The sequence below is a fragment of the Leptosomus discolor genome, chromosome 7 (genome assembly GCF_034619465.1).
Source record: "Leptosomus discolor isolate bLepDis1 chromosome 7, bLepDis1.hap2, whole genome shotgun sequence".
Classification (NCBI taxonomy): Eukaryota; Metazoa; Chordata; class Aves; order Leptosomiformes; family Leptosomidae; genus Leptosomus; species Leptosomus discolor.
The window spans coordinates 20,164,949-20,309,127 of NC_141397.1; the positions used below are offsets into that span (position 1 = coordinate 20,164,949).

Consider the following 144,179-nt stretch of genomic DNA (forward strand, 5'->3'; position numbering starts at 1 on the left):
TTTTCAAGTCCTCTGAAGTATCCTGTATACTTGCATTGTTCACATGACATAATTCTTCTACCATCTGGGAAAGTAGGTAGAGGTCATCTTTTTTTCCCGCTGGTATAATAGACTTCACTCGGTCACTAATTCGAGGGTTCTTGACTTCTAGAAATTGATGTCATTTGTAATGCACACAGATAGGCCAAATGGAGTCAGCTTGTTACAAGTGATTACAATTTTAAGCTTAAAAAAAAAAATAAAAAGCCAGTGCCTGTGCTTCAAGAAGGGAGCAGGTGCGAACAGCTCCGCAGACATTCCTCCAGAGAAGGGCGGTGCGGCTGTCCCTCAGCACACCGTACGTACGTGACTTCAGCGAGGGCGCCTCGCTGCCTTCGGTCAGTGGGCAACTGAACAAGTGAGTCACTGTTACGCCTTCCCAAGTGCAGTCACGTCAAGGCATTATTACTCAAACACCTTTTACTGAAAGCAAGTCATCTCTGGAATTAGCAACAGACGGATTGTTCTGACTCATCCACATAAACTTAACTGGGGGTAAAGGCTGTCGGGGTGGCTGGGGTGTCTCTAGTGTTTGGGACATTCCACTTTGCCCCTGGTTCCCTGTTTATTGCCAGCCATCTGCACTCGGATTTCTTTAGAACTGGCTAGCACAAGTCTCTGTCTGCTAATGAAAAACTCATTAAAAAAAAATATAATCTGACCTGTGCTTATCAACTACTGAGGCGTTACTGCTTGGCCTTGTTGTCTCGAAGAGGAGGGTTGTACAAGCTTTGTCACACCTTTCCTGGCTCAGGCATGGTCACAGCCCTGTGTTCCTTGGCTGCTGCTGCCTCCACCCCATTTTGCATGGAGCAGCGCTGGGCAGCGCACCAGCAATGGCAGGGTCCCAGCTGCAAAGCGCTGCACAGCACGCCAGTCGTAAAGCAATCCGTACTGCATGTCCTTACGCAGCCTGTTGACCGCCAGTAACCCGTCGGTGTGCCCAACGCCCTGTGCCCAGCCCCTCTCTGGCTGGTTACAGGTCCTGTTCCATGAGCAGTTCCATGACCACAGAAGACCCTGAGCAGGTTGTGCAGAACAGCTCCAACCACAGCTCACCAGAGCCATCGCTATGGGTAAACCAGTGACGTGCATGGGAAGATACCAGACCGGCCCCTCAGGCAGCCCCGTGTGCCTTATGCTGGTGGGGCCAATGGGTAGAGTGTGATCCAGAAGGAGGGGCTGGCACAGCGACCCCCTCCCCCACCTGAACCGCTTTTCACAGTCCCTGGGAACGAACGCAGCAGCAAGCAGCGTTACTCTCCTAATGACGCGTTATGGCACAGCAGGTTATCAGTGACGGTGGTGACAACAGCTTTGTCTTAAGGTGCCCATCTCCTGGTGCACAGACAGCACGCCCCGCTGCTCACTCTGCTGTGCATCCATGCTGACACTAACAGTGGTTTTCTTACTATTACCCATTTTAGATGGCAAAGAATAATAGTACTGGGTTAGATTTGCCTTAAAAACAATAGTTTACACTCTGCAGATGGGGTAAACTGGTGTACAGCCCCTCATTGCCCCTGACATGATCCACACCTCACTTTCCCCAAGGGTTATGGCAGGGGCAGGTGAGGCGTCCCTCCCCTGGCTGAGGTAAGACTCATCTTACCTCATGAGTGAGTATTTTAACTGAGATTTTGAAACCTGTCATGTTCTGCACTCCAGTGCTGCCAGGCACGAGCTGGACAAGAGTAGTGTAGAATCACAGGCTGTAAAGGTCACCTTGTCCAACCCCCCTACACCATCATCGTGTTCCCTAGCTGAACAGGGGCATGGGAAGTTTACTAAACCATTTAAATCAGTGTGAAGTTCTGCCTCAGGAACAGCTACCTCGGCCCTTAAACAAAAAGCCCTTTTAGCAGATACCAACAGAGCCAACTTTTAAGCCCAAATGAATAAGTTTTATCTAAGCAAAAGAATAACTGGAAGTTTGCAAATTAGCCTGCATCCACACACCAAGTCTTATTTCCTCAAGGCAAGGGAGCTGATGGTTGTACCGGTTCCCGTTTTGTGGCTCTGCGGCCTTGACCAGCGCTGCTCAGCCAGGGCTGTTGGGGGCCAGCAGCGCCCAGAGCTCTCACAGCAAGCATGTCCCCAGCTGGTCCGACCTCAGCAGCGCTGCAGCCCGGGGACCCGGCCCGGGGCTCCTGCCGCCCTGTGAGCACCGGGAGTAACAAACCGCAGTGACGTGCGAGTCATCAGTTATGCATCAATCAAGATATCGCTTTTATTAACGGGATTTTCCATTTCTGTCGCACACCGTGAATGTTTATACAATGAAAGCGCCAAACATTGCTGGAAGCAATAAGATCAGCTGATAGTTCTGTACCCTCTTAACACACACATGGATTCTTTCTTGGTGAGAAATTTTTAGGTTTCTGTTCATTACTTCTGCTTATTTATACTGCTACTCTTAAAATTCTGTGTCAAGATTGTCACATCTTAAATACAGGTTAAGTTGCTAGAGGTACATTTTTTTTTATATATGTTTATATACACACATACAGAAAAATACAAGACTAATTGTTTTTCCACAATATTTAATTTATACACTACTGCAACTATATGCAACTCTTAAAGACACGTTAAGGGGTACAAGAAACTGTTTACTTGCTCTAAATAGTTTGGTCCAATATTATCTTAATGTAGTGGTTATTCTCGCCCTTCCTTTTACATGACGACAGGATACAACATACACCACATGCACAATCATTCACCTACCAACACATGGATAAAGGACACCACTCAGACTAACATCTGTACACCCAAGGGTCCAACCAACCACACACAACTATAAGGCTATAATACAACTATGCAGCATAAATGGTCAACACTGCTGTTCTAAAGTGAGCACCATATATATACAGTTGTATATAAAAACATTGGAAACAAAATACACCTGGGGTTAGTTAAAAGGTGCCATTCCAAGGCTGTACATTGTATCAGGAAAGAATATTTACAATACTTGGAAAAAAGCTGCAACAAATAAGTTTATTGCCAATGCCCTTTATAAACTTGTCTCCTACATGGATGTTACGCTCACTGTCTGTGAACCACACATCTCATTTCTGGCCCTTGGTAAGATCCCTGCTCAAAAATTTCAAGCAAATGTGTTCTATGGCTTCACCCACACATCTATTCCTGTAGCTTTTGATTTATAAATACCGCGCCACCTAAACTGCAGCTACAGTTTAAAACTTAAAGAAGTAAAACGCTTCTCCTTTGCCTTGCTCAGGAAGCAGAATGAGAAATCCCTGGCTCGGCCAGCCAGTGAGAATCCCCCACGCGATTTAGACTCTCTCAGTAAAGACCTCCCCTCACCAAGAAGAGCTGTCACGAGCTGTAGAACTTACGACCCAGCGTAACGCCGTTCTTTGGTGCTCCGCTCCCTCCGCGGCAGGCGTGAAATGCGCTGTATTTGACCATTCTGCAAGCCTCACAAGATGCTCAACAGTGTAAACTCCTCTCAGACGTCCAACGTCCGCCCAGGGCGCTGCTACATAACACCACCAGTTTCACTAGCATTGCTCAGAAGACCCAGTGCACAGCATGAAAAAATAAAACATTCTTGCCCTTCCCAAAACTAGGAATCTGCAATATATTTTATTCTAGATAATAAAACTCCACAAAGTTAATTCATCTGGTCAAAAGTGTCCTTTTGTACAGAAATACTCTAAATCAAGGCCTTGCCATGGCAAAGGGAAACCCGACAGAAAGGCCAAGAGCTGTAAAATAAATACTTTCCTATGTGCTATTTTAAATTGACTTTATGGAAAAGCATGATTACTGAGGGAAAATAAGTGGTGTATACATAGGGAACAGCAGTAATTTAAGTCTTAAAAAGAGTAATAATGAGAAAAATGTAAGTGACAATAACAATTTCCATTTAATCCAATTACCTAAAGGTTTTCCATCCCTTATTGCCTTTTGAAATCTCAGGGAGGGGAGAAGAGGACAGGGGAGAAGGTTTACAAGGTAGAAACCTAAAATATTAAGTGTCATGATATACTAATAACAAAAGTAATTCATACAAATACTTTATTTTCAGTTAGCATGTAAAAACTCAGAAGTAGACTTAATTTACCTTTGTTATATTAAAAAAGAAGATTGTCTGCTTGTAATATTAACATATTTCTATGGGAGAAAGCTGCCTTACAAATCTACTTGCCTTTTTTTTTTTTTTTTAAGGAAAACTGCCTCTAGCAAAACAAGATCTTTTCAGTTTGATTTTTGAGCCACAACTTTATCCATATCATAGCTTAAGACAAATAGGTGTGGGTTTAAAATCATATTTCAAGATCACTAATTTTCAGTGCATCTTTGCTTTGTACAAGCCTTGGAACATCTGAAAGCTCCCTGAAGAGTTTTCAGCATCAAAACATTATTGCTTTGGTTCTGTTTCAGACACATAGAAGTATGCCACATATCACATATTTTAGTTATCACAGAAGGTCAGAACAAGAATTAGCATTTCACAAGCAAACAAAAGCTCCTCTCTCTAGTTTAAGTGCAGAACATGAAACTTCTAAGTGCTTCCTTTACATTAGGATCCAGATTTTTTTTAAGTTTAATCCAGATCTTCCATAGTAAAATTATAAATGTAAAAATTACACAATAAAATATTCTGTTTTGTTGAAAAAGAAAAACATATCTGCTAGCAGCATGCAAAGACCATGCATTGTCATACCATCAAGCAAACACAAAATTAAAGTGTAATAAATAACTGCTCAAAGCCCACTTAAAAATCTTAAGACAACAAAAGGGGGTCCATGACAAGGTGTTCACAGCTCTGAACAGGAAGAATAATGCTGTCAAGTAGATCGAGCTATTAAAGTCACGTCATCGTCAAATGACATGACAACAACTGGTTTGACTGGAGGTACACAGCAGCCCCTCCTTTGGGTTCCGCTGAATATTCACAGATATCGTCTTTTCACAGAGAGGTAGTTGTAGCACATTGTTTTTCAAGTTCCTGTTCTTTATCCGTTCCAATTCATTTGCTGTGTCTGACATCTGGTCAGAAAAAAATTTTAGGTTGCCCAGCGATGGAGCCTGGTGTGCGCTTCCGCTGGAACTTATACACATTTTCCATGTGGATTTCTCCTGTACTTTCACACTGGAAAAGGACAGACTGTTTTGAGGATCAATAATGTATTTAGTGCTGCCGTGAATCTGTGAACCTAGGCAAAGGCTCATTAACTTCAGGCTTTCAACCAGTTCCCCTGCACTTCGAGACGAGAGCTGCATCGAGTTTCCGGGCCCAGCGCATCTCCGAGTGGAACCCGAAGTGTTGTTGGTGCTGCCGCTGGAGCTGCCGGAGGGACTCCCCCCACCTTTGTTGTTGTCACTGGGGCTTGTTTTGTCTACCCCCCCGTTCCCGTTGCTCGGTTTGCTCTGCCCGCCGCCATCTCCCTGGCTGCCCGGCGGCCCCTCGCTGCTGTCCCGCCTGTGCCAGGAGTAGGTAAACCCGCTGTCTTTGTCCAGGCGTCTCCGGCTTTCCGAGTCGTCATCGCTTGTTTCTGAGCTACTGCAGCTGGAGCCCCGCCCCTGGCTTTTCCTCCGGTGGTAGCGTTTATGGACTGTGCTGGGGGAAGCAATGTTCATTTTTAACCTGCTCAGCTTTGGGGGTAAGTTCTCATCCATGTCAAACTCATCATCGGACTCGCCCTCCTCAAAGATCTGATTGAGGACCGGTGCGCTCTTTCTTGAAGTAAGACGATTTGTAACTGAAGGCTTACGGCGCAGGACAACTTGAGTAGAAAGAGAAATAGGTTTCTTATCTTCTTCATCCTCCTCTTCATCCTCTTCTACTCTGAACAAGCACTTCCGCCCACTGGTAGTGGGTTTCAAGCTCACCGAAGGGACTGCCGAAAGCGCCGGCCCGGCTAATTCAGGGATATCTTCTTTCTTAGCCGAGTCGCCAAGGGCCTTGCTTCTGTGGCCATTGAGAACGTTTTCAGCCGTGCGAGCCGGTGACTGAGGAACAGTTGCATGGGAGAGGGGAGAAGCTGTAAGGTCATCCTCCAGATCCTGGGGTACGTCGATTTTTGTTGGCCACGACTGCCTACATAAACAATTACAAAGGATGAAAGAAAAGTTAGATCATGGTGAGCATTTCAAAACATGAAAGAAAATGTAAGATCTGCACAAGAGAAGCACATGTACTGCCACGCAAATTGGCCTGCTGAGTGGCATGTTTGTAAACAACAGTACTGAGGAAAAGGAAACATTCCCAGAGAACGTGCATTCCCTTAGAAATGCTGTGATTTGAAAGGAACATCATATATACAAAAGCGTAGTTTAGAAATTACATCAGTTACTGTCAAATGAAATATTAAGATTTCACTGCTCTCTGAAAATGAATTAAGCAACAAAAAACTTTATTTTCTTTGGGACACAATTATTTAATCTGAAGCAGGTATAGAACCAGTAGTACCTAAGAGGAAGATACGAGCTGATTCAAGCACAATTTAAGTAACATAGTATTACAAACTACTTTTAATCTGAAGCTTCCGTTATTCCCCCCCCCCCCGCCGCCCAGTATTCTTAATATAAAAATTAGGTTAGAATTAATGTGAGTGAGACTGAAAAATTGAGTAAAGAGAGACATTCTCTCATCTTCAGTAAGTCTCATTCAGACCAAGCTCTATTCTACAAAATCCCCTTTAATTTTAAACACACATGAATTGAGATCATACATTTATTTGTCCTTAGCTGAGCAACTGGAATACAACTGCACAAATTCAGGACTCGAGCTGCTTAAGAACATGACACTTGAATAAACTGTCAATCCAGGTTCAAAGTGTGTGACTATGTACTAGCATTAGCTCAAATCAGAATGAAAGTAACACTTGAGTGTAAATCCATTTTACAGTTAGCAGCTGATATCTTATCTCCAGTATCTAAGCTAGTATCTAATGATTTGTATTTTACTTGAAATCCTAATATATATTGTAATTTTCCTGTAATATACACAGTATAAATTAAGAACAAGGACTGTCAGTCTTTCCTCCCTCTCTATTTTGAAAGCCTCATCCAAAAGACCAACACCTACAGACCAACTCCTCAATACTGAGCAACTCTTCAACTGCTTCACTCAGCATAAGCCCCACATTTCTTCTGGAGACGCCAAGAAATTTTTTCTAACCTTTCAGAATTGTGTTTAAAAAGTTTCCCAATCATTTAACTTCACATAACTAAAATACTCCAGCATACCGCATGAAAAGCTGTGGCAGAGACCACTGTTCGCATACGGATAGCACAAGACATTCCCACCCGTATTTTGGGTGTGCCAAAAGAAAGGGCTGCGTGACTTCGTAGCCCAGTTTAGAAGGAAGGCATAGGAGGAAAGCGGGAGAGGAAGCAGAGTGTTCCACACCAAGTGTGACCCCAGACACCTGCTCGGACAGCCTGCGTACGAAGGTGGATGGATCCTCCAGCTTCCTGATCTCTGCTGTGTGAAGCTGAAGAAACGAGGAAAGCTCAGACACCCCTTTGCTATCCTTAATCTAAACGTGCTCTTTTTAAGTGTTCAGGTTGACAGCAGCGCCTGCACTAGGACTGCATGCGCTCAAGGCTGCCTCTGCCACGGCTGGGCAGAACGGGATCCTGCAGAGTGACATGCCTCTCGTCACAGGCAGCAGCTGACAGCTGCCTTCCCAACTGTACCAACTGTGAAGAGCAGCACTTCGTTAAAGCCGACGTTAAACTCGTCAAGCCTAACTGCAGGCTCTGAAGCACTAGCTCAGCTTTGCTTAACAAAGCAGCGACACAGAAATCCACCAGGATCCTCTAGCAGTGGGACCCGGCTGCCCACACACCGCGTAAGCCCCTGTCGGCCGTTCCCCGGGAGGGGCCGCACGGGCTCCTTCCTGTCTCGTTGGGCACTGGGAGCTGCTGGTGCCCTCCCATCGGCTTCCCTCCAGCGAGCAGCTCAGCCTGGAGGAAGGCCACACAACCAGCAGCTCCCACCCAAGCTGTCCAGCCGAGGAGGGGAGCCTAGGTTGTGGTCCTCCTTGGTTTGACACTGGCATCCTCCCTCGGGCCCCAGCTGACTCCAGAAACGCTGGGAACCACTGACCTTGTTTTCTGAGGACTTGTGCTATGCTGGGTATTTTAAACACAAACCACTGTCTGTGATTAACAAATAGGAGTTAAATGAATTAGAAACATAACTACAAAAGTGACAGAAAATGAAGATCTAAATCTTTTAAGAATTGACCATGCTTCAAGAACAGACTGGTTTGTCAGCAAAAAAAAGGAAGAGAGTTCTGCGGCTGTCACAATGAAGGGTAAATATAGTATCTAACAGTACTGGAGTTTCCAGGCAATAAACCTCCTCACTACAGTATGTTTCTCATAGCAGCCCATCTTTGCCTCCCTTCCCTGCCACCCCCTCCTTATTCTGTGTAGGCCGGGGGAGGGGGGCAGAATGGGACAGAAGAGAAGCTCCAGGTTGCAATTAAGTTGGGTGTTGGTTTGTTGGGTTTTTTGAAGTCTCAAAATCAAAGTCATGCACTACTTTGTGGTCATCCTGTATAAACACTTTGAGTTCAGAACCATCACGAAGACAAGGAATAGCTACCTGGGACGATTAAGGCAAGAGTTCCTGAGCTTATTTATGGAGATGTCCTTGTCATGAAAAGAGGATTCATACTCATAAGGCAGGCTGCAACTACTCTGTTCAACTTTACAAATTTATATCAAGGTTTAGAGTTAATGAACTTGTTTATTCCAGTTCCTCATGTAACTGGAGCAGCTCTTCTACTGAAAGAGTGACACTGATGCAGAGAAAAAACAACAAAGCCATTTAAAAGCAGTCTTTGGAGTTTCAGAATTTTCATTTGAAGGTAAACTCAAAGTTTTCCTCCAAAGTATTTTGTTTTATAACTAATACTTAGACACATTTGATGCTCTGCTTGGATTTCTTTTTTTAAAAGAAATTGATGCAAAATAAGAGGATGATCCATTAAGAGAGAACGGCAGAGTGAAAGTTACAGTAGTTCAGACCCGTGAAGAGAGGTAAGCTCTAATACCAAGCTCCAGACCATCTAGGTACTGTCAGCAACCCTTAGCCGCCTGCAACAATAGCTCTTCTGAAGTACTTGTAACCACCCAACACAAGAGGACATTCCCCACGTCAGTGAACACTGAGTGAATGACCTTTTAAGTGCAGCAACAAAATTTCAGTCTGCTCTAGTACACAGCGCAGGGTGCAGTCTCCTCTGGAGATGACAGATGTTGAGAACCACTGTCAGGTTCGGAAGGAAACACCTCGTTACTCAGGCAGACAGAACGGTATTCAGAAAAAGACTCCTCTAAAAGCCTGCAAAATCTCAGCCTAAATCCAAGGTAACAACCGACGGAGGCGACGTATCTTTAACCAGCTTTCCAAAGTGCACGCCACTAGGTTGTAACAAGTGTCTATTTTCTCTAGATTGAACTCGAGGTACTAGTATCCATCTTTTATCAATTAGGCCAAGGAAAATACGCATACACACCAGAAGGACACCATAGCATTCATTCATGTCCCTGTTATCATGCCTATTAAATGACTGCACATGTGACCTTGCGTGACAGGTGCACAAAGAAACCTTCAGAATGAACAAGCTATTTTGTCTTTTTCTCTAAATCCTACAGACAGATTAACAATGAAGGTAGAACAGCAATTCTAAACATCAGCACAAGCAATTAATATTCTTGTCTCATTAAGAGATTAGCTACTAACAATTGTTATTATTGCTAATAATAGTTACCAATAATATTTTATCAAAATCTAAAAGGCAACTTTTGAGGAGACTGGAGGTTAGAGAACAAAAATTATTGGAAATGCCTCAGCATAACCTCCACCTTCACCCATAGGCTTGTCAAGATGGGCCAAGAAAAATATTTTTTTAATAACAGCAGATCCCCAAGTCATAGTCTAACACTTAACTCAGGAAACTAAAACCAAAATGTTTAAGAGAAATAACTGTTCAAAACATATGTCCTCCAATATCAATGTGCAGGTACAAACTATACTATTCGCCTTGTGTTTGTTTTGTTCGTTTGTTTGTTTTTAAAGCATATGCTGCTGTAACTGGACGTATGGGATCTTTGCTAACTGGCTGCAGAGCAAACGGGCTGGTTGAACATATCAATACCAACTAGATGCCAGAACCCCGCTTCCCTCTTTAGTTTTACTGTGTCACAAGATGAAGCTTTGAGAAGTCTCAGGGAACATTGCTATAAGTTTTTTTAATCATGTTTTTGTCAAACTAAAAAGTAAATCTATCGCAGTATCTTTAAATTGGTGATTAAAGACATTAATTCAACAGTTTTCCTTAGACAACGTATCAACCAATATTAAAAAGAACATAACCTGCAGATGTTTGCTCTAAACTTGATTTAGGGGATGTTCGGCCCATTAAAAAAATCAAAGCTAAACCGTAACATCAAGTTCAGAGTGATTTCTCATTTATAAGTAATTCCACATCAACATGTTCATGGATTATGCAACTCATTTTTTTCCAGGGATATTACATACACAATTTGTGTGAGGAACTGAAGGGCAATGAATATGCCCTTTCCTAGGAGGTGTGAAAACTTACTACTTCAAATACAGAATTCATTCAAATGGTTTAGAAATCTCCTGAAAACAGTAGGAATTGAAAATATTATTGGTAACCGATTTCTGAACAGCTTCTGAAGCATCCACAGCACTTTAAAGCCATTTAAAATGTGCAATGAATATGTATTTTACTGTTTTTAAAAAAATAATTACTTGAGCTATTCAGTAATAGTCTCATTAAGCTAGGTTAAAAATTTAGATTCCTAAATTCTTACCTGAACTGAGCTTTGATGTTGCTAGGGCTTGCAGATCTGGTCTGAATTTCTTTCTCTTGTTTTTCTCGCAGAATCCTTTCAGCTAGTAAGAAGTAAGTAGCAGTGATGTGATTGTATTTGTTAGTCTCCAGTGCCCTAAGGAAATAACAAAACATGAAATAAACCATACATCAATGGTTTTCTAAAAACTGGACATGCATCTTGCACAACTTGCTGCACTTCTTATAGCAGGAAGAGTGCCTGAAAGCAAAACTGCGTATTTTTGATGTTTTGACAAGCATGTCTTGGTTTATTAAAAATAAAGAGCCAACAAGTCCAGTAATTACAACTACAGTTGAGGATGAGGACATCCTCAGAATATCACCCCCCCAAAAAAAAAATTAAGAAAATGAACATTCTTTAAATGATAAAATTGTATTTCATTAGTGTTCCGCAGCAATGGTGGGCTTTACCACTGGCACGTACAACCACAAAGTATTAATATGGAACAACTGGAGGAAAAAGCTTCATTGTTTTAGGTCTGTCACATTAAGTTTACAGTAAAATTAAGTTCAGAAGCCAGTAAGCATCATTCAGACATTCTAACAGAAAGGATGCCACTGTTACACAGCTAAAGGCTTAAGAAGCAAGACTGCTGCTTCCCCGCCCCCACCCCACCCTCCAAATGGTAAGGCAGTAACAGTTTTTCCAGATTAAGCACAAATAGAAAAAGCAATTTTAAGTCCTCTTTCAGTTTTGGGAATATTTTAGAAATTTGGGGGGGTTGATCTATTTAGGAAAAAACTACATAGCTTTCTAGCAAGCTCACTCAGTGACAATGACTATTTTGCTTTACATAGACAAAAGGAATAATATTTTTAATTAACAAAGATTTAGGTATACTGGAAATGTACTACGGGAAAAATGATCACATTTTATCAACTCCAAATATCCATGAGATACAAAGCACAAGTAAAGCATGGATTTCAAAGCCATTAAGTTTACTCAAGATGGCAAACTACCACAAGAATTACACACTGTTCCAACACATTTTCTTGAAGTTTTTCCTACGGTTGCATCTGCTTAAGTATTTCTCATCCTAGAATACCCTATCACAGAGCAAGATTGCAATATTTTGTTTATTAACTGAATGCCTTGATATTTAAACACTGGACTTATGACATTCTTTAATCAAAACTGACAGATGCACAAAACAAACCATATATAGAAAACTGACAACTTACTCCACTATTGTATCTCGGTCTGCTATATCACCAAGAACCATGCGTTGGATGATACTGTTGTGTTCCTCCTCAGACAGGTTTTTATATGACACAAGAGGAATATTGTACTTTGTTGCAGGAGATGGGTCAACTCCTTGGAGCCATGCATGGTTTTCAATCTCTTCCAAAGATGCCCTTCGCTTCGGGTCTCTCTGCAACATCCGTGTAATTAGACTGTGAATAAAAAATAAATCTAAACAAAATGCACTCGCATGTTTAAGAAGCAGCCATTGTAAGAGCTGCATTACAAAGAAATTTCCTGCTGTGAGTCCACATAGATCTGTAGAAGTCTCTAAACAATGTGATGGGAAATGAATTACTCTCAAAGACATTCCAAATACTGCTAAACTGAAACAATCCATTTACTTACTGAAAACTATAAATATCATGAACACTGTAGTTTTCATTTACTATGCTTAGATTCTTAACCTGATTTTTCTGGTTGGTTTGGTTTTAGTAGGTCTTATAGGGCAACTGTCACAGATGGCCTACAGGCTGGTCTGTAAAATAAGAGAAATATAATTTTCTATTATTGATGCTGTCAACAAGAATATGGAACAGCAAGATAAGTAGAAATATTTTATTCTGCAATAGCTATCAGACATTTGGATTCTTCAGCATCCCTGAAAGAACAGCGACCTGTTCTATCCATAGAGAAAAAAAAACCCAAACAAAACACTATCTGGGATGATGAAGTGACAAACCTGCTAATGGGTTGATACTGAGGGTTTACAAGTGCTGAAAAGGAAGGGCATAAATTCTCCAAATAAACAGAGAGACACAACTTGATTAGCATAGCACATCTTTGTTCACTTATTGTATGCAAAAAAATTTTGAGGGATGTATTTTTGGCTTTGCACAACAAACAGAACATGGATATACAGTTTTGTTGCCAAGGTTTCAGTGAAACTTTATTGCTCCAATATGTGGAATGAAAGTTCTGTGGTCCTCACAATTTTTTTTATTGCACTAACTATACTATACCATGCAACTTCAGACTGCAACGCCACACAAATCACAAAGGTAATCAGTTTCTTTTTTTTTTTTTTAATGTGAGATGATGTATGGAATTAAAAATGGAGGTTAATTCAGACTTCTTAAAACTCAACTGTAAAAAAAGAATGTTACATATATATTTAGTAGCTGTGGCCTCTGCCTTTACCAAAAGGAAAGGCGGGGCAAGACATGGGAGCCTTGATTTCCTTTGCTTTTGTTAATATTATGACAGAAAGGGAACAAACTATATACCTCATCTGACTTTTTAAACCACACCTGTAGTAAAACCACACAAATGTACCACATGTGCCTCCTGCTTTAAGCTGGCTTCTGCGAACCACCAGGAACACTTCCACTCCAAGCAGAGCTGAAACGTTCCCAGAGTCTTCTCCCTAAGACCACCCAGCCTACAGAGGACTTGGGTCACTGAGCGTACCCTGTTGATGCATTGCATAGAGAGCGCAGATCTACTTGGGCCTTTATGCAAATTACCGTTAGCCAATATACCAAGCAAAAAGCTGCAAAAAAAGAAGATTCTTGGCCTCAGCACAGCATGCAGCATCAAGATTTATTTGATAAGATGCCCTGATAAGAGCTCTCTTTTAAACCTCTTCCTGTATTGTATTTATACCTCTTCCTGTGTGTAAAGCTCTTCAAGCTGTTGAAAGCACTGATGGCAGCTTTTCCATGTTACTGGAAATGCTAGACACTAACGACAAGACACGCAAACCAGCTACGGCATCAGGTTATGCATTAGATTCCTGGACCACACAGATGACAGGCGAAGAGAGGAACGGTCACTATGACCACAGCTGTAACAAATTTCATTCTGTGTCAACTAACAGAATTCTAGATGCTGCTCTAGTTTTTTTGACAGGACCAAAAGCATTTTTCAAGCACTTATAAAGGCATCTGGACTTTCGTATTGAAAATGAAAAGATACCCTATTGCAGATTCAAGAACACAGCCAAACACTGTAAAATAGTCCAAGTGATGCAACTGGGATATGTATTAAAAGGAGTGAGGAGGTCATTAACCTATAGGGAAATACTGGAACATACAAAAAATAAAAAAGCTGCAGCGAACCCTGCAGAAAAACAACACATCAAAATGAGTCATGATTCCCAAGTGGCATATGGCATTTGCAGACAGAATATTTTTCTCCCTTGATTGCCTAGAATGTTGGTTTGGAGTTGCAGTTTCAGTGGGAGATGAACAAAACTTGCTGTGATATCCTTGGGTTTTGATAACTTGTATTTTGAACAGAAATCTGTAGAATCACTACTTTTTTTAACCCCTGACAAAAAATACTCTGAGCAACACCTTGTAATTTGTTCAGCAAGAGTGGTGGCCAAAGCCAGTTGGTGGTGAGCAACTTCTTTAATCATTTGTAAAATGCATGACAACTGACGCACAGGAAAGAAAGATACATTGTGTAAAATCAGTAGTGAGTTTCACACAAGTGTGAGAAAAACCTATTGGCAAAAATACCATGGGATGAACCTTTTGTAAGAAGAGACACAAAGAATAAAACAAACAAACAAACAAACAAACAATACTGGTGCCCAAGAAACTACTCCAATCGATATGAAGAAATACTAACAACTAAGCAAAAGCAGTAGGCGTAATATCTTATTAACAGGTACAGAATATTCTAGACACTGATAATATGGTATGAGGAACTCTCAAAGGTAATCAGAATCCACCTCTATGAATGCTTCTAAGTTCTTTAGTACTCTACTTACTCTTTACATTCTTTGGACACATGAGGTGGCACTGTGTATTTGCAGTCCATTATCATAGTCAGAGTTTCACTGTCATTTGCTTCTTGAAATGGCGGCTGTCCACAAACCAACATGAAGAGGATGACCCCTAAACTCCATATATCTGTAAATATATAGTACATTTTAAAATAACTGTTGAAGAAACAAGTAATTACCATCAAAAGCATGAGATATTCTTGAGATGCATACTGGGGTTATTACTGCACTCTTTGATTACAAGGATTACTTATGGAATATCCAATTCCACTGAAGTACAAAATACAGTAGTTCCATTGTTTGACAGCTTTTATAGTTTTAGAGGAAAAGAGAATCAGAATTTATTACTTCAAGGATGCAAGGGGTTTGAGATGCATAACATCTTTGACAGAAAAGTGTTAGATAAAGCTGAAGATAATCTGGTCACTCAGAAGACAAGAATTCACTACCGTTTTCTTCACAGGTAGGCACAGATTAAAGAGATTTTTATTCAAAGCATGTTCCTTTTTGAAGGACTAGCATAAACCATTCTCAAATTTGTTTTCATGTTACTCTGAAGTAGAGAAATTACAAAGGAAGTCAATTACTTCAGTGAGACTGAACTAGATATGTTTTTCCTTCATCAGTGTTGCTTTAAAAAATTTGTTGCTACTTCTAATGGTAAAATAATAAATTACATCATTTAGGTAAAACTACCTTCTTACACCAATCCTATTACAGATTGCAGGGCATTTTGTGTTGGTTTGTTTTTTTTTTCTTTTCTAAATATCACTCAAATATAACAATTAACAGTGATCTCTACTACACTCTGGGAGTCTTCTTGCTTCCTTCTAATTCCTGCTTCTGTAAAATAACAGAACAAACCAAACATTTAACAACTTTCTTGTTCCCCCATGAAATGACATACCAAAAGATGAAAAAGCAGCACTGCTGGGCATGAAGCCCTTCAGTTGAAACCAACTGAAAGTAAGTTGAAACCAGCTTGCTGTAAAAGCTAATATTTAGTTCAAATCTTTATTAAGAGTTTGCCTAGAAGAACGTATTTCACAAGTCTCACTGCATTCAATACACGAAGCTTAAATATTCAGAAATGTTTCATGTTGCATGAAACTAAATAAATAACTGCAATATACGCTTAGAGAAAACACCATACTGTTAATCTGCAACTACAACTCCATGCTCCAGAAATTTCAGTGGCAATGTCAGGTCCTACACCCTAGCATTTCACAGATCTGTACCCAGTAAAACCAAACAGCTGAACTGAGAGAAATGAGGAAAGAGGGGAGAGCAGCTTGCAGTGGTCGTACGAAGCAGAGCACACCAGCCCTCTCCTGGAAGAGTTTGCAAGAGGGAATCACAAACTAAGTTACCTATCCAACTGCATCTTGCTTTCTGTGGCCTACTCAAAATACCTGACATCCATTTAAAGCTGAAGGATGGCTACAATTTTATTTAATATTATGTAAATCACACGCATTCATCCCTAGAACAATTACTCATTTTGCTAGATACAACCCATTCTTCATATGGTTTAGCTGACAGAGGAACAGAAACACTACATGGTAATTTTCTTTAGAGCTCTAATTTGTAGTAAGTGTATGCTATTAAGTCAGGCAATTACTTGATTTCTGTTATGTTTACTAGGGCCTCAATCCTGTAGGTACTGAGCATTTTGAGGCCAGTACACCCTATCACATATACCTGCAAATTCAACATGACTACTCACATGTTTAAGATTCAGTAAGTGTGTTAATACTTTGATAGCCTGGTGCCAGAAAGCTGAGTGTTCTGGAATACAGAATTTAAAAAAGCCTCACAAGACAGAGAGGTAATTTCACCTAGGAGGTTTGCCTTCAATTTTGTAAAGCCACTTACATCTTTCTCCTACTGTTTAGTTTTAAAGTGACCAAAAAGTTTTGGTGCATTATCTCTCACTCACGACACAACAGATTGTAAGAACTCATTTTTTGCGAGCACATAAAACGTATGAATTCATGCATTTCTGTTAACAGCCATCTTTTGGCTATCAATGTCCTTCCTAGACTTTTAACTTCACCTAAAATCCATTTTGGGGTGGTTGTGGGTTTTTGTATCTGGTTGATACTCCCCCCATAATAAAATGCTTCACGTATCCTTTCAGCATGAAGTATTTTAGGAGAGTCCATGTAGCAGCATGTTGTAGGTGTTTGAGAAAATGAAAGCATGACAGCACAGCAGTAACTAAACCAATGTTGATAGTGTGAACACACAGAACTTGAACGCTCCATTTAAACCAGCACAGGGTTGCCTGAACTCAGCTACAACACACAATTATTTTTCACTCCTCACACTAAACACAGTGTAAAGGACGGTAAGTGGGAAGGAAGTGGTAAAAAAAAAGCTGACAGAAAACAGGAAACATTAAACAAATTTTGAAAGTAACTTCATTTGAAATACACAAACCCTGAAAGAACAACAGAAAAGTGGAACTGGTTTATAAGAACTGGTTTATAAGATTATTCACTAGTATTTCAAACTGCCACAATTATTCAGGCAATAGCTGTGTGCAATCCTAAACAAAATAAGCACAGTAACAACAGTAACAACAGTATTGCCCTTCCCAACCTACCACAAAATTTCACACTGGCACTTAGTTTCTAAGACACATACAACACTGTATGAAATAAGTTAGGATTTTTACCAGCAGATCTCTCTGCAAAAAGAACAATTTCCAGCACAGACAACAGGAATCCCTGTGGGGTTTGCATTATAAAGTTTTTATTTTGCATATTAGCCACTTATTGCTTGACATAGGTAGTACTAACAAAACAGGGAAAATCATCTCCTCTTTGCAAAAAGGATCCATAAACTTGAGGGTTAAAAAGTCTTACTTATCTGTAAATATCTCTTCTAAATTTAAATAGGTGACCTACACTCCCAACATGCAAGTTTAAACATGGTGGTTTGCTGGCCTTCAGCGAAACTCAAAATTCAAGGTTTAGAATCTAAAGTCTTGCAAACCAATATTCCAAAATAATGAGTTAATACCCACATATCATTTTTGAAATATTTTAAAAGATCAGTAATTAAAGGACTATAGTGTACGTATATAAGAAATGCTGATGTTTGTACCTGATTTATTAGTTTTAAGCCATTTTATACATGCAAAAAAATCAATCCTGTATCTGCACTTTCATCCTTTTCTCCACTGGAGATCCATAGCTGCATATTTCAGTCAAATTCAGAAAATATACTGCAAAAAAATTTGAAAGAAATGAAAATGCTTTCTTCCCTTTAAAGATAAGAATTTTGTTCACCCATTTAATGTAACCACCATGGTACATTTTAGAAAATTCTTGGCTTCCAGAATAGTGCCATCTGACTGACAAAGGCAAAATTCAAGATCTTTAAGCACGGCCATCTTTAAGAAATTAGTAAAGGAGACTCAGAGATCATTATAATGCTTATTTACCAGCTCCTGCTATTTCCCCGAAACAATACACAAAGCCACACACAGCAATGTTCTTCACCATACTGTTTTGTGCTGCCATAATCAGCACTGCTCTATTATTCTTTCCTATTAATAAAGGGAAAACTCATCTGTCCTCTGGATCCCATTGGGAAAATGGAGATGCTTTGCACTCAACTGATCGAATGCTTTGATCAACACTGACTCAACACACGCTGCCCATTCTTGTGCTGTACGCTGCTATTGCTGATCTCTGGTGTGCTATTGCTGGTGCTATTGCTGATCTCTGATCTACTAGGTGTAGCAAAAGGGGAATAACTGCTTCTGCTGGGGAGATCACTTCCAGCAGAGCAGACAATGGCACCTGGACTTTTCATTTCTAAATCCCAGAGAGTGTTCTTACCCTGTTACAGGAGGGGGTTTCACTCAAACTGAGTGAAAGCCTCAGTCAAGATCTAGTGACCTGATTTGTTCAAAACATCAACTTTGACAACAGTTGTGTGAGCAGATTAGAAAGATGTTGGAGCAGCAATGAAATGAGCCTGACACCTCAAAGCAAAGCTTCTAGATAAAAGTAGCGGCTCTTATTAGACCAGCTAATAAATGGGGAAAGGGCAAAGAAAAATAACTCAAAGTGTAAAGGAACAGAAGTTTTTCTTGAGATGTCCACACACTTGTGAAAACATACTGGGGTGTTTTTTTGGTGAAGGCAGCCCTTATAGTATGTTCTGAATTTGATATACCTTATGTCAACTCAGAGGAAAAAATCCTAGCTGAGACAGTTTCCTGTTTTCACACATTATTAGAAGCTGTAGATACACATTTAAAAGCAAAGACGACAACATCTGTTTACATTTTTACCCATTCACTGAATGGCACTGGTTCACTAAAGGGTTGTACAAGCACCAGAGTCAAAAAAAATGCAAAGGAGAGTGCAGAACTATACGGACAGGATCTGAATGCAGAACAAGACTGCTTTTTTTGAGACCTGTTAAATGTACTGTGCCATTTAAAAAAGAAACCCCTCACCTTCAGTTCAATGCAAATATGGTTTGACATACAGTAACACAGTAAAAACTCTGCAGAGATCTACCTCTCCTCCACCTTCACACCCTGGCATACTGTTCTGAGATAACGTATTACCTATGGTGCTATGTTAATGCTCCAAAAAATAGTCAGGTTTTAGACAAAACTTTTAGATATTGTAATAAATTTACTACTGGATACTTTAATCAGATAAAGGAGCAGATTTTGTAAGCAAAAATCCTTTGCTTAGGCCAATGACTCAGCATATATTTTTAGCTATATTCTCTTCTCACAGCTCAGAACTCTGGTGCCAGAGTCAATTCTAGATTTGAGACTCTTAACTGAAGGAATACAGGGAAGACAAGGGTAGAGACCTACCTCTAGAAGAGCAGAGTTAAACAAGAATGTAATTTTCACAGTTTCGAGGTTTTCACTACTCAGTAATTAGCAGTTGAAGGCTTTAGGGAAACTGCTTCCTTCTCTCCTCCCTTCTAAGGGTCATCTAATTTACTGTCTTCAGAAAATTAGTGGAAAGGTAGAATTTAGGCCTGACATGCTACACACATTTAGCACACTTATAACCTGTAAAACTTCAAATCATTATGGTGAAGGAAGACACACTTGTATACCACAATGGCCAAAATCAAGGTCTTTTTCAAAAGCACAGAATATCTCAAGATGCAATTTAGCCTTTAAATTGGATACTAGTAACTTGAAACTGCCATTGCTATAACAAGAATAAAATATTAGATTAGGACTTTCAAAAGCACTAGTAGCTAGCTATAGCAGAGAATATTTTATTGGTTTTAAGGCCATTAAATAATGTTGATCAGGAAAGAACTGTTCAAGCAGGATTCCCAGAACCATGACAACCAGGGCTGTGTATACGCAACTTCCTTACATAACATGAAGTCACTGCCATAGAAACCAAACCACGTCATTAGCTGTCTATGCTACGCCTGTCTTAAACACAGGGCAGTCAAACATCTGTTATGTTCAAGTTTGTACACTGCACAAAGGATATCCATATTCATCTGCTTAACCACTGAGCCGGGCTTCACCACTTCACTTGCCATTTATTGCTTTCTAAAGTTCCTGATTTACTCCTAAAATAAGCACTACAGATTTCAGGAAGTTACAATTTATGTGACATGGGGGATCCTTATAGCTTAAGACTTACTCAAATTTCTACTGTTCCTCAGAAGTCAGACACCTATCACAATTTGTGATTTTAAGCAGCTAAAAACCCATACTCATTGTGGAATAGAAACATTCACATTTAACTACATAATGTAAATTGAGTCTGCTTAAAGTTGTTTATTTCAGACCTTAATGGGAAAAAGATTCCCCCCCCAACTTAAATGTAGAACTGCTTAACAGTTTACACAGTTTATATTGCTCACCTGATAAGACAGATCTTTCTACAGAAAGCCTGCTTCTTCAGAAGTGATTTGTAATATTAAGTTGTTAGGTTTTATACATTTCTCATTGCAACTTTTACTATAACAGCTGAACATTATAGTTATCTTTTACTAGAAGCCACTTAATAAGCAAAAAAGAAAACAAAACTTCTATGAAGATGACAGAAATGTTTACATGTTTATTTTGCCACTGCAGAGGTATCAATGGACTGTGGATAAATAGATTGAAATGGACCCCAGTTTCCAGCATCGTGGGCAATTACCCCAACCACTATCTTAAGACATTAAAAAGAATGTCATCACCACTGCTGCTACAACCTCTTCAGAGCAGATTTGTGGAAGAAAGCCAATCCATAGAAACTTGTTGAATACAAGCCTTGAAAGAGACTCAACACATCAGCACTTCAATACCAAGTTGTTCTATGAAAAGCTAAATAGGAAAATCTAATGTAGAGACCATTACCATCTCTGCACTCTGGGCATGTTCAGGGCTAGGCAGCGACTGGGCGCTATCTGAAGACCGCTGTTTTGAACTCAGACACAGAACTGCATCATGAACTACTCTATTTGGATTGGAATTTAGGGGTGGAAACTTCATTGGCTCAGGAGTAGGTGCAGGCTGATATCTCAGAGGATAAGTGGTAAGCATGCTTGCTACAAGTTGAAATTTAAGATCCTGTTCACAGCATAGGCTATGGAAAACAGAACCAACACTCCAATTTATAGCATAGCTTCACATAATTGTCTGAAGAACCAAAACACAGTTTAAGAGTAAAAATTCATATGACAAGTCAAACACTGCAGAAAGTGAGACTTCTACTAGAAATAGTGATGAAAAATTACATACTACAGTATAAAAGGACAAAAGATGGTATCATACTGTTGAATTGTTTGAATGGTGGCTGTTATATTGTTGATATACTAGTGCTTCAAAAGGAGAATAAGTAAAGTATTTCCACTCCATATAAGGTAAAATGCTTAAAAAAGTTGCATCTCCTTTGCATAAAAAGTCAGTAGCAAGACAGTATAGAATAACTGCATTAATGGTTTCAGCATTTCTGTATACCACAAGTATTTTTACACTACCATGTGCACAGACTGATGTCAAATCTGGAAGCTGCTCAAGCTGGACCAGTTGTAAAATTCAAAGAGTACAGCTAAAGATCAAAGATTACTTTTCCAAGATACTCAATTTTTAGCTGATTGAACTATTCTTCCATTCTTTAACTTTTAATGAAAAAGGCTTTGAACAAACTTGTGTACCGACCTCTCTAGTTTTCAGAGATGCCACTGCCTGTTAGTCAGCCTTTGGTTTTTGTCTTTGTAAATTTTTTTTTTCCCCTTGCAGAAGGCTGAGGAAATCATCTGCAATCAATGCTAACATTTTCAAAATTAACAGGCAGAACTGGGTTTCCTCCTTGTTTTCAAGCACTACAAATCCAATTAAAATTACTATTAGAACACATAGCAGACAAGAGAATTAGGAGAAATCTTTTCCTTCTCCCATCCCTCCAAAAAAGAGCATAAATAGCAAATGGCATTTAGCAAATTATTTTCATAATTAGCTTATCTGTGATGAAACAGTCTGTTCTATATATGTTATTTTATTTGATTAAGACATGATCATCAGTAACTAGTCTTATCTTTGGAAGCAATTCTTATTTTCATTCAGTCTTGCAACTAATACTTATTTTTCCCTGAAGACAATAGCAAGGGTTTTGCTGGTTGCATAGAACTATTAAAATACAGACTAACAGTTGTTCTTTATTTTTTAGTAACTACTGCATCTCAAATTTTGGTAAGGATATTTTGATGAAAACCACCACCATTGAAAGGTCTTACTGAACACAGGTCACTGCCTTTCCTTCAAACTAGCCTGTTTTACTCTGATTGATCAATTCTGCATTTAGAAATGCATTCTTTCTCCTTCAGTTTCTGTTGCTTAGCCACATTTCAGAAATTACCAAATCTACATTAAAAACACAAATAAAACCAACATTTTCTGTGTCAATTTCAATACTACTACTCAAGAAAATATATTAGCCAGGATAAAAAAATATTAATAAATTAAATGTAGAAGGAAATTTTTTCTCTGTATAAAACATTCTCAAAATCATCGGACATATCAAAGTCTATACTGCACATACAGCTTATGTACATGCCTCACTGCAATGTTTTTGATCCTTTTTTGTATACAAATACTAAAGACAATTTACTCCTGGTATCTAAGAAGTCTTTCGTATTTTCCGACTGACTGCCTTTTCTGAAAGGTTTTAGCTGTACTACATATAATTTGTACTTTATAAAAATTGACATCTTGGTACAGCTTTACACGTGAATGCAAAACTTGAGCATCTGGTTTATAACTAAGTAGTAGACCATTGATTTAGGTCCCACCAGATCTGTGTTGCTAAATTAGTCAGCCATAGCCTGAACATAAGAAATCTGAGTATTTGTTTGCAAGATACATGAAATGAAGCTTCCTGGCTGTGGAGATGTATTTATCATAATGAAATCTTGCTGCAGAACAGCAGTTTGAAATATTATGAAAACAGTTCTCCCATAAACACAGCGAGATGACTAAGAAATGTCCCAATACTTAAGTTACAGTTTAGCTGGTACAGTAGTAACTGAAGACTATCTTGACAGCTTCTCCTCTGTAGTTTCACTTGGATAAATTATTCTTTGCTTCACCCAGCAGTTTACTGGTGAATGCATTAAAACTTGTGCATAAAGTAATCCAGAATGGAACATAAATTATACTTCATAAATATTAGCTGGCACAGATTTACCAAGAAGTCATCAGGATCACAGGCTTCCACCCTTTATTAGCCCCATCACATCATAACTTCACTTCTGAATACAAGGCTCTGGTACCTGTAACCACACCCTCAATTTAAGGCATTAAAAGTATTTTCTTGTCAATAATTAGATTGAGGGGAAAAAAGCAGAATCAAAGGATGACATACTACCTAAAAACTGGACTCTGCTTTCATCAAAAAAAATTTACTACCCACATACAAATTGCCACAGAACATAAAAATAAATTCTTTTTTAACATTACATTAATATCCTCAAATTTGAAACTGTCTAGAAGTATTCTACAACCAATTCCTTACCTTTGTCCCTTCTAAAAAGTATAAAAAAGTCATTTCTGATGATTTTTCAAATTTGCCTCAGTTTTTGCAGCAGTGTGAGACATACAGCACAGCAGGGAGAAGGCAGAAAAGCATGGCCACCAACACAAGTACATCAAGCCTCAGAAATACACAAGGTACTTGCATCAATTCCTTCTGTTTCACTTCAAAAAGCATTTGAAGCTGAAAAGTAGAGCATACACAATTCTCCTAAAAATGCACTGGCAATGGTACTTGATGAATTTCAGTCAAATGAGTTTCTCTTACATGGAAGGTGAAGATAAGTGAGATAGCAAGTTTAGGTTAGATCAATTCAGCCTAACACAAAAGAGGGGCAGGTCCTACCACCTTCCCCCAGAACTCTAGTCCAAGCTGCATGCTCCCTTCACCTCCTTTGCACCAGCTCTTCCGCTCAATGCTAAGGGAACAAACAGCTCTGCTAACCTGGCAGAAGTTAAGCCTGGAGAAAAGTTAACGGTTTTCTGATAAAATCAGTTCATCCCATGGTCAGCCATGCATCAGAGTACAGCACATGAGAAGGGGTAGCTCTGCACTGATGCAAGCAAAACAAATACAACATTAAAAAGGGAGATTTTTCAAAACAAAACAATCAGTGATAAGCTTTTGTAGTACTACTTGCTTTTCATTTCTGTCAAATCTAGCTATAGTCTGAATTTGAGCATACTGAAACTTGAAAATGCTGTCAGGTATGCTAAATGATTCAATCCCATATATGGTTTGCAAGTATCTTACCACTTTAACTCAAGTCCGTCAAATCTTATAGTCAGCATTTTTATAGCATAAAAGGTTACTGTATATACCCACTGGCCATTATGCTTACATTAGTCATTCAGTTTGTGAATAAAGTGCCATACATATGCAGAAACATGAAAACTAGCTTCACACAGGCCAGACAGGGTCATCAAGGATACTTAACTATGCTCAAGCACCAAGCAAACACGGCTGAAGCTTTTAAAGACCAAACATGCTCCAGCAACACTATATGCAAGTAAAAAGCCCTTGCAAATGCTTGATGCAAAAAGAAAACAAAAGAATTTGGGATCATTCCACCAGAGACAAAGTGGGTCTAAAAGCAGTATCTTCATCTCAGGCAAGCAAAAGGTATGTATGACAAATCCTCCATTTCCTTTAATAATCAAAAATGTATGACTAGATAGTGAATACCTACATTATCTTACCATGTTGGCAGAAGATATCCAGGTCTGAGTTGAGCAAGAAAGCCAGCATCTAAGCACTAACGCAATGGATGTTATCCAAGTGGTTGGCCTCTGCAACTTCCAAGGCAGCAGCAAGTTGTATTTGGACTACAAACTGCCAGTTGAATAGCACTGAGCTACAGTAAGCATAATGTTCTTGTTAGTCACATCTTCTATGAGAAAGATCCTGCCACCATTCTCTTGGTGTTGCTGTGACAACAGACTGCAATGCTAAATAATTGTGATGCTACCTACAACGTTATTTGTGTATTACAGCACCATTCTAGAGGCCCGTGCTCAACTGTGCTAAACAGACAATCCCAGCCTTACAATCTGAATTTGCTCACTTCTCACCCCCAGAAGAATGAATTTATTCTGCAAATGTTCCCATGCGTCTATGAAATCACATACAGAATACCTGCTACAATACTAAAAACATACCAGAGGCATCAATGTCTTCCAGAATTACTGTAGCCTACACAGCACTTAATACTCTGTAGAGATGCTAAGCAGTTAAATAGAACCTGCTCTCCTCTGAAAGAATCAACTAATCTGAAAAACTGTAATTAAACTTTATCATCTAGGAAAGAGGTGACTTCTATTTATTTAATGATCCAATCTCTGTTGATGCTGGTAGAGTAACAAAGGAAAAGTATTACCAGAAGCATGCTTTATTCTTTCTCATCAGTAGTTATCTTTTGAATACTGCTGGAGTTTGCTACACCACTGCTCTATACAGAACTCTGTCTGATCTAAAACATGTCCACTTGATTTACAAAATGAACTTTATGTGCAACACTCCTCTCACTAGAATGAATTTTAATTAAGTCTGAAAAAACATGGGAGACTACAACCAACAGAACTCCTCATTATCTAACTCACTCAGCTTTTTGAAAAGCCCTGGGAGCGTATGATCATTGCCTAATATTCCTCTTGCATCATTTTAACTACAGCCTTGAACACAAAAGGAAATGAGACCTAAATTAACTAGTCTCTTTTCAAGTGTGAAAACTTTTAAGTATCATCACAAAAGGGAGATTAATCCCTAAACTAGCTGAAAGTTACCTTTTAATAAAGCAAGTTTTTCCATTATATTTATTAAGCATATAACTTAATAAAAGGCTTACCCTGAATATTTCAGCTCTTTGTAGAAAGAGCTTTTCCTTTATATACTCATGAATAATGTTATTCACGAGACATCAGAAAAGCCATGTTTGTGACAAAGGTCTCTGGCAAAAAAACCCAGATATACCTTGGTCGATTTTTCTTGCAGTAATTTTTGTGACTATAACAGCAATTTTGGATAAACGAACACTGGTGTGGGGCTTTTAAAATATTATAATGAATGTAAATGTACCTTAACATGCACAAAGTATAAGCAGGGCAATCCTTTTTAATTTGGCATTTTAGTAAATTGAGTTGGTTTTCAAGGGGTCAGATGCTCACAAAGGGGCAGGACCGCGTAGCTGCACTGGGGAAAGCATGACCTTTCTCATAAGCAACTAGCGTTTAGATTGGTTCAGCTACAATGTGATTTCATTCTAACTGGCAAAAAAAAAATAAACTTTGCCACAATCAGTCATTATTATTGCAATATTAATAGCCCTATTCAGCCAACAGCTGAATAAGTTCACAGCACTTCACCACTATTTCAGGCTATATATACGCCTCACACATTACTAGCATCAAAATGTAACTGATGTAATCTCTCTTTTGAAAATGCCTACTTCTGAATTTATACATACTTCTAGTCCACAAGTATGACCTCATCTTAGCATGCAAGTTTATCTTTAAAGGTTAAAAAAGGTTACGCAACTGAGAAATCAGCTTGTGCAAATTACATGGTTAGTAATAAATTTCCTAAACATATTATTTTAAGATGCTACATTTAAGACTCCATTTGGGGGAAGGAGGACTTTAAAGAAGTCCCTAATACTTTTTTCTTTTTTCCCCACAATCTCTGCATTTAAAATAGACAAGTCAGTCATCTTTAGAAACCTTACACAATGCATCTTACCTTTTTACCCAGTTAGAAAAGGAAAATCCAGACTCAAGGTTGTTATCCTATTGGCAACATGTAGTAATTTCTGATATTTTTATTTTGCAACTATTGCATTGATAGTAGTTTAGAGATTTTGTAGTGCGTTACAAAGTGATAAAAACTGTGCCACTAAAAGGTTAGATTATGAGCACTGCAATCTGTCAACCAGGATAAGAGAAGTTCTAGTACCCAGTAACTTAGTATACTGGGGAATAAGCAAGCAAAAACTAACCACTAAGGTGTATTTAAATATTCTCAGAAATAGAATCTAGAAATAGAAATTAACTAGCATCCTTAAACATCAGCTAGAATAAATTTTTTTTTTCTTCTATTTTTTCTAGTGTTCACATCAGTCCACTCTATTAGCCTAACCTCCTTCTCTATGAATCCATTTCAGCATTTTCTTCTAGTACTACTCAGAAGTTTACCTACCTAACTGCTTACAAAGTCCTCTAGGGAACATTTTACATGATGCTACCAGTCTCACTTTTATCATTAAGAGGTCTGAAGTACACTTTGTTAATTATATAATTCAATTTGGACCATCCAGTCATAATGCTTCTAATGCCCCCCACTCCCTCCCCACTAATCCCCAATACACCCTCAGGTTGGGCAGCAATACCAAAACTTCATTGTTTTGCTCATCCTCCAAGATTTGACTGCTACTCTGCTTTTCAATAAATATTCTATACAGTGTCTTATGTGAATTATTTAACAAATGCATTTTTCCATCTAGTTTCAGAGGCCACTGCAATCAGTTACACTCATGCTTCAGGAAACTCTCAAAGACACAGAAGAACACAGAACAACTCAGGAGTTAGGATCTCTAGTTTGCCACTAATAAAACCAGAAGCAACTCATCTAAAACATTTGACTATTTAGAAAGTTTTGTCAAGCATCACTGTAGCATCAACGTGTATTTGCAAAACCACAAATAGCATAGACATCTACAATTCCTAATTATAGCACGCTTGAGAAAGTACTTTTAAGCACAGAAAACCCACAGTAAAATACCTATTCAAAGTTAGAGGCCATGAAGTGACATTCAAATGTTTAAGCAAAGACTGTCAGATCTACTACCTAAATATATTTATATTAAAAATAATGCAAGAATTTTAGTTCAACAGTGTGCAGGAATACCTTGTCAGCATACAAAATTAGCTGATTGTTCACCTCAGGTAAATTAGCAAACAAAACAGCCACCGTAACAGCAGCAAAACACACACAGAGCCCTAACAGGTGTTATTAAGACAGTAAAAGTATCAGATACTGGGCACACAAGAACAAGAGGTATGTTAACTATAATATGCTATTTTTGAAGCATCATTTGGAATTACACATACCTATATTTGTTGGAGGAGTTCTACCTCAACCAACAGGTACAAGCAATCTGCATGACTACAGGACATTCAGTGACTCTATCAACACTTACACCTATTTTTAAAAAAATGCTAAGTTACTTCTAATAGCATATGCAGTGGACCTAACTGAGAGGGTAAGAGAATTACCTGTCACAGTCTGTCTAGCACACTCCACTTTCCAGCCAGAAACATGAAGAGTAATTTACACATTACTATACTTCTGCACCTTTTAAATAATTTGGAGCAACTGGAAACTCACCCCCTACTCAGTTCTCAGACAAGAAAAGAGCAGAGAAGATGATGAGGGACTTAGAGCCTTCCTTAATTTCCTGTATCCTCTTTCGATAGCCAAGTTAGTATTTATCAAAAATGGATTCCTACCACCTTGCAGCAGAACACATACGCAGCCTGGGCTCACAACATCATTTTTATATGGCTAAACTGAGCAAAGAAAACCACTGGGTGGTTGAAGGTTTGTGGGGGAGGGAGGTACGTGGGTGCATGTGATGTTAAAAATCAATTAAAAACAGGCACTTTTCTGAAAAGGCGATGAGTCCTCTAACAAAGCAAGTTCAAATATACACATTGCATTCACAGTATTATTAATAGAAAAGTTAATTACAATGTATACAAATGCATCATTTAATTTCATACAAAAGAACTTGTAAGAATTTTTGAGAATGTTTGAGTATCTGCTTCAAACAGAGCTGTTCCAACATTAACTCATCCAGGTTATAAAATTATTTTTTTGCCAATGAGCTCACTTCCACATAGGGCATTACCTTGAAAAAGAAAAGAGAGTGGTACAACATCATACTACTCAAGTTTAGATCATTGGCCGAATTCAAAGAGGACATACCCACTGCTGGTGCATCATATTCATCCCCAAGTAAAATTTCAGGAGCAGAATATGCAAGAGATCCACAACTTGTGGTGAGCTTCTTTCCAGGTTGAAATTTGTTGCTGAAGCCAAAATCAGTCAATTTCACCAGTCCTTGTTTTTCAAAGAAGACAACATTCTCTGGTTTCAAGTCTCTATGAACTACGTGCAGTTTATGGCAGTAGGATATCGCATGAACTATTTGAGCAAAATATTTTTTTGCCAGATCCTCATTCAGACCTTCTTCATGTTTCATGATGTAATCAAACATATCTCCTCCATCACCTAGCTCTAAGATAAGATAAAGCTTAGTCTGGGTGTCAATCACTTCATACAGCCGTACTATATTGGGATGCTGCACTAGTTTCATGCATCTAACTTCTTGAAAAAGATGTCCAGTGGCTAAAGTGTCCAGTTTGGTCTTGTCAATCACTTTTACTGCTACTTTTTCACCTGTAAAGACATGCCGAGCGAGCTTGACCACAGCAAAATGGCCTCTGCCCAAAGTTTTATCCAAGTCGTACAATCCTGCAATTTTTCCATCATATCCTCGTTTGAAGCCTGCCATTCTGTTTCAGATTAAGTACTGTTTAAGCTCTTTGGAAACGTGATGTTTTCATATAAGAGTATCTGATGCAAATAAATAGTCCATTGTCACTGCCAAGCATACCTAAAAATAAAAAGACAGGATTATGTATTTGTATAAAAATAGGGAAAATAACTATCCTGTAATTCTCCTAAAGTTACACTGACACATTATTACAGATCAGTTATTAAATTCTTCAGGATTTTTTGCAAAGGGTTTGATATGCCATGCTGTAGTAACAACAGATTTCTGAAATCACATTATCAGTATGCTTGAAGAAAGTTAAATTTCAACACTGCAATAACAAAAATTTCTCTGAAAATCAGTGACATGCACATTCTTGAGCTGGAAACCTTGCAAGCAACATATGAAGAAGTCAGAGTTATAAGGACTGTTAGAATTGGCAAAGCTGAAATCTGTAACTTTTCTGACTATGTCAGAAATCAGCTGGGCATCATCGAACATTGACAAGTGGAACACGGAGTCATACATTCTATGCTTCATTTATCTGATTTTTGGCATATTCCTTCCTGTTGCATTATGAAACAGCTCTAATGCAAAGTTCTGATGGCATGACTTTGGACTTTTACCTTCTCCCTTTTAACAGCTTCCTGTTTAGCAAAGCTAAGACTGACATACAAGACTTAATTTTGTTACTCCAATTAGTCTGAGCATTATCAATCAATACTGTAATTACAACAAATGAACAAAGCTTTACAGGCCGAAATGAAACAGTTGGGTTGGATGTACTAAGATAGTGCTAAATAAAATGTTTTGTTAAATATTTTGACTGAAGTTATAAAAGCTGGTGATAAAAAGTTTGGATGTAGGCTGCATATGCTCAGCAATCCTGGGAATGAGTCAGGAGACAGGAAAGAAGAGTGAGAAGGAAAGGGAGAGAACTCACCAGTCCAGCTTATTTGTGCTGGACTCCTGCTTATCAGTTATTTTGGCATTTAAGCAAACAAGATCCAACATTCATATACAAACCTGGTTTTGAAGGTTTTATGTCCCATTGCTATTTTTTTCACACACAAAACCTCCAAAAAACTTTTCCTGCATTTTAACTTAGATTGAGGTTTTAATAAAAAGCTGTAGCTATCAAAAAGCTAACCATTTCTCCCACTTTTAGTGCAAAGTAGCTAGAAATATGAAAATTAGATGGCTTATTGCCAACTCAATAGAGAAAACACAGCTCTTCAGAATATATTTTCACAGTTTCAAAACTGAACTTCAAAAAGAAAATCTTTGAAAAGGAAGCTGGCAAACAAACAGCCCCCTACATTAGTTATTCTCAAGTCAAAATGTAAGCATTAGATTAAAAACACTCCCTGCTAAACAAGTTATTTCACAGGCAGTGAAACTAATGAACCTGGTTTCATATGGATTCAATTACAAGGTTGGGGGTCCTATGAGGATTCTCTGATGTTTAACAAGCTCACCTTGCTGCTTCTCCTGGCTGGAGCCATGGTATGAGCTCTTCTCTATCCAGCTGTCTACTTCCATAAAGTCCGTGGGAATTCACTTTGAGACCTCCACCCCTGTAAAATTTGAATTAAATCAATCAACTTCTGAAACCTCGTAACTTCGACAACAGAACAGGGTAAGTGTAACAATCACATAAACATTGCTGTTTGGGGTTTTGTTTTTCTTTAAAGATAATAATTAGGCTTTAAAAAACTTCATTGGCTTTTGTGTTGCTGTACCTTTTCATTCTACTACTAAGCACTATGCTCCAGAAGCTCTTCCAAAAACTACTCCACTCCAAGATGCCATAGTATGAAAACTGGGATTGGCATATCTGCTTCCTAACACATCCCATACCACTCATCTTGCAAAGTTTCTCCAACCACTCCCAATTAACCATGTAATACCATCCCATCCTTATTCCAGCAAGTATAAAACCAGATCAGAGCATGCTACATTAAACCAAATGCCATGTCAGACACTCCTACCTGGGAAGTAACCATAAGAGGGTGCACAGGGAAGAACATAGTACAATGGCAAACACAACAGTAAGTAATGAATCTCTCCTTATCTTTAAGAAATTAAAAAACTTCTTTACATCAGAGGGCAGTGGTGTGGTGTTTGATGATGCTTGATGGATTCCACCCCACCCCTCTCTGTGAAACTAGGCAGGTGCTTTAATAAAGCATGTGAAATTTTGGTGTCAAGAACATCCTGCAACAAGGAGTTTAACAGCTTAACTATGTGCTGTGAGAACCACTTCCTCTTGTCTGTTTTTCATCTCCTGATAATTTTTGCATCTTCTCATTCACTGTCTGTTCCAAAACAAGAGCTATCATACTCTATTTACCTTGCCTCAAGCAACTCACAATTTTAGCTTCCTCCCTTCCTAGAATCAGTTCAATCTTTTTCAAGTCCTAGTCTGTCACTCCTTTTAGAGGTTATTCCACAGGCTTTAGCATTCTTCTCACCTTTCTCTACATGTTTTCTCATTTGTTCTAGACTACTTTCTTGGGCTAGTTTGTTTTGGGTTTTTTTACTACTACTGAGCACTGACATAATATTTTCATGCAATGCTTTATCATAGTTTTATAATGTTCCATCATACTGTACAATGTTCCATCAAACCCCCAAAATGCAAGCTAATGGAAAATAGTTGACATACACACATAAACCACCTAACCTTAACCTGTATGAAGCAATAAGGGAGATATTAATCAGCTGTGTCCCATATGGTTGCATGACTCTAGTCTCAATCCTAAAAGGACTGCAAGCATTTAAAAAACAAACAAAAAACCCACCCCACACAAACACACTTTATAGGACTGCTGTCTCCACAGAACCACACTCGGACTCTTCACTGCTTCTAGATTAAAGAAATAAAATAAAAAGAAAAAAGAGCACGCAGACTTAAAGACAACTTTTTTAACTGTCACTAGGACATCACCCCTCCTTACAAATCTGTTTTACCCATAATGCATCCTATAGCCAGTACCTTATGCTAAACCACTTAACAGTTTTAGAACCCTTAAATTTAAAAAAAACCCACAAGTGTCAAAAAAGACAGCCATTCCCTACGCAGCTGAAGTTACCAACTACACAAACTCCAGTGCTCAAGTTTTTACAGACCATTTCCTTCTAGAATGTTAAGTCAAACCAAGATTTACATCTCTATTCACAGATTCATCACATCATGATCCATTCAGATCATGAAATACCTTTACTCTCTGAGGAGGAGATGTGGCTTTAAGAGAGATTTTCTGTTAAGTCTTGGATTCAAAAACAACACCTGCAGACAAGACAGAGCTTTCTTAGTACATGGCAAAACCAAAGTTTTTGTTTGTTCCAGTTTACTGAAAGATGGAGGTAAAAAAAAGCCTCAGTTAACTTTGACTTAGCTCTTCTTTCTTAAATTCAAGAATGTTCCATCCCTGGCAGAGTAAATGGGAGAGAGCAAAGCCTGCCAGATATAACTTGTCTGAATTTAGGTAACTACAACACTCAGCAGTAAGGCAAGATTTATACTAATTATTTTGTTCGCTTGGCACATTCTCAACCACCTTTGTACAAACTCAACAAGTGACTTACCTCTAAATGACAGAATACACATAAACATCAACCTGTCAACAAAACTCCAGCAAAAATCAGTTATGCTTAAGCCATGGAGAAATACAGCAGATAGCAATCAACAGGATAAAAGCTTACAGAAATGGAAGACAAACTACGCTCACTAATGCTGCAGCCATATTAGCTGAAATAAAATTAGTGCAGATTCATTAACAGTTTAACAAAGTCTCCATAATAACAGACTAACTAACTTTTAATTCTGTAGTTTTAAAATCAAACTTCAGAGACAAGCCTACCACAGCTGAACACAAGGATCTTACACATGGTTTTAAGTGAACATAGCAAAATTAATAATGGTTCAGTATAGGAACTGGTTGCAACTGTCATAGTGCATATAGATGCAAACCTTGATCACAATTTAAATACACTACCTAAAGGATCACAGTTCTATACCAATACTTCTCAGAGAAGTAGTTTCTTTTCTCAGTTTCTCCCTAGAGTAAGAAAGCAGAATTTTGAAAGGATCAATTAAGATTGCAGTTTCACAAGGTACCAGATTTCGAGCCGAAGCCTCTGTATGACCCTTTCTTTGCAGTTATCTCCTTAGTTACATCAGTAAAACTTTTGGGGCTAACTATAAATGGAATCACCCAAAATTTCCAGATTTAACACACCTGCTACCCTCATACTCCAAAACAGGATTAGTTTTAATGACAAATCATTTCAGTGATCCAGTTTACAACATGACCTCTTGAACATTTTTACCAAATGAAGGACCTGCAAACGCAGCACACGACAATCAAAATTTCAACCAGCCATACTTGACCAGCAAGCCAAACTACAGCCTGAAGAAAAACATATAAGACACAGTTATATCCCAGAATATATTTACCTGTCTTTCTTTTAATTCACATTATCTCAAGTCCTTTACAAGTTAATTTTTCAGCATTACAGAGTTTGGGTTTTCTAGTTGGTGAGCTTACTAACCATTAGCAGCATTTAATCCGTGTTGGTATTTACAGTTTTAAAAATGCAGTTTTTCCTAACTATACCAGAATTCAGCTACGCCCCCAATACTCATTTTATGCAATGTAGACATTTACCAGTAAATAGATTCAGAGCAGATCCTTTCCTTCATATATCCTATCCCACAAAATTACTGCAAACAGTCTCTGTACTGGAGATCTGCTGAAGCCGTTTTGTAATATCACATGCATCCGATTAAGAGGCTTAACAACAGTAATGTGATTCAACCATCTCTAAAAGACAGATGAATAGATCTCCAATAGATCTGTTTACAAAAACAGCATGTTTCAGAGACATTAGTTTTTCTTTAAGCAATCCATCCTGTCCAAAAGGTTTCATTATATTATATATTACACGTAAGACCAGCCTAGTTCATCTTACCTGAATGTATCAGCTTCTTACATTAGAAAATGAAGATTCAAGGTACCATTTCAACAAAATGTTTTAATACTATCAATGCAAAAACTTCCCTGCATTATGAGGCTAACAGACATAAAAGCTGAAGTAATCTTCACTGGGACTTGTCTGTCCACGGACAGCTAACCATTCCCGTCTCCCTTCACAATAGATGGAGATTCAGTCAACACAGAATAGAGTCTACGATAAAACAAACTGCACTCTAAAGCAGATAGCTAAATAGATCAAATGAATAATTTCTTGAAAGGACAAGTTTTCATTTTCTGTAACAGGAGTTTAGGATGACTAGTTCAGTGGATGTATATATTATACATATCCACAAAATAGATTAAATAAGTTTCTCCCCGTTTCTCCTTTTGCTCTTTTGTCTCAGATGAATAACAGCATCTACACCAATTATTTATTTACTACATAATTGCATGTAGAGAGTAAGACTTATGTTGCTACTCTTCCTAGAAACAGCAAACCACAATCTGACAAACTAATCAGAGATCCAGAAGCAATTTTTTTTACTCTGAAAGCAATTTGTACAAATCACTAGAATCTGAGAGCAAACTGAAAGAAATACCAACTCAGTATACAAGCTGTACAAGTATAATTTTTCACATTTTTTCCAATATTTCCTATAAATATATAGGAAAATAAATACATGTGAAGATACCTTCACAGCCTAATCCATGAACCTTTAAAAAACAGTCTATCTTTGTTACTATATGAGCCACTACTTCTGCGTGATGATGTTACACCTTCACCAGTCTGCCTTCCCTGAGAGGGTTTTCAATCGCCTTCCCTTTTATGTGAGTGTAACACGCTAGAAATAGGTACAAAGTGTTGCAAGAGTGAAGTGTGAGGAACACACACACTTCATGCATACTGCATGATCTGAAAACTAGTCATGACCCAATTCCTCCAGAGCATTTGAAACTTTTTAAGCCTCATACTACCCAATATTCTTTGGCTATTCAAGAACACAATATGGGGCTCAAGATCCCAAGAATCGATATTCTCCTTTTGTTTCCACACACAGCTGTCACACTCCAGCAAAGCCCTTCCTCCTCCTCCACCTTCCCATCACCTAAGCCTCCGCAACTACCATTCAAAGGTACTCAAAGAAAGGACAGCAATCTACACCTGCCCTATGGTCAAGCAGTTTGGGGGGGGGGCAAAGACACAACATACAGGGGCAGCGGTGTTACAACTCAGCCCTTATCTACACAACGCTATCTAATGCTTTATCTTCCACTTTGCATGACTGCACCACAGCATACACACATACCTTCCCCTTCACTGATGACAAACCCCATAAACTCTCCTGCTCCTGGCAAGTTCCACAATAAAACACTACAGCAGATTTTAAGGTGTACATGCACTTCTTTTATTTTCATATTAGGCCTCATTGTCATCTCCTACAGCATCAGCATCCACCTCATACTGCATTACTAAAATGTCAAGATGTATCAGCAAATCTCTCATATTCACCATGGCTACACCTAAAATGCAGAAGATAAGAGTTATCAAGTAGTTCTATGTTCCAAACATAAAAAGAACTAACTAACCTGCACAATCTAATGGTATTCCCTAGTTTTAAATAGTCTTCAAAATTTTGCTCTGAAAAGATACGAGAGCTGCCAATTGCTGATTAAGTTTTGCCATTAAATATTTGGGAAGCCTGTAGTGAAACGTTAAGTGTTTCATTATTTTAGAACGTATTGCAGGCATCAGTACTGATGCCTAGCCTTAACTCTTCTTAGAATCCAGAGGACCATAAGGTCCATTATTCAGTGAACAGCCATCAACAGAAACATTTGGCAGGCCAATAAACTTAATAAAACATTGTTCCTGGAGCTAGAAACAAAAGGTTGGGGGAGGGGTAACATTATAGATTTGAGAAGAAATAGAAGTCACTAACATTATTTTGTAACGAAAAATTACGAGAGCCTGCATGACCCGAGATCTACGAGCAAGACTTTGAGGCAGCTCTGATGTACGAGGAATAATTTAACTTAAAAAATAATGATGCATGATTCAGGATATCGTCATTTAAAGAATACATTTCTTAGACAAGAGATTCCCAAAGTTCTAGACCTATAGATTGCTGTCTACCCTCCTATTTTCTTGAACATTATTAGTACAAGCACTGACAGTTTAAGTTTTAACTCTTTCACATGGGTTTGCAAAGCTGTGGTAAGTGTTTTGCAGAACACTAGTAAAGAACAAACTAAAATTTGAGAACTGTGTTGTAGAAACCCCACTATATAGTTGACATTTTTGTGAGAATCATCTTCAATACAGACTAGACAAAAAAGCCACTGAGTCAGAACTGATCCTTCAAGGCCCCCCATTTTACAAGTCAAGAACATGTACTACCTTTTTCTTCCCCAACAAGTAGGTGAATTAAAAAAAATACGGACAACAGAGAAGTAGGTGTGTAACGCAAAGCAATAGCGAGATTACGATTACAGACTAGACACCCAAGCTATTAAGAGGACCGATGTGCTAAGAGTGATCAAACTATGATCCACTGACAAGCCCATCATTAGTAGTCACTGGCACTGGTTCCAACTGCCTCCAGTTGCGAAATGCGTTAAAAGCCCAAGATACTTTCATAACCACACTGATCACCGCTGCAGTTCACAAGGCACTTTCCATTTCTAAGAGGAGGTATTACACAAGACAAATGCAATCTGCCCTATGGATTTGAGAACTCAGCTGCAGCTTTACACCATTTAAAGTCCTCACACCAGCCACCGCTCTAAAAAGCAATTATTTTCATGTTGTCTCTTGTTTTCCTTTTGTGCCTACTCTCAAAGTCCACTATGTAGCTAAACAAATAAAAAACCCAAACAGCAATACAAACAGACACCACCACCCTGTTCACATATCAGATGCCTCAACAATACACCATTTAAGATCTAAAGCTGCTCTTAAAGTATTATTGCAGAGGAAGAAAAAGAATACCAGACCTTCCCAAATGGCCATGTCCCCTAAATTATCTTCTGCAAAGTAGTATGCAATAACATCTTTTAAAAAGGACTTGCTCCAAATTTTGATATCTGGTAATACTTTCTTTTTGTATCTGTAAATCAGCTATAAAACTCTGCTCAGACTCTGTGATGTCATAGTTAAAAAAATTAGTTTCAAATGAAATGATTATGTTTTGCAGTTCCCACTGAAAGAAAAATTTCTCCTCAGCTACAGGAAATTAACATGGGTATCATAGTTACATTATAAACCTAACCAACCAAGATCTTGTATCAAAGAAGCCTGAAGATCACAGAACCCAACAAGCTTTTCAGTCAACCACCTTATAAGCAACAGAGGTAACTCATGATAGTTGGACTCCCTGGCCCAAAATTGTACTTTTCCAAGCTTGGTAAGCAGTATCCAAGTAGCTTCTCAAAGACTTTAATATTCTAAATCTCATCACATTCTCCCCCCCCCAAGGAACTAGGAACATGAAACCGATGAAGAAATACTTCGCGCATCAGACAGAAGTTATATTATTGTGATTCATGATGGCATCGCTACCTTTTAGACAGGACACATTTTTATTTCCAGAAAATCCAATGCAGGACCTTTGCAGAAAACAGACAACTCAGATTTCTATTCCACCAGTCTGGACTCTTTTAGAGGAATCGTCTCATCTACTCCATGTTCATGAATTCTGATAATTTCTTCGCCTTTTCAGATGTCTATTTATTGACATTACCACATAATTTTCTCATGCCAGATAGTGGAGGAAAGACCACTAACAGGAGTTCTAACTATTCCACCATTAATCAATGAACACTTCAGTGTGGCTTAACATTTTAATGTTACCACTGTTGTAACACTCAACATCTCTGTTGTGTAAATTCAAAATTACAAACGTGCTTTTTATTCTGTACTAAGTGAGGTGAAACATCAAACATGAGTATTCAGGTGCAAATAGGCATACATACAGCAATAATAATTTCTATTAAATTTCTTAAGAATAATCTCTGAGCTCAGATTTCAGACAGCTTCGTTTGTTTAGCAGTCTCTCTGACAAGTCAATTCACTACTTCAGTTTTCTGTCAAGTTGCCTCTGAGATACTGACATTTTCCATCTAAGATACAAACTACTTAAACCTACTCCAACCTACAGTTACTAATTTTCAATACTTTATCCTCATTTATAGCATGCTAAATTAGTTAGGAACTGGCAGACACCTGAAATTTGCTATGCTTCAACATGAACTAAAATTATAAAAGTCCAGGCTATCATCTTATCTTGCAAGTAAAGCTGGTTTAAGTCCAATTGGTAACTAGATGAGAGACTGCATGAGAAAACACAAAATGATATATGAAGAAAAGAGTAAAAACCAGCCTGTCGAATTCAGTGCAACATTCATGCCCCAACACTGCTGTAGAAGATCACTGTACAACTGAGAGATTCAGTGTTTCGGAAAGCTCACATGCTCTGTTTTATATTTCGCAAGTGTAAAAACTACACAGCACTTTTTCCCCATTAAGTTCTTAACATTGGTGACTTAATCAACTTATGTGTACTAGAACTCTGCCAGGGTAAGTTATCCTAGAACTGTAAGTGAATATACGTTTTTCAAATCCTCTTAAGCTCTTACATAATACTGTTATGTGTATTAAACAACAGCTACTTTACATTATTACAGAAGCTGTGACATTTCAGTTAGGTGCCTGAAAGCAGTGTGACAAGGAAGATGTGCAGAACCTCACAGGTTACTAAAGTTGAAGAGCTGATGCAATTTAATGCAAATATATTCGTCATAAACTGCAGTTCAGCCCTACATACAAAAGGCAGTGTCCCTGATAAGAGACCAGTGGAACATGGCTCACATTTTAAGACGCAATTAGAAAACACTATGAAATAGGAATGGACAGAAGCTCACCAAGAAGTTTTACAGCAATTTGAAAGCAGACAAAATCCAAGAAGAGACATGCATTTTTTCATGAGACACATTCTGAGGAAAAAAAAGCTAGCTGCACCAGGATACTGTGCCCTTGAAAGCAAGGCAGGCAACGAAGCAAGACAAAGGGGCTAGTTTGGCATTACAGTTGCTAGTGGGATAAAAAGGGCAATGATACACTGCAGGTGTGGACTGCAAAAGAATTACTCAAATATGGTATCCAAGGCAGGGAGTTAGAGCCTTAGAAGAGAGCAGGTTGGTCACACAGCACACAAGGAAGATGACTACGGCAAGTACAAGAATACCTTCAGTAGCATCTTACGGTGCATACTCTTAACATGCTATTTGTTTAAAATAATCAGAAAGCAGACTATATCTACAGTGCAACCACTCACATCACATGGGAATATTAGTTCTCATAGCAAGATGATTCAGGGAACATCAGTAACCTGTACAGAAATTTCAGTATCCAAAACTCAATCTGTACTTTCTTGCTTCTCAAACATGTAAAAAGGAGAAGAAAAAAAAAAAACCACACACAACCAAAAACAGTTTATCACTAAGTCCACTTCACACATCATCTTCCCTTTTCTGTGTTTTTGATGGAAGCCTCAGGTGTGGATCACACAGATCCCCTTAAAAGAGCTAGATGACACTTTGCCTACCAGGCACTACTCCAGCATTCAGGTCAGCTTTGCTTCCCAATCACTTTAAAAACATACCACCATTTTACCACTTTTCTAGTAATTTACAATATTCAGGAGAAATGTGAGACAAGACCAGACTTTCTCCCCCTTAGATTTTATTGTTAAGACCTCAAATCTGGATTTTATCCATGCATTAGCAGCACAAGGGGCAAGTATTAGCCTATGCAAATGAAGATTTCAACATGTTCCACGAGGTAAAATTTGATTGCACGATGTAGGGACAACTGCTAGTTCTCGTAAGTTTGTTTCAGATCTCTTCTTTCTAAGGGTCAGCAATAGTACGAAAACAACTACGAGCCCAATTCCCACTTTCTGTGATACAGCTACCAAAAAAACCCCACCATTCATTAACTCAGTTCCTAATGGTGCATGCCTTGCAAGAACTGCTTAATTCTAACATAATAAACATTTGCTTGTAAACACTTTTATCTAGATTTCATTTTGCTGAGCTTCGTTAAACTGGTCCTTCCCCAGAGCCTGAAGGTCTAAAAATATCCATAATAAACAACTCCAAAAAGCAGCCTATATGACTAAGTAGTGACTGCACTACAGAGGGCAGGCGTAAGCAGATTTGCATGCAATTCATTCATGCTAGATGGCTGTAAATCAGACAATACACTTCAGTCGCTCCAGGAACTGCAATGGTACCACTGAGGAAACCACCTCTTTGCATAACTACTTAACAAGCTCTTGGAAGCAAGATGATCACTAAGTAACTATCCATGCACAAGCAAAAAAAAAAACCCCAAAGCTTTTTATGTGCCCAGCATTACATGGGATATTTCTCCTTCACAGGTGTTCTAGCATCCCTTATCAATAAAAATATCCAATCTGAAAATAGGTCACATTTGTCACCAACCATCCGCTGGCCAATATAGGCTTTTTCCCTAGTGGATGTTCTCCAATACTTTATTCGGGCTACTTAAACAAACAAACAAACAAACAAAACACACACACAAAAAACCAACCAAGACAAAAACCAAAACAAAACACCAAAGCCAACCACACGTCTGTCCTTCAGCTATTACCAAGGCTGTATATCAACCACAAACATTTTTAAGTCATCGCCCATAAACTTAACCAGTGGAGCACCATCTGGGCGCCAAAACCCACCCAGCAGGGAGCACAAAGACCTCTGTCCAGGACTTCCCCACTTCTCCGACCGATTTCTATGGCAATCTCAAGGCAGCACATCCCGTGCAGTAGGTGCACTGACAGGAGCAACACGCGTACCGACACGGCACCGAGGCCGCCCGCACCCCCAGCCCGTCAGGGGCGGGCTGCAGCCCCGCCGGCGGCGCAGAGGCCGGCCTGCGCCCCGGGCAGACCTGTTGGCCGCGCACCTGGCTCCCCGGGGCGAGATGCACCGTCATGCCCCCAGGCACACCCGGGACCGGACCGCCTCTCCAACCGGCGGGCTTTCGCCTCGCTTGTTTATCTCTTTCCCCGGCGACAGGGGACCGGCGGCGGCGCTGGGGGTAGGGGGAACCCGCCGCCGCTTTCCCGCCGTGACCCCGCGGTGCGCGTACGCGGCGGGCGGACGGGGCATGCGGGCGCGCGCGGGGTCAGGCGGCAGCCGCGCGGCGGGGAGCCGCTCACACGCACGCCGGGCCACGCGCGCTGCTGCTGCTGCTGCCGCCGCCGCGGGGACGCGTCGGACGGCCGCTGCCCCGGAGGGGAGAGGGCTCGCGGGGGGCGCGCTGGGCTCTGCAGCGCCAGGGGCACGGGAGGCGCCGCCGGCAGCCCGCCGTCCCCGCGGGAGCACCCGCTTCTTCCCCCCACGCCGTCCCTCTCCTCAAGCCCCCGACGGCAGCACCGACACACCGACCTTCGGCGGCCGGGAAACGTCCCCTCACCGCCTCCTCCTGGGCCGAGGCCGCCATTGGGCCGGCCGGGAGGAGCTCGGCGGGCGAGGCCGGCTCCCGCAGAAACGGAAAAGCGAAGGGAGAGGAGGAAGGGAACCCACCACACCCCACCGGGGCCGGCACCATCCTACCCGGCCCAACCCAAGCTGAACCCGGCCCAACCCCGCCAGCAACTTACTGCCTGCGGCAGCGGCGTCTCCTCGGGCCGCCGCGCCCCGCGCCGCCCCCTGCATGGGCAGCACCCACCGCGGCTGCCCTCGGGAGCGGCGGCGGGGCCGGGGAGCGCGGCGGGAAGGGAGGGAAAGGGTCGAAGACCCCAGCGGAGAAGCTGGGCTTGGCCGCGGGGACTCGGGGGCGGCGGCTCCTGCCCGGCGCCTGCCTGCCTGGCTCGCGCTCCGCCGGGCCCTGCTGCGGCGGCTCCGAGACGCGACTGACAACAACGGCGGCGGCTCGCGGAGAGCCGTTGGGGGGGGGGGGGGGGCGGGGGCGAGGCGGGGCAATAGGCACCCGCGCGAGCCCGCGAGTCCGGCACTGCCACGCCTGCGCGGTGAGGCCGCGTCGTTGCCGTCACGGCGAGCCAATGGGGGAAGGGAAAGCGCGTTCGACGGCGGCGGGGCGGGGCGGGGCGGGGCAGCGAGCGGCGGGTGGGGAAGGGGAAGGGAAGGGGAAGGGGAAGGGGAGAGGCCGGCTGAGAGGAGGGCGGGAGGGGGCGGCTTGGGGGACGTGGGTGGGCCGGCGGCACTCGGGGCAGGGCTCGCACCCCTCCCTGGGCTCCGGGTTCCGGAAGGTCCCGGGCAGTTCGCCCTGGAAATGGCAAAAATTGGAGGGGAGGGGAGGGCGAACCCCTGAAGGTCTGAGGAGAGGGCGAAGCCGGCGGGCCCGCCGCCTGAGTGGCGGCCGCTCTGTCTGTGGAGAGGATGCCGGACGGGAGGGTGAATTAGCGTGGTGAAATAGCCACGCCTGTGATTCCTGGCTGATGCGGTGGCGAGTGAAGAGGGTAGAAATAATGAGAGTACAGAGATGGTGCTCCTTGTGTCCTGGGCAGCTCGCTGAGGGAGCGATGGTGCGTAGGCAGTGAGGCACGCTGCCGTTGGAGTCTCCCGTGGTGAGGAGGACAGGATCAAGATGGATGGTGAAGGTCGACTGGAAGTAGGGGTAGTGAAAGGAAACGGTGACATTGAGGCTAGTAGGGGAAAATAGGCCAGGGAATGAACCTGGCAGGTGTTTTGGGTGGAAACGGCTGTACATGTAATGAAGGGGAGGGAAAAACCTTGAACGATTGTTCTACAGAAGTATTCAGGCTCCTACGTGCTAAAGGGTATGAGCAAAGTGGTTGCTGGGAGCATCAGAAATAATGCAAGACTTTCCTCCAAAGATCAATGAAAGAAAATCTCTGAATAGCCAGGGAAAGGAAAGACTTAAAAGTGGCACTTTGAAAAGTGTCCTTTTTTTTTTTCCTTCAAATAGAAATGGCCAATCAAGACATATGGAAAGAGAATACAAAACCTCATTATAGTGAAGCCCAATTTTAAGAAAGTGTTTGATAAATGCTTTTTGCTTTTCCCCATGCTTTGACAAAATTTAGATGTTCTTCCTTCATGAATAGCTTATGTTACACTGTACAGCAGGGGCTATTGAATTGACCTGGAATTTCTTAGGTTTAAACCAATCATTTGTGAATAAACTCAACTGGAAAATAACAGTTCAGGAAATTACTACACTGAAGTAGTGTGATCACGTGTAATAAAAAGGACCTCATTATTTCGTATTTTAAGTTTTCAAAAGAGAAATAGAAGAATACTTCAAGATAAGCTGATCACTGCTTCCTAATGCAAATGAAAATTTCTTCATTTTGTCATCATTTAGACCATTCAGTAGGCCTGATTCTCCACTCTTAGACCAATTCGACACCAATAAAACACGACTGATTGCTGATTTACAAGATGGATCTGAGGTAACAGATTGCAATAACCAGCCCATCACCTCTGGCTGCCTGATCATCACTGATTTCTCAAGTCTGAGTTTGCCCTAGTGTGCAGCATGCACCACTTGGATTTCTGAGCCTGCTATGGTCAGATGATGCCTAATGTTTATTGTTCTGTAAAACCTAAGGCTAGATTCTGTCTCTCACTTTCCAGTTAATAATATCTATGATTTCCACGTGTTTTTCTGTTTGAGTTTGATTTGCATGTTGGAGAAGGCTCGTCTTACAAAGACCTTATACATATGAAAGTTGTAATGATGCTTCAGTTCCGTGCTACCGAGTCTCCCTTTGCAAAACATTTTGGCCTAAAGGATTTTTTTATATTTGCTGGAAGTCACGTTATCTGTTGCACTGCCGCGCAGGGTATCACGCTCAGGTGCACTCAACCATTCAGTGTGTGTGCGTGTGTGTTTGCTTCTGTGGGAGAACAAGTGAGTGGAAAAGGATACATTTGCAGAAAGAAAAATGAAAATTCTCACCTGCGATACAGCTGTTGTGAGATACTATACTTAAGGTCGCTTGTATAATACAATAGTTCTTTTATTCAATGTGGTGAGGCTTTGTAGGTGAACATGGTTGAGACTAAAAAGAAGAAGAAGGTCAAGGATACGTGCAGCACTTAAGGGGGGACAACAGGGACTGGAAGGAGCCTGGCAGTCACGGTGGGCTGGAATTCAGGACAGGCTGGTTTGCCTTTTTTCAGGCAGTTTTATTGTTGGTTACACTAGATCACACACTGCTGGGGCAAGACCCATACCATTCCCCCAACAGGCTAACGTTAATCTCCTGTCACTTATACAGGGACTTACGCTGGGCTTTGTCTTCAGTGGCACAGGGCCTTGTGTTGGTTTGGGGAGGTTTTTTGCAGTGAAAACTTAATTCATGTGGTAGCTACACACCTGTGAAATCAGACAAGCTGCAGCTAGGTTGCTAGGGGAGGGCAGCGCTATGCTGCTGCCTTTGTTTGGCCTCACCTGGCTTACCCCGCAATAAAAGTGCCGTGCCTTGTCTCCACATCGGCTTTAAGACAAGATAGCTAATACGCGTCAGCTATGCCACAGCAAAACACACCTCATCCGTCAGCCATTAGCCTGAATGTATTTGTCTAGGAAAGGTGACAGCAACAGCCTCATGTGTCTATTTGAGAGGTTGCTCACAGCACGTATGCATCCAAATCAGACCAGACGACATTCCTGTTTGCTAAATCCAAGCTTAGTCTACTAAAGAGAGAAAATGGTAGAGAATGTTTGTTTTTACAGAAGTCTTACTGGCTTACATTAGGAACAACCTTAATTTATATAAGATTCTAAACCTGTAAGCTATCTGTGAAAAGTATGGAGTATATGAAATTGTTAGGCTACAATATTTGAGAAGGGATATGTTTTTCAAAAGATGAATCATTACGGTTGACCCATTTCAAAAATTAGGTTCATACTTAATGTGAATTGTCTTGCACCTTTCCAATGAGATGTGTCTGAAATGCAAAGTAGTGAAGATGTTGGGATGTTTCGAAGTGCATGAGGCTTAAATAATGATTTTGGACTAGCCTTTGTCAGTCTGTCCATTCTCCCTAGTAATTCCCAAGCCCACTGGTCAAATCTGAATTAAAGGGGTAGATATCTTCAGAATTACGAGTTTTCTGAAGTGTCATGAAACTAGGGCTAGGTACTGGAGAGTAACCTTACCTGTACTCCCTGTACAGCAAAAACTGCAGTGTGAGCTCACCCTTTATTAGTCACAGGAGAAACCGCATGGATGAGAGTGGCTTTTTCCCCTCAGGGTGGAAAAAGCTTCAGTCAAAATTCACACTTCATTAGACACTGGATAATCTGAGCATGAGGCTCAAATCCATAGGCCTCATTAGTTCGCTTTCATTATTAAATTATTAACAGTTTCCCTGACAAAGCAGCACAAAGCAGCTGTCTTTGGACAGATAGAGAAGAGTACAATTTATACTGAAGCTTATGCAGGACAGATATTACATTTCTTAATAGCTGCGGTGATTGCATTTGAATGTTCTGTACATTTCCACCATCAGAGTAGCTAACTCAGGTGTCTGGGCTGATGCAGAGACTGCTGCAAATGTCCAAAGGAATGACACACAGTCTCTTTTCTAAGGTCAAAGCTCAACTAAAGTTAAGATTTACAGGGGACCTCAAGGGCAACAAGAACAACTTCTACCACAACTCCAAGAGTAAAAGACTGAAAAAGGAAAAAGAGGGCTTGTTCCCAAATGGGGCAAACAATCTAGGAACAATGGAGACAGATAAGGCTGTGGTACCCAGAGCCATCTATGCCTCAGATCTACCATCAGGGTCTCCCAGCTCTCTGTGCTTAGGATTCAAGGAGGAGAACTGCCAGCAATGGGTGAGGATCAACACGGGGATTACGTGGGAGATCTCGACCCATAAATGTGCATGGGATTAACTGAGCTGCATCCTGGGCCGCTGAGGGAGCTAGCTAGTGTCACTGCAAGGCCACACATTTATCTCTGAAAGGTCATGGAGACTGGGAGAGGTCCCCAATGACTGGAGAAAGACAAATGTTGTGCCCATCTTGAAAAAAAAGCCCAAACAGAAACTGTTGGCTGATCAGCCTCACTGCAACCCATGTGGAAATTCATGTTCTCTTGGGACACAGTTCTGGGCACAGGAAGGAGGAGGTGATCGGGAACAGTCAGTATGCATTTACCAATGGTGAATCGTGCCTTGCCAACCTGATTGCCTTCTGTAATGAAATGACTGGATTTGTAGATGAAGGAAGAGCAGTGGCTATCATTTACCTTGACTTTTGCAAGGCTTTTGGCACCATCTACCACAATCTTGTATCCAAATTAGGACCCGATGGTCTGAATGGATGGACAACCACATGGATAAAAAACTGTTTGGATGATAGTGCTCAGAGGGCAGCGGTTAATGGGCTGTACTCTACATCTGGAGGCCAGTAAGAAGTGGAGTACTACAGGGGTCTATCCTGGGACCTGACCTATTTTAACGTCTTTATCAATGCCTGCAGGAGATGACAGAGTGCCCTCTCACCAAGTTTGCAGATGACAGCAAATTGGTGGGACTAGTCAATAGTCAGTATTGTCAGAGGTAGAGCTGCCATTCAGAGGGACTCAGAGCTGGACGAATGGGATGACAAGAACCTTGTGAAATTTGACCAAGACAAATGGTATCTGGGACAGACTAACACCCTGCAGGGTACTGGGGTAGGGAGCAGCCCTGCAGAGAAGGCCCTGGGATCATGGGGGACAGCTGGGTAAGCCCAAGCGAGTGATGAAGGCTAACAGCACCCTGGGCTGTGTCAGCAGATGCACAGCCAGAAGAAGGGGGAAGCAATTGCCATCCTCTACGCAGCACTCAGACCACATCTGGAACACTGTTCTTTTCCTCCACCACGTAATTGCTCCACCATGCTGCAGGTCTTTCCGAAAGGTCTGTCCTCCCTCCAGGATGGGGACAGGGGCACAAACACCCACCCACAGCCTGTACTGGAGAAGGAGAGACACAAAGCAAGACCAGGGGTGCTTTACTGCTGTGGAGGAAGAAGGTGTGAGCTTCCTGCTGTGGGTGGAGAGCAGCATTTCCCGCTGGTGCCACGGACAATTAGACAGATGCTGCCCACTGTCAAGGAAGCATGTGCCACGTCCCCTAACTCCTCGCTTGCTTTTCGGTCAAAGTAACCAATCCAGCTGGTGATCCAAATAGCAGAGGCAGTGATGCAGGGGACAGGGGGCCCTTGTACTGACAGGAAACCTGGGATGTGGCACAACCTGACTTACCCCAGGCAAGGGGGACGAAAATATTAGACTGAGACCTAGTGTGCAATCTCTCCAAGTCCTGGTCAGCACAGAAGCAGTGTAGAAACTTCGCCTTTCCTATGATACGTTTGTACCTCATCTAGTTCTGGTGAGCTGATGACACAGTTCACAAGCTCCTGCTTCTCTCAGAAAGGAGCAGGACATTAAAAGAACATCAGGCATAGAAATGGTGCATGGCATCAGGTGTGATGTGGCCTCCTAATGCCTCAGTTCGACAACATAAAAATGTGTGAATCTGGAGGGGAAGGTAAAGGCACAAGGTCTGTGGACATGCCATTAGTGTTTTAGGTGATAAACTAATTAAACACAGTAAAGTTAGGAGTGGTCCTAAGGCTGGTGATTTGCATTCCTTTTCACTTATGGTTTTGGGCTCGGCCCAAGTTATTTAGGGATTCCCAGTAACTCTTCTAGGAGAGCCAGGGCAGGATAAAATGAGTCAGTTTCAGAAATAAATTTTCCTTAGTGCTAACATGTTTCTTTATAGTGGTCATGAGTTTAACTCAGAAGTAGTCTCTGTCTTTCTCTGTTCTGGGGAAGGTCAGGAGGCCTTTGTCTGGGTCAAAGTGCCAGATTTCCTCATGCAGGTGTCCCACTGGCTGGGGAAGACTTTGCCTGAACCAGGTTCTCAAAAAATCCCCCATCACCTTGTCAGGGTGGAAGAATAAAGAATGCAGCATTGACCAGGGAGAAAGAAGGGAAGGTAGGGTTTAGAAAAAATGTCCTTCTGAAGAGCAAATCTTGTGGTGAGAGGCTCTCTGAAAATAAATGGCAGAAAGAATTCTTTAACATTTCTCTATGAAATATGGGATTTGCATACACTAAATGGAAGTCTAGAAAATCAGCCATATGTTTGCTGCTACAGGAAAAAAAGTGCACAATTAATTTGGTTAAAATCAAAATTAGAATTCTGATCATGTGACAGATTACTCAACCCCAGTGTTTGCTACTGAAGCGTAAGTGCTAATGGCTAGGATATGACCTATATTCCACCGTGCCACTTTAATGGATGAAATAAGACCATCGTGTCCTAAAAAGCAAATATTTTAAAATACTTTTTATGGTATTATCATTGTTACTTGTTTTTAGGTGTGTTCAAACACATATTACCTTCTGAAGGGTCCTTAGGAATACATACCCCTGATTTAAGAACAATAGTTCCTTCCATGCACTTACAAGAAAACCTAATTGCATCCAGTGCACTGCAGAAAATAACAAGGTGCAATGTGGAGACCTGTAGCTGAAGACCTGTAAAACCACATCTCAACGATGTAATGCCATGGATTTAAAAACAAGCAAGTTCTTGGAAGGAAAGCTTGAGAATTGCACCTTTGGGGGCAATTGTAGTCATGGAACAGCAATAATCATGTTTTAGAGAGCAAAATGTGTTTCCCTGGAATAACTGATGTTCACCTAAAAGTACAGTGTTACCATTTTTACAAGTGCAACATTTTCGTTTTGAAATGAAACATTTCAAAAATTCATGTCAACAAAGGATTGGGGAGTAGGGGGCTTTTGTTTGATTTTTTTTTTTTCTGATGAATGCCATGCTAAATACTTACACATCTGCTTGTAGTGCTGCAGCAAATGCAGTCCAAATGACCACTGCCAGTGCAGTAAAAGTCAGTTTTTAAAGCTGTGTAGTTAAATTCACTTCCTGAAACAAAGAGTGAAGGACAGAGCAGCTTTCCAGGGTTAGCAGATTTAAGCTGCACATTCCCAAGAATTCACAGCTCCAGTCCTGGCCCGTGCTTCCCTACCAGCGCTGCGGAAATTGTATCCACCTACACCTCATCTTCAATCTGGCCTGTGCCTTAAAGCCCAGGAGGCAGTCCTTCTATTTTGTTGGGTTTTTTCACTTTCACTCTGTCTTCCTTTATGTAGTCAGTCTTTCCTTCCTTTAGGTGGCCTGAGAAGAACACTGTGTGTTTAATTTATCAGATTTCTAATTTAAAAAGTTGCTAGCGGATGTATAGAATTTCTCAACTCAGGCTGGAAAGAAAAAAGATGCAGTTTCCTTACAATGACTTTGCTTCTGACACTGAGTAGGTACACCAGAAATTGAGATCTCTGGGAGAGATAAAGAAAGGAAAGAACCATTTTCACAGAAAATGTATCCTAGAAAAAGGAAAGAGAAGAAATAGCAATGAAACTTCAGAAACTTCTGGTTTATAAGATCTGTCACATAATGTGGTTGGAAACTCAAACAACACAAAATAACTATGCACGTTCAATGCATGATTATTTGAACAACTAAGAGATTTACCGTGTTTTAGAAATCTTTGTGCTGTTACAGGCAGCTTGGATGTGTTATTTAACATTCTTCCCATTTTACAAAAAGAAACAGTATTGGAGCCACGTTTTTTTTTTTTTTAAATCTCCAGGTTTAACTCCAAATGAAAGGCAACCCCAAACATAATTAAATGCAGAACTTTAAATTCCATTTCCATGTTTAACAATGACATTCTTTTGCTCAACCACTGGTAAACAACATTTGTTGTCCATTTACAACTAGGGTATTAAAAAAAAGAATGGGATGCCATGGTTCCTAATTAAAACATGTGGAAGGGTTGCCAGTCTTCAAGATAAATGTGTGGATTTCTCTGTGTTCCTGCAGTAGCTATTTTATAGCTGAGATGGCTTTGTCACTGACATCTCTGAATCTATGTCAATGTTTTCCTGAAGTCCTACCAAGCCCTTTCCTGCAGACAGTACAACTGAGAATCAAAGGGACCAGATTCTTTGAGGACTGAAACTGAGCAAGTTATGTCATGAAGCCACTGTTGTTCTTGTGCTCTGTTCCAGAGAAAGACCAGGATTAGTCTTTCTTTAGACCCACAACAGGAAAATGTATGCTATTTTAACTCCCTTCACTCCACCAGTCTGAGGACTGGAAACTCAAGGAAAAAAAAAAGGGTTGATTTTTTTTCCCCCTGATCACTGCCTGTGAAGCAATATTTGTCCCATGGCACTATAACCACATTCACGGTAGGACTATTTTAGAAAATTATCGAGACTATTTAATACTACTATAATGTATAAATTAGTCTATATTACTCACAGTGAACATATGCTTTGCTGTCTTTTACTCTCATGTCAATGCAACCCCATTATTATAAATCAAACTGAGGATTTGACAGACTACTGCAGTCACATCTTGCTCACTGCTCCCAGTGTTCACTGTAACGTACACAATGTGCCATTTGTAAAATGAACAAACACCAACAGATGATTTTACTTCATTTAACAGCTGAGCACATCTCAGTGTAACGTCAACCATGTTTTACCTTTTTTGTTTTGACTAACAAACTTGCTAGCTAGCCTATGTAATGTTTGTGAAATTATAGCGGATTGTTAGAAATGTATTTAAAACAGTTATAATTCACTAATATTCAGGCTCTTCAAAAGGCACTGTACAATCTTATCAGCAAGAACTAAATACTCTGCTTGAGAAATAAGAGGCACATTCCTTATCTGCTGTTTGAACAAAGAAAGGGTGGGGACATTTCTCAACCCATTGCCCATTTAAAATGTTTCCAGATGGAATCACACCTGATGGTTTTACACTGAAATGTATAAATTACAGCAGTGAAGTATATTTCATAATGGAGCAAAACGAAAGCTACCTAAATGTAAGCTTTTGTGACTGGTAATACATTTGTTCATAATATCTTTTCTTTCATGTCAATGAAATATAATTGTGGTGCAGCCAGGAGAAGATTTCTTAAAAACACAGTTTTCTTAACGTTTGTTTTAAATTACTCATTGCTTTTTTTTTTTTTTACTATTCGTTTTAAAATTACTGATCTGTTTGTTTTATCATGTCTCAAGGAAACACAAGCATGTACATGTAATAAAACTGTTATGATACTTGTTTGTGCACTTTGCATGCTAGCTGACGAGGCAAGCAGTTATGCTAATCTAGCTGTTAAATGTATTTATTACTTGTGCTGGAGTTACAGCCACACCTGTCTGCTCTATCTCCCAAGGCATGGGAGTTCAGGAACAACAGTGCTTCTTCAATCCATGGAAAACTCTGTAAGAAAGTTTGCATGTGGCAGACCCTTTCCAGTCCAAACATCCCAGTCCTCAAATATTTGATCTTTAGGATATTTGAGCCACAAATCTTTGTGAAGGACTCACTGCTGAGTCATAGACATCATTTTGAAATCTCTGTGACTGCTTTTTGGTCTTGGGTGGATCCAGGTGCTTGTTCTAAGGGAGTGAGAGCAATGCAACTGGAAAGAAGTTCAATCCTGTCGTGTCTCCCATAGTTGTGTGGGAAATTCTACTGTTCTGCCCTTGCTAAAAGGGTCTTCACTTCCTGTGGTAGGGGACAAAGGATCTGCAAAGGATTGAGGATCATGTTGCCAAGGAGAGCAAAAGTAATTGTTTTCTTCTCTTCACATTCTCCTTGTGGGTCACGTGTACTGTCTTAGCTCTCTTCTGAGCAAACCCAATGAGGGGTTGTAGGTGCCAGGATACAGAAAAGGAGCGAGGTTTAGGAGAGGTGGTAAATTGTATTTTGCAAGAGATGCTAAACTGGTTATTTTGTCTAAAAGTCAGAGGAGGCAAGGTCAAGCATTGGGTCTACAGGCATCCTCCTTCATAGCTTGGAGGTGCAGTTTAATCCTAAAGCCCAGTTTTGTCAGGACTAGATTCCACATAAATCTGACTGCTTAGTGTTGACCGCTGGTGATTCTGTGCTCTGAGCCTTACTCACATCTCTGGAATAATTACTCAGAAGCCTTTGGAGTGCCAGCCAATGGAAAACAGTCTGCGCAGGGATTTAGGTAGAATTCAGGCCAGCAGTATCTGGGACGAAGATCAATATTTAGATTAATTGAAGGTCTTATTCACCCCTCTCTCCCCCTCATTTTGGATAACTAGCAATCAGTCTTTTCTTTCTTTTAGAGGTCTGAACATTTATGCAACCGGGAACAAATCTATCCCAACCTCCTTTAGGCTTTCCACAATTAGTCCTACCAACTGCACTCCGGAGTTCAATGACATACCTTCTAGCAGTGATGTTCAGAGCACAACTGAGTGGCTGTCAGCTGGCCAAGCTTGCACATGCTTTGGAGTACATCTCTGGTTTCCCAGGGAACCTCGCCCGGGTCCTCCTGCAATGTTCCAAGGCACCCAGGAGACATTTCATTACCGCCACTGTTCATGGTTTTGTACATCCCTAAGTAATCAACACATCAAAGGTGCATTTGCATTTTTTATTCTTAAGTTTCTAAAGCAGTAAAATGAATTGCTGACCATACAAAGCTGATTGTACTTCTAGCTGTAAAACTCAAGAGCCTTGCTCGGAAGTTTGAAGTTGAAGCTCTAGCTTATTCATCTCACCTACACAGCCAGTATGGGCTACTGACCGGTACTGCTGTTTTCCTTGTTGTGTTGACTGCCAGGCCATTGCTCATCCAAGCAGCTACCTGTGGCTTTGCTCTGATTTATTTATCTGCTATTGTTCAGGACTAGTTATTCCTCAAAGATTCAAATCTCATAGCCCATATTTCTAATGTTGTCCTGCAACCGTTAACAGTTTACCTCTTACCTTCCATGGTAGGCCAGCAGGCTGAACTTTCTCCAGGGAATCTTTAATGAATACACAATACCTTTGCTCAGTAATAGGCTATTTATTTCTTAAAAGAAAAAGAAGTGGGGGAAAAAGCATTGGGTATTGAGGACATTGACTAAAATCTTTTTGGTGAACTTTTCTTTCAAAAGAGGAAATGCTTTGTAAAGAGCAAGTACTTCTGGGGAAAGCAAAAGTTTAATTACAAAATTTTCAGTCAGTCTTCATATGCATTCGTTCATTTGTCTCTAGAGACACCAAGATCCCTGTCACAGATGTAGGCTTGATATGCACCTTATCTTCTCTTCTTTACACATACTGGTCACAGATGTCTGAATACTACATTTTCCATGGCAGGCTGAGGTTTTAATGCTTTCCCCTGGAGGAGAGATAAGAGCCAGAACACGTGTAGACTGCATTACATTTTCATTTGTAATCAGTGATGTGTAAAGTTTCTAAAAGTTGTTGACACTCGTATGATATATTCTATCTCTATTAGAAGGGTAGTGGATGGGGTTACATGGTCAGATACCATTTTGTTTGCAAAGAACTTCTCTCCTTTTACCAACCCAGAACTGTTCTCCATCACTTCTGTCTTGTGTAATGAAATACACAGCCTTATCATTTCCAGTCTTATTTCTCTTTCTTATCATTCATATTTAATGTATTTCTACCTTCTATTTTGTAGCCGTTTACATTTTATTGATTCTTGGGTGCAGTTTACAAGTCAGTGATTTATTATCTTTCGCTTCTCTTTGTGCTGACAGGGAACATTGCTATTTTTCTACTTCAAATGTAGTGTGAGGTAAAAATATTTGTGGCTGAAACTGATGAAAATGTAAGGTACACAGTTAAGCTGTGCTAATTGTTATTAAACAGATTTTTAGAAAAAGAGAAGAGGAAATTAGTGTTTACGGGTAACACCCCTTCTTCTGCTCATGAAACTTGGTATTGCAGCATATGCCATGTATTAACTGTCACTGTTTAGAGGACTGTGCAATGTCTGACATGAGAGAGGACACAAAGGATTGAGGCCAGATTTTTTTAAACTTATGTGCCAGAAGGTGGGTATCCAAGATTTTTGAGCCAAGGATGAACTCAAGAGCCTCTGAGTTTAAAAATAGGATATAATGGCATGCATGCATAAAAATAAAATGTTTATTTTAACAGAAACTGCTGGAAAAAGAGCCAGAGTATCTCCTACACAAGGTGGGGTCTTGAGCAGCACTGTGGCCTGTATCACCTTCCAAGTGCAGATGCTGCAGAGCAGCAGGCGAGGGGCAGCAATGTCAATAAAACCAGGGCAGGGGGACACAACACAGGACAGGGACCAGCTGCAGCCGCAGGGCACTGTCAGTTCCCTTCTGATGGCAGCAGTAGGGAGGAGGAGTTGGAGGTTTGCTGCTCCTTCCACATCAGGCATTTCCAGAGCAAGGGTCAGGTCCTCCTGGGTGCAGTGCCATTTGTCCTACCCTTTGCTCCTCTCTGCTTTGTAAATGAGTGGTTTTTGGGACAGAGTAGGCAAAACAGGCCACAGTACTGCAGCTGTGATGACAATAACCAGTCCTCTTTATCTGGCTCACCTGGCAAGGTTGATGCTGTTGAAAAACTCACAGATTGTTGGTGGATGACTGATTTCCTGATGAAATGGCTCAGCAGAAATTATGCCTGGCAAAAGTGACTTATTTGCTTAGGAAAAATAGTCTTTTTCATTCCTCGTGGAAGATATGTGCCTGCCATTTGTTGGTTTGCACATGGAGGCTCTAAGTGGGTTGCCATTGCACAATCACAAATCAGCAGTTTCTAGGAAGTGTCTCATTTTTAACTTGCTGGGATGTTGCAACAGCATATTTTTTTCCCCATAGCAGGCCTTGCAAGTCAGTTACTTGTTGCTTCATGGCTAAATTGCTGCAACATGCTCGTCTTTGGGCTACATCCACGGTCAATCCAGGAGCTGTAGGCAGCTACTTTCTTACTGAACAATGTATTTTACCATCAGCTGCAATCTTACAAGATCAGCTGTTGGGTTTTGATGTGGACAGCTTGCACAGGATTTACTTACCACATCCCTTCTCTGCTGTTGAAGAAAAGGATAGAGCACAGATTGGAGCTCAAGATAATGCAAAGACACTTTCTGTGAGGAGCTCTCAGCTTTGGCATTTGCTCGAGGCTGTTTGGGGGCTGTGGGGAGGAGGGTGTTAGTGATCTGGACAGGCTGTGAGTCTCTTCCCAGGATTTCAGAAATGATGGGGCTAGACCTGACAGCATTCCCCAAATCTGTTGTGTTTGGAAAGATTTTTAATAATATGACTGAAATACAACCCTGTGACCTCCAGTTGGTCATCATGAACACTAGCGAGGCTCTCACCAGTTTTTTATGCCTTGTCACCACTACACTGGGTCTACAGGAGGCTCTTCAGGTGCTCTACACCTAAGCATATCACAGCACTTGCCTTTTTCTGAGCCTCTTTCACACAGTGCTTGGCCACAAGCTCTCTTTGTCTTTCCTCTGGAAGAAATGGGACTTTGTATAGAAATCATCTGTCCCAGGCCCACAGCTGCCCTCCTTGGGCTGCTCAGCAGCTGAAGCAAATTCCTGCCTTGAGCTCCAGTGCTGCAAGTGCTCGAGGGTTCCTGGCTCACCTGTCCAGCCACCCAGGACAGAGGAAACAGGCAGATTTTGTGACTATTCCTAAACTAAATGAGCACACTTGCCTGGATGGTGTTTCCTACCGCTATGGTCAGGCACAGAATATGAGTCAGAATATGGGCAAGGCGTTTCTTGTGTTCTTAGGTCCTACATCTGGCGAAAGAAATATACTGCTCTAGAAAAAAAAAAAACAAACCCACATAATCCAATAAGCAGCTCTACACATTTCCCTGTTTAAATTTCTTCACCACTTGATAGTGTTCTTCAGGTTCCTGAGTACACAGGATCCTCCTCTCTCACTCCTCCCCACAGAGTTCTTCTGCATCCCTTTCTCAGCTGGTTCAGCAGCTAAACGAAATCACTCTGCTCTTCCTCTTTCCTGTCAAGTTCCCCCATGTCTCTGTCAATCTCTGTCTCTCAAGCTTTGCAGTATTTAAGATCCCAGGTTAATACCTAATCTCTTTATCCTGCTCCTAGTGGAAGTCTCCTCTTCCAAACATCCTCCCTGCAAACAAACTTTGTGGGACTAGTTTTCCCCAAGTCTCACTGCACCATCATCCAGCTTGATGACTGAATAAAAGGAAAAGAAAGCTAGGGATGGATGAATTGTCATTGCACCTGACGTAGAAATCTTAAAATGTATTGCCAGTACTGTATTTCTAACTAGTGGATAAAAGGAGGAAAAAGGGGGGCGGTTGATGAATTGTCCAGATCACTCAATGAAAAGCGAGAAACAGAACCCACTAGAAACTGGAGTTTGTACAGATCATATGCAATTATTTAAAATAAAAAGAAAGTACCTCCTGGTACAGTAATCTAAAGACCTTGCCCATATCCTGCTATTGACTGCGCACTCTGAACTGACAGCTGTTGAAAGTCAATATTGGTCTAGTTCTAGAAAGGGAAGGAATCTTTTGGTCATTCAACAACACTCAGTTAAATCCAATACCTTTAGCTACAAACACTTTAGATAGGGCCCCTATGTCTCTTTGTTGAGGTCCTCTTGGACAGCATGAAAAATGTGGATTTTTGAGCTAGATGGGAAAAAAATAGAAGATTCCTTAGAGCACCTCAAGATGGGAAAAAAAAAAAAAAAAAGGAAGAAAATAAATTTGAGGCACTGCTGTTCTGTTGCTGAATGAGGTCACACTTCACTCTGTATGTGGATGAAAGACAAGACAATTTCCCACTTCCCATTTCTATTCTGTATTGCCAGGTTAATTGTTGTCATTGTATTCCCCACAAGAGAAGCTTCAGCAGTGGTGCCAAATAAACCAGATTAGTGTTCAGGGGCATTTGCTGGAAGTGATGCCAAATCCATTCTTGATCCTAATTATATGAAATATGCTCCAATAATTTTCCACAAGGTGAATAAAAATAATGCCAGAACTGCCGCTTTCACTAAAGCTCAATTAGGAGGCATTCACTACTCCCAAGACATATCATAGCTTCTTCTGTGCAATTATATTCCCCTTTTTATAAACTGATGTTTACCTAGAGAAGATGAATATCCTAATTCCTGGCACCAGTATGAGAGTGGTATCGGGAGACAGAGAAAAACATAGACAAGACCTGGCCCATATCCCAACATTAGGCAAACCGACCTTTGGTTTTGATCTCTGCAGACAAGCTGTTGGGTCTGTACGATTTCAAGCAGCACACATAGGAGATACACACTCGAATACAATGTTCATTCCTGAATCTAAAAGAAGAAATGAAAAACCACTTAGAAAATAAAATCAGATTAAACAAATTATCCTTTGTTAGTCACGGAACATTTCCTGCAGTGTACAATACCTTGTTCTGCAATGAATTTCTGATTTCATGATGACTGATTTGCAGCAGCTGACTAAGACAGAGGTATGTGTCAAAACCAGGCACTCACTACCGGCAGTTGCAAATTCGGACTTTTGTTCCAACTATAAAATTTCATTGTAAAATTGAGAGGCTTTCTGGTAGCATATAAGTACAATGAAATATGTTTTGATTGCATCTGGAAAAAAAAAATCCTTTACAGCTAGAAAGAGGACAAACACATTTACTGAAACAATATGATAACGAATTATGTTCATGGTCTGTAATTGGCTAATCTAATAGAATCATCTTTCAGAATTCTCAAAGCACAAAACATCTTTATTTTCCATTTATTAAAAAAAACCAGCTTTCTTATTTTAGAGGATTTTACTAATATGTAATCTTCCTGTTCTTCCTTCATGCCTTTGCTTTCATGGAAAGTTTCATGAACACCAAAGCTAATATTACAGAAACAGAAGTTACGTTTCATGACTTCATTTATCTTCTTTCCATTTTTGAAGTTCCTTCCACCTTTAAAACTGCCAGGGAGACCTTATTTATTGATTGTCTGATACAGAAGTACAGAATCATAGAATGTCTCAAGTTGGAAGGGACCCATAAGGATCACCAAGTCCAACTCCCTGATCCCCGCAGCACTGCCTAAAACTAAACCATATGACTGAGAGCATCGTCCAGACGCTCCTTCAACTCTGACAGGCCTGGTGCCATGACCACTTCCCTGGGGACCCTGTTCCAGTGACCGACCACTCTCTCAGTGAAGAACCTTTTCCTAATGTCCAGTCTGAACTTCCTCTGACACAGCTTCACACCACATGTTTGCTAGCCCAAGCTCTGACTAATTTGTAGCATCATATAATAGTGTACAACAGTGAAACCTGACATTTAAAAAGGACGACAAAATTGTTCAGGTGAGTTAGTGACTTCATGATAAATGCATTTATATGCTCATGGCATACTCTCTGCTGCTGTCAGAATTGATCTCTCAACTTCAGCTGATAGTCGCAATGGTATCTCCATAGCTCCATCTTCCCCAGTGGGATTACAGAGTATGTGGGGATTAAGGAAAAAGCAGATATGCATCTCTTTTCTCTCCACGTATGCTGAATTCTGATCATACTCCCCCACCCCAGCTCTCTCACAGGATTTGGCTAAGCAGATGATGCACAATAGCTCGCACCCATTCAAGCTGAAGTGCTCTGAGCAGGCTATTGTTTTCCCCTTGGCAAAAATCCAAAAAAAGATTTCATTAGCGGTTGCTTATCACGAATAGGGACAGGAAATTGCTGCGTCTCTGCTTGGAGACTGGTCCCTAAAATCTAATATGACAGGCAAGCCCTAATACATACACTTCAGAGGTTTACAGCTGCGGTGTCTCCTGATATGCAAAGCGTAAAGGCTTTTTGGATTGCTGCTGCTGGATGGAGTAAAGGGGTTTGTTCCATTGACTACATTATTTCCTAATACAAACTAGTACCCTTTTTCCCAGAAGCACTGGAAACTTGCCAACAAAGCTAAAGAGGTGATAAAAGAGGGTTTAAAAGGTCTCCTGGGTGAAGTCTGAAGGAGATGCACAAGAACCATAGAGCATAAGGGGAAGGGGCTGGACTGGGCTCTAGATCAAGGGACTGCAGATCTCACAGCAGGTACCCCTTGAACAGCCTGTTTGCCTTCCTTGCCACAGATGGATGCCCAGGGACTTGTGAAACAGGATAGAGTTAGACCGACGGAAGCTACATTTCAGAAAGGGCTTGGGGTTTGGGGAGCTCCCTTGTTTGTTTGCTTTTAATGAGCTGTTTTAGAATGCCACGTAAAATCTAGCTGTGTCTCTGTATTTCCTCAGTTTTTCTCACTGTTAACTGGAACGTGGGAGATGATAAGGGATATTTATAATCTCTGGGCTGAGTTGAGGAATCAATACTAGATCTTGAAGGAAATGCAGGTTTCAGGGAGGAAGCTGACAGAGAGAGGATTTAGGGGGAGTATGATCAACGGGCTGTACCTCACTTCTATTCAGGTACTTGTGACCTGGAGATTCACTGCTAGGACTCCTCATTGATAGTAATCAAGTGCATGTCCAAGGCAGGTATGTTCCTAGCCCCTATTTTAACATATGGCTAGACAACATCAGCATACAGAAAAAGGCCAGTGGAAATGTAGCCTTGGAAACGGGTCCATGGCAATCTATCAGCAAGTCTCCACCAGGGTTGAATGTGTTGAGAAATATTCACCATGGGTTAAATAGCATCATAGAATCATAGAACAGTTTCAGTTGGAAGAGACCTTCAAGATCATCGAGTCCAACCTTTGTCCTAGCTCTATCAACATCACTAAACCATGTCCCCAAGTACAACATCTACCTGTCTCTTAAACACCTCCAGGGATGGTGACTCTGCCACCTCCCTGGGCAGACTGTTCCAATGCCTGACAGCCCTTTCAGTAAAGAAATTCTTCCTAATATCCAGCTTGACCCTCCCCTGGTGCAGCTTAAGGCCATTTCCCCTTGTTCTATTGCTTGTTATTAGGGAGAAGAGACGGACTCCCCGCCTCGCTACAACCTCCTTTCAGGTAGTTGTAGAGAGCGATAAGGTCTCCCCTCAGCCTTCTCTTCTCCAGAGAGATATCTTGCATCACATCATATTCTGTTTAGTTAGTTAATGATGGTAAAGCTGTTCCTGGAATCTGAAAAACATACGTGCATAAAAAGCAGTATCAGTATGCTACATGACGATATTAATCAAACTGGCCAAGCGGCGTTGTGTGCCTCTGTGAACTGCGTGATGTAACTTGCCTGCACTGATGGAGTTTCCTGGAGGCTATGCTAGAATCAGGGTATGAAAATGTATGCAGGCATGAGACAAAGCAGTTGCAGTAAGCATGTTCTCCATTGGAGAAAACACAGGTGATTAACAGAGCTGTAAAATGACCTGGGACAAGGAGACTGTTGTCTCTTTCCAGTGCCAGGAACGAATATTTTCTGGTTCCTGAGATGGAGTGTGTATGTCAATTAACTACCATTTTTCAATTAATTGTTACTGCGGCATACCTTTCCCTAAAGAAATTACTGAGCAATACAACCAGAACTCAAACTAGATCTGTCACAGCTGAGAGGGTAACTGACTGCATTTGCAATTCCTCCTTCCCAGATGTCCTGCATTTCTTCAGGTAACAGACAGAAGCACAAAAAGGATAATTCAAGATAGACATCTCTGTTCCCAGGTCTCATTGACTGACACTTAGCTTTCTCCTTATTTTGTCAGATTTGCACAGTATGATGCTGATGGTTTTGTTAGCCAGTGGTCTCAGCGGGGCTTGAAAAAATGCAAATGTTTGCATGGGCTGTGTATTTGCAGTGTGATGGGAACTAATGGAGGCTATCTTTACAGAGCCTTCAGTGGTCACTGGTTGTGATTAAAACACTCCGGATGATCAGCTCTTGCAGGCCAGTTTGAGAAATGGCCTGCCAAGAGTAAGCCACTTTTTCATGTTGCAATCACTGTATTCATTTTCCTATCCAGAAAACAACACTTTATTTCTCCCTTCAACAGATGAAGCCTCAGCTTGGATGTTCTAGCGTATAAACGCAATACTATTAATTTCTACAAAGACACTTTCTTCCTGGAACTTTTTGAGCTACAAATGCACTCAGTGGGCCAAAATCATGCTCTCTTATGGTACCATGTCCTGTATGCTTACAGCCTTACTCACAGCATCAGAATTTAGTGTTCTATACCTTATTCTATTTACCTGGGCACCCATCTGAAGACTGGGAACAAATAACTAATAGACTGAAGTTCCTTGCGGGATACCTGGTAGAAATAACATCTACCTTCTTCTAATAAGCAGCAAAAGTTGTTGGAAGAAAATTAAAGCCTGAAGCACTCTTGGTTTGGTTGTTGCTCTTTCGAACTATTTTTGAATCTCCACTAACCTTGGAAGAGTTCTCAGAGGAAAGATTGCCTAAATTAGAATATCTATTGCACATGAAATATTGGGAAAGGAGAGGAAGGGTTATATTAGCTTTTTCATTAGAACTAACTCTCAGGGTCTATATGCCAGCCTGCAGCAGAAATGTCAAGAGCAGCAGCTGCTACAGCACACAAGCCAGCAGAATATTTCCATCTCTGAACAAGACAAAGGGGGGGGGGGGGGAAGCTGAGTGAATTGCATAAGATGTGAACGTTGTAAAGTAGCGATGAAGGACTGTATATCAGTAGAGATTGAGCTGAACCCTTTATCTGTCCATTTCCAGAGATTAAGCGTCCTTTTCTTTGTGAAACATGCAGACTTTTGATAGTGCAAATGTGCCATTGCTTTTAAGCTTTAGCGTGGTTCCAGCAGAGCCACGCTGTCCACCTCAGCCCTTTGTAATCCAAGCCATTATTGCCACAGCTTTTTCTTACCTCTCTATCTTCACTAGATGGCAAATAAGCAAACTTCTTACCCTATTATGCCACTTAGTGTTACCAAACAACTCTTGCCAGCATAAAAGTAGATCAAATGAACTGAAAAGAACAAAGAGGACAGTCTTTCATGGGTCATTTCTTACACTTCAGTCTCACAACTGCTCCCTGACAAGGTGGGCCATCAGCAGTGACATTAGGATTTATCTTTTCTGTCATAAATTTCTTTGCCTGCATGAAGTCAGAATCCAGGTCTTCCTGGGAACTATTTTGCCTAGTATTCCTTCAAATATTGCTTAACACTAACACATTGTACTCGTAAAGTATGTGAAAGGGCTGGGTTGTTGCTATGCCTTTTTAGTTGATGTCAGCATGTTGGACTGGTGTCTCACTGTAAAGCTGTCATGGTAATATGCCAGGCTTTGGAAAAAAAAAAAAAAAAAAAAAAAAAGAAGAAAAACATTGGCACTTAAAAAGGCATGCAAAGCAAATAGCAAACCATGGTGCATACTGGCTGCCAGTACATACTTTGTTTCATCCCAGTGTCATTCCCCCAGACTTATAGAAGGATTCATTAATAAACAGCATCCAAAGGGGAGAAGTAGAGCAGCATGTGGCTTTGGGTCTGACTTTCTGTGTGACTTTCCATATGACTGAGCTACTGCTTTTTGACAAGGTAGGTTGTGGGTGCATGGTCATTGCCTGTAGCTCCCTCCCCATATCTTCTCTACCCAGCCTAGTGTGCTTGCTGAGTTGGTTGTCTGAGCATTTCATAACCTCTTTGGGACCATTTAAACTGATTAGTCTGGTCCCTTCGATGGGAGAGCTTGTCAGCTCTTTGCCTGAGTATCATACCGAGAGGTGTGAGGGAACAGTGGATGCTAGCAGGGAGGCTGTGGCAGAGCTGAGGCTGGAAATCTTTCCCTTCAGCTCAGCTGTGGTAGTAAGAGGTGGCATGGGTGCAGTCTTACTTCTGAGCTGAGCCACACTCAGCTCCTAGACCATAGCAGTTGAGAAGCAGAACATTACTAGAGGGTCGTAATTGCCATGGGCAATTAAACTGTACCCATAGCCATTTACCACAGCTCAGGCTAGTTTGTGGTAACTCAGTCACGATCAGATGATCTTACTTACCGGTTTTTGTTTCCTATTAGGTCTTGGTCCACTTTCCAGGTACATCGACTCCTGCCTATTCTGTTTGTATTAAATATCCATACTGAGCTGCCAGGAATCCAGTGTTACCCATTCAATGTGCAAGAGCAACATCATGTAGGAACAGAGTGAATTTGCTTAGACTAAGAATTCATATCACAATTCAGACTCACTGTACCATGTCCAACATTACAGTGAGCCTTCCCTGCAACACATTGTGTAAAGTTCTGGTGATTCATGGTTGGGTGACTGTAGAAAGGCTTTTTTTTTTAATCTAAATTGGAGATACCTGTAATATATCTTCTCTGACCAATAAATGAATTACTGTATATTCAGTACAAATATAGAACTGGGAGGGCCACCTGGGTTCTTTGAGTCTGGTTCCACGCAGTCTTGGGCAACTAGGTGACAGACATTTACGGTCAAGAAAGGTTCATAAAGCATTCGCTTTTCCTATGCGTTATCTGTCTTTTGTATAGATCAAATTGTTTGTTACTGTAAAATGACTACCTAAATAGATATTAAGGCTTAGAGATGACAGTCATTTAGCCTGACTTCCTCATAATGTTCATCCTAATGCTCATTCCTGTGGTGGAGGAAATTAATCTTTGCTATTAATGTTGTCTCTTGAAACCAGAATTCAGATCGGTCCATTTGCAGTCCTTATTAAATAAGGACCCCTGCTAGTCCTTATTAGATAGATGAAGGACCAAAGTGAAGTTCCTTGTTACTTAAATGAAACCCATGTTTAGCAAAGCTGTTAAATCACAGCTGAAGGCAGACATCTTGATGAATAAATCAGCATTCATGAATAAATAATTGACATGAGTGCTAAAATGGGACTCTCAGTCTCATGCTGTTTCTATCCTTGGCCAAAAATTGAGACAGTCTGTGTGAGTGGCAGTGGTGGCCCTTGTGGTGGAGACAAGCAAGGTCAGGTTTCCAAAGATGTAGATACTATTATGGTAGGACCAACAGAAGCAGCTCAGTCTGTTGGAGGCTCCAGCTCCTTCGGTTTCAATGGTTCTGATGAGTTAGGGAGCTGGAATGAGACTTACTAGCATGTTTCCCATAGGACATCAAATAATGTGAGTCAGTGCTGCTCTGGGACACATTCACACTTTGATCTAACAGTTAAAGTCTCAGTGTCCCATTACCAGTTTGTTGAAGACGGCTGCCTTTCCCCGTAATTGTGCTGATTATTCACACCAGTGGAACTTTCATCGGCCACCCGCTTCCTGGGGACAATTATTTCCCACTTTGCATTACCAGCCTTAAGTAGGTTATGAGGCTTGCAGCATTTTGTGTACAAGGACATGAAAAGTTTCAAGAAGAACAAAGCTTATGGAAGAATGTTTGTGGTTTTGTAAGAGTACTGGATGCATCCTGTCTGAGAGAGGGGAGGAATTGCATCCGGTGCTCATCTTGCACAAAGTCAACCTGGTATTTTTTTGTCTCCTGCCTAAGCGCTACATGGAACCCATAAGAACCATTCCAGCATGCCATCTTATTTTGCTAAATATTTAAAATACCTGTGGTTATGGGGAAATGCCAATTCTGAAATCTGCCACTTTAATAATACAAGTGGTTTTCAGATGCTGGGGATAAGGATGCAGCTGCTCCAAGAGCCCAAAGTGCTGATATTCTTAAGAACTGCAGCCAGGCACTTACAATGCACTTGTGTCTTAAAGCCACAGCAAAGGGCAGGAGCCGGTGCCACCCGGGAATCAAAGGCTGCCATTCGTGCCTGCACAGAGCAGGCAGGCAGAGCCTATGGAATACCCCCGGTATCAAAACAGGGCTCAGATGGGACTAAAGTGGTGCCAAGTTCTTGTTGTCGTTGCTGTGGTTTTCTCCCTCTCACCTCATGCAACACTTTTGATAAACATCAGTGCCAGTTGTTGTGTGTGAAGGGCCAGCACACGGCATAACATGCAGTCATCTGCAAAGATGCAGTGCTAATATACTTGCAGAGAGAAAAAGCAGGATGATGTCTTATTACAGGCCATTTTGGGGTTATGTCTCCAGTCACATGAGATCCTCATCTAGCATAAATCAACCCAACTCCATTCGAGTCAGTGGAGCTACACTGATTTACACACACTGGAGGCGTGCTTTGGATTCGTGCAGTATGAAGCTATTCACTCTCAATTTCACTGGCTCATAACTTCATGAAGTTACAAAACCGGGGAACAAATATTTGCATATTATAAACCCAACAGGTACGTCCTGGAAACAGATGCATCTGCCCAAGCATGTAGCAAGCCGATTGTGTGAGGCATGTGAAAGCCACTTGCTCGCATTAGACTCTGTGAAATACATTAAACAGATCTCCTCGTATCATGGCATGTAAAAGGAGCAAGTACACAACCTCAGCCTCATGAAGAGGAAGTGACATAAAATTTATAAGGAAATTTCTAAAAATCCAGTGTTCAGGTGAGATGGAAAGCTAAGAATTTGGATCCTGACCCAGATTGCCAAAGCTAGCAGTAACCTTGCTCCATGGTTTCTGTCACGCTACAGTCTCTTTCTGTTCACAACTGTTGCAGCAGAAAAACTTCCCTTGACAGTTTCTGATTCCCCTACCAAATCTTGTGCCTCTTGCCAAGTGTCCCTGTTTTATTTTGGGCATGAAGCACCTCCCCAGGATAGAACCTGTTATATGGTAGTTACAGCATTTATCTAGGACGCACATATTCCTACTGTCTTAAAAGAGGAAATTATGCCTGGGATTCCCACATCATGGATGAAGCTTCTTGCTGTAAAAGGGATGGAGAGGCAGAGTAAGAGTAAATTGTCCTACCTATTTCACTTTTTTTTGAGGAGGGAATGAATTGGCTACACGTGTGGTGAGAACACTTCCTAGATGAGGTTTAACAGATGACCTGGGCAGAGGAACCCCTGATCTTGGACCTCATGACCCTCCTGTCCTTAGCTATGCAGCACCACGCAAACTGTGCTGCTCAGAGGTTGCCATCTGGGTTCCTAGCAGAACTAGCTGGGCGATGCTTGGGGGCTTGTGGACTCTCACTGCCTTTTGCACACAGCAGCTTCCCAGGCAGGTCTTTGAGAATCCAAATAAGTCTATGCTGAGTCCTGGCTCACCTGGTACCCAAACTGGTTGCACACAGCCCTGTGCTAAAATCTGAGCAGAAGCAAAGGACATAAGGGTGTGCTGTGCCATAAATGTTTTTTACAGCTGAGCTCAGTCTTCCCTAAGGATGCTGCTCTATGGGTCTTCACATCCAAGCTACACCCGTGCAGTAGACAAGCTAAATCCAACAATGTGGGCAGTGTGCAGGCGGGAGTGGGCCCTGAATCAACTCTGACATTGCTCTTTCAGCACAGCAGTGCCTAAATACTGAAACGGGCATCTGCACAGATGCTGCATGGGGAACCCATGGGCCAATGTATCAGTGCCTTTTATGTATCCTCAGCCATGAGTTTGCTGTAGATGACACTAAAATACATGTGAATGTGGGACCTTTGGAAGACATTTGGCTTCATCATGCTCTATTGCTAAGTGATGCTAAAGCTGGCTCCAGGCTTGCCAGATCCTGTTAGCTTAGAGGCCTATGCCAGCTGTGCAAGGCTCAGCGAGGTTGGTTTAGACCTGCTTCAACTTGAGAAGCCAAGTTTACTGGAGAAGTCTTGTGGAGTCTGTACTACCTACAAATGCTGACCAGTCAGCATTTTAATTTTTTTTCTTCTCTTAGTTATCTCAGCTGGAGATGCTGTTGTTTTGAAGTTGCCTATAGGACTTCTTATAACTTACTTCAGTTGCTCCAGGATTTTAAAGTTGTAATGTGTATTTTTGTGTTGTTGTGATGTTTATTTTTCATCCTGAAGTTTTTTTTTATTTCCTCCCCCTTCATGGTACCTGCATCTCTGATCAATGATGATCAGACATTCTGGACTCTTGTAGGCCGGATTTCGAAGGGATTATAAAACCTGACAAAAGCTGAAGGAGTCCAGGACAAAAGATACATTGACATTTTTGCAGTGGCCCAAACAGACAATATTTTGCAGTGGAGTCCCAGAGGAAGATCATGCTCATCCAGAAATTCTTGCAGGAAATGCTGTTGTTCCCCACAAACTTAAAAAGGGAGAAAAATCTCCCTGCTGTTATGAATGTACACACCCCTGGTTCCTCAGTGATTGGTCACAGCAGATAATGAGGTTGCAGAATGGCTTTGTTCAACAGAAGGGTAGGCTAAAGTGGAACTGGAGTTCACCTGAATCAGCTATGCAAAACTCCCTCTGACCCAGCTCAGAAGCTGAAGTGCTGGAGGGGTGCGGGGTGCTGTGCACGGCAAGTAATACGTTTTGCTCGGGTAATCTTGCTGCCCTGAGCATTTTCAGGAGCACATGTCCATGGCTGATTTCAGAATCTACTATATAAAGCCTATGGCTGGATAGGTTTTTCTTTGAAATGTTTAAAAAATGTTTTTGATTTTTTTTTTACATATTCCAACATTTTAACATATTCTAGTCAAAACTGCTTTTATAAAACATTTCTAAGGCTTTTTTCCAAGATTTCCATTGACTGCAGCAGGCTTTGGCACAGACTCTAACTGTACAAAGCCTAGGACTATAAATATAGATTCCCAAGGACTTGACTGGAGGGAGTGACAGATGTATAGCTTGACTCTGAGATCTGCCAGGGCAACATTTTCCAGAAGCAAAAAATGAGAATCATCTGTGTTAAATTTATCCACACTTGGACTTCTTTGGTACGTGCAGGAGGAAATCGCTAGGGAGCGGATGACTTTTTAATCTGCCAGTAGTGTAAAGTTTCTGCGCTGTCTTTGTGGCAATACTGTTTATTACATTCCTTGGGTAAATTTTACCTCTGATGCAAAGTATATAAAACATCTTCACAAGGTAGAAGGGAGGATCAATAGCATATGGTGAATAACTCTCTCTTCAGCGCCTGCTCGAAGTGTTGCTGTATGCTCTTATGACACAGTTTAGATCTCAGATCCATACGGCTGGCCTTGCTGTCACTGATATATGCTCCCCAAGGACCTGATCTGGACCCCACCAAAAAGCTCCTCTCAACCTCAGTGGCTTTGGCAGCAGACTGAAATCCATTGATCTCCCATTGACGCCCCAGGGACCTTCTTGCACTTGGGACTGGAGAGGAATCCGTTGTTCAGTCTGGCTAACAGTTTGAAAGCAAGGTTATATTTTTTCCTCTGTTTCTGGTGACCTTTGAGGCTGGAAGCACATTTTGGACTTGAGCTCTCGGGTAGCAGAGTGCTGTGTTTGCTCCTGCCGTGGCAGGAACGGAAATGTGTGTTTAGAGGGAAGTTCTGATTAAGATCATCAAAGAGTTTCCTTTCTTCAACTCAAACAGACCTGCACAATGCAAGCACTGGAAGCCAAAAAGCATGATTCAATGCTTTAATCATTATAAGAGGTGATGGGGATAGAAGGGGATCACTCATTTTTCAAGGCATACTGAGAGGGAGATGCTCTGTACCAGCCTTGTTGGCATAGCCTTTCTGCCAGTGCCCACCCATGTCCCGCACCAGAGATGGGAGACAGGGGAGACAGGACCTTGGCTTGACCCAGTACTGATGCATTTATGCTTTTGTCAGTGGTTTGCAGCGATGACTACCGGAGGCGGTTTGAGCTGACTGGCTGGGGCACAGGGCTGAGTAATTCATGCGTTCGCAGCGCAGGTTAGCAGGAAGGCCCTGGGCAAATCTCGCCATCGTGCCTCCTCTCAGCTTTCCCATCTGTCAGAGGGAATAATGATGCTGACCTTGCCTGCCTTGCAAGGGTGCCCTTGTGGGGCCTGAGTCGTCTGGGAGGGGGACAGGCTCTGCTTGCTGCCACTGATCCCAGCACAGTTGCCTGGTGGTTACTGGGGGGAGGCCATGGCCAGCCAAAAGTAAAGAGCTTCAAAGATGAAAAGGGCCAGTGCTAACTGATTAAACGGCAGGGGTTGACACACCTTTGCAAAACCCATACTTTAGTGTTTCCTGATGAGCAAGGGAAAGCAAACACCTCTCTGGAGGGTCCAAGCTCAATTCCCGTCTCCCCCATCCCCAAACCGTCTCCTTTCTTCTGCGCTGGTGGGAAGGAGAGGCTGGAGGCTGGCAGCAGCTGGCTGGCTGGGAGTTGTTCCAGCAGTGGGGAGCACTCAGCTGGCAGCACGCTGACAGTTCGGAGCTGGAGGACTGTCCCTCAGGCACCACTGCCAGATGGCTGGGATTAGAGTATCCCTTGGGCAGTTTTAGCCCCTGCCAGAGTGGTGGAAGGAGCTGGGGCTGGAGCCGAGCAGGACAAAGATGCTTTGCACTGGTTTAGTTGGGAGGGCTTCAGGACAGGAGGGAGTATCACCCCCTGTGTTCCTGCGGCTGTTAGATAGGCTGAAATAAGGGAATAGCTGCCTAGGCAGAGAAAGGACCGTTGGTGCTGGGTACTGCATGAATACTGAGTTTGAACTACTGTGTGTGCAAATGTTATTCTTGGATTGGTGATGATTGGCCCTGGAACACATGGCAGCGAAGCCATTTTTAAAGGCACTGTAGATTCATTTACAAAGTGTAAGGGTGGTCTAATGAAAAGGTACGTGCTGAAATACCTCCTCCACTAGCCTCCGCTGTGCTGCTACTCATGGTTTTACATGGAGGGAGAAGTTGCTGCACTGCTCTCTGCTCCTTCTGTGCTGAGAGTTAGCCTCAGTTTGCTGGACCTTTGTATGAGGAGGGCGATGGTGCTGCCTGCATGGCCAGCCAGGGCCTCATCGCTGCCTCCCCCCTACCTTGGCCCCGCTGGCTCTTGGCTCCAGCATCAGTTCATTGCTCCCACACTCAAAAGCCACATCCCACAATAGATGTCCTCTCTTACAATGCAGCCTGCAGACATACCCTCCTTAGTGAAGGCAGCTCCCCAGTTACTGTGGTCAAGCTCGGTGCTCATCCTGGTGCAAGGGTCTGTCTCACAGGCAGCTACAATCTGAATAGGTGAGCGAAACATTTTGGAGACATACCTGTGTGATGGGTAGCCAGACGGAAGGGGCTGGTTTTGGGACAGAGGCCCTGGGTTGGCATCCAGGAATTATATTGCTGCAGCCTTGTTCCATAGTGTCAAGCATGCTGTTTACTCACTGAGCTTCCTCTGCCCATCTGCTTTGGTGCAGGGGATGGAGAAGGAGAAATCTGCTGTTGAAACTCTGGGCTCCTGCACAAGGTCACAATTTTCGGATCTGTACGGTGTGATGTGATGATGAATATGGATCTGCTAGTGGAGGGAGGAAGGGGGACTAACAGGGTTGAAGCCTTACCCCTCCAGATGCTGCACGTGTGTTTCTGGATCCCATCACACTGCCAGAGCCACCTCATTTGTGACAGCTCAGTCACAACTACGACCACCATGTTGGGGACTATTAAGTTTCTGGACAGAGAGAGACGAGAAGATGGGCTTAAGGAAAATGTCACAGTTCTTGGCAAAATACCCTGACCTTTTATAGCCAGCGCTGATGTGGTGAGTGAAGAAGTTGCTTCACTGGAGAAACAGGAGTTTTAGGGAGGGGTTTAGGAGGGCTGTCAGAAGCAGCCGTACACAGAGAAGAAAAAGAGGGCTTCCAGATCTGAAAGTCACAAAGAAGAGAGTGGGACAACAAAGGGATGTGATGGCTGGGTGAGAGGTTTCACAGGGCAAGGAGAGCTTAAGGCACTGGGAAGGTGAAAGGGTTGAAGACCACAATTTATTCCCCACTGGATGTGTTCAGAGCCCATTGTAGTGCCTCACACAGCCTGGGTATCTGTGTACCAAGGGCTTGCAGCTACTCAGGAAAAATAAGTGCTGCATAAATGTAGGATCATTATTCACTCAGCATGTCGACTTGTTTAAATTTCTGTGAGGAGAGCAAGTATATTATAGTATTGTTATCCTATGTGGAGAGTTGTTCATTTTTAATTATAGTTCATGAGAAATACAGACTCTTACAATGCGTCGTCTGTTCAAACAGATATATACATCTTAGGGAAAAATAGAATAGTGCTGTTAAATACTGTTCTTATAAAGTGTCAGAACAAACCACATGTGCACGTCTCTTCATATCCAGCAATAAAACAAATGTAGAGGACTAAACAGAAATGTATCCTACGAATATGTATAGCAGCTAACTGTGAGTCAATGGGACTGATCTGTGCAAATCCCTCGGGTATCTGTATGTAAATAGATACCCCTGCACCCCAAGACTGACATTCATGAAAAAGGCAATGTCTCGTATTTCCTGATTTGCTTCCTTGATCTTCAGAAGTCAGTATTCCTGCATTTAGCAAAAGACAGTTTAGGGATAAACTGGGAGCCAAAAACCCAATGTGATTCAGGGGGGCTCTTCCTGCCCACTGTGGCTGTTATTCACATCACCTCGCTGCTGACTGCTGAGAACTGCAGAAAATGAAGTGTTGCCATCATCCTTTGTCCTGCAGGCAGCAATTTTCTGCTTGCCTGTGGGAAATAATCCTCTTTTAATTTAATTATTCATTTTTCAATTATTTAATGCAGTACTCTGGGATAGCAGCAAAGCTTTTGGTTAGTTTTCAAATCGCTGCCACCTCAAACAAGCAGAGCACTGGGATCCAGCTCCCTGGGAGAAGGGATTCGTTGTCTTTGAGCTGCTGCTTTCATTAGGAGGGATATGCCGCCTCCTTTCTCTGGCACATCCCTCGGGAAGTTTCCATGTATTCTGCCAACCTGCTTAGGTCCCACGGAGGCTTGATCCTGCCTGGCCAAAGCCAATGGCTCTGGATGAGGACAGCTGAATGGGGCACCATCAGGAGTCCGTCAGTGTTTTTCCTCTTGCCAGCAAGGAGGCTCCTTGGAGAGCCCCATGAGCACCCTCCCTGCTGCCCGCACCTGTGCTGTGCTTTAGCATTTTCTGGCATAGGAAAAACAAATGCTGTTGCTCTGTGGAGGCACTTTACATTGCTCTGCGCTGGACCCTTGAGCTGGCGCAGGGATCGCTTCTGGTACGGCTAGGGTCTTCACCGAGACTGATTTTTCACTCTGAGCTGTATCCATGTTAGTTCCTGAATGGCATCAGCTCTGATTTGAGGGGCAGGAGTCAGCCCTAAACAATTACTGCATCAAATAAAAAAGATGTTCATACAGTATCAAGTAGGAAGAAGTTTAAAAGAAAAGAGGTCAGTTCTGCTGTCACTTGTGCAGTTTTTGGTAGATGTAACTCCATTCATTTTATGTAGCTAATTTTGTTTTATGCCAGCATAAGTGAGAGCAGAGTCAGGCCTTCCTCCTGCAGCAGATACAGTGAAAAACATTTCTATTTTTAAAGCTGAAAGCATTCTTACTTTTATTTATCATGTGTCACTTTGTTGGCAGTGATGGTGTAAACGGCAGAGAAAAGTTAAATGAGCTATTTGTGGCGCTGCTTATGACCCTAATGCTCGCCATCACAACAGTCACCAGGCATTGCTTGGGCAGCAGAACCAAGGAAGCATGGGTTCCTGGGCAAAGATAAGGCTGATGGTGTTCAACTCTTCCACCCTAGAGCCACTAAAAGGGTCTCTTTCTTCTTTATTGTTGTCTGTTTTCACACTGTTTCTGTATGCTTAATATCCCTAAGCTCTCTAGACCTCTGTAAAATTTGGTTGAAACTGGGCAAAGAATTCGAAATCTGTTATAGAAGTAAGAGGGGAAGAACAGGGAGGAGAAATGGAGAGATTGCCCAAGTCTCTATTTCCCCAGTAAATGCAACTTAAAAAGGGGACAGGTGTTTGGTGGGACAGTCTGCAGGGCAAGTCCTGGCTCCAATAAACACCTTCCTGTGTGTGGAAGCCTAGAGACATCACCCAGGCTGGCAGACAGTTGTCTGAATAAAAGGGCAAAGAGCAGAGCAGCTCATAGCAGCTTCTCACAGTGCCTCCAAGGCCTGGGTTGCTCTCCCCAAACACATGCCAGCGTGGGCTGAAAAGCTTCCTTTATTTTGTCTTCATTCACCTTTCTAATGCCTCGCTTGTGACACAGGAAGGCAGGATTGAGGCCAGGAGTGAGGGCTGCTGATTCTGGCATCCCTTTTGCAGGTGAGGACAGTGCAGGAATGGCAGGAGATAAGCAATGCAGAGCAGCCTTGCAGCTGACCCTCTGTCCTCAGGGGTGACGGTGCACTCTTCCTTCGTGAATTTGCAGGCTTATTGGAATACAAGATTATACTTCTTCCCCTCTATGTTGTAGTAAATCCATTGGTAAGTTGTCTCACAGAGACATTTTGTCCCCTCTCACAGGAAGAAATTTCCCTCCAGCTAGGAAATTTATTCCCTGTAAAATTGAACAGGAGAATAAGATTTCCAGAGAGAGCCTGTGGCTGTAATAAAGGATTATTGCCAATTTCTCAGGCTGTGCGCAAAGAGCTTGGCACTCAGGTAGCAAATTTTGTACGTCCAAAACTCCACGACGGGGGGTACACAAATGTCAGAGTGCAAAGCCCTCACCGGACAATGGCTGGTGGTTTCAAGGATGCTCATCTCCAGATGAAGATTTCCTTAGAGGTCCTGTGAGGCTTCACCACACAGACTAATGAAGCAAGTCATGGTACAATGTTAACCTCAGACCACTGTGGTGTTCCCCAAATTTCCTAGGAGGCTGGTGGCCAAGCAGCTCACCTCCCAACCTGCAAGGCAGAGAGAGGGGCCCTTTTTTGTCTCCTTCACAGGGGGCTTGTTACACAAATTGCATTAAAGATCACAATGTGCTCCAAGTGCTAGGGAAGCCATACAACTACCATGGGCTGAGATAAATATAAAATGCTACAATTTAAAGGCTCTTGTCTTTCAGTTGCTAATGGCTTAATTAAACAATAACATTTAACAGATGTGCTTTTTCTCCTCCAATAATTCACTCCATCTGTGTCAACATAACTAGGCCCAAATTAGCACATCAAAATGTAGATGTTAATGTCTTATCTCAGTTTTTATGTATCAGTGTACATTCACATATATATTGTTTCAACTTGTGATGAGACGAATGCCTCCTTAGGAGGAGGTATTGCACACTATGGAGTTTTAAGAGCCTCTCTTAGTTTGCAGAGTAAAAACAAAAAAGCAAAAATTCAGAGACAAATGCAGATACAGATACCTTGAAATGAAGAGAAAATTTGGCACATATATATTAAGGGTGGTACATATTGAACTACAGGGTCTGTGGCTCTGTGCTCTTTAGGATAGTGAATATTTTGCAACCTTTTGTTTCTGAAGCAATTTTTCTCCTAACTGCACATGCTGAGGAAAAAAAAGCTTGCCTTGCTGCTTGTAAAAGCAGATGACCATATGAATTCCTAGGTTGGAGGAGTGAATAACCTAGACATATCTGTGGAAAGCTTTGTTGTTTTGTGAAATAGCTTTAATAGCGTAAGAAATTAATATGGCTCTCCTGATTGTTATTATTATCACTTTAAAACATCCTTACTTGTGCCAAGCGCTTTCTCAGAGATGCTTGGGAGTCCTTGAAGACCTTGCGGACCACGACCCAGACCTTGCAAACCCCCCTGTGCGAAGGATGCTATGCATGGAAGCGGTTGCACTGCTGAGGCAGTGTGGATGAAGGCAAGGAGTATAGTAATACCCACTGGCTCTGTGTTGCCCTGCTTCCTAACACGTACCACCTCCCTCATGCTGTAGTCTCAGCCTGCCCGGTAGTCGGGATGGGATGCTGCGGGGTGCCAGGCACAGCCTGTGGCCTCCTGCATGGCTGTGTGACAGGTCCCAGCACCAGGCACTCCCAGCCACGCTGTCTCCCGGGCAGTCCGCAGGCTGTCCTAGAGCCAGCTGGGTGTATGGCAGGGCTGATGAGCAAGCACGGCGTGTTCCTGGCTGCTCCTGAGACTGGTCTTACAAGCCACGCGAACTCCACAGCTGAATCTAGCTGGGTGATGCCTGGGCAAGAACACTCCCAGGTCCAGATCCTTTGTTCCCTTACAGCCTGAACAGCTTCTTTTTAATGCTTTTGCTATGAATTCTTATGAACCAACTGGGTTACTTGACTTTCCCCTAATTTAATTTGGATTAATTTAATTTTAATCAGTCTGTCTTCTCAGCATCCTATTAACCTTCCAATGAACTCTTCCTATAAGGGGACTGGGGAAGGAGGCGGTCTACATCTGTTAAAATATTAGTCTGCCCTTTGGGTTGCAAAGCATTAGACAACAGAAAAAGAGTTGATGGGCATAGCACGTGGTCAGAGGGGCTGGTGGGTGATGAGCCAACCCTGTTCTCACTGAAGACCCCCACAAAACTGATCTAGCGACTCCCTGGGTCCCTTTGGCCCAGCTCACCCTGGCAGTGTTGTGGAAAGCATCTAGAGCTGTCTCTGCCATGAGACTGCCAGGCCCTGGCTTGAGCCCATCAGACTTTGGTGATTCTGCCCTTGCCACTCTGAACCCAAGAGGACATTGCAGACCCAGAGAAACAGGTGGTCCCTAGTACGTATAACCTATGTATAACAGGATTAGAGTTGTGTCTGCCTGGTTTTCCCTCCCGTTATACTGCCCAGTTTGCCATCTGCTCAAAAATTTGTTCAGACTCTTAACCAAATTCAACTACATACATATATATAATAGATTGTCCTCAGCACCTGCCCAGGTAAATTTTGCTGACAATCAACCATGAAATCTTCACAGCATTTCCTCAAAGAAGGAGAGCTGAACTGTGCCGAGATTGGCAAGGTGGCATCAAGACTCTCCTCCAAGCCACCCCGAAGTTTAATATTTTTTCAAATAAACAGAGTAGGTAATAAAAAAGTTTACCTAAGAAAGGTCTGGGGGAAATGTGATTATTTTGTATTTTTTGTGATCTGTGGGTAATTCCTCACTCATGACCAGGAATAGAGCAATGTGGCTAACTGGGGGTCCTCAGCATCACCGAAGTAGAACATTGAAGCCTTTGACATGGGAAAATTCCCAGCGACTGCGTCCAAGTTTTGTCTGCTAAAGACTCACATATTGGTCACTTCAGTTATTCAGAGTCTATTTAATCTCTTTAAAAACAGGTATGCAATGAATGTGTTCATTTGCTATTAAAAGAATAGATATTTCTGAAAATCAGTGGGGCTCTGCCAGTGGTCTCTGGAAAACTCGTATGCCATTTGGCATAGCTAAATTTTCATTCAGCCTTGCCAGGATTTCTCTCCTGCATAAGCAGCTGATGCGTTTGCTACTAGGGCTGTTACGCAGCCATGAACAGGAGGAGAAGGGCTTTGCATTATCGCAAATAGGATGGAGAGTCCTTTATGAAACAGCCTTTTTACTAGGATGCAATCTGAAGTGAGCCATGGAGAGATGGGTGGCCGATGCCTGCCAGTGCCATGGCACGATGCTGGGCTGTGGAGACATCTGCACAGGGTCCAGGAGCTGATTATATCGTCTCTGTGGGGCTCTGTGGAGCTCGGGCTGAGGACACCAGGCAGAGCCCCACGGAGACAAACCATCAGCTCAGCAGAACCACAGCCACAGGACATGCTGTGTGATGGAGACAACCCTGTGTGAGATATGCAAGGCTTGTCCCACGTCCATGTTACAACTGGGGCTTAAACACCCAACCGCAGGCACCTGCTTGCACTGGAAGACCAACCTTAATCTCAAAAGTAAAGTCTTCCTCTGATTACTAAGGATAGTTGGCTGTGATCCTGCTAACACCCAAGGCTCTGACAGATGGGGTCTGGTGGCCTTAGCAGTGGGGCTGAGGGTGTTGCAAACCCCCCTGTTTCCCCATGCCAGGGTGCTCCTGGGCTGCTGATGCAGCTTTGCCAGGAGATATGCAAGGGCAGTGCCTTAACACACTGCCAGGAACGCTAGCAGAACCTGCCATCCCTTGATCGAGTCACTCCAGGTTCAAGTGGCATTTTATCTGTGAGTGGACATCTTCAGGAGGCGGGCCTGGAGAACGTGGTGAAGGCATTGCATGAGAATGGCCACCCCTTTTGATAATGACTCCTATAATACCTGTGCCAGCTCTGCCTGGCTTTGTGATTCCCATACTGGTTTGTGTGCAGAGGTCTCCAACACGAATCAACTGGTGCCGTACCCTTCTTGAAGGATTAGAGTTCAGTCAAGAAAACAGCACTGGCAGAGCTGCATTGCAAAGTCAGCCCCTCGGAAATTAAGAGCTGTTAAAAAGGACATAGGCTGTACAACTTTAATTGCACAGCCCCTACAATACACAGACTTTAATTACTAATGTAATTGAATGAACATTAATCCAAATCTAATTTTTCTATGGGACTCTTGCCATCATCGGTGCATAGGACAGAAATCCCATTTGATAGCTACTACCGAATACTGTGTTTTCCTATTTCCCCATCTTGTCTCTCCCTTACCTCTCAGTTCAATTTCATTCTTTTCTGCCCAAGCAATCCCAATTCTCATTCAATTCGTCATCAGCTTTCCCTCCGTCATGGCCTGCCTGCTACCTACAGCCTCCCCAGTCGCTCCCAGTGTCTGCGGCTGTGGCAAGCTTTCCCAGGTCTCTTGGGGATCAGGTGTGCCTACGTTAATCTGCTCCAGGCTGAGTAATCCCCCTGGCTAAACCTGGTCACTGGGTGTCTCTTCTTCCACCCACCGGTCTGCATCATCTGCTCCCAGGGTGGCCTGGGAGGGTTAGCAGGACACACGGTGCTGGGGGAGAAGCAGGCTGGAGCCTGGAGGGGTGAAGGACCTCAAAGCTCATCCTCTGCATTAAAATCACCCAGCCTTAAACCAAGCCCACGTAAGTTAGGAGCAAACAAAAAGCACTTGTTTGCTGTCTGCGGAGGCGTCCTTCTCTCAGGCAGGACTCATCAAACCACCTTCTGCCATTGCTCACCCCTCCAGTTCAGTGAGACAGATACCCCATGGGCACACTCTTACCTGTCCAGCCAGAAAACAGCGTTAGCCAACAATTTCTTGGAAGCTTAATTAAACTATAAGCAAATGACTAATCCGTTGTGAAGCGAAACACTCTCTTCCTCATCCTGGCCACACAGGCAGATCTCAGACTGAGACCTTACCTCCTCGTGACCACATGCTTGACAAAACTACATAGCTGAGATTATTTCACTCGCGTACTCACATGCCTGAGATTAATGCACGCGGCTCATTTTGTTTTGTCCAGGAGCAAACACAGTGGCAAGCCCTCCCTCTCTGAGTGGAAATGGGTTTGGGAGGCTGTCCACTGGTGCTGCCTTTTGCAGGATGTGGTGATTCAGGGCCACCTTGGTCCACCATCTGCTTGGTGTCATCGTCCCTTCACGTGGTTGCCCTGAGCATCCTCTTGCTCTGTGGTTGTTAGCAGGGTGAGAACAGGGAGCTCTGGAGAAACTGTGCCCCTGCTTTCAATCAATCCCAGTATCCATACTGGGACCTGGGGATGTCTGGATAGAGACCGCAGAGCCAGTCAGTGGCACAGAGTGGGAAAGTCGCACAAGACTTGGGGAGGATGAAGTTATTGGGGAATTCCACTGAATTACTGGAGTTCCTACATGTATCTTAACATATGGTCTTGTTTTCCAAAGGCTTATACCTAGCCCAAATTTGGGAAGATTTTCACAGGAACAGCAGAAGGCACACCCCAAAGGCCTCTTGCACCTGCCAAATTTCACAACTCTGCTCCAAACCATGGAAAAATAGAGCTCGGAAAGGTCACTGATATTTTTAGCCTTACTTCGTAAGGAAATACAGCTATGCAATCATGCTGCCACTTGCTCCCTTTGCATTCCCCACTATTATGTTGGAATCGTTGGCTGGTCTCAGCCAAATTTGACAGAGGAATGGAAGGTGCAAAGATATTAAGATCCTACAAGGTTCATGAAAACAGGAACTAGTTGAAGTAGAGATCCCAATAACGCCAGCAATGAGAGGGAAGCAGCAGGCACTCCGCCTTTACTGGACAATGGATTAAATATCCTCCCTCTGCTTTGGCAATAGGTTTCCTCTAGGATATGGGGGATATATTTCGATTGCATATGTTAGCACCTTTTAGTCTCTGGGGCCAAAACTGATGGGCTCATGGGGAAGGGTCCATGGCTCTTTGTTCCCCTTATGAGATATAGCAGCTGGAAGAGTCCTTGTAGCAATGCCCTCAGTGCAGCTTTGCAGATGGTGTTAGGGTGATCTCTTGCCTGGTGATAATGTTACTTGGGTGTAATCAAATATTTGGGTGAGTTTGTGTTAGATAAAATGTCTTCTGTCGTCTCTAGAACCTGAGAATTATGCTAGAATATTAGCCAGTATTTAAAAAGGGATGCCTGATATTTGAGTAACATAATTTATTTGCATCCCTCAGGGTAAATATGGGCTAATTACTTTCTCACTTTAACTTTAATGACCTCTTGCATTTTATGTGGCATATAACATCCTGAGGAGGACATAAAAGATGGCACACAAATATGAAGCTATTAAGGCAAAGATTTATTTGTAACATTTGAAGGAAGGATGTTTTGTGCCTGAAAGCAAGTCCCCTAGAGATCCTGAATCAGCGGCAGCCCAAAGATGGCAGGACTCTGCCCTTGGCCCCCAGGGACAAGCCAGGCAAACACCTACGTCCCTTGTCCCCGAGGGGCGGTCTGGGTGCAGGAAGCCTGCTGGGAGGCCGCGTGTCGAGGTGGAAAATAACTGCAGTCCTACCTCTGTAGGGCGTGCAGTGCCTAAAAACCAGGATCAAAGAGAGCTCTGCAACTGCGAGGAGCCTGTAATAGAGCAACAGGCAGGTCAACAAATAGGAGAAGGAAGAACTCTGGAGGCATCCGAGTGCTGAGCAGGTCCAGGCTGGATAATGCAAATGCCTGTGGGGCTCTGCCAGGATCTTCTAGGGTATTAAATTGCAAGTAAGGCTCTTACTGCACTAGTTAACCTCACAGGCCGGATGCAAACATATGCTGCCTGCCTTGTCAACATCTTCTGGTCCAGATTTATGCCTGGCTCTGCTCAACCGAGTATTTTTTGCTTGGGTGCAGGTCATCAGGTGATGCTGATCTGCAATAGCCTTTCTTTTTTACTGGTGTATCCCCCAACATCTCTGTCACCCACAAACATTATCAGCAGTGATATTAGGTTTTGTTCTAAGAAGTTATGAAAAATATTACCTATAACAGAGACAAAATAAATGATCACTGAAGTGGCCCACATGCAATGCACACAAGAGAAGATGGTCCTATTCACAATTTATTTTAAGATGTAGACATTAAGCAGCTTGTCGTTGCTTAGTTTAATTTAATATTGACACATTGATTTCATGCCATTCTAGTTTCTAAGCCAATGTCATGCAGTACCAAGTCCAAGGCTTTTTGTCTTTTTCAGCAAAATTTATCATCTTATCAAAAGCATCTGGTTAGTTTGAGAAAGTACATTTTATACAAACCAGTGTGGACTGGCATAATTTTTAGTGACCTCCTTTAGTTCTTAGAGCACTGTGCCAGCTGTTGCATTATCTGGCCTGTATCTTATCTCACTTTATTAGTTTAAATCTTAACCCTATCCTACAGTAAAGCCCTGAAGCAGTTAATGCAAGAATCATGTCATTTTATATAGAAGTTACCTAGATAATTTCCATTCTTGTAGTTTCCTTGTTTTATTCCACTCCTAATCCAAAAGTAAATGACAAATTTCAAAATATCCTCTGAAATTAAAATTCACTTCACAAGTGTGATTTGATTTAACTGAGAAGTTTTCAATAAAACAACGGATCTGTGATATTTTAATATGATCAGAACAGTTTGCTTAAACAAAGAAAAGCATCATTTTTTCAAAATCAGTACACAGGGCATTTTAATTTGTGTAAAAAGATCTCTAATAGAGAACTGTTTGGTCAGAACATTTTTGACCAGCTCTGCATAGGATGAGTGAGGAGAAGATACACAGTGATGCTTCCCAAATTATTACCTACCCAAGTCTGGTGCTGTATGAAGCCCTGGCACCTTGCATGGTGCCCACTAGCTCTTTTCCCAGTTTGGTTGCACTAAGTCCCACCAGAAGAGAAGACTGACCTGCTGTATATGCTTTCCCTGTGAGCAACTGGTAGAGCTGTGCAGCACTGGCATCCTGCAGCAGGCCTGCCCAGATACCTGGTACTCAGAGGAAAGAGAAGGATCTTTTCGAGGGGATTAAGGGTAAGTAGGAAAGGAGATGAGCCTGTGCGCTTGGTGTTCATAACAACCAGGGAAACATCAGTCTTTCTGTCCAAAGGGGAAGAGGGGAATGAGGGTGACTTGGTTTTCCTGAGTTGACCTCAATTTATACCACTGCTTTTTACAGCCCCAAAAGAAAGAAAATCAGCTTTAAATTTGAGCTGTAGCAGTTTGTACATTTAAGTCTGGCAGTCTGGCTCAGACCCCTGCATTTCCTGCGATGGCAGCAGCAATACAGGCTCAGCGGAGGTGGTGATGTCTCAGAGCGGTGAAGAGAACAGCGCAACTTCTGTGTTCAGATATCAGCTATTCCACAAGGCAAGAAAACGTCTTAGGAACCCCTGTTTTACCCTTCTTAACCAAAAGGTAACAATTTTTGTTGCCATAGTCATGCTGCTTCCCTGGAAGACTGGAAGACTTTCGAGGAGTACCCCTGGACCAGATGTGGTACCCCTGGCCCCAAGTCCTGATGACTCTTTGCTCAGCTGGTGGTTTGTGTCCATGACTGCCATGTCCTCAGTGTGAGCAGGGACTAGCTTTTGTAATCAGATGTCATGAATGGAGAGTACTTAATCAGGCTTTTTTGTGGCAGTTGTTCTTATGATACAGGAAAATATTCTCCTGCCATGTGTTTATTAACGTTCTGTACGGACGTAGCATGTCTCAGTGTGCGTCTCTGTTACAGCCAAATACAAACCCTACTGTTTTCTATTCTTACTGTATAAACCAGACCTCTAAGTAAGGGCGGCAAAACCTCCTCGGTGTGCTATGGAATATTTCTGATAATTTTTTCTTAAAAGCTGGATGTATGTTATTGGATGTCTATCGTGTTATTGCTTGGCCTGATAGTCTAGATACTTTGTCTCCTTGACAACAGACAACATCCAGTATGGAGTATCCCACTGTCGGCAGATGCTGCAGGAACCTTGTCCCCCAGCTCAGCCCGAGCAGGAGGTGAGGAGCCTGTTAGCAGGGTACCTGCAAGAGGAGGGAGGCATTCCTTAGCCAGCCTGCCTTTATCCCTGCTCTGCTCAGCCCCTGGTAAGTCTGGAAAGCCATGAATAACAACAAAATTAACTTTTCCGCTTTTCAGAAATGTAAAAACTCAGTGCGATGGAATAATTAATACAGTTGATTAAAGGTGACGATTACACATTTACAAAGGAAGATAAGCATTTCATTTCCAGCCTTATTGCATTTCAGACTTGAATATTGGTTCCAAAGGTGGCTGCTGACTTATTTGCCTTTCTCTATATGTAAGTACATAATATACATATGTACGATTACAATCTCCTGCCCCGATTTAATAATATACTTAATTGCTTTCTGGCCCCACCTCAAGCTGCCTAAATTCATTTCACAGGGAACAGATTATTTGCTGTTGGCCTTTAGCAAATAAATTGCCTGCCATCCTTAATCTGGGTAATAAAGGTACTGCATCAGCCTGCTCGCAGTTCTGCACATTGCATCTGCTTCCACACAAAGTATTACTGACAGCTATTTTCCTTGTGCCATCCCCAGCAAATGGAGTGAGTACGTAATATAAAATGTAAACCCAACAGATTTGCTGAGAGTCAGATTCCTTGTCTTCCATTACTCTTGCTGTGACACTAAGTAAATTATTTGCATATGATATTTGCATTACATATTACATCTATCATGCTATCTTTTTAAATGCCATGCATTGTAATAAATTATAAATATGCAGGTGCAATACTTTGATCATTTTGCATGTCTGCATACACACATACTTACATACAAAAGCATGCATGTGCACTCAACATACACGTGTACATCCACACATCTGCAAGCACAGGAACCATGGCTATGGTTCATGCTGTTCATGTCAATAGGCTTTTTGCACTGAAGTACCATACAACAGGACACAAATTGAGGTGGAAAGGGGAGAAGACACATAAAAGAGAAAGAGGGGCTGATGTTCAGGTCAGATTTTCCATCCAAGAAGGAGTTGTTGATGGGATATTTTTCGTTACAGGAGAGCACCAGGAGGCACGATTGACCAAGGACGGGGGGAACATGCAGCCTTTCACTCTTATCATGTGGGTAACTATGGGGATGTAAAAGGTCCACGGTGGTACACATATCACGGCCAGGCAATTCCCAGAACATCAGGTATGAGGCTGCAAGATGAGAAGCACATCGCATGCTTTGGAAGTAATCCAGTGGGAGGAAGGAGCTCCTGAAGATACTGTAATCTCCTCCTTGGGCTGCGCATGTGTGCTTAAGTATTTAGGCGGCTGTGAGTGTCTTTGGTGGAAGAATACAGGACATTGAAAGCTTCCAGACTGCTTTTCTTTTTTTTTCTTTTTTTCTTTTTTTTTTTAATATATATGTATATCAGGAGGAAAGGGTAGGAGGTGACATTTTTTATCTGATAAATATTGGACACATTCCACATTTCACTTACCAGAAAATAAGGACAATGCCAGCAAATATCAGTGCAAATTTTGCCGTAGCCGCCTTTTGTATCGGTTTATGTTCAGCTCCTCATCAAGGAAACTGCCAGAAAGGGCGTGAAATTGTGAGAGGCTGGACGTGGTTGGGACTGGGAAACAACCTGCAGCAGAGAAAATTGATCAAGGTTGGTCCGCAACATTGGCAGAGACAGAGTACAGGATAGATTGTGTATGGGTTTGGTCTTCAATGTACTTCACAGCTGGTCCCCGTTTGAAGCCAGGCAGATACAAAAACATATGGGATATTGCCAGCCTGCCTGGTTTAATGATGGTAAAATACCATTCCTCACTCAAGCAGTGGGGGGTAGGCAGCTCCTCAAAGGCAGGAGGTAAAGGCAGTAATTAAAGTAAATTGAAATACACTGATAAGCTCAGGAACAGCAGGGCAAGAGGGGAGGTGGGTGCCCAGCAGCAGTGTGCTCCCTCTGCATCTCCTGAGAGGGAAGACCTGTACCAGACCCCCTCTACCCTGTTTTCTCTCCTGGGGAGAAGCATCCTTTGCCCAGGATGTGAAATAAGAAATTTCCTCTGTGGTTGCTTCTGGGCCTTCCTCATGTATGAGCTCTGTGTTTGCCACCTGGGTGCTCTTGGGCAAGGGCTGAGAAATCGAGGCAGTCACTCTGTTCCTTCTTCATCTGTGTGGTTTTCCAAGATGGGCCAAGAAATGCTCAACTGCATCCCTGCTGTGCCTGCACCGTGCTCGTTTGGTCATGGCAGGAGCTGCCAACATACTCACAGGCTCATCCAGCAGCACCATCCCCATGGCTGAGCGTGCATCCAAAGGAAAACTGTGAGACTTTCTGTGTACAGAGCAATGCTGTGCACGGCATGATAACCTCAGGCAGAGCATCGCACTGAGATAGCGCTTTCTACCTATATCTCTGTTGCCTCATTGTGAGGTGCCTCAGGTAGATCAACATGCCTAGTGCTGCACTGCTGGGCAAAAAAAGGCAGGTGAAGGTAAGGAACGGCTTCTGCAGGAAGATTGGCTGGACGGGCTGGGATGTATTGGCCTGGAAGAGAGATGGCTGTAGGGCAAGGGTGAGTATGTGAGAGGTCTGTGAAAGAAAGAGAAGGAGCTTTAATTCCTTCTCACCGGACTTAAAGTCACAATGTAAAATTATTAGGCAGCAGGTTTAAAAGAAGCAGAGGGGAAAAGGTATTTCAGCACTTTGTTGCCCTTTGACATTGTTGGCACAGGACGGTATGGGTGTTGGGAGCTTTGTAAGGGGTCAGAAAGCAGCTAGACAAATTTGAAAAAGCAAAATACTTCAAGGGCTGCTAAACACATGGATATCACCTCAAGGGGGTGAAGTCCCTGAGCCACCGGGTGGGATTTCCCTAGGCAGACTCCTTGTATGCCTGCACTTTCCTTACGCCCTCCCTCGATATCTGCTCGGCCGCTGGGTAAGGGCTGGCAGGGGCTGGCTGCTCAGGACGGCTGTTTTCTGTTCTTGCAGCCTGCTGCGCTGTTTTGACATTCCTCCCGAGTGAATCACCTCGGCCAGCTTTGCCTCATGGAATTAGACATTGCAAGGGCAGAAGCTGAAGGGACCCGACGTGCTCAGCTCATTGCAAGCAGGGAAGGGTCCCCCTGAGCTACCCGAGTCCCACGCTTCAGGGAGGCCCCAGTGTATTTACATCCCTGCCACACATGAAGGCTGCAGTGAGTAATTGCATGGTAATGAACAGGCTGCTTTGCAGATTGCAATATACTCTAGAATACGTTGCACACGTGTCACAGGGCTTCTAACTTGCTCTGGCCCTTTTTTTCCCCACTTAGGGAGTAAGGCGTCCTCAGTTTTGCAATGGAATATTTTGCTCCTTGTGAATATCATAAGCAGAAATGATTAATGGCAGATTAAAAAAAAAAAAAGCCACCAAATTAAATATGAATTTCTGAGTTTCTCATCTGCCGTCTTTCGATGCCATTTCATTGTGCAACTTGATGACACTTAAAAAAAAAGTTCCATGAAAATTTTCTGGCATTGATGCAGCTCCCCATTCCTGCAGCTCTGGACTGAGAAACACCAAGGGTACAAGGAGCCGTGAGCTTTACTAAGCTTGCAGGGACAGAAAAATAGAAAACTTTGTAGCTTGGTGCATAGACCTGCTGTCTGCTAACAGCAAGGAAGCTGGTTTTAATTTTAGAGGTGCAAATTAAACCATAGGGGAACAAATTGCAAACAAAAACATGCGGGTGAAAATCCTAAAAATTAAAATGTAGGAAAGGAAAGGGAAGGCAGGCTGTGCTGTCTGGGAAGAGGCTCCCCGGATCCTTTGCTGCAAGAGCCCCTGGAGGCTGCCCCCAGCGAGGTCCCCAAGGATGCTTGTGGGCAGGCCAGGGGCTGGCTGGCTCATCAGGTTCCCAGCAGCTTTAACTGCCCTGCACCTTGAATTTTCCTCCTTCCTCCCCCTCTTTCTCACAAAGCGAGTCCCTCAGGACACATAAGGGGTCATGAGGAGAGGCATGCTGCCTTGGCAAGCCCTCGGGGAGCCCTGTGGAGCAGAGGCGGACAAGTGAATCTCTGGACTTTACCCTTTATCTTTCCAAGTACAGCAGCCATGTCTGGCCAAGGGCTGACTGAGGCCATTGTTTCAAAATCACACTGGAAAGGTAAAGGTGCTGCATGGCATAGCCCTTGCCTGGGGCTCGGCTGTCTCCTCCGGCTGTTGGCTGCATGCCTGGGCTGGCAGAGCAGGGGTCAGTGGGAGCTGGTGGAGGGGCCGTGCATGCTCCCAGCAGGCAGAGGAGACCCAAGAGTTCACCCTTGGTTTGGGAGGGGGAGAGGAAGAAGAGGTGGTGGGCAGAAGCCTGGGCAGCCTCACCAAGGCGACCCGTGCAAGGAGTGACAGGGGAGGTGGGCTGGGGCGTACCCGTGTATGGTCACACCATCGCTGCTGTCACGTGTGTCCTTGGCTCGGACCCCTTGGGACCTCCCATGGGAGGGGGCTGGGGATGCTGGGTGCATTGCTGGCCTACCCATGGCCAAAGGGAAGGTGAAAGGGGCCAGATTTGTCCTTACCAACTTCACTGAGTGCACGGGAGGCTTGAGGGGTGCTGGCAAGGCAGCCGTGCTTGGAGCATGCCAAGAGTTGCTGGGCTCCAGCTTTCAAGGAAGGATCATCTGTACCACTTACCCCACATCTTCAACTTTAAAATCTTAATATCTAAGAAAAGCATTTTTTCCTTCAGTTTCTGTTGGAGGTGTGTTCAGACTGAAGCCCTGGGTAGACACTTCAGCTCAAATTTGATGTATAAATGCAAATCCATGGTTCCCAGGCTCCAGCATTACCTGGGGCTGCAGCAGCATCCTGCACATAGGCATCAGTGATGCTCGGAGCGCCTGGAGCCAGAGCTGGAGAGCCGCTTGCATCTTGGGTCTCTTTACTTAATTTATTCTTAATAAGAGCTGGAGTTGCTTGTGTATGTAAATCACTCTGATTATTGTAGTTTTACTACAGCAGCATCTGCTTTCATGGGACTTTGTGGCCATAAAGATAGTTGTTGACACAAGTGTGTGTGTGTGTATATTTACACAGGGTGTATGGGTCAGGCATCCTCAGCTCTCCACAGGCAACAACCCTGCTGGAGACTATAGTAATCCAGGAAACTCTGAATTTGGAGGCAGTGCACCTCCGCACGCAGAGCAGGTGAGAGACCTGAATCGTTTCAAGACAGTGAGTGGCATATTCATTAAAAGGAGTATCTGTTTCCTGACACTCCTTGCTTATAACAAAACCACCTTCCATGGCATCAGTAGCCTGGTGCCAGGAATTTTTCTCCACTGAAAGCCTTCTATTTTAGTGCTTTCTAAAGTTACTAGCATAAAAGAAGGGATGGGTATTCTTTCCACCAGTTTAGGATAGCTTTTTCTAAAGAAAACTTGCTCCAGCCCAGGCAGGCAGGTTTCTCTTCCTGAAACCAGCATTGGCACCAGGGCTGCAGCAGCAGTGGGTGACTGGCAGAAATATCGGGTGCACCCAGGGCTTAGAGCATCCCAAGCAGAGCTGGGCAACGTCAGTCCTGGTGAGACAAGCAAGCCCTGGACTCTGGAGATGAAGCACAAAGACCTGCTATTGAAGAGAAGTGCAAGAGGACTGAAGGAATAAATCTGTTAAAAGAGCAAGGTTTTGTATATCCAACAGAAATAACACTTCAGGCCTGCAATAACACATAGCATTAAAATGAGCAGAGTGTTCAAACTGCTAATATATCTCATTGTCGTGTTTCTTCTAGGTTTGCTTTGTGCTGAAGGGACACTGTCAGAAGGCCAAAGCCAAAAACTTCAGGTTTATAAAACAAAAGGGTCTTTTTAAACTTTTTTTTCCTATTATTTCAGTAAAATAAAATGCTTGATTAAATGTCCCTGGCTGGTCTTGGGAAGAGAAACAAAGCAGAGCTCTCTGACGCATGAGGAGCAGAAGGCGTCAATAGCAGCTGTGCGTCCTTGTCCCGGCTGAGCAGGACGTGAAGCATAAGCCCATCGCCTGAGTCCTGGAAAAAACATTGCATCCTGAAATGTGCTCAGATAAAACCACACCCCAGGTCTGAAGGGCAGCCAGGTGAGGAAAAGGAGTTAGGGGGCTTTCACCCCCTTCTGGGCTTTAGCAGGAAGCTTCAGCGTTTCATAAAATTCTACATATCTCAAAATACAACTGCCTTGCTCAAGAAGTTCAGGGTTATTTTTAGGCATTTGGGATTGTTTTTTGTACCCAAAAGCTCTCTCCAGGACTTCAAACAGGAGGCCAGCTGGAAAGCTCAGGTTTTAGGTTTGCTTTGGACAGCCAGCACTTCCTGGAAAGCTGGAGAGGGTTTGCCCCAGCCCCTGGTCCCCCGGCAGGGCAGTGGCACCAGCAGCAAGGGTGCTGGCTGTGCAGGCACTCTGCATCATGGGGGTGGGGTACAGGGCCACTGCTGGCCCCAAGGTTTGGGGAGGGAGCCCCGGAGCACCGTACCACAGGTGCCTGCATGGCAGCCCACTGGCTGGGTCGTGTTTTGGAATGGTGAGCTGCTGCTTTCTCCCCTTCCTGAAAGGACCAGGATGGAAACATCCTGCTCTGATATTCTGGGGCTTTTTGCTGATTTATTTTCTTTACACTCCATGCTAACACTGTGCTGAAAGGCGCAGTGTCTGCCTTGGAGACTAGCTTGTATCTCCCGGGGCCACGCGTGCAGCCTGTGTGGCAGCTCAGAGTGATGGTTGCAGTGCTGTGGCTGTGCCCCATCTGAGGGCCGGGGGACAGAAAGCCATGTTTCCCATCTGCATGTCTCACAGTGATTATTTGCAGCTTTTTGAAGAGATTCCAAAGATTTTTGTAAAAAATGTTCAGTCTTTGAACTGGGGCCGGACCCTGAAAAGCCAGGGACTACCTCTGGCAGGGCTCATGAGCTCAGCGCAGGAGTCGCTGGGTGAAGTTTTACAGCTGAGTTGCAAGGAGATAAAACCACATTATGGTAATGGTCTCTTCTGGCCTGAATATGGATGGGTCAGTCAACAGGAGAGCACCAGGCTTTGCAGGGAAAGCCTGTCTTGGTAAAACCACAGTATGGGAGAGGCTGTGCCACCCTGCAAGGTGGAACCAAAGTTGATCCCTAAAGCTGTACCTCCTACAAAGTACCCTCCACCAGTTTTGGCATCCGGGTGGGGATCTGCAGAGGACATCGGAGACAGGAGCTGCAGGACGCCATGCAGCATGGCCCTTCTTTGAACTCCTCCTCGTCTGAGCTCAGAGCTGTGCCCGTCCCGCTTGGCTGAGCCGGGGTGTGCAAGGAGGCGGGTGGGAGGGAGAAGCTCCAAAAGTCCATTGCAGTGGCCCCACTTTTACAGCCAAATAATAATGAATCACATTTGAGCAGGCTACAAATCAAAGGTTATAGCATTGCCAGAGGAGGAAAACCCAGCGGGAGCAGGTGGCAGGAGAGCTGACTCCAGGTACTGTCAGCTACTCCGGCTCGCAAGCAGATGGCACGGAGAAGTGGAGGCTCTGAATTAGTGAGCTTTGGCTTTATTTTAAGCAGGGAACAAAAAGCACTATGGAAAATAGACCCAGGATGCATGCCTGAGGCCATGATTTTTCCCTGTGTGTTTCTGTGGGGCTGCAATAGGTTGTCACCTCAGGCAAGGTGCAGGTAGGGTCCAGCTCTTCATTTATCTCATGAAGAGATAAGCCCTGTGCTGCTCATGAGTCACGCCTTCTGCTTTGTGGTTACTACCTGCCAGCGACAAGTGGGATGTTTGTTATAAAACAGAGCTGTTTTTAGATCAGGAGGCCGATTGCCGGCCTCCTCCCGGTTATATCTGGAGAGGCTTGTGGCCGCATACCGAACACTTCCCTGACCTCCGGGGCAGGTGGTGGGAAGGTGAAGAGGACTTATCACCTTTTCCCTGCACTGTGCCCAGGTGACTCGCAGCAGTAAAAGCTATTCCCAGCACAGGCTGGGTGAAGATGGTGCCCGCATGGCTCCCTGGCAGCCCATAGCTGGCATAACTTGACCCCACGGGGAGTGTGCTGCTCCAGCCCCAGCTCCTGCAGCAGGCGCACCGCCCCACGCTCCTCCTCACAGCGGCTGTTTTGTCTATGGGTTAATATTTTCCATTCAGTGTATCCAAAAAAAATACAGCCCAGCTGGGCCAGAGAGTCCTCTGCACCCTGACACTGCAGGGCTGCAAATATCCACCCCTCCAGCAGAGCCCTGCAGCCAGGGCTCTGTGCTCCTCCCACCCTGGGAGGCAGCTCCAGCAGCCAGTGATGGCTTTTTTGCCCCCTGACCCCCCTAACGCTGGCTCCTCAGGGCAGCTGGATGCTGGGAGGAGGGATTGTGCTTTGCCCATCTCAGGGCACACGGCTGACAGCCGGGACAAAGTGATGACCCAGCTGCCTGTGGAGCTGCCAGGCCTCCCTGCTGGCAACTGGTTGAAAGGCAGTGGAGGATGCAGGTGTCCCGTGGGTTAAAGTACAAACAGTCTGACTGGGGTTGTATGCCTCTTTTTAAAATGGCTGGTGGAAAGGAAAGCTGTAAACTGAGGCTGGCTTTGGGTTCTTCTGCCTCCTCAGGGCTGTATCCCACGGTGCATTTTTGGAAAGCGTGTTTTTTCCTGACAGGTTCTCCCCCACCATTGGGTAGGAGGAATGGCTCGAGGTGCCAGAAAAAAAAACAGCACAACAGTGATGGCCTTCCTGAGTGGGAAGGCTGCAGGCATGCAGCTGCATAGCACGATGAGCAGTTGCATAAGTTACCCATCCCTCACAGCGAGCTCAGGACTGTCCCCCCAAAAGTGGCGGGGGGGAGGGAAACCCGGGATGCATAGTGCAGACCCGCCGCTGCATGTCTGCCTCGGCCATTGCACAGCAGCCCCACAGCTGCTGCATGAGGGCATTGTGCCTGTGCCAACCCAGCAAGCAGCCTGCCCCGGCACAAGGGCATTTGACCCGGCAGGGCTGATGGTCAGCCAAAGCGGCCACCAGGCAGGTGTGAAACTCATGGCTTCACGATGTGCTGCGAAGACTGGAGGAAGAAAAACGAATATGCGCCAGGGAAGCAAAACCTACAGTGGGGGAGGGATGTTTGTATAAATAAAACTAATTGCCTGGTGCGGCGGTGGCTCTAGTTTTGCTGTTTATATCTTTTCTTTCCAAGTTCTGCCTATCCCAGATTGCAGATGCAGCACAGCTTCCTGAAAAAATCCACAAAGCAGACCAGCAGTAATGGGAGAACTTCCCCAAATGCCTCTCCCATGCCTCTGGAAGAGTTGCAGAGTGCAATCTTGACATGCACAGCAAAGAGAGAAACCTTGCAGCATGGCTGAGAAGCCAGCCAGCACAGCAGCAGTATCCGCTCCTCCCCAAAGGCTCATGAAGAAATTCAAGCCCCTGATTCTGCAAAGGACATGAGGGATCCTGATTGCTAACACACCTTGCATAATCATGACGGGGAAGTCACCCATCACATGAGGGAAAGCACGGTGAAACAGAGACGGAAGCAGAAAATGAGGATCTGGGATCATTTTCGTCAGGATAGCTGTAGGAGTGATTCGCAAATTCGTTAAGGCAGCTGGTGGTGTTTAATGCATGCCTTAATGATCTGGAAAAAGAGGTGAGCAGTGAGGTGGCAAATCCACAGATGGCCCCAAATTGTTGCAGTTGCTCAGGATGAGGCTGTGAAGAGCGTTTTTATGGCGAGGCCCCTGCCCAGGATCTTGGCCCCTGATTCAGAGCGGTCGGGGGTGTCCTGCTCATTCAGGACTCGCTGATGGCACCCTTTGTATTCTGGCTATAGCCCACCAGGCAGCAGGGCTTCAACTGCCCCGTCTTTCAGATGGGTCTCGAAACAAAGCATGTGACAGCAAATTTTGGTGTCCTTCACCAGATGGAGAGGACGCACCCTGGGGTTCAGTGCAAGCAGAGCAACAGGCATGGGGGCACCTGTGTGGGCACACAGGGAGCTGGGAATGAAGAGATGGGGAAGGTTTTCCTGAGGCGCAGCCTCTCAACTCCGATCTGAATGAGGGGCTCCCATGTCCTTATCTCCTTAACTCTGTCCTCATAAATCTGCCCCTCACTCATCAAAACCAAAGGAGGCTGCTGCTCTCTTCTAAAAATCAGTGAGACTCTCATCCAAGGCTGAACTTCAATGCACCACTGGGAATCAAAACAGGCAATTTTGCTGGGCCATAAATGCCTCCTTTCCCATATGTTCCCTATGCAGTCGAGCAGTGACCAAGGCAGGGTGGGACGGCACTTGGAGCAGGCTGTATCCCTTCACCTGTGTGCCCGCGGTGGACCCTGCTGGGCCCTAGGCTCTGTCTGGGCTGCGTGCGCACTCCCCTCCCTGGCAGTGTGTTGCTGCATGTTGCACATTGCCAAGTCCAAGGCATGCAAAAAGTTATGTGGAAATATAATGCATAATCAGAGCTTAGTCATATATATATATCTGTAACTAATATATTTCTGTGGAGTGGGAATAGGAAACAGTCATGAAACACTAGAGAGAGAAATCAAACACTCAGTGTCACAACATTTTCTTTGATTTTTCAAAGCCTGTGTATAAAATGGAGATAGTGCTTTACAGAGCAGTGGCCTGCTCATTGGTGTTTGTAAGATGCTCAGACATTGGCAAGGTTGCAACCATACAAGCAGGCAATAGAGTGGCACTGTGATCCTTTTAATAAAAGTCTCATTAATCTAAATATTAAATATAAGGCGTTTGAGATTTACGGGAATGGAATGGGAAAGATGATGATGGGGAGGGGAGGGGAGGGGAGGGGAGGCGAGGAGAGGAGAGGCGAGGCGAGGCGAGGCGAGGCGAGGCGAGGCGAGGCGAGGCGAGGAGAGGCGAGGAGAGGAGAGGAGAGGAGAGGAGAGGAGAGGAGAGGAGAGGAGAGGAGAGGAGAGGAGAGGAGAGGAGGAAATTCAATTTCTGCCAACAACAGATGCCAGAGCCTCCCTCTGGAATAGCCATAAATCCTGAGGAAGACAGCGTCATAAGCCACTTCCTCTTGGACCAGAAAACAATAGCTGTGTGCTAAGCCTTTACTGCATCCAGGCACAGGCTTAAATGAGCTACACTGAGTGGCAAGACACCAGTGTCCCCACATTTTCTAAAGATCTTGATCGACCTGCCTTAAATTCAGGACTTGACTCAGCAAGATGGGGAATTTACACCAACTGAAATCCCAGTTTCAACAGGCTTAAATATGTACTCAGCAGCACATGATTCTGATGGACCAGGCTCTTTAATGCAGCAGTCCATAAAGCTGTGAAAAACACTAAGGCTAGTCTCATTGCACTTTCAACTTGCTTAAAGATGTTATGGTGTGCACGCTAAGATGCCATGCTGAATGAAACCTGAGAAAAGCACCTTGCAATGCCATGGTCGGCGTGCTAGATGGTATTATCTTGTATCTGGGGCGAGCTGTCAAAACTCAGGAAGATGAATTGTGTGTAGCTTCAAAAAGCATGCCTTACCTTCACGTTTTCACATATATAATAGTGTCGTGGCAGCAGTAGTGAAGTGATAAAGCCAAGTCTCAAGGTAGCTCAGCAGGAATGAATAAATCTTCATAATTGACAGGCCATAATAATAATAAATATGTGAAGAGTTTATTTCTCCCTCTATCCAGTTAGAAAATGACTGCATGGGAATCCTTGCCAGCAATTGGGACTCTTCTAAATAATTACCAAGTCAATCCACTCTGCAACCTCTGCCAGCTTCAGCATCTCAATAATTGAAAAGGTACCATTGTAGTTAATGGTAAAGAGAACAGATGTTTCCCTCAGAAGCTTTTTCCTTCTTTCCCATCATTTCCACTGTCTTAAGCCATACTGTGTCTGAGTATCTCCCAGTTATGCCGGCATGCCTGTTTCAGCAGGTCACAGAGGCAAAGCCCCGTGTGCTCCCGCACCCTGGAGCGTGTGAGGGACGTATCTTCAGAAGCAAAGCTGGGTTTATTGTACTGAATGTGATCACTGTCATTAGCTGGAGGGTGAAGCAGCAGCATATTCTCAGTAAGTTGGCTTAATACCCTTATCCCTTTTCCTGTTGGTGCCCAGTCACCTAAATGCCAGGCAGGATGAAACACACAGCCACGTGTCCAGGCTGGCCAGGGGAGGAACCTTCAAAGCTTTTCCCACCTCTGCATGGAGGTGGCTCATACACAAAACTGGGAGTTGTAAAGGTTTGCGCACCACCCTTAGCACTGGCACTGGTCTGGGCCATGCTCAGCCTCTGCATTCCCCCAGTGTGAATTTTGAAGGTTGCTCTTCCAGGAGTGGAAGCACCTGCTCAGTGGTGCTGTTTTGCTTTCCTGTGACATTATAGCTCTTCTGTGGCCCAGTTTGCTTCAGTTGCTACTACTGACCACACAGTATGTTATCAGCACTCAATAAATGCCACAGCCATCTCGAGGTGAGATAAAATATATTAAATATGAATGGTTTTTGGTTTGGGGCTTACAAGATGCTTAATCTATCACAGCATCTCAAGAGGTAGCATGGTTGCTTCTGTTTAAAATTTGTGTTTTACCCTGTGAAATGGGATCATTGCTGTTTACTAGCATTTGACATAGTAAAAATGATTACCAGAATGCTACAGGTCACTAAAGGATGATGGCAACAAAACTGCAAACATTTGCCACCTTTAAAAGGATTTTTTCCACTTGAAGCCTAGGATTTATGATACTATAGTATTCTGGATTTGCAAAGAAGATAAACCAAGTCGCTGGTTTTGGTCTCAGCCAACTCAGTCCTCCTGCACCTGATAGACATCAGCATGGTAGTGACATTGACACAGTTTCATGGTTGGTTGAGCTATTGGTGACTCTGATCTCTTCATTCATGCATGGTGCCCAAAGCGGCCTATCTGCTCCCCTTCTGGGAGCAAATGTGAGCAGGTTCAAATTTAAGCTGTCCTAAGTCAGCCAAAGCCTAGCTTGCTCATTGAGCTGGAGTAGTTAAGGCACATAAGAAGATGGTGTGGCTAACACTATCTTCAATCATCTTGATTCCACGGGTCAGATACACATTTATAGAGGGGCAGGCAGAGGAGGTGAAGGCACAAATGAAGCACAGCAGTTAAAAGCCCATCTCTGGACCCACAAAACCTGTCATGCACCTCTCTGTACAAATACTGCAGTCCGTAGGTGAAAGCAGGTGAGCTACAAGGATTTCACCCAGCCAAAAACACCTTACAAGGTAGGCAAACTATTGGCAGCTACAGCCAAAATGTCATGTTGCTCTCTCTCAGCAATTGCTCAAGGTCCCTTTGGGGTGGGCAGTGCTCAAAAGGACAGCAATTGCAGCCCAGTGACGTACCTTGGGCCATGAGGGGTGACCAGACATGGAATGGGGTCTGGCAGAAAGGCATTAACTGGCAATGTGCAGGGAAAGGAAGGGAGTCGATGGGTGCAAGGTGTCAAAGAGAGGGCTCAGCAACCTCTCCCCCCATGGTGACTGGCCACCAGCACCACGGACAGTTGGCAGTGCCCACATCAGGCCATCTGTCTGCACGGCATGAGGGGTACCAGGGCTGGAGAGCAACCCTACTGCCTGGACCCAGACCACAGCAGAGGAGTGATAAGCAGCCCCAGGACCCACATCCTCAGCATACGAGACCTGACAGCTCAGCTGAAGTTCCCTGCATGGACCCTGGCCTGATCAGGTCCAATCTGACCTCCAAGTAAAGCTGTACAGATGCTTGCATCCTTCCTAATGCAATGAGGGGCTGGGCGAGGCAGGAATATCCTCATTTCCCTTTCATTGTCCAAATATCCTTTGCCCTGGAGGGGCTGCACAACGCCTGCCTGCTGGGGACAGCTGGACAATATCCATCAGCCTGCTTTGGCCGTGCTGCAGGGAGTATTTCCAAAAGCAGCTGAGTGACATAGGTGCTCGTATCATCTTGCAAGCCAGCAGGACTTGTGCTCCTTTGAAAACTTTCAGTCCGCATGAGTGAAGGCCTTTAAATATTTTTAAAGCCACTCAAGATGCACATAAATATTTGGGTATGGTCAGCCCTATTTTAGACAAATAAAACTACCCACATGGACCCTCAGAGATGCTCACATCATGCCAAAGATCAGTGTGGGGCTGATGTCTCCTCTGAAGGTTACTTGTTTGATCTGTTCACTGTTCTGATCCCTCTTTCCTCCTCCTCTTCAACCCCTGCAGAGAAAAATGGTGATGTGATTTATAGATGTATTTCAAGGTATTTGAATATTTCCAGCCAGCTACCTTGTTCCTGCTACTTGCTCCATCGGCTGCTGTGCCGAAGGCTACCTGAGCAAAGGCTCAGGACAAATGAATCCTTGTCTTCACTCCCAAGAAAGGTTTTAAAAAAATCACCTCCTTCTTCTATTACTTCCTTGTCTTGTTATTTTAATTTTTTCCCCTATGCAGACAGCAGCATTAAGCCCACTAGAGAATGAATTAATATCTATGAGACAGGGCAAAGATGGAACACGCAGCAGATCTTTCTCGAAGTTATAATGAAAATACCTACAGGTAGGTGGTATTGCAGCAGACAGCACACACACCCGCCCCATTTTTGGGAAACATCCACATTTACTGAAAAATACCTCCTATGCAGGCAAGTTTCTAAATGTCCGAGTTCACGGTGCGCATGCTCTTCTAGCATTTTCGCATAGCGGTTGCCTACTTTCTGTTACAAATGGAGGTGCAGCCAGAGCCCAGGGATGCAACAGGCTGGAAACACTAGAAAGTTAGACACAGGCTTTGCTGTGAAGTTCTAAATCAAGGACTGTTTCTAATTATAAAATGCATTACTTGGGTATTAAAGGAATTGATTCGTTGCCGGCAGGGAAAAGAGAGAGGTGTGTTTCTAACAGAGGACAGAGACAGAGAGGGAGAGATAGTGTCTATCCCATCATAAACACTGCACCAGCTAAATCCTCCCTTCAAAACTTTCTCCTTGCACTCCATCTGAGCCCAGCCATTTGCCCGGCATGTCTCTTGGCAGTATCCCCTCCTGCTGCAGCTGCAGGGATGCCCTCACAGCTCTCCAGTTTTATTAAAAACTGGGAAGGAACCGAGTCTTTCAGTGAGACCTGGACTTGAGCCCAAAGCTGGGGCATGAGACTGGTGTGTGCAGCAGGAGCTGGTGGCTCCCCAGGTATCTTCTCTGCCCTCCCCCAGACCCCTCCTTTCTGTAGTGCTCCAAAACAGGGGAATAACAGCTGGGAGTTGGAAAGGACACGATTCCCTTACAAGGCTGGCCAGGTAGTACCCAGCTCTGGAGGCTTTCACGGCCTTGGTAAAAGAAGGAGCAGCATGGTCCCAGCAAATGGCTGACCAGAAAGCAGAATCTTCCATGAAGCTGTGAGCAAAGAAACCAAATCCTGCCCTCCCACTGCCAAAATATTGACAAAACCCAGCCAGCTTTAAAAGGAAATTTTAGTGAAAAGCTAGTTGATAACACATTTTTTTGAAAAATGTGACTGCTAGGCTTTTCACTACAAAGAAATGTCTCGCAGCGGAGTAAATATTTTGTGAGCATCATAAGCATCTCTTATGACTGAAAAATATTTCCCATGGAAATTTCTGATGGTAAAAACAGGCCTTTCTGATAGGGAAGCATAAACAGAATTGACTTCTGGTTTTGGTTCTTCACAATCTGCTCTCTGCTTGCCAGGCGCAGGGGCAAGGTTGCTCCCAGAATGGCTCTGCAATGGCTCATCAGGCCAAAGCTCTGCAGAACCGCCTCCTGAAAGCCACTGTGGGACACAAGGGACAGAAGTGGCGGTACAACACATCCCATTCTGGCAATGCTGTGTCCGCAGTGCGCAGTGTCATGGCTACCATACACATGTAGGGTTTGGGGACGCGATGGGAAGAGAAGGCTGAGTGGCCATGGGCAGCTGGTTAATGGACAGCAATGAGCTGGTCTACCAAGAGGGGGAAAAATATTAAGAGCTGTGAAGCATAGCACAAAAGCTTTCCAGTGGCTGGTGCAAGAGGTTGGGATGCTGTTAAAAGAGGGGTAAAAGAGCTTCTGGGGCAGGGAGGGCCAGCAAGGTAGCCCAGGGAAGGGCAGAAGGAGCTCTGCCAGGGCAGCAGTGCGCACAGGTGCTCCTGCCAGCCGGTCGTGCCGCTTCTCTCTTCCAAATGCTTGCTACCATCACATCTGCTCTGAGTGCGAGGCCAGCTGCGAGCGTAAATGCGGCATAATCTTGTGGCTCCAAGCAGAGGCAGTGGAGTCTGCAGGAATGTGTCAGCAGGCTGGGGGAGCACAGGAGTGTGGGGAGGAGATGCTCGCTCTCTTGCAAACCCGTCCTCATATTAACTCTGCAAGGCTGATAGTCAAACAGCAAGAGGTTGCCAAGTTTTTGCAGAAAGCACAACTAAGCAATATTGGTTGACTCGATTTTATACATAAATACTTCCCCTTCTTTGACTATGGTGGCAGCCCTGCTTCGGGGTCGTCTACACCTAGAATGCTTTGAGCATCACTAGTAGCAAACAGCAATATAACTGTTGCTTCTGTAGTGACTGAAAACCATTTTCACTTCATCTTCTTTCTGAGCTGTGTAATCACCAGAGAGCTGAGAAGTGTTGTGTTGGGTTTTTTTTGTGCGATAAAAAACTCAATGCTGCCCTCTGTCAGAAATGCAGCAGTACTGGTCTTAAATTGCTTGTCATTAATTAGCAAGTACTATGTGTTCTTTCCATGGCGCAGCTTTTAACCATAAATCCCCCTCATCACAACCAAGCCTGCTCATAAAGGCAAGGAGGTGATCCAATTGCTTTCCACCGCGCTATTGCATGTGCTAAACATCTGATGGTGATTAATAACGCCCCTCAACTGCTCAGCTGTTTATGGGGACAGCTAACTTAAGGGTGACTTAATGAAAAGAAGATACATTACTGCCCAGGTAAAAAGAAGAAATAGTGCTGTTACTGCTTGTGTTTAGTGCAGTTTAAGAGGAGGAATACATGGATGCTCTGTTAAATGCTGATTAACCTAGCACTCAGGATAACTTCCAATTTCATGAAGGTCAAGTTGAGGGCAAGCCCCCCAGGTATACTGGGAGAAAGCGACAACCCCCCAAGTCTGGCACAGCACCCCCGTAGCTGGTGTAGCTCAGTCCCATGCAGTGTGGCTGTAAAATGTGTGTATGGTGGTGGTGTCTGCCCCACCTGCCTGGGGCACAGGGCTTGTGCCATCTGGACCTCTGCCCAGGGGTGGGTTTAACACACCAGGAGAAGTGATTGCCTGTAAAGGGATAAATTACAGCTCTTAGCAACGTATCTATCAAATAAATGGCTAAATCCAGAGTTGTTTGATCCCAGCACACTGTGCTGTAGTAGAGCAATCAAAAAACCAAGAGTGCCATTACAGGGTATGCTGCCTGGCTAAGTCACCTCTCCGCAGAGGCTGGTGAGATTTACACACTGCAGACTTACAGACTGCTGCCCGCAACCCCCAGCGAGCAGGATGCATGTGCCAGGCACCCCACAGCTGCCCCCGGAGCACATCCAAGACACGTTTTCTCAAGCACCATGTCCCATAGGCACATGAGTCTTTCTCTGCAAGTGTGTGACAGCCATAGAGGCGATCAAATAGCCAAGAGGGTGATGAGACCCTCCCTTCTCCTTGCACCCCAACACTCATCACCTTTGCACTCCTGCTGGGGTAACCATCATGCAGTCCTTTCACCTCCCCACGATGAGATGCTACAGGGGAGCCCACCTTGCTGGCAGCCTGCCTGCAGCCAAAGCAAGTCTGCCCTCAGCGGCCACTTGGGACAGGACGGCTACACTCTCAGAGCAGGCTGGCAAGGCCAGCAGCCAAGGGAAGGAAATCTGTGCTTGTAAAACACCACATTTGGTCTGGAGCCACAAGCACAAAGCACCAGGACACATCGCTTTTCAGGCAGGTGTTGCCCTTGTGAGAAGGCGCAGAGGTCTGGGATAAATTTTCCTGAACACTGACTGAAGATGCCACAGATATCACTTCGTTTCACAATGAGTCACTGAAACTCGAGAAAGGCGATTCACCAGGGAAATCAAAAGGAGTAATTAAGAGAACATAGTAATTAAAAATGTATCCTCAGAGATCCTGTACGTGACATCCGCACCAGATGGAGAAGCATGCCTTTACCCACCCCAGGTTACACCAAGTTGGGGGAAGACTGCAGCCACAAAGTCACTATGGTTACAGACGCACAAAACTGAGAGCGATGAAGTGTCCCGCTCTGCCACGACCACAGCGTGTATCTTTGAGCTGCAACTATTTAATTGACCCTGGATTATGCAATTTAAAAAGAAAAAAAAAAAACCAACAGAAAGTCCTAATATATTCAGGGATATAAAAGTAGGCAGATTAGAGAAGAGATTTTAATGTATGCACACTGTACAGGGTGTGAGGTGGAATAGATATTATGTTATTGGACTGTAAATTGAGGCACTCATTTATATTATCCCCTCATTCCATGTCCAAAACTTCTGCTTAGACTTTTTTGTATCACCTTCTGTCCTAGAGATGCCTGCATTTAACACATTGATGTGTTGTGTATTTGTGTGCATTTATACTAAGATATAGTTGTAATACATCATAAACCCCACGTACTAATTATCACATGCTAATGTAGCACGTTCATTTCCATCAAAAGCAGATTTCCTTTGCATACAAGGTGCCAGATACAACCTCATGTGGCCTGATCAGATTGTAAATGATGGGTGCATAATAACCACTTGAATACACTTTCCATGCTATTTTGCTGACATAAATCCTAGTGATAAAAGCATAAGAAACCACCGAGGGTTTAAACATCACAGTGTTTACTGCACATGATAAAGAAATTGGATTTCATTGTCTGAATGCATTCCCAAGGGCACACTGATACACAGACACATTTTTAGGGTACTGGTAGTAAAATCCAACCTCGCTTTTCAGATTTCTTAAGGTGGCTTGCTATTTTTCCAAACACTGTCTTCATCTGACCCTGAAGGGCTGCCACAGCAAACTTAGCAGGCAGTATCTTGGACTCTATAACCAAGTCTATAGGCAGGAAGAAGATGTCTAGAAACACAGGCTGCTTCTACAGTATAAAATAACTTACCTAAGGGTAGGACGAGAGCCAGGTCCTATCTCTTGCCCTGAGGCTCCCAGTCCACAGGACTGTATTGACCCACCTTCCTGGTTCCTGGTCACCAGAGAGCAAGCAGCTTTTCTGTGGCAGTGAGGGGCTGTTTCTCCCTCATCAAGCATGAGTACATGTGGGACAAGCAAATAACATACTCATTCTCATACTTTTTGCACAGATGTGGCTCCTAGCTACGATTTAAGGCTTGATGAAGGTGTGTGGATGGAGGTTCAGCAGCTTGCCACAGAACTGAGCCACAGTCAATTGCCTCTCTTCAGCAGTTTACAGGAGTGCTCTTCTGAGTTGGGGCTGGGCCTCAGCAGATGCAACAGAATAGCTGGTCTTGTTTCTGGGAAGAGAAGGAAAGTAAACAGCAGCCTTTTTGCTCAAAAGCCTGAGCTTTCTTTCTGTTTGCAAAATACAGGTGTGTAATTCCTAAGCTATGGATATGCAGTATAAAAGATAAAACAGTTTTCCTTGGAAGCACTGGAAACACCTGCTCTATAGATAGCACAGAGCAGCCTGAGTTTCAGACACTGAATTTCAGTAAACCTGTTACAAGCAGTGGCTTGTAGGCAATGAAATTACTGGCAGCATTTGGCTGTAAAGGATTATGACTGCTGGGCTAGTAATAGGACGCAGGCAGTATATAAACCCTAATCAGAGAGGGAGTTATTTGCCTACCCATACATGATTACACTTTAGTCATGCCACACTGCTGTCTCGGCTCCATTTCCCTGGAAGTAAGGTGACCAGGGTCTATAGTATCCACTGTGACATCTGTGTGCAAGCGCTTCGATGTGAGCTGGGCTGTGCGGTGCCCCTGCAGTTCCCACGCAGCCTGTGCACACAATTCCTTTGGCCTGGATGGGACAATCCATGGGCTTCTGTGGCAGCTGAAACAGGTGCCAAAAGTTTAACTTCCAGCTACTGGGGCTCCTTCACCCTAAAAAACAAGGTCTTGAAACCAGCCTTTTCTCCAAATCAGATTTTTTCTGATTTTCACTCCTTGCTACCCAATCATTTAATTGTATGGAGCATCAAGCTGCCAGTCTGTGCTCCTCACTCACACAACTTCTTGCTGCTTGTATCGGCCTCGTTGTCTTTGCCGGCTATTTGAGACATCGCTTTCCCCTTGAACTGTTCAAATATCAGTAGGGGGCATTATTGTCTGTGGCTGCCTAGTCTCAGAGCACTGCCTGTGATTCCTTACTTTATTCTAATGAGGGCTGTGTCCGTGAACAGATTGTGTGGTGACTAGAGAACTAAGCTTACTTGGGTGGGTAATCCCAACAGGAGTTAATGATCCTAGTACCAAAGCCACAGCTGAGAGATTGCGACTGTAACTATCACACTTACACATTAAATCTACTATATATTTGAAGAAATTATCTGTAACATAAATTGGTCTATAACACTCCCATCAGTAGATTCAGATGTTTATAGCTCAGATGAGATTTGTGAGCACCTTCTTTGCTATGCTAAATATCACTGTGTCTCATAAGAAGGAGCAGAAGTAGAATATAGTCTACTGCAAGTTAGATTCAAAGATGGGAACATGTCTCAAGGTTTCCATGTAGAAGAGTGGTATTTTACAATTTTACTTCTATAACGCCTAGATTTTTAAGAGTATGGATCCCAATTCACCTCCAAATATTCACAATGTGTCAGCACTCAGTGTCTCTTCTCTGGTCAGATTGTCTTTCGCTAATCTTTGTCTTCGGAACTAATAAAATCATTTTCAGACATGACCTACAGCAGTGCTCTGACATAAGCTTGTGCTTGTGCCTTGCATCCAATTCATTCATGCACAGAGGAACTAGCAGAAGGATCTATATGCCATGAACACCCTGAAAACAGGACTTAGGCAGCCTTTTTGCATACTTTGGCCTTGAGACCACTAAGTGGGTGAATTTCAACTCAAAATTGGACTTCATCTTCAAGCTAAAATGTGATTTTCATGCCTGGGCTTTACTTACTAAAGATTTCTATTACAGCCCCAGGATGAAAATGCTAATCCAATAGCTTTCATCTTTCTAAAGTGTCTGTCCCATTTCATTCCCCAGCCATAATCTGGGGTCTGCTCTGGGTAGAAGGATATGCTGCAAGGAAGGCTGAACAGATGGCCCAGTGTTTCTTTTACAGTTGTTAGCCACTAGCCACTATGAAAGTGTGGAATTTATTTTTACTGCATAGCCTTCTCTAACGAATAACTCAGTCATTCACTCCAAGAAGGAGCAAAGACTCCTCCTTTCCTCCATCCCTGCTCCAGTACTCAGGTGAGACCCGTCAGATCTGCACCATGCACAGTGAAGAAGCGTGGAGCGTCCCTTAAACTCAAACTGGGGACACCAGCCTCACCTAGGGCAGCACAGGAATTGCCATCAGGAGTAACCTCTCAGGCCATCTCATCTGGTGCTCTTCCCATGAGAGAGACCACCACCACCTGACTTGGACAAAGAAGCAAGAAAACCTAGTAGTGCTACTACAAAAGTTAGCTCTGGTCTGGGGCCATGAGGACTGGCAGCTTCTAAATGCTTTGAATGGTACATTGCTGGTAAACATAACTCTCAGCTGCTCCATCTCTCCATATGGCAGCAGCTTCTTTCGGATTCATGATAAAGAAAGCCAATGGTCAAGACAGGGGAATATCAGAAAGCTGCAAGCAATTCACACATTTAAATCAAGCTCAAGTGAAAGAAGCCATTTCCAAAGTGTTAGGTTGTATATCTACTGTGTTGTAGGGATCCCATACCAAGAATTACTCATTCCTGGCAGCATTCTTGCCTGTGAAGCACAGTAATTGCAATTACACTTCCTAAAGAAGTCAAACACTTTACCTTAAACAAATGCCTTTTGCCAAACTCACCTGCAAGGAACTATTTTTGATTAAATGTTTGAGAGGTCACGACAGCTGTCAGGTCTGACTTCAGTGTGAGCATCCCTTCATGTGACGCATCATTTTTGCAGGTGGAAAAGACAATTAAAGCTCTTTCACCACTGGGTGCTACTCTACAAGCTAATCTCTACATTAATGTGCAGATGTTCTTTTGATATGACCTTTTTTACTCCCCACGCAGCAGGCTGTTTAGGTTTTCTGTGAAGAAAACAGAAAGAGTGCCAGTGGGTGCCCAAAGTACTACGTGTTTGTTATTATTCACCTCATTCATCATAACATCATATAAGGCAATGTGCCTGTGATTTCTTTTTTTTTTTAACATCTAATGCAGTCACTAGGAGTTGCCACTGCAGTGCTGCTATCTGTGGAAATAAAAGGATCGAGGAGAGAGGACAGGTTTAAAATCTACAATTTAAATACAAATGGCACAAAAGGAAGAGCTTAATTTTCTGTATCATTTCAGGCGTGAAGCAGAAGGTGACCCCACGGAAATCATTTTAATAATATAAATGAGATGGGATGTGTCATCTGTAAGTGAGGGAGCAGGGGGAAGGCAGCCGTGGTTCACAGGGGGACGCAGTTGTGGGGAGACAGAGTGGCTTCAGCCAGGGATGATTCTTCTGTCAGCACAAAGCACAGGAGGGGAGAGTCAGGGCATGCTCACAGACAGTGACTCTTTGCGAGCAGAGGGAAATTATGCCATCTGAGAGCTGCTCTGCCTTTCTGTGACATGAATGCAAGGAGCTAAATTCCCTGCTCAAAATACACAGACAGATAGCTAAATGTTTTTAACTACAAGAAGAAAAAAAAAAAAAAAAAAGAAAAAGAAAAAAGAAAAGAAAATTAAAGAAAAACAAAGAAAAACAAAGAAAAAAAGGGGGGAAAAAAGAAAGAAAAAAAAGTGCACAGGGAGCTGTAATCCTGGAGACTCCCCATCCATGCTGTGTACAAATTCTCTGGTAAACAGACAGGTGCTCAATCCATGTTGCAACCTCGAGGTCCTGTGTTCCCAGCAGAGTGAAGCCTTACTCTTGTTTTGTTCTCATGTATTTTGCTGTGTTAGTTAAAAATTGAGCTCCTAGCAACATAGTGTCTGGCACAGGCAGACTCCAGCAAGGGGAGCCATCTTTAATAACCAAGATGGGTGTTATCTGGCTGTAGCCCTCCCAATTCACTATTCTCTTCAACTTCTGCAATACCTAAGGCTGCTGCCAAGGAGGGCACAGTTCTAGTGAGCTGTGTGCAGGTTTACAGGGGCCAAATATCCCCACTTCAAAGCAATGCTACACAAGGATTGGCAATGGACATGCTTGCCTGCTGGCTGGCCTGGATCAGGGTCAACTAGAGAAGCAGGGCAGACAGTTTGACTTCTCAGTCAAGGTCCAGCCCTCAGGAGACAAAGACAGCATTTGCTTCATGGTCACTTTGGACACCTGAGAAGAAAGATCGGAAGCCCTTTCAGGCTGAAGCCAGCCAGTCCAGCCTCCTTTGTGGATGGGCCCTCCTGGAGGCATGGTGGGAGAAAGGTGGATATACTAGCACTTCCCCAGGATGCAGGCAGCGGGCATCACTGAGCAGAGGAATCGGTCATAACTCACCCCCACTCAGTTTTGGGAACCACAATATTTGTGCTTGCATCAGAAGAAAAAACAGATTGCTGAAAATGTAAGTAATCTCTCTGAAGGAAGACTGGGGTGAAAAGCAGGGAGGGGGGTTAGCATTAAGTTTGAAGTTTCCTATTGTTTTTCAGGATGGACACAACTCTCAGCTGCAGTCAGTGGAAAGCTGCAGTCTTGGACGGGGGTATAATGCCTTCTTATTTCATAGCCATGTGTCATTAAACGAAGGTGACAAAAGTTAGGCTGTGCTACACTGAGACAAAGCTCAGATCATACAAAAAATAGGTACAAAGAGCAACAGACTGGACTGCTGTCACAGCTCAACCATCAAGTGAAGCAGGAATGGTTATCTGCTATGTTGAGATCTCATACCTTTGCTATGGAGGTGTAAGATATAAAACTGGTTTTCTTACCTCTAAATTGACTTCCCAAAAATAGGACATGCCTCCCCAAAACTGTACGTGAATGAAGGGCGTCATAGGTAATTAGAGATGCAGAGGGGATTCAGAGAGTGAGGATGATCTGCAGCAGAAATACTCTTACAAGGGAAAACCAAATTCTCTCCTGTGTGATGGCTCAGTACCAATGTCAGTAATTACTTGGGATTTCAGACCTGAAGGAGAGGACTGTCCAAAGGACTGCTCCTCTCAGTGAATTTCAGCTGTCAGCAGGTTAAACTTCAGCATCTGAGCTAACCAGTGACATGGTCAGCTGCTCAGATTAAGCATCCTAAAATACATTCTAGCAACAAGCTACCAGATATTTTCCTAAGAAGTACAGATGGAAACTTGAGAGCCACAACACAGGCTTAAAAAAAAATGGAAAGTAAATATTCTGCTAACCACAAGTTGGCACAAAGAACTGTTAAAAATCTTGTCCCCAAAGAGCTCATGAATAAAGGAAAGAAGTTCTTTGGAAAGAGAGATAGAGCATGTGAAAGCCAAGGTGAACCACATTCTTATTTATTATCACCAGCCTGAAGAGTTAACTGTTCTTTTACTGTGTTATGAACAGTTACATATAGAAAAAAGGAAACTACTCCTCTATGAAGATTTTGTTTTGTTATTTTATTAAAGAACAAATGCCCTTTCAAGTTACCACTTGCTGGTGTTCGTTTTGTTTCTCAAACAGTAGCAGGAAGCCCTGTGGTACTGAAACCCAGCTGATACACCACCCTGGTACTTTTAGCAATAACACGTATGTGGTATTTTATTTAGTTTACAAAAACAGGTGCTTAAGGTTTGGTGAAGGCAGATCTGCAGCCTTAGTCCATCCACTTGTGAATACGGACTGGCATCAGCCTTTACACATGTTTAGATTACAGCAAAAGCAGAAGGAATAGATGGGGCATATTATTAAAAAAAAAAATTGATAAATTATACGTCATGATATATAAATAAGAAGGTAAGACCAGCTGTATCAGGCCAAATCGAAGGTCCAAAATTATGTAGTCACAGTTCGGGTTGCAACAGTCTGGTGAATACACAGATATGTTGTGCATTTTAAGTAATGTCTTTTACCAACGGTAATTCTCATGGTAGCAGAACACAATCCCACGTTAGAGGAATTCCTGCCAGCAAGGATGGGAGGATGAGAGAAGCCGTGGTGATAGGAGCCCCTCTTTATGGAGAGCAGCAGATGTGAGAGGGTAGGTCAAGGACACAGGGCTGGGGAAGCTGAGTCAGACAACCAAGAGGCAGAAACGTCATTGAATATGGAGGACATTGTCCCATCCCACGTGGTGGGACAAGGGGAGGTTGTTTTGAATCTCTGTACGGCAATGAGGAGTAACGATAATTACTCAAAGGTGCAGAATTCCAATTAGCTTTACTCGGTAACTTTGTTTAACATTGGCAACAACCAATAATTGTAACAAAAATTACAATCGAATGGAGAGTCGACAAAGGGAAGTGCAATCCCGCCAATTATTAAAGCCAAACATGGCCACAAACCTTATTAAAGGCAAACGTGGCCACAACGCTTGGCTCCAGTAATAGCGGAGAACGAGAGGAAGGAGGAAAGAGAAAGGAAAGAGAGAAAGGGAAGAGATGGAGTGTGAGACATCACCGCCCCCAGACCCCACATTGGTAAGGCATGGCGGGCAGGCAGACCCTCAGGCAGTGGCTGCATGGTTTCCTTTTCCTTTCTTTCTAAAGTCCCTATCCCCACCCCTTAGAGGCCGATTGAAAGGCCCCTGCGAGCACACGCACTGAGAGACGGGAATCCTCTAGAAATGGGTCGGGGGCTGCCCTGGGGCACATGCACTTCGTGGCAAGAACCCCCTGGAAATGGGGCAGGGGCCGGTGGCGTCGGGGCGTGCACACTCTGTGGCAAGGGCCCTCACCGCAGGGACCGGTGACTGCCCTGACCCGGCGTGCAGGCGCAGAGACAGAACCTCATGGGAAGGGGACGGTGGCTCACAGAACCCCCACCCCACCTCCCATTTTCTGCCAGACAGCTCTCCACCTCAGCAGTTTAATGCGTGACGGCATTGTCATCATAAACGGGCAGATTACAGAACACTAGAAATAGCAGAGCATCATCAATTCAGTTGCTGAATGACACAAAGTACTAAGAGTGATGAATCTTTCTTACCCGGACAAGAAATGATTGATTTGAATAATTGCCCAAGAATATTCACATGACACTCAAACACAGTTGCTGTCATGATTACCAATGTCTCTCTTCCTCACAGCAAGTCTATAATTGGCAGGAGTGTCTCAGATAATTTATACAGCAACAAGATTTTCACACTTTCCCAGTTCTGGATAGTTGCTAATATTTCATGAGACAGTCATTTTAACATACAAGGGAGCTTTCACGAGATTTTGGCACATCTATTGAAGCCAACTGCCGCTGAATTTCTCCATTTTCCTGTCTTTTTTATTCATTGTCACTAGTAACTACCTGTTCCTTCTTTGTATTGTGGAGGTTTGTGTTTAGTCATGGTATTAGATTAATGCAAGTCTTTTTCTGTATTTAAGAGAAACATCTACTCAAAGTCCACATATGAATCCTTCTACAATCCTGTTAAGAGGGAAAATTCCCTATTTCTCAAGTCCCTCAATAGCTTGCCTGTACCATGCTGTTAAATAAATGAATGGCTAAATAAATAAGATATTTGCTTATCTAACTGCAATGTCATCTAACTAATTTCCTGCATGCCAAACTAAGCAGACCACTCCAAAATCAAGAAGTTGTTGCCACTCCATGAGGAGCTAGAAAAGAGCTACCCTCTCTGTTGCTTTGCTGTTGTGCTAGTGCAGATTGCCACATGCTGCTCACTTCTGCGGTCAGTAAGATCCGATTGCTGCAGAAAGCAGGAGTCGGTGCCCTGGTTGTAGAACTGATAACTCTTTCTGTTCTCTTAGTACCACCAGGAAACTACTGGATAGCTTTAATTGACATTCTTAAAGTTTTTTCAATATCTCTTTCTATGGAATAGACATGTTTGCTTACCTGTTTAACAGCACATGTGCTCTTTCACCTCATTTTACCTTCAACAAGAGAAACAAAGCCTCAACCTTCCTTGGCAACACCAGCAATTACCTAGCCCTTGGGCTTGAGGAGCAAAACACTGGGATCAGAGCTGTGCTTTCACAACATGAAGTGCCATCACTGCCTCGTAGACAGAAGTCACTTCAGTGGCAGCGTTGCTCAGTAGCAGATTTTTTCTTTTTTTCACTCTTGCATCTGTTCAACATCACCATGTAAAAAATTGGTACCAGTGGGTATGTACTGATCATGATGCAGTTATTACTGGCTGTTAGGTACTCCAGAGAGTGGGGTCACTGCTTACATGTTCCAAATGAGAGGCAGTTTAATGAAATCTTGTGCTTCACAGGCAACAAAGTGTCTATCCCCTACAAAAAAATTCATACACCTGAGGTAGAATGATATGAATATGTATCATTTCTTTAGTGAATTACATGAATTTGTAAGAGAGGTTTGAGGCATGCAGCGCTTTCAAAACCCCTCATTCAGCTCTCTCTGCTGCCCGCACTCAAAATATAGTGAGCCAATGTGCAGAGAGCTACATGCTGCCTTTAGTCCCAAATGGCTTCACTGACATTTTTGGCTGAAATGGTGCTCTTTGGCAGCATGGTCAGAGAGCAGCACATTCTATGGATGTTGCTTGTTACTTTTTACAAGACTTTAATCACTGGTGCTCATTCAGTTTTACATACTGGCTGGTTGGCCCACAAGCTCTGCTGAGCTGTGACTACACCACAGGCAGCCTGCCACATCCCTTGGGCTTGTGCGTCCCCCTATCCCCACCTATAAAATTTGAAAAGCTGACAAAAAAAACCTGGGTGGCTCAAGCCCAGCAAGATCCTGCCAACAACTTGTTTAGATGCTCCTGTCTGCCATGGTGTAGAAAGGTTAACAGCACCAATGCCCACCAAATACTCATTTGTGCAGCACACACAGACATAGTGAAAACCGAGGGAAAGCAGAGGCATTACGTGAACAGACAGAAGAGCTGAGACAACATCACACAGAAACACACAACAAAGAAGCTGGTGGATCTAGCCAAACAAGGCTTGGAGTGCTGCAATCCATCCAGCACGTTGATGTTCATGAGCAGGCTCACCAGCGGCTCTGCTGGACGGGGGCACCTTCCAGGACTGAGCCCTCTGTTATTTTCTTATTCAAAGATTGTACATACAAAGGGAGCTGTGACCCAAATGCAGAAGGTGAGGTGAGGACATATGCAGTGGAGACATTTCAATGTTTGCTTGTTGAAGATACAGCTCTGTCTATTGGACTGTAAAATGCGGCTCAACTGTTCTAACTCCTAATTGCAAGCCCATTCTCTGCCTGTGACTCTAAAAGCTGATTTACTTCTTGAACAGTCACATTGGAAATGAGTCGGGCAATGTAAGTGTGTGGTACCATGTTGAAACTCAAGTTCAGGCCAGGCCTCAAGCTGCCATTACACTGGTTGAGAGTGTCTTAGAGGTCCCATGTTATATCTACCAGCCTTTTGCAGATGTCTTGGGCAACCTAAACTCTCTAAACTGGCACTAGGCACCTATGTCTGGGCACCTGAAGTGACTGTCTCAGTGGACTGACTCTCCACCATTAGCATATTCACATTGCTTCCACTAGGTATCCCCTGAAAAACCTTGTATTAAGGTAAACACTTCCCTATGCCTTGCAGGTGGTAGACTTAAACAGACATGGGTCCACAAACTTGTTCCTCCAGGAATAATGAATGAACTATTTTGCATGAAAAGTTTATCAGATTATGCTCTTTTCCCATTGCAAGTTATTCTGAAGCAGACATAACAATAAGTCACCACAGTCCTATGAATATTTCATAGAAACACATTTCAGTTTATGGGTGTTCTTTTTTTTCCTGAACGATTATGTCTGTGTCTTTGGCCATTCATTGTCTGTGATACGTGATTGGCCACTTAATTCAAATTACTGTGATGTCTGGCTTTTTGACCAGTTCATTAAATATTTCATAACAAGGAGGAAAAGTAGCACTGCAGATGACATTTATGTGAATATGCAAACAGGTACTCGTGAAATCTTAGTTAAGATTTCTACTCACAAATGCTTTGTGAAAATTAACAGATCTCTCTAAACATTGTTGAAATAAATAGTGACTTTATTCCAACAACTGTTAATGGAAATGGTGACGATGTTGATTATTTTGCACCGTTGGTCTAATTATAAGGATGCAGGTCCAGCATTCTGAAGTCTCTCTAAGACTGGAGTGTTACTCACAAACCTAATGAGAGATGGAGTAGATGGGAACTCTTGCAGTGGATTTCATTAGTGTAATAGTTCTCAAACAAACTCTGGAAAATGAATCTCAGCAGCCTGATATTTGCCGTATCAGTCCATGGGAGCTCAACACTAAAATCCATAAACTGTAGTGAAATTAAATTTAGAGTAGTAACGAGCATTTCTGAAAACTCTCAGTTCTTGTGTGTATCTGTTGTAAGACAAGCCAGTTCTTTGGATGATTAGCTACAAAATCTGCAGGAGAGAAAAGTAGGCTGGAGGAAGGAGTACTTAGCTATTGAATTCAGTTTCCCCCAAATGTCTATCAGATTTTCAGGGGCAAACATTTCAATGGTTAAAGTTTTACATTTATTTCCTGCACACATATTTAGCAATCCTGTCACTCTGGGAGCTTTTAATTATGCATACAAACACCAGCTAACGTGAAAGGTGCTACCAAACCTTTATTTGTCCTTCTCATTGACTGACAGCACTGCGTGAGTGCAGAAGTGGAAAGCTCCCACAAGAAACCAAAAGCCTCAGTGAAGTGAATGACAAAAGCCCCATTGACTTTGGGAGAGGCTGGATCAAGCAGAGGTGCTGTACACACACGCGTCCAGGTGCTCAGTTGATTGGACCTCTTGTGTCAGACTCGGCATGTTCTTGGTGATTTATTAAAGCTGTAATAACCTCGGAGTTGCTCTGGTGAAATCTGACATTACCAAACCCCACCACGCGAATGGCACCTGCCGCTGCAGTCACACTCCCTGGTGGGAAGGAACCTTCCTCCGGTCAAGGTGCAGGTGCCTGTTATCCGTCGGGTTTTTCTGGGAGATTTGAAGCCATGTACTCATAATAAGGATGGTTGCCCTCTGCTTTAGCACGAATATTCTGAGTGGAAGAAATCAAGAGGCCAGGGAATGCAAGCAGCAAGCAAGGAGGCTCTTGGGCAGAGGAGAGCTGCAGGTCAGGGAGGGACCCTGGAGGACAGGGGAAGGCCAGTGTGGGAAGGCGGTGGGAGGACAGCAGAAGAGTGAAGTGGAGGCTGAAGGAGATTTGGGGAAGAGATGAGGAGCGGGGGTGCCGAGCAATGCAGACCACCGGGAGAAGCGGAGGGGTTAAGGAAACCGACTGGATGGGGAGGCAAGGACTGGGCAGCCGGGGGAGAAAGCTGCGAGGAGAAACCGCCGGACTGAGGCGGGAGCAGGGGTACCGGGACCGGCTGGAGGGTCCAGACTAAAAACCGCGGCGGCAGGAAGCCCACCCTGGGTAGACGTGGCCCCCAGGCACCCGCAAACTACACCCCCCACAATGCGTTTCGCGGAGCCTGGCACTGAGCATGCGCAGTTCCCGCCGCGCGCCCGAGCACGGCGGGCGAGGGGCCGCCCGTCCCCCGCCCCATCAACCCCCCTCCGCCGCCGCCGGGAGCGGGGGGGAGGTGGCACCGCCCCGCCCCGCCCTGCCCCGCCCCGCCGCCGCCAGGGGCCCTCGGCGGTCAGCGCCCGCCTGCGAGGAGGTGGCGGCACCGCCCGCCAGGGGCGGGGAGGCCGTGAGGAGGCGGTAGGGGCGGTGGGGCCGGGCCGGGCCGGGCCGGGCCGGGCGGAGGGGGCGGTTGCTGCTGTTGGCGCCGCGGGCGTCAGGTGAGGCGGCGCGGGGCGGCCGTGGGGGGGAGGCCATTGGCGGGCGCCGTTGGCCGCCGCCGCCTCGTTCCCGTAGGAAAGTGGGTGAAGCGGCGGCCGGGGGACCGGGGCGATGTCTGTCGTGGTCGGCGGCGACTCCGCAGCGGGAGGCACGGGGCGGCGGGGGGAATAACCCACGGAAACCCCCACGGTTGCACGGAGCGGAGCTGACACCTTGGACGTGGAAACCTTTCTTCTCCCAAGGCGGGGAGCGAAAGCGGTCCGGCCCGGTAGCAGCGGCAGGCGACGCCGTGAGAGCTAGCCCTTGTAGGCAGCTGCCTGCACCACAGAAACGCGATTCGGTTAAAACTCTAATAACCTCCCTAGAGGTCAAAGATGCTGCGGGTTTAAAGCCTACCAGGGCAAGTAAAGATGTAATTATATTCTCCTGACAATTTTCTTTGATGTCTGAGTGCCTTGGGAACCCCCCTAGACACCTGTCTTCAGCCTTGAAAGCTTAGCAGTCCTTGTGAATTTGGCCCCAGTGGATGCAGATGCTGAATTTATTGCATCCTGCCCCTTTTAATTATTGCGTGCTGACTAAGCATGGTGGAAAAGTTTATCTTGGGTATGTCAGCTCTGTGTGTGTTGCACGTGCATGTTCTGAGGTGAGGCTTAATGGTCTGCTTGTGTTCCCTTGCTTTCTTCCAGCCCCTCTCAATTAACCCAATGTTTAAATGAGTTCTTAAGATAATTGCAGCTGCTTTGACCAAAAAACCAAAAAAGTCAAGATGCATGCTCTTCTCTGGGGATGAGAATAATGTATCCATATCTGAACAACTGGTAGAGGCAAGGGAACATATTGGTGTTTTCACACCAGTACCATAGTTGGATAACGGTTGACAAATGCTGACTTTTAAATGGTGACTGCTGATGCAGGAGAATCTGTTGACTTTGGTAATAAAATAGTAATGGCTCCTTTTAGTAGTGATCTCCAAACACTTGAACTGATAGATTGGCTTGTTAGCTCAAGCCTTGGCTTAGCTGAGAAGCAGAAGAGCTCTTATTCTCTGGGACGAACTTGTCCCCCGAACAAATCTGACGTGTGCTAAACACATTAACTGTAAGACAGGGTGTTTATTTTGCAATGTCATTTTCAAAATTGTGGTAGATAGCAAATGCATGAACTAGATACAGGAAACCTGCTTTGCAGCCTGTTTTTCTGCAAGAGTGCATTTTGAAGAGTTTACGATTGCAAGGTGGCACTTTTACTTTGAGTCTTTTACTTTTGTGTTTTAATTAGCTGTCATCAGAGCTGGAGTTCAGCCTCCACCACTTGTGAAGCATGCCATGAACATGCACTCTAGGTACTTGGTTAATGTTTTGGGACTAATTACCTAGAGCACATTCTCTATTAAGCAAGGTACACGATGGATTGACTATATGGAAATCTTTTTCCAGTTAACTTTCCAATCTCACTGTGAACTTACTGAGGTTTGCTTCAGTCATCTGAAAATTCGGTATTTTCATTCCCCTTATTCCCACCCCCTTCTTGTAAAAGTTGTTGCTTTAAAGTCTTTGGTAAGTGCTGTTGGTTTAAAGGGTTCCCTGTGACAGCAGCCCACATTCAGTTACTGTTCCCCAGAGTCTTGACAGATTTATATCTGGCCTGTGCTCTAACACAGCAAGGTCTTTAGGAAGTGTTTTAAAACAGAGGCATGGAGATCTTCCACTAGTAAAACTATAATTTTATTCAAATAAAAAGGGCCATAGATGACTTCTCTCATCAGGAGAACCTGCTTTCTATTTAAAATTATTTTTCCAACTGGAGCGTATCTAGGCTGTGAAGGAGTGGATTTTTCTAGGAAGTAGTGGGAGGCAGGAAGAATCATGAAAAAGGCGCAAAGGAGAGCGTTAAACCACAGAGCTAGAACCAGATTAGAAGTTCTCATCTGTACAGACAAAATTTTGCCTCCTCACACTGTGGGACAATAATTTATTTGGTTGTTATCCAAGATGGCTGCAGAATTCAATTTTGTGGTTCAGATTGAGGGGTAGAATGGGTCTATGGGTCCATGAAGCTTGGGGGGGAGTGGGCTAGGAAGGGTAAGTGGAGTTTTGGAGAAAATGGGTGGCACTTCCCCTGTTTTGCTGGTTACCGTCCTGGGGAAGCCAATGGCTGTTCCTAAGGGACTTTGCACAGTGGGCACAGAGCGCTGACTGAGGGTTAGCATTGGTCAGTGGTTCTGCTGTGCTGGATGAATGTGTGACATGGGACCTTCTTCCTTTTCCTTTCAGGTCTTCACCCCTTTTCTTCACCTTCTGTGGTAGGACATGTTCCCTCCTCCTCCATCAGCACGCCACCTGCTCTGACACCGTTCTGAATTCTTCCCCCCCACAAGTGTCTCTCCCTGTCCTGGAAGTGAACTGGTAGGTGTGAGGTGCTGGGATAAAGTAGGTTTCTTCCTTTGCCCTCCGAGTACGCAGACTGGGCCTGGCGGCACAGGCAGTGGAAAGGTAGCCACTCACATTTGGTCTTGCTAGACAGCCCTTGGCTCTGCCTGTGTTTGGAGCAAGCTGTGAGTGGGGCATTGAACTCCGTGTGGTGGAATTTAAACTGCGAGTTTTCAAAGCCAATTACTGGACGCAGTCTGTGGCTGACAAGCTTCAGTTTCATTAGCTGCTTCCCAGGAGTATCGAGCTGCATGGCTCACCTTTGCAGAGATCAGATTCTCCTCTGTGATGTTATTAGGTGTTTTTAAAAATAGCTTCATCAGTCCACTTGAAAGAGCTGGTCTGCTCTGATAACAGTGCCTGCTGGTGCTTTTCCAGATAAGGAACTTGTCACTTTTCCTGCTGTCATATATGCAGCTTCTGCCCTATTTAGAATACAGCTTAAAAAAAGGCTGCAAAATAACCACCAGTCTTGTGTAAAGATTTATGGCTTTGGTTTAGGAACAACTGAACACTCCTTATTTAACTGCTCTGAACAGTATTGGTTTATGAAGAAGATAGGATCGAACTGAATGCAGAGTTGAAGGTAATAACTGCTTATACCTGTGTCTTGAGGAAATCTTGATGATCTCTTACATAAGAAAGTAACAACAGGCCAAAGATCTCATCTTTTTTTTCCTTTCATCTCATTTAGAAGTTCGTTAGCTTTTGAATGGATCTGAAGTACTACACTGTGCATGTATGTGCATAACCTATGTGGTGGTGGGAAGCAACCAGATGAAATAGTATAAAAACAGTTTCAATCTCTTTTGAAGGTCTGAAAAGTAGTTGTGTGTTTGTGCACACCAGGAGTATTGCAGGAAAACTGCAATTGCTTGACATGCCTAGTAATTCATTCTGTAATGGTGTATGCAGAAGCAATGTTCTAATTTACTCATTTCTTTGATGTTTTGTGAGCAGATGGCATTTTTAAAAAGGTCCGTTAATTCTGTGGGAATTTGATAATGGCTAATTGCTGGGGGATTAGAAGAGAGTAGCGAAGTGAGGCTCCTGAGTTGGCTGCTGTCAAAAGAGAGGCAGCCCTCTGCAGCCTTATTTGTAAGCTACTATCCTCTCAGAAATCTTTGCTGAAGAATATTCACCAGTGTACTCAGCATAAATTGGGAACTTCTTGATTAATTGAACTGTGCTCCATGAACCAGTCACTGTTATAGGAAAAAAGCACTAGGGAGATCATGGCTTATTGTAGGACTCAGTGCACTGTGAATTTTCATATGAAAGCCCTTTACTCTTTCCGTCATTCTCACTAGCGTTTCAGTTCTTTCCCTTTTCCTTTCACTGTTTCTATCTCTTTCACCGTGCTTTTGACTTAGGTCTGTTCATATACTTTAAGCACCTGACTAAGTGTTTGCAGCATAGGATGTAAGTACCCATTTGCACTGTAACATCAAAGGATCACATTTCAAATTACAATTTCTTTTTTGAACAAGAAGAAAAAAAGGTTCCTGTTGCTATGGTAATGAGCACTATATAAATGCCTATAAATAAATAAAGTAAACAGCTGATTCTTGGACTTTGACTTACAGTATTTTTGCTTTTCTAATGAGATATAATTAAATATCAAAATGGGAGGAAGCAACGTTTTACCTATTTTATTAAATATATATTATTCTTATGCCTTCTGTATAGTATTTCTGCTGAGAACAATTAAATAGTAAGTTGTTCAGTTTTCTCTCTGTAGAAAGTTAATGTTTTGAAAAATCGTAGTCTGGTATTTATAGAAAAACTTTTAGATGCCAAAAGGCACTCTACTAAAAAAGTGGTGTCCATTTTAAGTTTAATCAGAACATACATTCTGAGCTAAATGCCTATTTTTCTTATCTCTAAGAGACTATTATGTGCTGTCACAACATTTAAGTTCCAGTCAAAAGTGTCTGCAAATGTAATTATGTTCCTCTGCAGTATTTGAAACCCTGCTGGTGCACAACAGCAAAACTTGAAAATGTCACTGACTTTTTCTTTTATGTTAAAATTACAAAGGCAGAGCAAAAAAATTGGATATTTGTTGTTGAAGTTTGAGGAGGAGTAGAGAATTGACTTCTTTGTAAGGCTTTTGTTCTCAGGTCCGTGATGTAAAAGTAGCTTCCTCTCTGTGCTAAAGGTGATAATTGCAAAATGGATTGGATGGAGACAATAAACTGCTGCTTCAGAAGTCAGGGAGTAGCTGCCGGCCATTGCTAAAAAAGCCCTTTTCATTAGTAATCTGTGGAGCCTGGTCCACTCGCAGTTTCTGAAGCACAACTGCAGCCCAGCACTGGAATATTCTCCTCACAGGTGTTTCTCAATCAGGAAATGTGTGTACTTTGTTTAACAGCAAAGGAGAGTTTATAATCAAAGGAACATTCCTGAGGGGAAGGAAAATAGGTATTTATAATATACAGAAATACTGCTTTGCTAAAGGCTCAGTCTAGTTTCTTGGTGGAAACTGATTTTGCCACAGTGGCCTGAAGAGAGATATCTTCAGTCCTAAGCTGCTCTCTACTACAGTCACAGCTTTGTATTCAAAGAAGCTCTCAGATTTGAAGCACTATCCTGTCCTGTTAAATAGTTGGTAAAATACCATCACATTGTTCACAGTCTTAGTTCCTCTGTGCATTCAGAGTCATATCTAACTGCTTTACCAGTTTAAAATGTATTTGACTAAATACCTTTTACTTCAGAGTATGTGTAATTGGGAGGACAAGGATAGGCAGTATTTTTTTCCAGTTACATGCAATTACTTTTTGCAGAGCAAACATGGACATCTGCACACAGCTACTGGAGGCAGGGGCAGAACAGGAGCCAGGGATGGTGTCCCTGAAGGTCTCGCTTGAGCAGTGACAGCCTGCGCCAGTTTGATTTATGTTTCATGCGCCTGCCACTTTCGTCCCAGCTGAGGTGCTGCTGTGACCAGGCTGGTGATGCTCACCTGAAGAACAGAGATGGCTTCAGTGTTTTCCTGGCAGTGAATTAACTCCAGAGCTGCCTCTGAACCTGGTGCTTTGGGCCAGGTTGTGCAGGGACTGCACTGACCTCCCAGAGGGTGGCACAGAGTCCTGTGCCTACCTCAGCACTGTGTTTTGGGGGGGCTTGAGGCCAGGATCAGGAGCACATTGTGCTCTCTACCTGCTGGAAGGTGATTAGAGTTTTGTGAGTAACCTGCATTGAGGTTAGGCCTGGACAGTCAGTGTCTGACCTGCAGGTCTCATCTGCCTTCACAGCATTGTGTGGCTGACAGCGGACAAGGCAATCCAAGGTCTCTTCCAAAAGGGCCGTTGCAAAGGCTGGTGAGGTTTGTAGGCAGCCTGAACCCAAACAGAATCTGTGCTGCCTGCAAGAGCAACGGGGAGATAGGAAGGATGGCAAACAGGGAGTCTTGAAAGTGCTCCTAGTTTGCATCTACTCCCAGGGCTGACTGCTTGGGTTTGGTGTACCTGGAGACCATGTTGATGCTGGAGTGGGACCAGGCTCAAGAGTCATTGAGAGAGTTTTATCAATTGGAAAGCACGATTATTACTAGTACATACTGCCTTTCAATGGAGTGGCATCTTTATTTAGAAGCCTTTTCTTAGGGTAGGAGGATAAAATACACATATTGCTACCAGATTTTTTTTCTTCTTCAGAAGTTCTGCTTTTCTATGTGCTTTTTTTTTTTTCTGTAATTTTTTTTTTTTAATGGATGGATATGATCCAGGACCATCTGGAGGAATTTGCTGTTGTCACATCTAGGTTTGCTGATGTATTGCCTGTCAAGTTATATTGTATGTTCAGATGAGTTTCTCGTATGATGTGCTGACAACTACTGACAGCCCTGAGATGAGAAGTTGGAAGCTTGAGGGGAAAGAAGAAAGGGGCAGAGTTAGCTTTAAAAATGTAACCTTGATTGCTCTTGATTGGTGGGATTTAATTTCTGGTACCTGTGATTGACTGTTTTAGTAAAGAAAGGTGAATGAGTGAACTTTAAATGAAGTGCACCTAAGGTACTGTAATTAAACTTGGAAGGTTTGTAGTCCACTCCTAGTTTTGTTGGTGATTTTTTTTTTCTCTTTGACACTGGATTTCTCACTCTTTCTCTGTCCTTAACTCTCCATCTGTACGCAATTTCACAGTTTAAATTGCAGCTTTTCCTTCCCCTTTACTCCTCAGTCCTTACCCAGTCGCTCCTTAGAAAGCAGATCTCAAAACATTTCTGTTTGTATTAGGATATCACCAGGTATCCTAATAATCGTAGTATCCCAGTATCCTAATCCTATATCCTAATACCCTATTAATTCTGTAGTAAAATGAACTAAGATTTTTGGCAAATTAATATTAACCTTTGCAGACAGATCACATGTATGAAAGCAATTAAGCAACTCCGAAATAACTACAGTAATTCTTTTCTTGCTGTTTTAATACTCAAATAATTAAAGCAGGGGTTTTTTGATGTAGAGGTCCACAGTGCAATTGCATTTCCTTGCATGATGACAAAGATAATGCTGTACTTTGTAAACCAGAATCCAAACAAGCTATAAACAGTTTCGTTTTGTTCCTCATTTTTTCTGCCATAATTTGAAGCCCTGAGTAGCAATTAGGCTGGTGACAAGACAAATTTCACAACTTGTTATCATTCTTCATTTTTTAATTGGCCAGATCAGTAAAGAAGTGATTTGTGTTTGAACTTTGAAGGTTCTTTTATACAGTACTGGTAGAAGGCATGGGTTGGAAGAAAGCCTGTTTGTAAACAGAGATGAGATTGCGCTGCAAAGGCATGTCCAGGTGTGGTTCTGAACACAGACTTTCCCCCTCTCCATGCTGTGCTGGTTATGCTGGGCTCCTGCTCATTAGATCCTGCCTAAATGTTGATGAAGTTGGAAGTTGCCCTTGGAAAGGAAAAAGACTTTCTTCCATGGGGATTTGAAGCTGAAGATGAGAGTCCTCAAGCTCAGGGGACTCTTCGTGCAGTTTTGTAAGGAAGAGGCAAGTAAATACTTACCAGCTTCTACTTACTCCTGTGTCTTCTCGATGCTACTGCCTGGCCTGGGGATTGTGGGTGCCCTTCTGTAGCTGTAGAGAGATGTCGTGTTAACCTGCCCAGGCCAGTAGAGCCTGAATATAGGAAAAGGTAACCGCTGTTCTGTACTCTGATCTTCTGCAGTTCTATACTTCAGATAAGGAGACTTGGAAGTGATCCAGCTCCTGTGCTGTTGTAGGAGCGGGACTGGAGTATGCAAGGGTCAGTGTGAGGGTGCAGCAGTTCTCCATGGTGATGGTGGGTTGTGTTGGATGGAGCACTGTTCTCATACAGATCAAACATAAGCACAGCTGTTGTCAGAAGTGGACTTTGGAGGAAACCCCGTAGATGAGATATGGCCAGATTCTCTGCCTGTAACATGTTCGATAGCACTGCAGTGAGACGAGGCTGGTCTTCAGTCCTTAAATGCATTGCGTTAATGCTGGGCAAGCTTGCTGGGAAAAGGGTAATGGAGTGGGTCAGAAATGGGATGTATGTGCTCAAGCGCAGTGGGCTCAATACTCCAGGCAGCATTCCCGCAGGCACGTGGCTGGGGAGCAGTCGTGGAGCACACTGTGCTGTTTGTTAAACATGTCGCAGTCCACAGATGCAGCTGAAATCACTTGTCCAGGCATAAAAGATGAAATCAGTTAGGAAGGAGAGCACTCCCATCGGGAGAAACTTGTGAGAGAAGCTGGATGCAGTCTAGTGTAATGCTACCTGTGTAGGGTATGTACTAGCCAACACTCTCTCAGGGATTGCCTGAGTCCATTGCAGCAAAAATTTCGGCTTCTCATGGTGGAGAGAGATGAAGATCTTAACACATCTATTCTGTTGTTTCGGGTAGAGACGGCTGTTGAATGGATCTGCGGTGTGACTGACGTTGTGCGGTACTTCATCTTTATTTCATGTGATGAGGAGGTGGGAGGGTGGAGATTACTTGAAGTGCCTGGCTAGAGACAGAACATAATTTATCAGTGTTCATACATAGCCCATATATAATTTAGAAACATATTAAAAAATAGCGGCTGTCTTTTAAAAGTGCTCAAGCCTGTTGGTTTAAAATCTTGTTTCTGTGACACATAAATGCACTGCTATGCATTTTGTATTTATAGCGTATGTACAGGATAAGCACTATGTCTAAAATGAACCAAGAAACTGTGTATAAGTAGCACTGATAAAACTTAAGACCTTCATAAACTCGGAGTAATATGTATTTTCCATGTTTAGGCTGAAGTACCTGGAACTGCACACGTATTCATCCTAGTCAGTTCTTCTGAGATCACATTTAACATAGGCGTTCTTTTCACATGTGATCTGCAAATGGATTTTTTTGTTTGTTCCTATTGTAGTAAGTACCCTTTCCCCTACTTTTTTTCCTTCTCCTTTTGAGTCTTTTTATCCTTTTTCTGATTAAAGCATGGTGATGATATGCTATAGCTAAATTACCAGAGGGGGAAAGGGTATATCAGTGTCCTCTACCTTGCTGCTGTGAAATCTGTGATTTTGTTTCCTGCAGTGTACTGAGAGCAAGAGAAACAAGCAGGGTGTTGCTGTCGTTTGTTACAGGCAGAATGGTAAATTACGTGTCCTGGAAAGTTTAAAGATGTGTAAGAAGGTAAATCCTTGGCCCATAAGGATATGAGTTGTGCTGATCTGGCCAGGAGTTAAGCACATGTTTAAATCTCAGCACAAGTGTTGCTTCCATTGGGTGTATCTACCTGGCACCACACTGTGTGGGGTCAGCAAAGCTCTTACTGTGAAAGGAGGATCGATTTGTTTTAGTGGCTTGAAGTAGGAAAAGGAAATGAGCCTTCTCCAGTCACCTGGAAGAGAGGTCTGAGAGTAGTGCAGGTGTTGCTCTTCTATGTACTGTCCTTAACTTTATGGTGTGAACTGATGTAGATGGAGACCCTAATGGTTTGGCATTTGCTACCTTACAGAGCATCTATCCGCTTCCCCTCTTCGCTTTTCGCACTCTGCCCATGTCTGCTAACCATGAGCAGAGAACACCTTGTCTGTAGTAGGTGGTACGGTAGTGTGGTGCCTCTGCCTAGGAGGGCTGAAACATTAGAAGAGACTGAGGATGTTACAAGGGAGTGTGTAACTTTTCCTCCCTTCCAAACAGGGAAATATGTAGAAATTTTCCATAATGTACAGTTCAACCCCTTCCCCTCCTGCCCAGTATAAAAGCCTTTGGACCAGAGCTGTGTGCTTGCTCTCCGCCAGCCTGAGAAAGAAACCTCTTGGAAAAGTGGCTGAAGGATTGGCTTTTTTTCTGTCTGGTGATGGCAGTGTGCAGAGTGGTCTAAATCTTTTCTTCATCTTGTTCTTTTTCTGGTTGTCCTTTAGTAGAAGCACTCTTTTTAGCTCAGTTTTCTTTCCTCCACTTTAGTTCATTTTCATGCCGTGTTTCTTGCTCATTTGAATTTGATGACGTGTGCTTTCTGAGGAAGCGATGTATTCTCTGCTCTGGGTGCTGTCCGTGTGCTCCTCGTGGTGTGAAGTTGTCTATCCCCTTCCTGCTGGATTTGAGCTTGTATTCTAACTGGGAGGGGAGACATAATTTTTATGTAGAGATGGAAATGGTTTTTTGGTGTGGTTTTTTTTTTGTGCTGAGTTATTTGCATTCCCTCTTGCATCCTTGAGGCTCTATAAGAGAGATGGGGGCTGTTTTCCTGATGCACTGATTTTACGGCATCATTCGTTTTCACTGAATTACCTCCAACTGGTCCCGCAGCATTGCAGCTGGCACTGCAATTCTCACATCCATCTCCTGTGTTTTACGTGATTTTGTTTATTTCATACAGTGCAATGAGGTCTCAGGCTCATGATTGGAAATTCCTTGGTGCTTTACTAATAAACGCAGATCAAAAAGATAGTCTCCCAGTCTGGTCTTTTTTTCTCTGGAGCAGTCTCGAAGGTTGCACATTCTTCTGCTGTACATCCTTTGTCCAAGTGTGTCTTTTTGTTTTCTATTCCCTTCCTACTTGTTTCTTTTCTTCTTTCCCTTTATTTCAGTCCTATGTCTTCTATATTCTATTGGTTTGCTTTGTTTGAGAAGAGACACTCCTGAGTTCAAGTACAGTTGGCTGTTTGGACTTAACTTGGAAGTTTTCTTTAGGAATGCTTTGTAAGCAAAGGGCTTAATAATTTGCCCCTTTGGCTCTTAAAGCTTTTTCCACCAACAGCTGAAAAGTTTCACTAACTTTTCCCATCCTGCCTGCAGCTTTCATTGCCATTTGACTGTCTCACACACCAAAGCTTGCTTTGTCATACCTATGAGAGGCTGTGCTGCACAATTCTTACATCTGAACCAGCTGATGTTTCCTTTTTCCATTGTAAAATATTTCACCTTTCGAGACACGCATACAAGTGTCCTTCTTTCTCCTGGCTTTTGACTCTGCCTTATAAAACTGAACCAGAGATCTAGATAATTATTGACAGCTCGACTCCTCTGCATAGTTGCATCCAGGAGCCCCTTCTTCAGCTGCTAGATGTTCTGAAGACCACATGCATGTGAAAAGGGGCCGAGGGGCATTTTGATGTTAGACAAGGATTGCTTGGTTCTCATGTGGAGGTGGTATATATGGAGTTGGGGATTAAAGATGAGAGGAATAAGAATTTATTTGATAACAGGTTTTTTGTATTCGTGACAAAGTGGGGTTTGTACCATCCAGCTTACTTGCCAAAGTTCAATGGAGAAAATATAATTCTCAATAAAAACGGTTTAATTTTTTGGTTGCAAAGATTTCTTTGTATATGGTGTTAATTTTCTTTCAATTTTTTTACTGGTTTACCTTATCAATTTGATTACACATGTATTTTTGCTCTTTAAAAGACAGTGGGTGTCATACAATTTACGTTTTAAACTGTAATCATGTAATTAGCAGCAAAAGATGTCTCTGAAGTCTGATCCGCCTGCTGCTTTGTTGCTCAGGAGCAAAGAGGAGCTGAATTGTGGGATTTGGGTCCTTGATTGAAAGTCCTTGTTGTGTAAATTTGGCATAGGTTATGTCTGTTTCAGAGAACCATCTCTTTCTTCAGCTTAGAGCTGTGAGGATGCTAGGACCATGCTTGCATGAAGCCAAGGAATTATAATGAGTTACCTATGTGCTCTATGTACCTCTTGTATGAAGTGGTCTTGCACACAGATCTTTCTTACTCTTCTAGTTATGCTCTCTGATACAGTAATCAGTAGACCATACAGTTTTTTAAAAATTCCTTTATGAAGTCTTGTGGCTAGTACTGAAAAATAGGCTTTGCTTTCCCTTCTCAGAGCTTCCAGTCTTCAAAACCAGCCTGTTTGGGGTGTTTCTGCTAATTTCTTCTCACAGCCATGCTGTGAGGTTTTGATTGGTTTTGGAGCTAAAATTTCACCCATTATGTTTTAGGGCCCACTTTTGCATGCTATTCTCTGAATAACACTTATTCTTGCCAGTTTGTTTCCCTTCAGTGATGTACTAGTGTGAATGTGTTTTGTTTAAGAGTGATACTCAAATGAGGGTTTAGACCCTGATTTCTTTAAGCTCAGAAACCCATGTGTAGTTTTAAGCTATATGTGAATTCTGGACCACTGGTGACCAATGAAACATCTAAGCACAGCCTGTGTAAAATACCTTGGCAATTGCAAATGCCTTGAAGGAATTTGAAGAAGTCTGATCCTGTCCCTTCTTTTGTCCCAGAAAAATGCCCTCTTTAGTTTGGGTGTAGGGGCTGCACTCCCTCTTCTGAAGAGGAATGCGTTGTATCATCAATGATTTCCTGGATGTGATGGGGTTTTACATTTGCTTCTGGCAAGCGGACAGTCAATTGTAGTTACAGGATGACCACAGTTCATTGCATGGGGCAGTCACTGATGAGCTTTTGATGCACTGGAAATAAGTTAGCTGTGAATTGCTTTGTGTCTTAGATTGCTGTTGGTTTCCCCTCTCCCAGCCGGCCATCTGTAATGTAAATTGAGTGGGATGTTTATGGTTTGTGAATTGAAATCCCTTTGCACTGGCAAGATTAGCTTCCAGTGTTTGCTCCCCGGGCAGATGAGCCTTTCATCCATACCTGCGTGGACAAAAAGCCCTCTCCAGAAAGGTGTGTGACACCAGTTTCATGACCTCTTTTTTTTGCAGTGACTCACCATAACATAAGCTCATTTGTGTAACCCAGACCAGACTTAGGCTGTTCCTGATGGTATGAATTTATTTCAGGGTTTTTTTTCAATATTTTCTGGCTTTTCTTTCACAATGGATGGGAGGGAAGAGGAGGAGGGGTGGAAAATAAAAAGGTGCCCAAAGCTTAATTTGCTGTGTAATTTCCTCCTTTTAGAGGAAGGGAGACAAACCTGGGAAAATAGGTTATTAGACCTCTAAGCACATAGATGAAATACTAATAGACACTCTGGTGTCTCGCTGAGGCAGTCACTTACTCGGCACTAAAACTATATGACCAGATTCATTTTGAGGAGACATGAGGTGGTTTCCTGTGCGTGTATGTTTTTACTGCCTTTAGCTAAGTTAGGGCCCCTGGTGCTTATCACTTTTTAATGATTTGTTCTTACCCCTGCTCCTTGCTTCTGGCTGTTTGTTCTTTACTACTTAGGTTATTACTCATGTTCATGCAAAGAACTGAGAGTTAATAGAAAATAAAGATTGGAGTTGCTCTCCCCTTCCCTTGTAAGGTTATCTGGGACAGTTTCACACACATTTTAATATGGCTTTGCAGCTTCTTGGTTTCTGACTGTGTTACCATTGTGTCAAAGGTATAAAACTAAAGATGGGAAGCTAGCAGCTTGTTGAAATTAATTTCTTTAAATTTATAAAGCCACTTATTAATCATCTTTTAATGCAGGTGCATCTTTTAATGCAGGTGTAAACTTAAAAGCAATATATTGTCTATATATTAATTGTAATCTTTTATATTAATTTTGTAGTAGTAATACATACGTGTTATATACCTATATATATTTAGCACAGAGGTCACAAAGTCAAGTTATTAGACAAAAAGTTCTCTAGTCCTTGCTTAATTTATGTGCATGTCTTTGTCCCATTGGAACACAGGGCTCTTGGGTGCATGCTCGTCTTTAAACGTTGAATATATTCAAACAAATTAGAGAAGGGGTGTTTTATTTTACTATATTCTAGTTCTTTTTTAGTGTATTTCATCGCCTTGATGGTGAAGAAATGGTGGTTGTTTTATGTAACCTTAAGTCACTTAGCAAGATGGCTGTTTTCTACTCAGTCCTCAGCCTCTGACTTGGGTGCTTTCTCCTTTCAGATACTTGCTGCATTAATAAAGGTGCAGATTTGAGTCTTACTAGTTGCAAGAGGAGCTTTTTGTGGCTGTAGCTTTAATCCCTTTGCCTGGGAAGAAGATTGGCTACCTCAGCAGACTGTTCCTGTCAGCCTCCGGGGCAGATAAGTACATCATTCTGCCATGGAGAGGGTGGAGTTGGATGAGCCAAGGCAGGAAGGTTCTGCCTGGAATGATGTATGTCTTCTTCCATCTTTGACCCCTGCAGACTTGGGATTGGTCTCGCTGCCTATGGCTGATATATATGTATATTTTAGTCTTGTCTTTTCTCCAAGGTCACAAGAACCTTTCTCTTTGAGCATGATAGGTGTGACAGCACACATGGGAATTCTTGGCAAGTGAGAGGGTTCAGACCTGCTTCAACCCTCCCTGTGCCTGGGTAATGCTGCAGGGCTAGATGGCTTCTGTGGGAAACGGCTGCATCAGCAGCAATGCTAGCAGAAGTCTAGAGGTGAGGACACACATTGTGGTGTAGGGTGCTGCCTGCGGTGCCCTTGATGTCTTGAAATACTGTGTGAAGTAGCTGAAAGACCACTCTCTTCTTGGCTTTGCAAATACCTGTACGTAATGAATGGAGGCAGATGTTTTTAAGTGGAGCTGTTTTAAACAGCAGTTGGTTTATCTGGCTGATGTTGTTCTTCTCTCAGTGACAGTCAGGTTACACTTCAGTTACTTGAAGAGATTCTCATTGCCAAATACTTAACTCAGCATTTGACTCGACAGAGGCAGCAGATCTTGCCAGTGGGAAGGAAGGGAACAGAAATGAGCTGCTGCGGCAGGGTTGGGTAAGGAATTGCCCATCATCGAAGGGCCACCAGTGAATAGCATCTATGTCAGCAGATGTTCGTTTCCCAACAGATACTTTCTGCTTTTTCTCTGAAACTTTCACCTTCTTGTGTATATTATATATCATCAGCTATTTATGGGAGTGTTGTAACCTCCACAGAGGTGGGGTGAGAAGGAAGGCTGTAGGGAAATGATGCGTTGATTTATTGGTGGGACTTATGGGGCAAAAATTAACCACCTTATTTTTAATTATTATTCAAATAAATATAACAGCAAGTCTCATACAAAAAAAGACCCCTCAAACCAGACTTGAACCTCTTCCTTTTCCTGCTGTGCCCTTGATAAATATACCTAGATTCAATAGTCCTTCCATGAATTTTCAAGCTGCCAAGGGCATGAAGAAGTTCTTCCTGGCTATGAAACTGTAAATTGTTGCATATGACACCTGGAGGAGTTGGCTCCGTGTACTCATCACACTTCCCCTATTGTGTGCAGTGGTTCACGTTGAAGCAGAGAAAGATGATTCATATTGCTTTCTTCTCTTCCCCCTGTCAGTAACAGCAGTAGCCCTCAGAGCAACATTGGAAACAGTAAATGCCTGGCCCACAGCCGTATGCCACTACTGCTCTGCTGGGCCCTCTGATGATACTGTAATCAGATGAGAGACAAGGTAAGAATTGTTCTTTTCCACAGGGAAAATCAGACTAGGGTATTTAAGTACTAATTGAAAAACAAATTTAAGCAAGTGTTTAAGTTGACCAGCAGACATTTTTCAGTCCTATGGCCTGTGCTGTCAGGAAACACCTGGTTTTTTGCTCCAGTATAAGTTATTTTAGATGATTCGTGAGACCTTACACTCTTTTCTGAATTTTCGTGTGAATATTAGCACCACTGGGATATGCTATTAACCCAGAACATGGATGCTTTGTGCTCCCTTAGCATCAGTCTAAGTGGTCACACCAGATGGGGGGGTATCCATAATATTGTGCTCCTATCAGTTGTTAATATTACACTACTATCATAGGAATAGAGTTGGGTTATATGCTGGCTGTGTCCCTTTAAAATGATAGGTTATGCTATACAGGTGTGGCTGAAGGGGGCATTGGAGGTAAAACAGTCTGTTTGGGTGTCTGAGACTCAAAATGGCAGTAAACCTATTTATTTCCCCTGGTTTGATTTAGATTCTCCTTTACTTTGACTCTGAATTGCATTCCTGTCATGCTGCTGTGCTAGGTACCTCTGGGCTTTTGTCAGAGACTGTCTAATTGAAGCACACACTCCAGCTTGGATCAAAGCTGCTGTTTTGATCAAGATTGTAGATGCTGATGCTGCTTCCTTGTGGAGATCTTCCCATGAAGTACGTGGACTTCAGTTTGTAGATTTTGGTTCTCCAGGGTTTTTAGGAAAGCACAAAGTCTCTGAACATACCAAAAAAGTGTAAGCTTTAGGGCAAAGGCAGCTGCGGGGAACACTCCTGCTGTAATCCTGCTTTTGTGAACTGAGCTGTTCTCATCAGTTTTGGAACAACTGCAGCCCACTTGCAAACAGCTGCGTAATCCAGTGAAGGCAGTGAAATGCTTGGACATCTTGAGCCCTGTTCTTCAGATACTTCCACGCACTTGTTAGTGGTTCACCCCTACAGATCCGTCAAAGTGCCTCACAGTTCCGTTGTTTAGCCTAAAACGCAAGTTTTGAATTTCTGTGTTTCCTCTTCTTTTGTATACCTTGGTGCCCCTATGATGCTCATATTCAAGGATGCTTTTCCTTTCAACAGCTGTATTTTGCTGTGGTACTAGTGCCTTAATTTCCTAAGATGTCTATGAGACTTCCTGGTTACAACTACCTTCTTTTTCTCAACAGACAGGATAAAGGGGCACTCTTACTTTTCCTCCACCCTTCTCAGGACAAGTCCACACTGACAGGGCCTCCAACTTCAGGCTAAGTTATGGCAGCAGGAGGTCTCCCAGGCATGCAGGAGGCCCCACAGCTCTCTGCGCGGCAAGTGTGGATGGGGATAGAAGATGGGAGGAAGGTGTGCTGGAAGCAGAGCATGTCAGGCCTATGGTTGCTCCACTAGCAGCTCTTTCAGAGCAACAGTGACAGAGCTGATAACTTAATCCTTCTTGTCCATTATGATGTCTAATCTGTCACCTGTGATCTTGGAGGCCCTGGCTCCTGTTTTCAGACCTGGAGCCTATGGACATGAATACAACCTTGGGGTACACATTAGAGTTTGATTGTTGGTGGGTATTTCACAGGAAGCTGCTGCCATATTTGCAGCTGCTGGTGTGGTGGTGTGTCCTACCCAGATCCCTTTGACAGTTTCAGTCTTTTCGTCTGTAAAATGGGAGATGTGTTTCTTCAGGTGGTGATGTGGTGATAGAGGCATGTCATCTGAGAGAGGACAGATGATCTTACAGCCACCTAGGCAAAAATAATTAATAAGTGGGCTGTGGGAAGCATCATGGTGAGGCCATGAGCAATACCCAGGGGTCTCCCAGGCAACATTTTACACTCGGTTTCTCATGTCAGTCTAGGTGAACATCATTTACTTACCAAGCTGCTCATATAAGCATGAAGTATCTCTGCCTACTTTACAGACACATTGGCACTAATTACATTTGCAGGTATGCAGTTGGCATAGCTGTAGGAGAGGGAATTGGTTTATCTGTGTCACCCTGCTGACCTGTCATTACTAATGACAAAATGGGAACCTGAAAGAGCACAAGTGACATCTAGCTTGAGTCAGAACAGCTACCAAAGTCGTCTCCTGCCTTGGGAACTAGCAGGTGACTCTCCCATGCCGTTCATCTGAACACACATTGCATATAGCTGCAGGAGTAGGCCAGTGTGCCCTTGCAGTGCTGCTAGGGTGGTTCCTAATGGGGATGGAGGGATTGTTAGAGTGAAAAGTTTAGCATATGCACGTATCTGTGGAGGAGAATGTATATCTATGAATTTGTCAGGTTGATGTAGAGACATGTAAGCCAAGTGTATGTGTGTGTGAAATGTGTTTAATCATACTTAAACTTTTGTAAACCTAGTATTTGTGTAAAATTTGCATCCTACGTCTCTCAAGCCTGGGAGTATGTCATGCTTGAAGCAGTTGAGTACAAGTGGGGTTTGGCCATTGAGATACTCTTCAACAAACACCTTTTCCCCTGGAAAAGTATGTTCTTACTTAAGGATTTTCGATATTTGGCTAAAGTCTTGGTCTTTTTGAAATCAGTTTTAATGTTAGCTTCTGCAGAATCAAAATGCCATCCTTTGTGTGTGGAGTCCCTATCTTGGTGTCCGGAAACCAAATGCTTCCTTTGTCTCCTTGTGTATTTATCAATACAAGGACTTTATTTTGTTGGTTCAAGCATGAAATTTTATGCTCTCAAACTAAGATGCACTTTTTGTTCAAAAGCACTGCAGGAAGAACAATTTGTTATAGACCATACTTCTGGGACTATAAATAATAAATGCTGTGACTCGGAGTGACGCAGGCACCCTTGCAACATATACGTGCAAGGCAAAGATTCAGTCAATAATGATTTATCTGCTCTTTGTTAGTCCTAAACCAAGAGGGATCTATTCAGACTTCTTTGCTAGCTTGATGAGTTTTGTTTGTGCTGTACTGCTTTTTAGGAGTTCTAAAAATGTTAACTTTTTCTTTTGTGGTGCTGTTTCTAGAGGCTGCAACTTTATGAGGGGTATTAAATATTTATCAAACTCGTAGGTCTGAGCCAAGACAACCTATTCATACCTCACTGACTTGCAGTAGGCTGGTGGTGCTGACTGTTTGAGATGAGCTTGGGACTGCCACGCTTAGTGTCTTATGGTGCAGTAGTAATAGACAGTTATTATTTCATAGTTGCTGAATTTATTTGATTGTGTATGTGTCCCCCCTTTAATGATGTAGTTTAGTTCAGACCCTCTTCAGGACTGAATTAAGCTATCCAAATCCATGCGCTGTGATAAACTGTACCTGTGAATCTATGCATATACCTCATTCCAGGACTAGAGAAGAAGCTTATTGATAAATAGAAGACCAGTCTGTAAATGTTGTACTTTCTTCTCCATTAAAATCAAAGCTTCACTAAGGTAAGGAGCACGGCATGGCATCTCTGGGTTATCAGAGGTTCCACTGAAAGCTACATCATGCAGTGGAGCTTTCCAAAGTGCAGAACACAGAAAGTCAAGATGTGTTTTCTCAAGTGATGTCGGCTACAAATCTTAACTCCACTCCTCAACTTTCAAAATTCAGAGGAAAACCATCTGACTTTTTCCACACGAGACAGCACGTTTGCATTCAGAGGGGCCAGAGGGCAATGAGACAAGCTAAAAATAGAAGGGTGACTCTGGATATCCTTAGTCCCAACAGGACAGGCTGAGCCACTGGGTGGGCCTACCCAGGAAGGGATCTCTTCTGTTTGCCTTTTTTTTTTTTTTTTTTTTTAAAAAAAAAATTATTTCCCCTGAACAGCTGTGACTGACCAGTGTCCCTTTGAGATCCTCTCGGGACAGGCATAGTCTCATGCTGTAGTTCCAAGTCCACCTTGAGTTGGTGGGAAGAGGTGGCACAGGCCTGAAGAGGAGGATGCTGAGGTAGATGGCACCTTGTCCTGTCAATCTGAGTGGTTTTTAATGTTTCCAGGTGGGCCAGAAACATTTTGCTTGTTCTGTACCAAGAAGACAGAGGTGTAAAAGCCGCACTCCAGAGCAGGAGATGAGAAAATGTCTGGTTTACTTCTGTGATGCCCTATTTTAGTAGATACAACAGTTGTGTTTGTTCATCATGTTGGCAGGCTCATTTTTGGAGGTCTAGCTTTGTCAAGAACCTTTTGTCGATTTTGCAGAATGCTATTTGGGTTTGTCCTTTGTTTCTTTCAGCTTATTTTTCTTCTGTATTTGGCTTTTACCTGTCAGTCAGAAACCCAAGGTTATAAATTCTGTGGTATTAGTGTGTTTCTAAGCATGTGTGATGCTGAATGACACCCACATTCCTCAACTCTGACAGTGGCTGTATTCAGCTAGCCCTGTGTCCTGCATGGGACAAGTTGTGATATTCCTGGGGCTGCTTTGTGCCTCCCACTCTGCCTCAGGACTACTCTGTTTTCATCTTATATTGGAGAAAGTGGTGCCTCTGCTGCAGCAGGCAGGAGAAGCTGGATGAGGGACATGCTTGTTTTGAGGCAGTGATGATCTGGGAAGGAGGAGGAGATACCCAAGTGCCATCCTGGATTGCAGGTTGTCCCCATGCAGTGGCCTTCCCCAGGGGGCAGTCCTGACTTGAGTAAGGTCAGGGTACTTTATGGTGAATGAGGGACCCATCACCTGTAATAACTTGAAACGCTGGTGGATCCTTGCCCCGAAAGTTGTAGGGTATTGCAGTACTTGGTATTGTGCTTTGTTGATACATTCAAAATGTATCACCCCTCACTGCCCTGCAAATGTTTCAGCTAGTCACTTATTCCAGATTAATTTTGCAGGGCTGCTTTCCCACCTTGCTTGGAAACAGAAGGTTCCTCGGGGCTGGGGTCCCACAGTAAGCAGGAGGTGTTCATCGACAGAGTGATGACAGACTTGGTCAATGCCCAGAGAGCATGACTCCGTAGTGCAGTGAACCACCACAAATACTTTAAATCCATATATCTCTTCCCTCAGATGACTTCCAAGCATGATTTGGGGGGAGGGTAAGAAGCTGGAGACACCAGCTTGTCTGTGATGCATATTTAAAGCAAGAGTTTAGGTAACATGCTAACCTTTGTAGCTGCTAGACTCTCCTAGATGAGAGTTTCGAATATCCCGTATCTTGCCTGTGCCAGTGCCATGCCATTTGAACTTCTTCATTTTTGGCAGTGAGGATAGTTCCTGCCATGAGCAAAAACCTAGGGATTCTTTTCTCTTTTTCCTTATGTAAATGATTGCTCTTCATCTGAGAGTATCTGTGTGACAGTTGGACTAGATGATCGTTGTAGGTCCCTTCCAACTGAAATAGTCTATTTTGTTCTAAATGTATAGACATGTATGTGCATGGGGGTGTTAGAGAACTTTTCCTCTTTTTCATCATTCTTATTTCGCCTGTTAGGTCTCACTTAAAGGGAAAAAGCCTCCCAGATAATCAACAAGATATATCCTGCAAACATACAGACAACACATTTGCAGTGAGCCTCATATGTTTGCTTGGGACCTATCTGCAAGTATGTCCCTACAGCGCTGGGCTCTCACTCGTAGTAGCTGTGTTCAGTGTGTGACTTCTGCCATGAGGCTTTCGGCAAGTGCTGTGGGCAGAACTGGGCTACTCTTCTGATCCTGCCTGTAGATCCGGTTGTGGGATTAGAACTTGAAATATTCCCAGTCAGTAGTGCCTGGATTACCATCTCCAAGAAGCTGCTCAGTCCCCACAGGTTCAAACTCTGCTGAGAAGACTGGTGTAAGACACTTTTGCCTCCATGACCTTCAGCTTGTATGCAGTAAGAGACTGTCTTACGAGCTCCTGGCTCATTTTTGTGCCTTTGTATTTAGGAATTACTTGTTTCTGCCCTAAAAGATAACTTCATTTTGAAAATACTGTTCTCCGGATCTCTGAAGGAGGGCACTCACAGCCTTGTTCAGCACTAAGCCGTTTGCTGACCATCACCGCTGGGAAGTCGCTTCCCTGGTGCCAAGGGAATTGCTAGAAATCATGCCGAAGGGCTTTCACGCCCTCTAGCAAGGGGCATTTTTTTTCCTTCATCTCCAATTGTTTTGTTCTTTTGTGTAAAGTGTTTGGAGTAATAGTGGCATTCATGATATTCAAAAGCAGGATTTCTCAAACGCGTCCCTCCCAAACCAGTTTGCTTTCTGTCTCCCGAGACATGCTCAGCTTTGTGAAACAGCACGATGGTGTTTGTCTCCGTGTGGCCGCCCGTTGGGGATTTGCAGGAATACTGCAGCAAATCATCCTGCATGCAAGGCTGACCTCTGGGAGGCTAACAAATTGAGGTGAGCCAGCTGGAGCGGTAGGACACTGCCGGCAGACAGAGCATGCTCAGACCTGGGGGAGAAAGGTAGTTCGGTCTGCAGATGGTGCACGGGTGACTGTGCCGAGCGCTCGTAGAGGCGGCTTTTTCCTTTTTCTTTGTGGTAGTGGGGAAGGAAGAGGACTGGAGAGTGTTTGTTGCCCTGCCAAGGGTAGCTTTAAGGTGTCGTCTTCTTCCTTTCTCCTGTGAAAGAGAAGCACTGGATAGCATTTCCCGTTATTTAGCAACACCAGGTATGCGTGCATGTGCTGAAACACTAATCTGCCAGTGATAGTACTTCCAAGATTAAAAAGGTTGCAGATGCTCTGAATTACCGGGTTACTTTGCTGGGTGTTATTGTAACTGTTCTCTGTTTGCTGTGCTGATCACATACGGCTCTGAATTCAGTTTTGTTGGCACTCCTGGCTGCAGTGTACTTCGGGGGGTGGGGGGGGGGTGGGGTTAGCATGTTTTTTGATGCTGTCTCCTTGCTCCCCCCAGCAGCTTCACGCTGAATCTCTCCTTGATGGCTGTGCATGTGCAGGAAGGAGGTCAGTAGTTCATTTGTAATCCCAGGTCTTTGTAGTCCCTCTTTCTTTGACTGGTGGTTTGTTTCATCATTTTTAAACAAAAGTCTCATGGGGAAAATGTCTTTGATTTGTACTAAATTCTGTAGGTTTTCAGAAATTTTTCTTACTGGACAGGTGCTGCTTTGGGATTACTTTTTTTTTTTTTTTTTTACCCTCCCCTAAAAACATGCTAATGTAGAGCTTGTGGTAACCAAGGAGGGATTTTTGCTGTTCTTACTGGCTGTGCTGTGCTCCAAACAATTTTGACTCCTGCTTAGAATTTGCAGCACACAGGAGCAGTCTCAGGCACCATGCTGATGGGAAATGGGGAGAGCTCAGGTTGTAAATGCTGCTAAGCACCAGTCTGTCCCAGTATCCAAAGAACACAGGTACTCTCCCATCTGAGACTAGAGAAAGAAAGGATGGATAAAATACAGAGAATAACAAATGGCAGTTAAAGCCCAAAGGCATACTTGGAGTGACTGAAGCTCATCTTGTTCAGTACTTTGGGATTTCACATCATATTCTTTTAAATCCACTTTTGCAGCATTAGTAAATTTTCCCTTCAGCCACCCCCACTCTGTCTTTTGCTTTAGGTAGACTACTGAAGTAAGGTGAACCTGCTACTCTGACATGTTTTTGTTTCTGACAAAGCTATCCTGCTTATAGACTAAAGGCAAGAGACCAGGCAAAAGGAGAGGGTTTTTTACTCATATGACAGTGCTGTTAATGTCAATATAACGTGGCAGATTTCGATGGGATACTTGTGTGAACAAAGGTCGGCTGGAATGAACTCTGGCTGTTAAGCTTCCCCCTCTGTCTAGCCGTGGTTATTTTGAGTACTTTGGGTTTTCATCTTTCAGTCAGAAGGTAAAGGCTGAGAGAAATACTTTTTTTTCTTTTTCTTTTTTTTAGCTCATTTTTCTTACATCTCCTACCTGAAGTTTGTTTATCAGAAATGCATCTTATCTAGGGAATTTTCTGGAGATCAGGGTTAGTTTTTGTTAGGGGAAAGAATTTCATTCTCCATGTGATTCTGGATGAAGAAGAGATCTTGGATATGTGGACCTTAAAAGCCCAAGAAGTATTCTTTAGTTTCATACTTCTAGCTCACTTTCGTGGCTTGCTTATATGCATTGACTGCTTAGTGTTGGAATTTTTTTTTTTTACCTGTTCTTTTGTAGATCAAGACAGCAGTATCAACAAATATTAAATCAATGGCTGCTAGTCAACGTGAAAGTCAGGTTGGATCTCTTCCTATCGCAGCTCTCAGACTCTGAAATTAAATGGAAGAGAAGTTAGATTTTTCTATCCATAAGCACAACTGGTAGGTGTTCAGTAGCCACCAATATTCTCCTGTTAATATTGAAGGTGTTTGCAGTAGGGACCATTGCACAGAGCCTTAGTCACCTTTGTTGCAGTCTTGTACAGAAAGATTTACAGTTTTGCTTTCTATTCCTCACTTATGCTAAACTGTAAAAATTGAAGATAAACCTAATTTTGATCACAACTGTCTATAGATACCTAAGGTTTTTGAGAGTTGTTTTTTAAAAAACATTGTTATTTTTTGATTTTATTTTTTCTGAATTAAGTTCTATTTTTTTAATTCTACTTGAGGCTACAGAGTTAAGTTATTCTTATTTTTCATACCCCCTCTTTGTATCAGGCTTCATTAATGATATTTGTATCTTTAACTGCTGGGTTTGCTCCCTTCTAGAGTCTGCTCTTTTCCTGTTTAAAAAGTCAGCACTTCTACACTTGACTGCTTTTTGCAAAGAAAATGTTCCAGTATATCAATCATTCAGTGTACCATCCTTTCTTTTCTGTGAAAGATATATGTATCTCATTAAATAAATGCAGTGAATAAGATGATAACAGCCTTTTGGGCTGTGGGGATTGACTTGCTTGTAGTTCTGTGGGAATCTGTGACAGAAATGAGAATAAAAGTCAGTTCTTGGCTGCTGAGTCCTAACTCCCCCTCCTTCCAATCGGGAAAGTTGCCTTCTAGCAACTTCTGCTTTGAACATGAATGAAGTAGGTATTTAAAACTGCATGTGTTACATATACTGCATCCTTAGCTAAGCCTCTTGCATCAGGGATGGGAGAAAGAACAGAAGACATTTTGCAGGGGGAGTGTGAAATGCCATGTTTGCATGCTTTTCTTTTCCCGTACTGGTCCTGGAAAGCCAGTCTAGCAAGAGGTAGACGATCTGGGGGTAGGGAGTGCTAATGGGGAAATTGTCCTCGAGGAAGGAATTTCTGCTCCCACCCCTCCCGCTGTGTTGCCGTAACAAGAAGGGTCAGGGTTCCCTGCCCATCTCCTGCCCATGCGGCTCTGCCCCAACTCCGTCCCTGTCCTGTGGCAGGAGCAGCCCAGCCCGCTTCCATTTGTGCCATGTTCTGGGAACTGCAGAGACTGTTTTGCTTGGACACCGCTGCCACGGCTGGCAGGCTCTGCACGGGAGCTGGTCAGCTGGGCCAAGCCCCAGCTGGCCTCTGTGTCGAGGCATTTCTCTCTGTGCACAGAATAGTGATGCTCTCTGGAAATGTGTGTCCTTGGTGCTTTTCTCTCCATTTTGTGAGGTTTTTTAGCCTGCTGTAGCTCTGGAAAACTGAGCATTTGCTTGGGAAGTGCTTGGGCAGTTGGTAACAAAAGCTTGGCGTGGCCTAAGTAGACAAAAGCAGCACTTCTCATTTTGTGAATACTTGCAGGACTAGGTGTTCACCCCAGTGACCCTTGTTCTCCCTAATCAAGCTCTTGTTTTTTTTCTTTGGGTGTATTAGTAGTGCATGTGTCTTTTGTTTTGTTTTTTATTGTGTGGGCTTTGTAGCTTTTCTCCCAATTTCTTATCTAGATTGTAATTTTTAAAATGGAGAAGACATTGTCCGTCATATTAATAGCTTTAAAGTAGTGATTCATCCTACTCTAGCTTCACAATTAAAAAAAGAACAACAGAGCTCGTCTCTTAAATGAATCCAAACAGTCCTTTGTGCCAACTGCCTATTAGTAGAAATTCATCTCTCCCATCCCACCCACTCTGATCTCTTCAACGTGTTAACAAGAGATGAAGAACAGTGTCTCCATCTATGCTTCCTATTGCTTTGCCACTTCTGGGGATGTTTAAAACATTAGATGACCAGCAGCTAACAGGCAGAAAGTACTACTGTATCCAAACTTCCATGGGAGTAGTATGGACCTGCAAGATGCTCAAGGTCTCTGCCAGGGGGCCTGCTGAACACAGCAGATGTGTGCTCCGGAAGGCTTTACCCGCTCACCAGTGGTCAGTGCTAGTTAGAGGAGCAGTAGTTGGGCTGAAAGGATAAAGATGTGACCCTTTTGCTAAGCGAGTGGGGGTGGAGGAAGAGAATGGGGTAACCTCTTCATGCCTGTGATCTCTTTTGGAAAAAGAGCAAAGATGAGCTGACCAAAAATAGAGTCCCTCCCCGCAGGCTTTTAGCCTCTGGAGCAGCACCCATTGTGGCTGAGCTGCAAGCCTCAGGACATGCTTTTATTTCCATTGCAAAGCCTTGAGCTGCCCCTGTGCAGGTGTGTTTACTGAGCCCCCCATCTTTGACCATGTGGGGCTGTAAGCCAGCTGCCCCGCTGCCCTGTCAGCATCGCTGCTAGGGAGATCTGCCGCTTCTGTCTCCCGCTCTCACTCCTGCTTCTCCCCTGCAGCCCGCTCCTGTCAGGAGTCCTCAAGGGCGTGATCCATCCCCTCCCATGGGGCATCGTTGCCCTCTGCCAGCTTGGCAGCGAGAAGCTCTGCACCACTTTTACATGCATGTCTCTTCTGGCTAGGCTGGAGTCTATCAGCTGTCACATCTTCTGTTGCTGAAGGATGGTGCTTTAGCATTTCAAAGCAGAGAGTAAAAAAAAGTCAGTCCATGCAATTTCCTTGGTAACTGGGACGCATTGCTCACGTGGAGCAGAGCTGTGGTTATCCCAGTGTCACTGGGAAGTGAGAGGGTGGATGAGTGGTAGGGGTGGGGAGGAGATAGTCTGTGGGCAACTGGGGGTGTGGACAGCCTAGATGCTGACCTATATGTAGAAAGTGAGAGCACAGAGGGGACTGCTTTTACAGAAAATAGCAGTGTGTCTGGCCTGCCACTTCTGCAAGTGCTTTTCAGTTCTTAAGATGTTCTCGGATGACACCGTGGGAGGGGAGTGGCAGCTCTAGACCCATTTTGTGAGGGAGATGTAGTAATGAAAGTTTTTTTTATTGTGAAGCAGCTCTCTTCAGGTGGAAGACTAAATGCTTTCACCTATTTCAGAGTTAGCTGCTGCCTCCTGGGAAAGTTTCCCATCCCAGGACTACTGCTGCTGACAACACTTAATGACCAATCTCAGCTTGGGGTGCTGAGGAACCAGGGGACATGGAGAGTGATTGCTTGCCTTTACCCTCTTGATGCAGCCTCTCCTGGGTATATAAAAGCAAACAGTGGGATGGTTTGTTACTATTTACGTTCTGTCACTCCCTGAAGGACCAAAGGTTTTTAGTTCTCTAAGATCAGTGTTCACTGAAATGATCAGATTTTTTTAAAAAGTGGATGATAAAATGTGGGAAAACAGGCAAAGAATTAAGACAGTTACCCGAGTATCTGTGAAATTCTCCTTTCAGTTCTGCCTGCGACACCCCTTCCTGTCCACATTCCCTTGTTCGCTTCCACCAAAAGCAGCTTTCAGCCAAGCAGCATGAACCAGGATTTACGAACTGGGAATGAAGATGGATTCCTTTAGCATTGCTAGCTTTTAACATTCATTCCTGACACTTGGTTGGCCAAAGCGCATACGCTCACTTCAGCTAAGTGCAGGGAAGTGAAAGAGCTGCAGAGGGAAGAGCTGGAGGAGGGCCTTGCAGGTGATTTTTATTGAAAAGCCAAGTTGTTCATTTGTAGCCATTTAGTGGGTATTGCTGTAGCAGAGTCTGAAATTAAAATTGCTAACCTCCGAACATTGGCTGCATCCATCAGACTGCATCTCTGAAGTGCCTCTTATGCCCTTCCCTTGGGGATGGAGGGTAGAGAACAAAGCAGTCAGGGGTGAAACATTAGAACAGGCTGTTTCCAAGGAGGCCTGTTCAGCTCGAGGGGTTTGTAATGGTCGGCAGAGCTCTCCACCACTGAGATGCCTGTGAAATGCAGGTGGTATCAGTGGTGTTTTTATGGGCTGCTGGCTTCTGATGCCTTTGAAACACCCACACAGACACACTCTCCCTGCCGTACTGGAATAATAAATAAGCCATGTGGTTTTCCGCCTCTGCCAAGTTCTTGCAACTTGCATTGACTCCATTGAACTCGTGGGTGCTTTGTTCTTGTGACCTGCAGTATGCCTTTCACGATGCCTGCAGACTGGCCTTCATTTGAAGTGTGTGCATGTGGCAGAGGACTTGATTGTTAAATGTTTCCTTCACGTACTGACCAGCAGGCTTTGCACCTGGCTGCTTGGGCTTGGTCCTTTCCTTGGTGATGCTGCTGAAGTCCTTTAAAGCTGTGCTCACAAGATGAGAGGTCTGTAGGGGAAAGGTTATGTGGAGATGTGGAAGATATCATTAGACATCTTTCAAAGATAATGAAGAAGCGAAATGAAGCTTTTGGAAGTCTGGTACTCACAAAATAACTTAAGATCTGTCCCCATCAAAAATTTCTTTTGCTGAAAACTGGTTTTGTTGCATTAGCAGAGCCTAACCAGGTGGTGTACTGCTGTCCCTGGTAGGTTTCCATTCAAAGCTGTCCATGGAACAGCCATGGTTGAGAATTGCAAAGCCATCAGGAGCAGCAGTCATCCCCTGTTATAGAGAAGGAAAGATTGAGAGGTGATGTGACAGCCATCATTCATCTGTGTGAGATATCTGTGGCAGCTGGGACAAGACCAGGTTTAAATTGCTGTGGTGGCAACAAAGGCTGTGTTAGGAAAGAGTTTACTACAGTCCTTCATGCCTTTATTGCTAGAGAATGGCTGAAGAGTTGAATGAGTATTAAGAATGAGATAGGTAAGCATCTTTTGGGAGTGGTTTAGGGAGAACTGATCCTGCCCTGGTAATTAGATGGCCACTCTGGGTCCCTTCCCATTTCCTTGTCCATGGTTGAAATCAAAACAACACATTTTTAATTTGCTGCTTGCTTTTAGGGAGTTGCTAAATGAGGCAGTTTTTCAGACCACTTGCCAAAGAAGGTGGACTTCATTTCTGTTTCATTTGAGTAGCTAGAGATGCTCTGAAATTGAAATGAATTTGTTGCTCAGATCCCCAGAGACCACCTCTTGAATCTGTGTGGCTTACAGCTAGCACTCATTTCTCCCACGTACCTTCAGTTCTTCCTAAGACAGGGAGCCTGCAGGCTGTTAGGATCTCACAAGCTGAAAGGATCCCTTCTAACTTCATTGAATTCCATGAATGATTCTTCATTTAATTCCAAGCTGCTTGAGCCAGATTGCAGGATCGAGCTTTGAGGCTACAATATCTCTTTTTGAAAGAACTCCCTTGGTGGTAGAGGAGGTGTTTGCATTGGTCCTAAATATGTCTCTCGGTTAAAATGCTAAGGGACTATTGCTTGGGATGTCAGAGCATGTCCTTGAGACATTGCTTTTTTCCTCCTTCCTGCAAACTTGCATCAAAGGAGTTTAAATTGCTACCTTTAAAAACTACATCTAGAAACAGTCTAATCAGGTATATACCAATCAGAAATTTCTGTTCCTACAGTTCCCCATGCATCATGGCTGCAATTATTTACAGCCTACCTAACAGCGAACCTCGATGCATAATGAAAATTGGGGCCCATAAATACTGTAGGTGAATCAATATCTCAATTGAAGTTCACAGTTGAAAATACAATCGATACTCTGATATAAGCCAGTAGCGTTTGTACACAGACAGAAAACAGTGGCAGGATCTCTCCCATAACAGAAAAAGAAACAGGGAGGCTTTGGAGCAGCACAGAAAAGATTCTCAGATTGGGATGGGAAAACACCAACACTGAAACACTTCAAATGTATTGCCTTCCCATTTGTGTAAGGGTTGGTGTGCTGGTGCAAGTCAGACTGTCACTAAATGATTGCTTTAATGAAACATCAGTTACTCGCATAAAGAGCAGGGCTCTCCTCTCCGTGCCAGTATTTCTTTTGGAAGACGATGGCAGCTCCTAGCCTTTGATCCCAGATTGCAGCCAAAGAAGCAACTGAGTGACTTGGGAGTCTCCCACAGGGCAGTCCATAGACCTGCAAGTCCTCCCCCACCCCCAAACAAAATTAAATTGAATGTTGTGTTCACCAGTTCACATTTCATATTGGAATGGAGTGTTGCAAAATCTATACTTGGCAATACACATTGTACTGTTATTATCTGCACGGTAAAGGCGAGAGGCAGAGTTGGGTGCTCACAGCCACACAAAAGGCCTGTGGCAGATCAAGAGGAGGAGGTAGGTCTCCCAAGCCCTGTGCCAGTGGCCCAGTCATTGCAGTGCTCTCTTTCTTCTCACTGTTGGAGCGGTCTGCAAAAAGCAGTGAGCCAAATCCCAGGGAACATACCATTTTTTTCTGACAAAGCTTCGTAGAGCTTATCCTCAAACTCTTTTAATTTTTCTTCTCCAAAAAGGTAGAAATGAAAATGAGAAAGGAAGACTTCCTGTAGAGCAGCTCCCAGTTCTGATTGCTTTATCTTTTCTACAGTTTTGGGTAGTGCTTTGACACTCTTTTCTTCTTTTCCCTCGTTCCCTGGAATGGGGGAAAATTACTGAAAAAAACCTAAACTCTCTTGAATAGTTCGTAAAATGTGATTTATGGTGGAGCTGTAAACCTGATGTTTAAATGGTTCCTTTCTTGTTTTCTTTTCCACAGGTCTTCACCCTCACCATGTCAAGGAGTGTTAATGATGTGTTCCCTCTCCATTGCATTCCCCACCTGTCATCTTGCTAGGATCTGACTACAGAATGAACATAGCAGCTGTGTTTAATGCCCTGCTCGTGTCTGTCCTCGCTGCTGTGCTGTGGAAATACATCAAACTGCGAGAGCATGCCTTCATGGTTGAGGAGGAGTTGGTCCTCACGCGTCAATCTCAGGAACTCTCTCAGGTTCAGATTGACTACCACGCAGCTCTCCAGGC

General features: G+C 43.4%; 2 protein-coding genes across 2 annotated transcripts in view; one reads left to right on the top strand and one right to left on the bottom strand.

The window, feature by feature from the left end:
• Positions 1-2,244: 2,244 nt before the first annotated feature.
• On the bottom strand, positions 2,245-42,652 carry SNRK (SNF related kinase). Its single transcript, XM_086468179.1, has 7 exons — positions 42,636-42,652; positions 31,444-31,542; positions 29,395-30,085; positions 14,870-15,011; positions 12,090-12,302; positions 10,867-11,001; positions 2,245-6,106 (listed from the first exon to the last, which is right to left on the bottom strand). Exons 3-7 carry the CDS (start codon positions 29,981-29,983, stop codon positions 4,888-4,890), a joined length of 2,298 nt encoding a protein of 765 aa, XP_086324305.1. The 5' UTR covers positions 29,984-30,085; positions 31,444-31,542; positions 42,636-42,652; the 3' UTR covers positions 2,245-4,887.
• Positions 42,653-144,006: 101,354 nt separating this feature from the next.
• Positions 144,007-144,179, top strand: part of POMGNT2 (protein O-linked mannose N-acetylglucosaminyltransferase 2 (beta 1,4-)) — a 1,773-nt gene continuing 1,600 nt past the window's right edge. The window contains exon 1 of the mRNA XM_009957474.2: positions 144,007-144,179. This exon is cut by the window's right edge and continues 1,600 nt beyond it. Coding sequence (XP_009955776.1) covers positions 144,007-144,179 — 173 coding nt within the window.

Bases quoted from the DNA above. Each gene is read 5' to 3' on its own strand.
- SNRK (XM_086468179.1), bottom strand. From the start codon at position 29,983: ATGGCAGGCTTCAAACGAGGATATGATGGAAAAATTGCAGGATTGTAC. The intron at 15,012-29,394 runs GTATGTCCTCTT...ATATATTTACAG, and splicing joins ATATGATGCACCAGCAGTGG to ATATATGGAGTTTAGGGGTC. The intron at 6,107-10,866 runs GTAAGAATTTAG...TTGTTTATGTAG, and splicing joins AACATCAAAGCTCAGTTCAG to GCAGTCGTGGCCAACAAAAA.